General features: G+C 63.5%; 5 protein-coding genes across 10 annotated transcripts in view; 1 reads left to right on the top strand and 4 right to left on the bottom strand.

The window, feature by feature from the left end:
- Positions 1-44,838, top strand: part of KCNT1 (potassium sodium-activated channel subfamily T member 1) — a 299,723-nt gene extending 254,885 nt beyond the window's left edge. The window contains exon 32 of the transcript XR_014302124.1: positions 44,823-44,838. The gene's annotated coding sequence lies outside the window, so the exon portion shown is untranslated. The remainder of the gene's footprint in view (positions 1-44,822) is intronic.
- On the bottom strand, positions 141-5,101 carry TMEM250 (transmembrane protein 250). 6 transcript variants are annotated; one of them, XM_082696216.1, is made up of 2 exons: positions 3,625-5,101; positions 141-2,459 (listed from the first exon to the last, which is right to left on the bottom strand). In XM_082696216.1, the coding sequence occupies exon 2, from the start codon at positions 2,408-2,410 to the stop codon at positions 1,922-1,924; it is 489 nt and encodes a 162-aa protein (XP_082552342.1). In that variant the 5' UTR covers positions 2,411-2,459; positions 3,625-5,101; the 3' UTR covers positions 141-1,921. The 6 variants fall into 6 exon arrangements, with proteins under 6 accessions (XP_082552342.1, XP_082552343.1, XP_082552338.1 ...); XM_082696217.1 differs by having other exon boundaries at positions 4,422-5,101; XM_082696212.1 differs by having other exon boundaries at positions 3,629-3,700.
- Positions 44,839-52,756: 7,918 nt separating the features above from the next.
- On the bottom strand, positions 52,757-59,381 carry LHX3 (LIM homeobox 3). Its single transcript, XM_082696136.1, has 6 exons — positions 59,136-59,381; positions 56,757-56,928; positions 55,990-56,192; positions 55,367-55,518; positions 55,077-55,248; positions 52,757-54,260 (listed from the first exon to the last, which is right to left on the bottom strand). The coding sequence occupies exons 1-6, from the start codon at positions 59,227-59,229 to the stop codon at positions 53,842-53,844; spliced, it is 1,212 nt and encodes a 403-aa protein (XP_082552262.1). The 5' UTR covers positions 59,230-59,381; the 3' UTR covers positions 52,757-53,841.
- Positions 59,382-62,945: 3,564 nt separating this feature from the next.
- QSOX2 (quiescin sulfhydryl oxidase 2) lies at positions 62,946-93,642 on the bottom strand (the record flags this gene model as incomplete). Its single annotated transcript, XM_082695202.1, has 12 exons — positions 62,946-65,710; positions 67,778-67,966; positions 70,838-70,988; positions 72,075-72,197; positions 73,976-74,105; positions 74,323-74,457; positions 75,735-75,880; positions 77,184-77,274; positions 77,419-77,524; positions 78,134-78,182; positions 80,304-80,404; positions 93,312-93,642. 12 exons carry the CDS (start codon positions 93,640-93,642, stop codon positions 65,163-65,165), a joined length of 2,100 nt encoding a protein of 699 aa, XP_082551328.1. The 3' UTR covers positions 62,946-65,162.
- A 6,040-nt stretch (positions 93,643-99,682) lies between these two features.
- CCDC187 (coiled-coil domain containing 187) lies at positions 99,683-135,334 on the bottom strand. The gene is made up of 25 exons (XM_082695201.1): positions 135,092-135,334; positions 134,433-134,962; positions 134,235-134,333; positions 132,229-132,321; positions 128,166-128,300; positions 126,411-127,669; positions 126,072-126,166; positions 123,520-124,079; positions 123,004-123,115; positions 120,053-120,246; positions 116,521-116,595; positions 115,983-116,047; positions 115,626-115,739; positions 114,529-114,662; positions 114,327-114,418; positions 111,852-111,937; positions 110,880-111,070; positions 109,896-109,983; positions 108,549-108,695; positions 107,524-107,660; positions 105,016-105,179; positions 104,476-104,609; positions 104,022-104,218; positions 103,412-103,488; positions 99,683-102,933 (listed from the first exon to the last, which is right to left on the bottom strand). The coding sequence occupies exons 1-25, from the start codon at positions 135,190-135,192 to the stop codon at positions 101,129-101,131; spliced, it is 6,684 nt and encodes a 2,227-aa protein (XP_082551327.1). The 5' UTR covers positions 135,193-135,334; the 3' UTR covers positions 99,683-101,128.
- Positions 135,335-136,912: the final 1,578 nt, after the last annotated feature.

The following is a 136,912-nucleotide window of genomic DNA, read 5'->3' as shown; positions in this document are numbered from 1 at the left end:
TCCCTGCCTTGGCGCCGCAGACGCCTGCTTTAGTGTCCTCGATTTTGCCTGGGACAGACTCCTTCTGTGGCATCTTTGGTCGGTCAGACCCTTACAGAAAGAACAAAGATTTTGAGCTTTAAGCAATCACTCCATCAACGTGTTAAAAAAATAAGTTTAATGCAGGTGGCTCATCTCATAAAGAATTTAACAGGCGCTCGCGTCACCGAGCACCTCTGTGTTCACCGTGCCAGCTCCTCATGTGGCCGCAACCACAATCGAGGCAGCCCAGCCACACCCCTCCTGCCGTCCTGACGGTGCGGACACATGTCCACCTCTGTGGCGGGAGCTCTGGGGGATCGGAGTTAACACAGAACAAAACTTTTAGGAAACAGCATGATTTAGTGCAAAAGATTCTCTGCGGCGCTGAGAAGTGGGGTACACGCAGGTCAGCTCCCCGCCGGGCATCCAGGGAGCCCGCAGACTCCACCCAAGCAAGGACTTCGTCCCGGGAGCCCTCCCACCGTCCCCGAGTTGACAACTGCTGGACAGAAGCCGGCTACAAATCAAAGAGCGTGGTTTACAGCCGAGCTTTCTTCACCTTCTCTTTCTGATTTGGAGTCTTCCTCCCGGGGCACCCAACTGTCCGACAGCTCCCCTGGCCTCTGGACTTCCTGGGCACACAAGGTCAAAGGGGCGACTGCCCATGCTCTGGGGTGGGGAGGCACAACTCGGGATGAGGGGTTTGTCACCCCCAGGATGGGGCTGTCTGCTGTCCCTGGTCTCTGCCTGTCGTCCCAGCACCATTATTCCGAGCGGCTTCTCACCTGCCAAGGACACCTGCTGTGACTATGGGGCCACCAAGCCACCCTCTCCTCCTCTGACAGAGAAGCAAGGGGTGTGCACAAGACATGGGCCCCCGGATGGACCAACAGGCCCTTCGCTCCTTTCGGCCTCACATTCAGTTCTGCTTATCCCTCAGCAGCGGCTCCGACACAGGGGCAAGAACGCAGGGACAGCCCAGCCCGTGCACACGCAGGCCCAAGAGGGGCTCTTCCAGCGGAAGCTCCGCTCACGTCCCAGGGACAGGCGCGCAGAGGCTGTGGTGCTCCTCCAGACCTCTGACATCAGCTCCCAGCACACACGATTCAGTGCCAGCCATCCCTCAAAGGGAGAGAGGGCAAAGCTCAGCTCCCCTCGCCACTCCCAGCCGGAAGGAGTTCCGGGGCGTCCCAGCATTCTACGCTCAGAGAGACTATGGGATCCCGCCTGACGTTTTCAACAAATCTGCCCAAGAGGAAGGCAGATCGCCCAGGTTCAGGGCTGATCCCCGATCTGGGAATTGGCCAAGGCTGCCTGTGACTCCCACTCAACCAGGTTTAAGCAAACCAATGTGGCCCAGAAGCCCGGCCTGGGACTCAGGACTCCGCCGCCACTCAGGGGGACAGAGGGCCTGAGAGCTGTGCCGGGACGTGGGCGGCCCAGGGCAGAGCGAGCAGCTTTGTGGCAGTGTGGACGCCAGCCACTTGAGCCTGACACTTCCCTAAGGCTGGGGCCGGGGCTGGGGGCTCACAGGGAGGGACCGTGCAGCTGGCCAGGAGGCCCTCGCTCGCAGCCTGTGATGCCCGTGTCCCAGAGAGGAAGCAGGGACACAGAGGCTCTCCAAGGGCAGGCTGGGCCAACGGGCCTCATCCTGGTACAGCCGGGAAAAGCGAGGGCTGGAAGCGTGGGCTGGCGGCCAGGAGGCCTGACCCCCCAGGGACATACAAGGAGGGTCAGTGCAGAAAACGAGCAGCAGAGGGGGCGCCCGCGTCCCCTTCCCGGAGCAGTCTCAGCACCCCGCCGCCCAGACCCGCGAGGCGGGAGGAGTCCGGACCCAGCCGGTCAGGAGAAGCACGGGCCGCGGGGAAGACAGCCCGCGGCGGAGGCCCGGGCCGGGCCCTCACATGTCCACGAAGACCATGAAGCACCAGCCCAGGCCCCCGACCAGCAGCACGGTCACGCGGATGCCGTAGATGAGCAGCTCGTTGAGGAGGCGGAAGTCCACGCGCCGGCGGCCCAGCAGCAGCAGCAGCACGGACAGCTTGAGCTGGAAGCGCAGCAGGACGCGCACGCCCAGGTACTGCAGGCAGAAGAGCGCGGCCAGCGCGCCCCAGAGCGCCGCGGTGAACAGGCTGCAGCTGAAGTAGAGCAGGAAGCGGATGAAGCCGTACAGCCAGCGCGCGCGCACGTACACGTCGAAGTTGTTGTACTTGGTGCGGGCCAGGCGGGAGGTGCGCGCCGGCCCGCAGGCCGCGTGCAGGCAGGTGGTGTGCGGGCCGTGGAAGGAGCGCACCCGCCGCGGGATGGGCATGACCGGCATCGGGGCCCGGGCGCTGTGGCGAGCTGGTGGCAGCACTGGTGTCCGCGCAGCGGTCGGCATAGGCGTCATGGGCACCTAGGCCCGCGCGTGGCAGCTGAGCCCGGGGGGGTGCAGCGGCCTGCGGGGAAGTCACAGAGACAGGAGCGGGGTGAGCCCCGGGACGCCGGAGCCGGCCACGGGGAACCTGCCCACCTGCTCAGGTGCCCGGGGGCCGCTCTCGCCACAAGAAGCACCGAGGACGCTTCAGAGGCACCGGACGCAGACCGAGGAGCCAAGCGCGAGACCGGACAGGGGGTCCGGAGCCCTGGCGCTGAGGCTCCCTAGGAATGACCTGAAGCCGGTCCGCCCCCCTCCCCTCCCTGCCCGGCTGGCCGGCAGGGGCGCTGGGCTCCCGTGGGGGCGGGGGGGGGGGGGGGGGAAGGGACGCTGGGGACCACGCCTGGCAGGCAGAGGACATCACAGGCCTACGGACCGGGGACCAAGAAAGGACAAACGCCGAGTGGTCTCTGGTGACCGCCTAAATCACTCGTGGAGGGAAAGCTGCACGTGCGGACGTGTGAACAGCGGGGCAGCCGGGGGGCTACGGGCTCGGGAGACACGTCCCACGGGCCGGCCAGGGGCGGGGGCGGAGGCCAGGCGGGTCCAGGGCTCCCCGCAGGCTCCGCCAGAGCCTGGTCTGAGCCCCGGGCGGCTCCGCGCGCTTGCCCCGGTCCGGCCCGCACCTGCACCTGCGGGCCTCGTCTGCAGGACCCCGCGAGGCTCCCTGCCCGCCTCCCTCCCGCCCCGGGCCCGCCGCCGCCACGCACGCCCCCCGCCCCCGCCCAGCGTCCGCGCCGCGGGCTCCCGGCACAGGCAGGCGAAGGGCACCGGCGCGGACCCGCGAGCCACCCCCGGGCAGGCCCGTCCCCCGCTCACCAGGTGCCCTCTCCGCGCCGGCGCCGGGGAAAGCCGGCGGTGCGGGCGGCAAGGCCTGCGGCACCCCCCGGCCCACGGGGCTCCAGGAGCAGGGCGGCCGCATGGTGCCCACGGCGCGGCGGCTGCGGGGCCCAGCCGCTCACGCGTCCCTGCCCGAGGCCGCCCCGAAGGGCCCGGGGCTTGCGCGCCCGGCGGCCGGCGGCGTTTGGCCCAGCGCGGGAGCCGTAGCGCCGTCCCTCTGCGGCCACCGTAGCACTTCCCTCCCACCCCTCCGCCCGAGCCGACACCGAGAGCGCCTCCCTTCCCCCCGGCTCGGAGAGACTCTGAGCAGCCGGAACTCGACACTTCCCCAGGGCGTGCGTGCTTACGTGCCTGCGTGCGCGCCGTCCTTAGCACTGCCGCCCGACGCCTCGTCCCGCGTACGCCGCCGGCTGCTCGGTCTGTCCTGCGCAGGCGCAGATGGTGGGCCTGCGCGTGCGGACCGTGGGCAGCCCCTCCGCGCACGCGCGCGCCGTCCTCACGTGTCCGCGGCCCGCGGAGCGGCGGCGGGGCTGGGGACCGGCCCACTCCCGCCGGCGCGCCCGGCGTTGCCCCAACCGGACCCAGAGGGTTGCACGCGGATTCGTGAAGGGTTTCAGGCCTGCCGGGTTCCGGGTCTCTCTCTCGTAGATGCGGCTGCGCGTCCCCGAGAATGGGGGCCCGCCGCCGGGCCCCTGCAGCCCTCCGGGGTGGCCGCCGCCTCCGGGGCCCGAAGCCCCGTGGCCCTCGCCTCCGGCCCGCACCCCGCACCCCGCACCCGGTCCCTGCTGCGGGCTCCTGCGTCCTGGCCTTTGCGCTCCTGGCCCTCGGGGAGGAGGCCGGCAGGGTCAGCGGAAGGAGCGGGAGCGCTTTGAAAGGTGCCCGGAGCAACCGTGAAGGGGCAGCACATGGCAGAAAAGGAGGCTATTTTATAAAGATTCCCTAAAATGCAGCGTTCTGCAGGCTGGGTTTCTGCAGTAACCGCCTGCTCCGCGCTCGGGCTCTCTTCCGCCCGGTCCAGCCCGGTCCCCCGGGGCACCCCATCAGGCCCCTCCAGGTCTGTGCGGAGGTCCCATTGCTCGCTGCATGACCTGTCCCTTCTCGCCGGTTCTGTTCCTCCTCAGCCGCCTGCCGAGCTCCTACTCACCTGCGAGACCCGTCCAGTGCCCCCTCCTCCGGAAAGCTGCCTCCGCCCGCGCGGCGTCCCTTCCCGGGCACCCATGCCCTCCCCGAGTGTGCGCGGGGCTGCTGCTTGCTCTGCGCGGTCTTCCATCCCCAGAGCTGCAGACATCTCGTGGACAGACCCACGCCCCCATCAGCCCAGTTTTCTCGCCCGGCCACGGTGAGACGTGCTTCTGCTTGGTGGCCCGGTACACACGGACCGAGTTCACACAACCCCGGAAGCCTCACGAAAGAGCACTTCTGAGCCACAGTCTGGTCCGTCCCCAGGTGCCGCCCAGGCTCGCAGGTAAGGAGCCTGGCTGGCGAGCACAGGCTGTGGCCTCAGGGCTGCCTCGGGGCAGGGCCAGGGGAAGCCTCCGACCCTATCATTTGGGGCCCCGGTGGGGATCCTGCTCCTGCTCTCCACCCTCCTGAGTACCCCCGTCCCCCGGCTTGCCCTCGGGGCTGGGCGTCAGGCAGTGGCCGGGCGCCACCTGCCGGGACGGTGTCCTGTTGCTGCAGACCGGCTCTGCGGAGGGAAGGGTGGGAGCGAGGCTGGGTCCACCGGGGGCTTCCAGGCCTTAAAGCAGCTGCCTGGACCCGCCCAGCCCGGCGCCCCCGTGCCGTCTGAGGCTGCTTTCGAGCTTCTGTGGCAGAATGGAGTGGGCTCCTGGGAGGACAACCAAAGGCCTACAAACCCGAGAGCCTCTACCCTTTGTTCTTTACGGTTGGTTGGGCCCTGCTCCCCACTTAAACGGGGAGGAGGAGTGTCACATTTGGGGTCATGTTTAACTCACTCGTCCTCGGCAGGGGTCAGCGTGACATCCAGCTCGTGGAAACACTGACGTCTGCTGGATGCCAGGCAGCATGCCTGCCCCGGTTCCGAGGCCTGATTGAGCCCCCAGCTCCCAGAGGGGCTCAGCCTCTGGGGTCCTCATACACACCCCCACAGTCTCCGGGCAGCAGCGCATGGGCTGCAGTTCCTGCCCCCAGCTTCAGGCTGCCTCAGTGACCAGATCCTGAGGCCCAGGTGACCCTGTGGCGTCTCCAGGTTTGGGTCAGAAGAAGCTGCACCCCGCCCCCCTGCCATGTTCTGATGCTCCCTCCTAGAACCCAGCTGCCGTGCTGGTGGACACTGGGCCACAGTTGGGGGGGCGCACATGACAGGCGTGTGAGGTGCGTGTGGGGGACGCCATTTAGGGGGCTCCGGGCTGGGCTTTTTTTTTTTTTTAATGTTTCTTTTACTTTATTTTTTAAAAATTTACTTGATAGACAGAGTTCACAAGTAGGAAGAGAGAGGAGGAAGCAGGCTCCCTGCTGAGCAGAGAGCCCAATGCAGGGCTCGATCCCAGGACCCTGAGATCATGACCCAAGCCGAAGGCAGAGGCTTTAACCCACTGAGCCACCCAGGCGCCTCAGGGCTGGGCTCTTCTGAGCGCAGCTTTCCAGTGTCTGGGAGAGGCAGCAGACCTGTGAGCGAAGGAGGCTCGTGTGATCCGGTAGTGGTTGCGTGGGCCACGCCGGAAGCAGGCAAGGGAGGCGGTGAGGAGGGGTTTGTCGGGGGGCGCGTGGGTCCAGTGGGGGTCACCTTGGGCCACATGGCAGGGGTGAAGCAGCAGTGTGGATAAGAGTGGCAACAGAGAGGGGTCTGTGGTGGTTCCGGAGAACAAGCACGTGGGTAGCACATGGGGGTCGTAAGGTGGTCATGTGCAGGGCATGTGAGGGACGTCATGAGGAGGGATTCACGGGGCGGCGGGGGGGCGGGTCATATGTGGAGTTACGTGGGCCACGTGGCAGGGGCGGGGGGCCACGCGGGTGGCATGTGGGGTGTTAGGTGGAGGGCACTCGGGGTTTCTGTGGGGCATACACAGGCACACGGGGGGCATGTAGAGAGGTCGTGGGGAGGGGCTCCGCGCTGAGCACTGTGGCCATGGCTTTGCCCCATGGGAGCAGGAGTGCAGCTGGGCGAGGAGGCCGCAGGGCTGGGGCGGGGACCCCAGACAGCACAGGGCAGAGAAGCCTGTATGGGCCGTGGCTGGATCCTGGCCTGCAGACCCAGGGCTCAGGGGAAAGACTGGTGTTCTCAGTGTTGGGGGCGGTCTGTTACCAGACCGAGTGAGTGGAACACGTGGTTTCCAGTCCTTACCACTTGATGGCACACGGCCTTGCCCCCACTTCGTGGATGAGGAGACACTGGTGGTTGGCGGGCCCAGCTCTGACCCCCCCAGTGGCCACTGGGTGGCACGCACACTGAGACGCCTCCTCCCAGCGGCCGGCAGGCCTCCCTATGGGGTCTGGTGCTCCATCCGACCTCTGTTTGTCTGTCCAGTGACCCTGTTCCCTCTGGGTTTGGGTGGCACAGCATCTCCCGCTGTGATGGCTCCTCGGCCTCTGCGACCCCAGACAGGATGCTCTTCTCGGGGTGGCCCCAGGCCTGGAGTCTAGGGAACCACCTGCCGGTAGGACACAGGAGCCCATCGGACACACCCAGAGGTTGGTCACCGTACAGGTGGTATCGGCATTCCTGGGGGCCTTGGGAGGAACCAGCTCTGCCCGCCTCCGGGAGGTGAGATATGCTTCTGTGGTTTGAGCTGGGGTCTGTGGCGCTCTGGACGGCGACCCTGGTAAACGAACATGTGTGTCTGCTGCTTCATTAGCCGTCCTATTCCGGGACCACCTGTCGGGCAGCCGCAGGTGACCGGCACGGCTTTGAGGACGGCCCCAGCCACGCCGAGCACCTTCTGTCCTTTGTCTCCTGAGAACATTGGTCACAGCCCGCGTGGGGGTGCGGCCCTTGTGTCCGTGCTGCGGGGGCTCTGGGGGCTCTGGGGGCTCAGCCCCTTACTCAGGCCCCTGTGGGCTGCGAGGAGGGTCAGGCCTAGGCCGGGTCTCTGTGCTGTGCCGACCTGAATGTCCACGAAAGCGTTCATCTTCCGATGTTGGCTCCCTGGCAGGGGCGTGGCCAGAGCAGGAGGGACAGACAGGTCCTCTGTCCTCTCAGCAGGCCTGCTTCAGGAGAGGGAGTGTGGCCTTCACCGCCCCCCCCCTCCCTGGCCCGCAGCTGGCCGGCGATCTGCCGTGTCTCCCAGCCCAGGGCAGGCTTGAGCTAGGTGCCTGGTGTCGGCCTGGCTGTGCCTGGGCATGGCTGCTTCCGCCCGCCGGCTGCCCCCCCAGCCCCCCCGCTGGCCCTCCAGCTGAAGCTGCTAAGGGGAGGGAGGGGCTGTGCCCGGCCGTGTCTGTGGCCTGGCTTGCACAGGGCCCAGGATGGGCGGGACTGCCCGGAGGCCTGGCATCACCGGGGCAGCCGTGAGCCCTTGGCCCGCCAGGCTTCAATCCGGCGCCCACGCCCACAGCCTGCGGGAAGTGGACTGTGGTGGGTGCTGGGGAAGCACTCAGGCCGCATCGGGGGCCATCGTGAGTGATGCCGGGGGCTGTCGGGGGCCTGCTGGATGATGGCTTGTAGGTGACCGACCCGCCTGCTGTCCCTGGTGCCCGGCGCCGAGCCACAGGAGGTGGGTCTGTGGTTGGATGAGTCACCGGCCTGTCCTGGCGGTTCCCCTTCATCAGCCAAGGAGGCCGTGCAGCCCCAGGGGCTGTTGGAGGGTTTAGCGAGGTGTGGCCTTCGCCAAGGCCGGGCAGAGTAGTGCTCAGCAGCGCTGCCGTCGGGATGCAGGGAAATGCTCACTGTACACCAGCCACGGAATCCGTGGGAGCACGGACACTCCGCCTCCTCTCTGCGGGGAGGAGGAGGCCGCGTGGCCAGCTTCTGCGTGGCCCTGCCCTCCTCCTGGTCTGCAGGCTTTATGCCACTTCGTGGATGTGCCCTCCCGAAACCCAGGTCCTGGCCACCCCGGAATCACCCTCAAGGTGAGCACGCTGGCGGGTCCAGCCCTTTGCAGCCGCACACCCCCAGGGCCTGGCTGTATTTCCTCCCACGCTAATTTCCCTGCGACACTGTTCCTACTCCCGTTGATTGAACGCTTCTGGGCTGACAGGGGAGAAGATTTGTGGCGCAGCTCATCACGGCCCCAGAGCAGGGCGGGGCGCCGGCAGAGGAGGCCGGGCTGCGGGCATGCTTTATGGCACGGGGGGAAGACAAACATACGCATTTATATGTCACTTGTTGCAATATAAATGCTAACTTGTACTCCTTTCAAAACTTTTAATGAATTGTACACATTCGGAGAGATTTATAGGGTGAGCGGAATGGCACAAAATGTTACTTTTAACATATTTGTCTCTCTGGCAACAACACCAAAAAAAATCTGGAAGATACCGCATTCAGGAATAAATCATAAGTAGACGCATCTTAAAAGAGGTTTATTTGGGTCGTTAATGGTTGATGGGCCCCCCAGGCAGGATCTAAAGTTAAATTATGCAAAATCAAAAACAAACCTTATAATACTTAATCAGACATGCATAAAACTGGCAGGTCCAATAAATTCTCCCAATTAACTTGCTTCAGGTCGTGATTGCACTCACTAATTTAATCAGCCCCAGAGTAATCTGGAGGCCGGGAGCTGATGAGTGAGTGCGGGCGTGTGCACTGCGGGCGAGGGCAGAGCACGGAGGTCGGGGCCACCGAGGAGGGCGCTGTCTCGCACGAGGGCAGCGATTGGCTCACCCGAGGGCCAGCGGCCGGCACTGGGCTCAGAGCCTCACGGGCCTGCCGTCCTGGGAACTCGGCAGTGTCCACCTGGGTCCCTGGGAGGAGCCGGGCCTGGTCATGGCCGTCTGGAGTGAAGTCTGCGCTCGCTCTGCTTGGCTGCACATGCCCCGGGCTCTCCTCAGCTGTGGATACCAGCCCTTCCAGAACGTGCTTGGGATGGTTCTGTCCCTGGCATCTGCCCCAGAGCCTGCCCATTCCAACCTCTGATTCTTGATTAAACGAGGGCTTTGAGAGGCACCGGGTGGCTCAGTCGGTGAAGCATCGGACTCTTCATTTCGGTTCGGGTCATGATCTCAGGGTCATGGGATCGAGCCCCATGTTGGGCTCAGGCCACAGTCTGCTTAAGACTCTCTCTCCCTCCCACTATGCCCCTCCTGCCCGCTGTCTCTCTAAAATAAATAAATATATCTTTACAAAATAACAACTGACGGTTTTGACTCCAGTGTGCTTTGTCCTTCCTGCTGGGGCAGGGAGGGTGGACAGTGACAGGGAGAAGGGCGGGGGAGGAGCCCAAGCCCTCGCCTGGGCCTGCAGGGGGAGGCCGGGCTCTCTGCTCCAGGCCGGGCCCCCACGGTGTCGCACAGCTGAACTCCCAGAGCTCACGCTCTTCTCTGCCAGGCAAAACGCTTCATCCTGTTTTACTGTCAAAGTCGGGGTTCTGTTGCACACCTGGGTTTGCATTCTGTCCTCCCCAACCTTGACCTTACTACGTAATGAGCATTGCTTCATGAATCTGGCCTCCGGTGCTCTGTTATGATGTCATCAGTTCCTCTCTGACCGGACGTGTGTGTCGGTGCCAGTTTTTTGTGCTTATAGATAACACTGCAGCGCACACCCCTGTTTCCTCTGGGCGGATTGCCGGCGGGCTGACCGCGGGAGGCTCCTGACCCCAGCCGCGGAAAGCCCCCCGGCCCACTTGCTGCAGCAGACGACCCAGGGCTGAGGTTCCGTGCTGGGGGCTCCCTGCCCGAGCTCCTGCCCTCACCACCCCTCAGCCGGTCTCCCTGGCACAGACACAGTCTGCGGGATCGCGCCTCCTGTGATTTCCCCCAGCAAGCAGTGAAGGGTGCCCACTGCTCGGAGAGGGGCAGCTGGCTCGTTCTCACCAGTGCGGGTCCGCGAGCAGGCCTGTGCTGATGTCATGCTCAGTCTGGGGGCTCAGGTGCCTCTGGGAGGAGAGGCCCGAGGCCCCGCCGAAAGGGCAGCCTGGCCCCCCCAGCTTAGCACAATAGACGCACCAGATTAATTAGATCGGAGACCGTGAACCCAGAAAGCATCATCCAGACTCGAGTCCCAGATCCTGAAGGATCCACTCCCAGGAAGCCCCAGAAGAGTGGGACCCACCGGCACAGAGGGGAAGGGGGCCCATGTGTGACGGGGCAGAGCTTCTGTTCGGGAAGAGGACCACGTCCTGGGGACGGACAGACAAGGGGACGGCTGCACAACAGGGTGAATGAGCTTCAGACTGCTTCAGACGGGGAATGTTCTGTGTTCCACCACGCTGAGAAGAAAAGGGGCATGCCCAAGGGGCTCAGGTCGTGATCCCGGGGTCCTAGGATCGAGCCCCGCGTCAGGGCTCCACAGTCAGTGGGGAGGCTGCTTCTCCCTCCGCCCCTCCCCCTGCTCATGCTTTCTCTCTCAAATTAATCTTTAAGAAAATAAACACTAAAATTTTTAAATAAGAAAGGGGGGACAGATAAAACCACATTTCCGAGTGCTTTGATATGCAGGAAAAACTCTGGAAGAGTAGGAAGTGTGGGTGAAGCTGGGCTGGAGGGCTCCGGGCGGGCAGGGAGGGGTGATGCGGCTGGATGCCGAGGGGTCTCCAGACTCTGGACCCAGCGCGTGGCCTGGTGCGGGAACCTGCGGTGTTCATGCCTTTCAGGTCACCAACTGTCCTCCCCCATCTCACCCTGCCACCTTCCGGAAGCTTCTGTCCTTCCAAAGGTTTCCTTCCAATGCGCCCTCCTGCAGTTGCTCCCCCTGTGGAAGGAATCTTCTCAAAGACCCCCCGACCCACAGGCTTAGAGGCTCTGCACCCCGGCCACCGCACCCAGGCCACCCCACCCCCAGGAGACCTAGCAGCTGGCGTCTCCCCACCAGGGCCGTGACTTCGAGGTCTTCCTCTTCTGGGGCAAGTCGCCTCATAGAGTTGTCCCTTCAGATCCTTCCAGAGTGAGCTCAAGACCCCTCCTCTTCCAGGAAGCCTTCCTGACTCCCAGGGCTGGACCAAGTGCATGCCTCGGGTGCCTGTCTCAGGACCCCCCCATGGGACTGCCTGCTGGGTGTGAGCTCCTTGCACTCAAGTAGGGCCTGGGTCTGGTTGAGCTGTACGACCCTATGCCCAGCACAGGGGCTTGTCTGGCCAGGGGCAGTCACCTCCCAGAATCCCTAAAAGTGGCATGCTTGACAGCAGTGTTTGTCCCAGTGTCCCAAGGGCATGACTGCTCCCCAGAACCCTCGGTCCTCCTCTGCACCAGGGCTCCCTGATGCCACAATGAGGCTGGCCCTGGCTCCGAGGGTGCTCAGGTTGGGAAGGGTGTGGGTGGACCCTGAGGCAGTAGCCAACCCCACAGCCCAGGGACGGGGGAGAGGGAAGGGCCAGGTGGGAGCACGCTGTGGGCAGGCTGGAGGGCGAGTGAGGGCTTCGCCAGGGGGTCTTCTGGGAGTGCATTTAGGAGGCTTTGCTTTCGGTGTGCTGGGGCCTGGGGCATGCGGGCTGGGTGGGGTCTGTGGGGATGACGTCCTGCAGCGGACCTCGGTGTCACCACGGGCCCCAGGCCTGCCAGCTCCCCAGGGGTTTGGGGGTTGACCAGAAAGAAAGAAATGGTGCTGGACCTCGGGAGGGACAGAAGCCCCGGTCACCACGTCCCTGTGGAGGGAGGCTGGTGCTGAGGGACCCCGAGCCTGTCCAGGTTTCTGTCCAAGGCACCCGCCCTGCCCTGGGTGACGGTCATTGGCCTGTGTCCTCATGGGGCCCCCGGCTCCATGAAGAGGAAGAGCTCTCAGGACTTGGAAGTCGCAGGGCGGAGGCATCATGAGCCGCAGAAGGACACTGGAGTGCGGCTTGTTGACCCTCTGAGGACAGTGGCAGAAACCATGTGTCCTGAACACTGAAAACACTCCTGTCTTCTGTCCACATGAACGCGGTGTCCCCTGAGAAGTGACACTCCCAGCCCTGGTCACTGAGCCCCGATTCCCTGGGCAGGGGTGCTGGGGCCAGACGGACCCCCGGGGCCCCGCTTCGGCGTCTGTGCGGTGGGGTGGGCAGTGCCTCTGACTGGCACAGGTGGGAACCGATGGCACAGATGCACGCGGGGCAGCCCTCGACATCGAGGGAGGGCTGGTCCCACTGCAAGGCCGCTGTCAAGACCATCTGCTGTTGGCACTGGGCCAAGGTCTGCCGTGAACGAGTCTTAACTCTCCTCTGTGCTGGGCTGGCCTCAGAGCTTACCAAATGGCTACTCCCTTCCCTTACCTCCCACCCGAAGAACCTGCTGCTGGCTCCGGGAGCCCCAAACGTTTGCAGGCACAGGACTCGGGTGCTGGATCCAACCTGTCCTGAACGCAGCCCAGGACCAGCACGCCAACCTTGTGTTTGGCTGCTGCCGACACTTCTCAGCTGGGCTCCCCTTTCTGGCTACAGGCTCTGAGCATGTGGTCTGGGTCGGGAGGAACTGTCTCCCTTGCTTCCTGCTCCTAAGGGCATGTGGGCAACCGGCCTGGCATCCTGGGGCAGGCTCCCCCTCATTAAGTGGGGATAACCATCTCGCCCGGTGCTCACTGAGGGGCCTGCCCACTGCTTTCCACGGACCGAGGCCAGGCTGACTGCAGGTCCACCGTTGTCTCACAGTCGATGGTGAAAGGGAATGCACTGTCACCGCCCCGGGGCCCGGGAAGAGGGTCCCACTGCAGGGGCGGCAGCACGGGCCGGCGAGTGTCTCTAAGGAGCAGGTGTCCTGCCCCGCCCCTGCCCCCCCCACTCCCTCCCCCGACCCCCCAGCCAGCGCCGCCACAAGGGAAGGCCCCGGAGAATCCCCGCGGCGTCCCCCAGCGCCCCGCTCCCCGGGCCCGGCGGGTGCGCGAGGCGGCCGGCAGAGGGCGCCCCCGGGCAGGACGCGCTCGCCGGTGTCCGCGATCCGCACGGTCCACGCAGCCTGGGTGCCGGCCGGGTCTCCAGGACGGTGCACCTCCACGCACCCCGGCGCACCTCGGGGCCCTCCTCACCCCAGCTCATCCCTGTCCGGGGCGCCGCTCCGCATTCCGGCTCACCGCGGGGGCACCCCAGCTGCCCTGTCTCCCCCAAGGACCCAGGCGGGTCGCTCCCTCTCGCTGGGCCTCAGTTTCCTCTTGGGGTCAGACGCGTGCGAAGCGGGGCCCGCGCTGCTGCGGCCGCTTCCCGACCGCAAGCTTTCTTGGGGCACCTGGGCGCCCCACTTTAGGGGTGAGCAGAGCTCCGAGCCCAGAAGGGACTCGCACCCCCTGTACATGAGGGTCCCCGAGCACAGCGGGCGGGGGGCTCCGAGGAAAGGGCTGTGCGCCCTGCCCCTGCCCCTCCTGGGATCCCCATTGCCCACCTGACCCGGGCGAGGGGTCGCGTGGGCAAGTCCTGCTCCCGCGCTCCGCCTCCGGCGCTAGGGGGGCGGCCCCGCCCTCCCGCCTGGGTCCTGGGAACCCTGGCCGGTGGCCCGGCCTGGGGCGAGGTGGCAGGACTCCCTCCGTGGCCGAGGCTTGCAGCGCCCAGACCGTCCCCCCAGAGGCCTGCAGGGGGCGCCCGCTGCCTGGCTCCTGGAACAGCGCAGGTGGGCGTGCGGGGCTCAGGTGGGTGGGCGCCTTCAGCAGTGGACGCGCGGGGCCGCAGGTGTCCAGCAGGAACGCAGAGGCAGAGGGCTGGGGTGACTCCCCACCAAGGCCTGGGCTGCGTGGGCTCTGCACGGTGCCTAGGGTCATCTTTTGATCAGCGGCGGAGAGACAGAGAGGGGGGTGGGGAGACACAGAGGGAGACGCTCTCAGAGGGTGGGAGACCCCAATTCACAGGTAAGAAAATGAGGGACGCAAAGTTTGATAAGAACTGTGGCTGCAGTCGGGGCCTCCGATGGGTGCGGAGGCACCAGATGGCTACCAAGGGGACGGGGCGCGGTCAAGGGTCCTGGTTCCAGCAGGTGCTCCCTGGGACTCTTTCCACCCTGGGTGCTGAGCAGGGAGCCCCATGCAGGGCTCGATCCCAGGACCCTGGGATTATGACCTGAGCTGAAGGCAGAGGCTTTCAGCCATTGGGCCCCCCAGGTTCCCCCCCAACACAATTTTTGAGAACACTCTTTAGTTCACAGCAAAACAAACAGAAAGGGGCAGAGGCCCCACACACGCACAGCCTCCGCCATCACCAGCACCCCCGCCGCAGCGGCCCACTTGCTACAGCTGAGGAACCCATGTCAACACGTCATTGTCACCCAGGGTTCACAGGTCACCTTTGTGCTCACTCTTGGCGTGCCATGGTCTGTGGGTTTGGACACACGCACAGGGTCCCGGATCTGCCGTTCGAGATGGGCAGAGTCGTGTCGCTGCCCTGAGAACCCTCCCTGCCTCCCCCCACTCAGGCCTCACTCTCTCATTTTCATTCTCTCCTGGGACGCTGGCCCAGGTGGGGGCCGGGGTGCTCAGTCTTCAGAGGACTAGATGTGGGCTCGGCAGCGGCGAAGGGACCCGTGCCCCAGGGACGGGCCAACCAGGCTGAGGCCTGACAGTGACCTTGGCACGCCGCTGCTGCAGCACTGCCCAGACTCATGCGGGGGACACGCATGTTGCAAGCGTGGCCTAGCCATGCCCTGTGGGCGGCCCAGTGGCCTGTGGTGGTCCCTCGTGCCGGGCTGAGTGGTTTCACTGTCGGGGGCGAAATCGAAGGACCGCGGCAGGGAACACAGTGGCCCCCGGGGGGGCATGGCACCTCTCGACTCTGCCAGGTGCTCAGGGAGAGTCTGCAGGGGGCTGTCCCAGCACTGGGCGGGCAGCTCGGAGGCCACCCAGCCCTTGCCCCAGCTGGCAGGGGTTACCTGCTGGGGTGTCCATGGACTCCCCCAGATGCCCCTGCCTGGCTCACAGGGCTCCCTTCTGTACCCCCACATTCTTGGCAGCCAGTGGACTTCCGTTGAGTGGATGATTGGCTTCCTGCGTGAATCTCCTGGGTGCTTCTGGAAGGCAAGACAAGGGCCCCGCCACAGAGCTGTCAGAGATGCGGGAGATGCGGGTGCTCCCCTGTGTCCCCCCATACCCTCAGGGGCCACTGATCTGCACCCCAGCCCGCACAGGCACGGCACTCTGCCAGGGCTCCCGTCTGAGCCGCCGCAGAACACCTACCTGTCTCACTGGAGCTCCAGGAGACAGCTGGAGGTCCGTCACCCTTTGAGGGGTGCAGCACCGATTCCTGGGCCTGGACTCGAGCGCAGGGGCAGTGGGACGCATTAGCATTGCAGTAGGGTCCCGAGCCCGGTGATCTCAGTGTTTGGGGGTCATTTATGAATTCATCTGTTCGCCGGGGCAAGTCCTTCTGCACGCGGTTGCCATGGCTGCCTGGAGTCGGTGTCTTATTAATTCTGCGTGTTATGCAATAAATACAGATCAGACGATCGCCGTGAAGGTTGTGTTTTTATTATGCAGTTTGGCTCCTGGCGCCAGGGTAGGACGCACACGGTGTCCCGCTGACAGACATCCATCAGGTTCTGGGCACCTGGGCGGGGCGCGGGGAGGTGCTCTGGAGCCCGGAGCCTGAGGACGGGGAGGGACAGGGAGACAGAGCTGCGGGGGAGGGGCTGGAGGTTCCCAGCATCCTCGGCGGGTCTGAAGGGATTCCCACAGCTGGACGGACAGCACTGTCCAGGAGGGAGGCCCTGTCCCCTGTGGGCTGCTTCCGCCGGAGTCACGAGGCACAGGGAGTCGGAATTGCCCCAGAATGCATGGTCCTACCCACCCAGGGGTGTCTGGACTGAAGGGTCCGCTCTATGGCCCTGGGGCTGCCTGAGGCCGGCCATTTTTGCTCCATCTGTCCAGGAGGTGAGGACAGGTCACCAGAAACAGAGCGAGCATCCTGACGTCCGCCTGGTTTCAGGCTGGCTCGGAAGACTGGGGTGGCAGTGTCCAGGACCAGTCCTGGTAGGAGCCCTTTCGGTCAGCCTGGCTGTCTTTGTTGATTTTAGCGTCTGTTGTCTTCACCATCGTGGACACCTGCTTCACACAGTACGTGCCCAGGATGGCCCCGAGCCTGTCCAGCGGCTGAGGCAGACACCATGCCTTTCCCCCGTTCAGTACAAGCACGGAGATGAGAAGTCACAAGCTGAGGACTTCAGAATGATGGGGATTCCCACGCGGTCTATTTAGTGTCCATGCACGGCCCTCACTGGCTCTCCTGTCCAGTCCCTCCCCAGCTTCTGAAGCCAAACTGCCCCTATGGTCCCCCCAGGGCTCTGTCCCCCCAAAGCCTCCCCAGGTCTGTTCCCCTGGCCCCCGGCAGACCAGGCAGCTGCCCCAAACTGCTTGGCTGCCCAGTCGTCCCCATGGTGCTTGGTGCCTAGGGCCAGGCTCCAGGTTGTTTGGGGGCAAGAGAGGGGCAGTACCCAGCATCCGGGTCCCGGCACAGGTGGCAGCCCATCAACTCTGGCTAGGCTGGGTGTTTGCTTCTGTCAACCGCTAAGGTTCAGGGCCAGGAAAGGGTGGGGAGCCCAGGTGGGCAGGGGAGGGAGGCCCAGCCCAGGGCTCCGCTGTGAGCTGTGGGGACAGGGGACCGGCTGGAGTCGGGGTGCCAATGGAGGCCCTGGGGTCACACCTGCCGCAAGAAGAGGCAGAGGGGACTCTGTTGTAGGGTGCCCCGGGGCAAGGAAGAGGGGAGACCCTGGCACCGGGGCGCTGGGTGACCTCAAGCATGTGGCCGGCCCTCGGGGGCCTCTCCTCCTCTGTATAATGGGGCCGTCTCCAGGCTCTCTGTAGCTGGGCCGAAAGTGGCTGGCCTTCTGCAGGGCAGGGTCCCCCCTTCCCTGCCCCAGGCAGCCACCACCCCTGCCGTCGGACAGCCAGACCCGGCAGGCATGTGGGTCATCGACCCCCTCCCGCCAGCGCCCCCGTGGCCTCCCCAGATGCTCCTGGCTCCCCAGGGCCTGATCAGGGCATCGACGGAGCCGTGCTCACCATTTAATTAAGCTTAGTTTAATTAAAAACCTGGGATCCTTTATTAGACTCTGTAATTGATTTAATTTCCTATGGAATTCAAGTGTCAAACACCGCTGCCGTGTGAAGTCCCAGATTCCTGGGGGGGGAGACCAGCGGACGGCCGCACAGCCGGAGCTCCCAGGAGGGAGAGCTCTGCCCCCAGAGCCCGGCAGACAGGCCGCGAGCCGCCCTCCCCCCTCCCTGTCCTTTCCCCTCCCCTTTCCCACGTCCCCCACACAGGCTTTGGGCTTTGTCATTTGCGGATCCCGAGCTGGGGGGTCCTCGCAACCACGAGTTCTCCCTGATGGGGAAGGGAGGCCGCGCCGCTGCTGCCAGCGGGGTCTGGAAACCCTCATTCAAGCTCCTAAGGCGGCTCAGGCCGTGGCATTGCCCCTGGCCTGCGGGGAGACTGGGTCTCCTCCAGGGATTCCAGAAGACGGTGACCCGTGTTCTGACTTGGTGAGCCTCTGGATGGGGAATTCCTGCCGACCTGCCCTTCACGCCCCCGCCCAGTGGATGGGACGGGCGTGAGCCTGGGGGTGGGGGTTGGACAACCAGCTCGCGTGGACTGTCCCCTGCCCTGCCACAGATCCCCTGAGGGCAGAGTGCCCAGTGTTGGCAGCACTGGGAAGCGGGGTACACGGAAGAGAGGCCAGGGCTTGCACGCAGAGAACGTTCCCTCCTCTGTCTCCCGAGAACGCCGTCACCCGCAGCAGGAGTTATGGGCCTCGAGGTCACCTGTGAGATTAAAATCCCTGAACATCTGGGGGTGTTGTGGGCGGTGACTTTTCATTATTTGAAGCCACGGAGGGACTGGGCATCCTTCTGATCCATCTACGATGGCGACCTTGGACCCCTGGGTCCTCCCAGGCCAGAGAGCAGCTCTGGAGAGGGGCCTTTCTCATCCTGGATTGGGGTGCATCTTGGGAACACCTTCAAAATTTTTTTTTTAATTTTATTTATTTGAGGGAGAGAGAGAGCATAAGCAGGGGGAGCAGCAGAGGGGGAGGAAAAAAGTAGGCTTCCTGCTGAGCCGGGAACCCAATGCAGGACCCTGAGATCGTGGCCTGAGCCGAAGGCGGACACTTCACCCACTGAGCCCCCCAGGCGCCCTCATCTTCACCTTTTTTTAAGTGCTCAGCCACTGTCAAGCACACTCACGCCACCGTGCAGCCATCCTGTCCCTCCACCCGTCCCCTGGGCTCTCCACCTGCCCACACTGAGCCTCTAACCCCATGGAACACGGTCCCTCCCACTCCCCGTGTCTGTGGGTCCGACTCCCCTCGGGCCTCCTGGGATCGAATCCTTTGGGATCAGTCCTTCTGTGCTGGGCTGACCTCACCCTGCACCCCGCCCTCCAGGTCCATCTGCAGTGTAGCTAGTGTCTTTCTGGGGTGATAAAAATGTTCTCCTGCTGACCTTGGCGATGGTCGCACACATCCACGGATATACTGAAAACCACTGAGTTGCGCACCGCAGCGGGGTGAATTATAAAGGAGGGAAGGCTGTCTGCCTGCCTCCGGCCCCGTCCTGCGAGGGGCTGGTCTTTAGAAACCAGAGGTCCTGGGTTTTCTAGCTAGTTCCATCGGCGGAGGCACGCACGAGGCTCTCCCGTGATGAGAAGCTTCTAGGGACTCTGGACGCCGAGGACCAAGCCGGCCTTGCTCCCAGCTGAGACCTGCCCTGCTCTGGCGCGACCCCTCTCCGTCTCTGTCCCTGACCCCTCTGCGTCCAGGCACCCTCAGCGCCGGGCAGCTCTGGCCTCCCCAGCAGCACAGGGAGCCTTCCTGTCACTTGTCACAGTGGGTCCTGCTGTCACATGGTCCCAGTCCACTGCCCCCGCGTGGCACTCACAGCCCAACGGGCCCCATCTGCTCAGGGGCAGGTGAGCAGGCAGATGGGAGCCCTGGGGCTTGGCCGTGCCCAGCTTGGCCGGACCTCCTCCTGGTGCATCTATGCCAGGCTGTCCCCACGCACGCCAGGGCAGAGGTGGCCTCGCGCCGTTGGCACCATCTGCAGAGCTCGAGGGCATCCCAGGAGCTGAGAATCACAAACCACTTGCTTCGCTTGCTCGAATGTGCGTCCTGATTTCCAAGTAAAGACTCCTCATCGGCGCGGAGGGCTGAAGACACAGGTCCAGCCCCGCCGCTCCCGGCCCCACACGTCCTGCACTGCCTTCCCCCGCTGGCCCCACGGTGGGTCCCGGTGAGGTCGGAGGCAGCCCAGAGGACCATCGTCCACCCGTGAGCGCCGGGGCCCTTCCCCCAGGCCGAGTCCCAGTTGCAATTTATTCTGCCTGTTTGTCCTCGCAATGCGACGGGCTGGGCCGTGCCCCACGCGTATTGATTTTGCTCTGTTTTACTGGTTTTAACTTAATGACTAGGAACCCCAAACAAATAAAATTTCCTTTAAAAACTCAGGGAGATCAATGAGGGGGACTGGAATCACTATTCTACGAGCTGAAGGGACAGTCCCCCGGGGCCACGCGGTCCCCTGGGAATCAGGAGGACGTCCTGCCGTGGGGGCAGGGCCTGTATGCCTGGGTCCTCGTGAAGCAGGGCTCTCACCACTTGGAAGCCTGTCCAGGTCGTAAAACAGAACATCTAAACGTTATTCATGTTTCCAAGCCTCCCGGCAGCCTTTACCCTCAGTGAACTCCGAGGGTCCCCAGAGGTGTCCCAGGCAGGCCAGGTAGCAGATGCCCAGGGAGGAGCGGCCTCTTTCTGAGCTTGGTTCATGTGGGCAGCCGCTTGGGTTGGGAAACGGGGGGCCCTGCTCATGATCTCTTCTGGGGAAGCAGGAGCAGCATAAGTTGGGGCCACCCCTACGGCCGACACCACAGCACACGGCACCCCTGCCCTGGGTGTGGTGTGGCCTTGGATGCTGGAGGCGTGTGGAAATGCTGGAACAGAGGGGCGCCTGGGTGGCTCAGTGGTTAAGCCTCTGCCTTCGGCTCAGGTCATGATCCCAGGGTCCTGGGATCGAGTCCCGCATCGGGCTCTCTGCTCAGCAGGGAGCCTGCTTCCTCCTCTCTCTCTGCCTGCCTCTCTGCCTACTGTGATCTCTCTGTGTCAAATAAATAAATAAAATCTTAAAAAAAAAAAAGCAAACATGGAAATGCTGGAACCTCGAGGCCCCCAGCCGAGTGCCACAGGAGTTCCTCTTCCCTCTCCGATGGCTGGGGCAAGGTGGGTGGTGGCCTGCAGGGCCGGAACGGGGCCCCTCCCGCTGCTCCTCTCACGGGGTCTGGAGGCCACCCATGACTTCATTGCCTCCTGGGATCTCCCGGGGGGGGGGGTTCGGGCTGGCAGCCCTGCCGGTCCATTTTGGGACGGGGAAGCCAAGGCAGGCTCTGGACAGGCAGTCCCGACTGTCCCCTGGGCCCTCCAGGGACTCCGAGGAGCTTGCTTCTGCCATCCCTGTGCAGGGACGGGCCACAGGGGTGGCGGGGAGAGGAGCAGGGCGGGGGCAGGGAGTGGCCCCTTCCAGATCTGCCCGCCACCTTGCAGGAGGGGAGACAGGCAGGTCCTCCCGAGTGAGATGCCCAGAGAGTCCCTTTCTCGTCCCTCCCCAGGGTCAGGGTCGAGCCGGGTCACGCTCTCCCTGGGCGGGCTCACACCTCCACTGCGCATGAGCATCACTTGGGAAGGTTTCCGCCCTACGAGAGCAGCTTCGGGAAATCAAAGTGTCGGCCAGTGACGCCGACCCGGGCATGTCCACGCGCCTCCACGGTGGGGCGGGGATGCCGCTCCAGCCGGCCCAGGCACCCCCCTCGGGCAGCCGCGCGAGGTCGCAGGCCAGGGGCCCGTTCTGCTCTTCCGATCGCCACCCCAGACGCGCTCCGCACAGCCCCTGGCGATGGTGAATTCGGACAAAATGTCCGTTTCCATCTCAAGACACAGGCCACTTCGGAGCAGGGGCTCTTTCCCAGATCTTTGTGGGTCCCGTGCCACCCCCACCCCCGGCAGCTAGAGTCTGCCCCGGTCACTGCTGGGAAGTGGGGGACGCGGCTGCAGCCCGCGCTCCAGCTCCCAGCGCAAGCCTGCGGGAGCTTTGAGGCCCACCTGCTCCCGGATGATGGTGCTCTCGGCACCTGCCGCCCTCCGCCCAGGCCCTCGGCCCAGGGTTAGTGTCGTCAGAGACATCAAGCAGGACATGGTCTCGGGAGTCCAACGAGACGCACGATTAAGGGCTGCCGTGCCGGTGCCCTGCAGTGAGGGGACCACTGACATGGGGGCTAGCGTGTGAGACCCCCCCCGGGTGAGGCCGGGCCGGGGACAGTGAGGAAGCCAGAGGAGCCATCAGACCCCCAGGCCGTGCCTGCTCTGGGCAGGACTCCGGTGCCTCGAGGCCAAGACTGCAGAGGTGCCCACTGGCATGGGCTGTTCTCTCCTCAAATCCCCATCTGGGGCCCCGGGCAGGGGTGAAGCCGCTCCTCCCCACCTCATCCCCGCACCAAGGGCTGCTGCCGGGCTCTGGGGAATGTCCCCGTTTCCTCTGCCCAGACACCACTCCAAGACCCAGGACCCCAGCCCTGGAAGGTTCCGGAGCTGGGATGCCCCGCCCAGCCTCAGCCCAGAGCGGGACCCCGGCTTCCCGTCCCCCGGTGGGAAGCCCTTTGCTCAGGCTGCCCGTCCCCAGAGCCTACAGGCAGAGCTGCTGGGACTCTGCCCGATGGCGATGACCGACCTCGGAAGCAGGGAGTCACCACGGTCCATGTGGGCACAGACAAGCGCCGGGAGGGCAGAGGTCCCCGGCCCCGGCCAGCTCCCCCGCTGCCCGGCACCGAGTGAGGGAGGATCCGGACATGGGGCTGCCTGCTGTGGAGTCGGGCGGCTCCGGGACGTTTCTTACCCACGTGGGCCTCAGTTTCCCCAGATGATGATGCCCAGCTGAGAGGAGTAAGTGGAATACGTGAGAGGAAGGGTCAGGTGCCAGCTCGTCTGTCCCTAGAGCACTCAGGGTGAGGGGGTTTGCCAAGGTCAGGCTCACCAGGACGCACCGGCCCCGCCTGCCCCGCCTCCCCCGGCTCCCTTCGCCCCACGCCGTGCCCTCAGGCCTCAGTAGGAAGCACATGGCCCATCAGGGAAGGGAAGCTTCCCACAGGCTTGGAAAGGTCCCTGAGGTCCCCAGGGTCACGGCTGCAATGGCAGGTCACCCTCACGGAAGGACGTATTCACGTGTGTGAAGCGTGTGCGTCGGGGTGTGTGTGCGTGCAAGCACACGTGTGTGAACGAGGGCTCCGGTGATGTGTGTGTGGGGGGAGCACAAACACAAGCACGTCCTGTGTGTGGCTCACATGTCTGCTGTGGGAACACACACGTGCCCCCTGGGAACCGCGAGAGGTCAGACCCCACAAGTCGGCGCCGGGGCACGGAGCGGGCACGCCAGGCTCTGCCCCCACCGGCCAGTGACCCCTCCCGAAAGGCACTTTCGTCTGATGCCAGCTTGGTGGGGGGGGACCCCTGCCTGCCAGATGTTCCCCGCGGTCCATTGTTTCTGCCTGTCATCAATTATTCAAGGGCAGGGATCCCTCTTTTCTCAACAGCAACGACAGCCGGAGCAGAGGGCTCGGGTTACCTGGTCTGCAGGTGCCCACGTGAGATGTGCGTCCCCCAAAGGACGGGGTGCCCATCCCGGCAGCCACTGCTGGGCCCCGCGCAGGCCCGGCAGGGCCCTCAGTATTCCTGGTGAGCCCCTCTCTGCCCTTGGCTCTCTCGCCCATGTCCTCTCAGCAGCCTTCGAACAGGCCCCGCAGACGGGCCGGGGGGTGGCAGGCAGAGTCGTGGGAAGCCGTCCACCCAGCCTTCTCTGTAGTCGCAGTGTCCCCCCTCTGCTGCCTGGACCGGCATATCTGGGGTCGCGGTGAGGGTGGCTTTGTGGTCCTGGAGGCTGGTCCTCTGAGCCCGGGCTCGGGGCCTGCAGGACCGGCCCACAGCAGGTGGTGGGCACGCGGGGCAGGCCTGCACACACACGAGGTCCTGTGGTCACACCCGAGATTCAGGCCAGGAAGGGCCTTTAGGGGTCTGCCTGCCCTGCAGCCTCCCTGGCAGCCTCCCAGCGTCCCGGCTGAGCCATGACGCCCGGAAGCTCCCAGGCACCGTGGCCACAGCGGTGGGTCCCGTGGAGTGGCCCACGTCGGGGTGGTCATGGATGCTGGGTGTGGGAGACCATGGTCTGAGATCTTGTTTTAGGGTCAGTCCTGAGAGGCCAGAATTTCCTCTCCAGTTGCACAGAGCGAGGGGGCGTGGCCTGGGGAGAGGAGCACCAGGCTCAGGTTCAAGGCCAGGTCTCCCGGTGGCTGGTGGGCACCTCGAGGCAGTCCACACCTGGAGGTCATCTCACTCCCCTCCAACCCTGAGCAGCAGGTGCTGCCCTGGGTCTCTTTCACAGACGGGAACTGAGTGAGGCTCAAGGGCTGGGGTGTGACCCCCTGATGGAGGCCGCACGAGCACGCACCCCGCCCCCTGCCCAAGCAGCCGGGGGACGTGGAGAAGGCAGTGTCTGACCCCCCACAGCAGGAGGACAGCACCCAGGCCTGCTCCCTGCCCGGCCTGTCACCGAAACCCAGACAGGGCATGGGACACAGGTCCTGTTGCTGGTGGGTCCAATGTCTCGACACCCGATCAGGCTAGTCAGGCCTTGTCAATGCGCATTCGCTGGGACCGCTCCGAGATGCCTGAATTATGCACGAGGCCAGCCCCACCGGTGGCAGATGGCAGCGCACACGGTAACCAGAGCCCGGGGCAGGAGGGCTGCCCAAGAGGGAGGCACGCCGAAGCCCCTCCCGCCCCCCTCCCCGGGAGTGGAGGACACGCACGAGGACCCCTCCTGTCCCGGGGACTCTGCTGGGAGGGACAGAGCCTGCTGGCTTCGGTCCTGGAAATGTCTCTCACCCCTTGTTCAGGCTTTCAGTGGTGGAAGCCATGTGGGTCCTCACAGAGCTCGGATGGGGACGAGGGTGCTCCAAAGGGTGGGCACCCGGCCCCAGCCTGGGGAAGTGAGCCGGCCCAGGCCCGGGGTCCTCTAAGCTGTGCTGGCACTAGCTGGGCGGGCGGGGCTGGGCTGTACCGGGGGACATGGCGTCCAGATGAGCCTGGGACTGGGGGACCCCTACTCAGCTCTCTGACCCAGCGCTGACACCCACAAGACAGTTTTCCTACGGGGCAGCCTGATGACTCTGCACACTTTCCCCAGGACCCCGGCAGGTGTCACTGGGCAGGGCACGCTCTTGGCAGCCACCTACCCCCAGCCCAGGCAGCCGGCCCTCCTCACTCACTCGCCCCACACCAGGAAGGGCTTCCCTACCCGTCTATGCCCACGGGGTAACCAGCAATGGCAGATCCCGCCCCCCCCCCCCGCCCAGTGCCCTTGGCCCCTTGGGGGGCTGGCCTTGCGTGGGCCTCTGCAAACAATGATTTATTTCAGAATTAAGTGTATTACACCGAGAACTTGCCAGTTCCGTCCTGCCAACGTGCACAGGAAATCTGGCTAATTAAATATATTATGCAGTGTAGCCTTGATTGTTGGGAATGAATCAGTTTAATTATGGTGAGCGCCACACATCACAATTAACGTTACAGCTCTACATCGAAGATGGGCTGTGCTCCCCTCCCTGGCACGGGGGGACAGGGGCTCCCCCGACTCCCAGCCTCACGTAGCCCTCTGAAGTTCTACCCGCAGGCCCCGTTTTGGACAGACAGGCCTTGGGCAGCCTGCAGGGGCAGTGGCGGGGCTCCGGGTTGGTTCTGCCCCTTACTAGAGGGGTCCCACCCTGTAAGACGGGGTCACAACAGAAACAAGCCCAGACAGCCAGTGGGGAGAGGCACAGACAGAGCTTTAGGACAGTGCAGGTCAGGTGCTGATCCAGACCAGTGGGAGGCTATGACCTGAGAGCTGATTCCTCAGTGACAAGAAGGAGCCCATCACACGAGCCCTGGGGGCGGGGAGCGGCAGGTGCAAAGGCCCAGAGGTAGGGACAGGAGACACCTGAGGAGGCTGGTGGACTGGGGTGAGGAGAGTGGGGCCACCCTGGGCCTTCCGCCCTGGCCAGTCGCTCATCCTGCCTCCTTCCCAGGGAGCACGAGCTCACGGTGTCTGCTCACTCTGGCCCTTGTCTCCACGAGACCCTCCACGTGGCCTGGGGTGCATCTGGCCCCCACCTATAGCCCCCCAGGGCTGCCTGAGTGGGAACGGGGCCCAAGAACGGCTCGGAAAGTCGGCCCCCTCACTCCAAATATGTCCCAACTTCCTCACTCGTTCCTGCCCCTGGAAGCATCTGCCTCCTGGCGTGAGGACCCCGCGGGGCGGGAGGGAGCCATGAGCCCACAAGTGGCTCTGCGTCCTGTTCTGGCTTGGGACGAATAGCAGGGATCCTCATTCGAGACCAAGAGTCAAGACCTGCTTCCGTCTGCCAAGGGGCTGGTGTCAGTGGTCCCAGGCAGAGGCTCCTACCCCATCACAGAGCCTCCTGCCGGTCCTGAAGACCCTTCCCATCTTGGAGGCCCCTCACCAGCAGACACATTCTGATCATCTCACGGCAGACATCCGTCTTTCCCCTGTCTCCGGGGTCCAGCACCAGGCCCTGCCCCCATGGACGTGCGGGCCGTCTGTGGGATGAGAGCGGGCGCCAGCATGAAAACGTTGGTGTTCAGGGGTGTGTGCCAAGGCCCCCGGGGGTGGGGACCGCAGGCCACCCATTCTGGGGTCCTCCATGGGGTCCAGGGCCTGAACTCCATCACAGGCCCTGCCGGGAGGGACAGTCACTTTCCGGACGCGCATTCCCACACCAGGGCCCGAGGCGCTCCTGGAACCTGACCCGGCTGGGAAGGGGGGGGGTGTTCCGGGTAGAGGCGGTTCCTGCTGCAGGAAGTTCTCAAGGTCAGGGCCATCCGCTGCCAGGACAGCCCCCCCCCCCACGGGGTAGCAGGGTCAGGGGCCAGGCGGGCCCAGGAGAGCCATGTCCGAGAATCCCCGAGCAGCCGGGGGCCGCGAGCAGCCGGGGGCCGCGAGCAGGGCAGCCGGGGGCCGCAGCTCCTTTTTAATTTCATTTCCTTGCCGAGCACCAGGATCGATGGCCGCTCGCAAGGTGCCCTCATTTGCATACTTACGGGAGGCGAGGGGAGGGCGGCTGCGGGGGGGGGGGGGGGGGGGAGGGGGCAAGCCCACGGCTGATTGAAGCCAGGCTCCTATTCGGCTAAAGGGAATTTAATTTCTAAGTGCGAGCTCGGAATAGATTGAGCCGCGTCCTGTCCGCGGAGGGGCCTCAGGAAAGGTGTCTTTAAAGAGGCGAAGCGTGTTGGCTCCGTGTCACCTCCCTTCAGTGTCCCTGCCCAGCCCCTGGTGTCGCTGGAATTATTATTGATTTTCAAACGCCAGAGGCTTCCCAGTCTTCTGGAGGAAAGGAAAGGGTCTTGGTCGCTGTGAAGGTGACAGATGGGCTGCCCCACGACTTCCCCCTTCTCCCATGAACCTGGGGTACAAGGCCCCCGTCCCCTGGCAGTGCACCACCTCCTATGGGGCCCATGACGGCTCTGGTCCCCCAGAGGTCAGGGAGGTGTGGAACCTACCCCCTAGGCTGCCCTGGGAAAATGGGGTGCTCACGGAGAGCGGTAAGTCTGAGGGGCACGCTGGGCCCCGAGGGTCTGCCCTGGTCTCCATCTTTGGCCCTTGAGCCGGTTGATGGCCACGCCACGACCCGGGCCCCCAGAAGGTGTGAACACACGGCTGCGGGGCCCCCGAATGCCGTTAAGCACAGCGGGGCCTCCGGCACCCGGAACATCCGACAGTGGTTTAAAGCGCGTGCAGGAAAGCCTCCGCTAAGCACCAAGGCTCACGGGACGCCACCAGGACGGGCGAGGGGCACAGCTGGCGACGAGAAGGAACAAGGTAAGGTCCGACGGGAAGATGCACTGGCCTGCGGGGCCTACGGCGCCCAGTGCTGTTTGCTTTGCTCCTTCACACGTTTCCATACCTTGCCGAGCCGGGACGACGGGCCCGCTCGCTCCACCGTCAGGGGACACGTGGGAAACGGATGCGTGGCAGCCACATCCTGGCAGCTCTCCGAATGGCCACACGCGGGCCACCCAACACACGGCACCTCCAGCCCTGGGTGTGCCCCCGAGAGACACGGCAAGGACCTTCCACAGGAAAACATATCCACAAGTGTCCACGGCAGCACCCCTCAGTCACCAAAGGGGAACAGCCCACGTGCCCTCCACAGATGACAGACGAACCAGAGGAGCCTGTCCTGGGGAGTGAAGGGCATGACCCTGACCGCTCAGCACAGCCCAGGGAGGCCACGTCAGTCAGCAGGGCAGGGAATGACCCTGACCGCTCGGCACAGCCCGGCAGCCCTCAGAGGCATCACAGTCCCGTGAAGGGCCACACGCCGCATTGGGTCACTGGGCCACGTGGCACACGGCGGGCATATGCGTGTGCCGCGGACCCCCTCACCTTTCAGGGTCATGGCCCTTCCTTCCTGTGATGAGAACTTCAAAGACCTACTCCCTTAGCAACTTCCAAATCCGTGACATTGTGAACCGCGGTCCTGGGGCCGCGCGTCTCACCCCAGCCCCCGTCCTGCTGCGCGTGGAAGCGCGTCCTCCACCGCCTCCAGCCTCCCGGCACCTGCTCTGCTCACACTGGCCTGTGCTCTGCCTCTACGGGCTCAGGGGTCTTAGGACCCACATAGCAGTGGGGACCCCTGGCGTCCGTCTTTGTCAGACGCGTGTCGCCAGGGTCACGCACTCCGGGAGCATCCGTGGTGTCACAAGCGGCAAGATTTTCCTCTTTCTTGTGGCGCATTCCACCGTCCTGCGCAGAGCCACATCCTCTCCATCCGTCCGTCCATCCGTCCGTGGACACGTGGCTTGTTTCTGGGCCCCGACCCCTGTGAGAACGGGCTGCAGACGCTGCTTGATGATGGGGTTTCACGTCCTTCGGATGAGCATCCTGCAAGGTGGGGCCCCGGACCAGACGGAGGTTCCAGTTCTCACTTCTCGGGGAAGCTCCGTGCCAGCTCCCACAGTGGCTGCCCCTGCGTGTGTTCCCCAGCCGTGCTCCAGGGCCCTGTCTCCATGCCCTGGCCGACACCTGTCCCCTTGTCCGTGTCGTGATGGCCGTGATGGCCGTGATAACCGGCAGCTCAGGGTGGCTTCGAGCCACACGCAGCGGCTTCTCAGCTGGCCTCTCTCAGTTGCTGGGAGCTTGTAAGCCGGCTCACTGCCGTTTCCCGGACTCACAGCACGTTTCTGTTTAGTGCCGAATAGTATTCCGTGGCCCACAGGGACCACGGCTCAATGAGGCCATTCCGAGCCCCTGCTGAAGGGCACCCTGGCTGCTTCCAGCTAAGGCCACCACGAGCACACGTGCTCTAGAGCCACATGCAGGTCTTTGTGCGGATCTGAGCTTTCCACTCCTTTGGGTAAAAAAGCCAAGGAGCCGGTAGCTGGACGGTGCGCTGAGGGTCTGCTAAGCTGGGCAGGAGCCGCCGAGATGCCCCCGGGTGCTCTCCGGGGCCGGGGGCGTGTCTGCCGTGGACCACGGTTGGGGCTGTGCGGCCCTGTGAGCACCACCGGGACCTCCGGACGCTCGCTATGACTGGGCCAGCCGCACGGGACGAGACGCAGAGCTCAGCGAAGTCGTTTGCACAGGAAGTGGTGGCCCTGGTTGGCGGCAGATCGGGGCAGCAGGGGGTCACCGCGCCTCCTCCGCAGGGCAGGGCCGCCACGGGGGCAGCGGACCAGATGGCAAGGCCCTTGGGTGGCCCCGTGCCTCTACCCTGTGGGGCCCCGGGGAGCCTGCCCGGCTGCAATCAGGGCTGGTGACAAGCTTAAAGGCCAGATTAAAAGCACTAAGGGGACCTCGGCGGGTCGAGGTCAATAAATCTTGCCGGCCGCCACGGCCTCCCGCCCGCTCCGCTCAGCAATCTGTCCGGCTGCCTTTCAAGGGCCCAGTTGCTCCCCATTACCTCGGGGGAAGAGCCACAAATCACTATGACAGACCAATCAACAGGCCGGGGGATTTTTACACACGCCGCCTCTTGAAGGATGGCCCTCCCTCAGCAGCACATCAGAATAAATCTCTTCAAAACTTTCCCCGCACCCGCCTCGCCACCCCCGCGGGGCTGGGGCCCGGCCCCCCGCTGCCGCCCCACCGGCTCCCACCCCTGCGGCCCGGCCTGCGCGCCCCGACCAGGCTGACCGCGGGTGCGGCCCGCAGCTCCGGCCGCCCGGGAGCCCTGCTTCGGCGGCAGGAAGGAAAGCTTTATGAAATAATTCATCGGAAACTTAAAACACTCAGACACGAGAAATTGCAAATGGGGAAATATGATGGATTGTGGGCTGAGAGGAGGCGACTTGCTCGGGCAAAATTGATCCCTCGGAAAATGGCTTTGTCTGCTCTGAAAAATGGGCCGTATGCAGCCAGGGCTCCAGAGCCATAATCCCGAAAATAATTTGCTTTTGATTTCCTCTCAGTCTCCGCCGCGCCCCTCCCCGCACTGGGGGCTCAGGCGGCGGACACGCTGCCGGTGGCCCCCGCCCTGCGACGGGAGGCGCCCCGTATTTCCGGGAGCTGCCCCCCAGGCCGGGGCACTCAGAAGGGAGCAAAGGAGCCCAGCGTCACCTCATCATCTCCTGGGAGAGCGCGCAGGACCCTCCCCTCCCGGGGGCCCAGTGAGCCGCTTCGATCAGCACCCAGAACCAATGGGGCCACCCCGGACCCCACCCCTACAGATGGGGAAACTGAGGCCTGAGGGGACGGTGGTCAGGAAGAGTCAGATCTACACCCAGGGAGAGCTAGGCTTTGTGCACGGACGGGAGCCCCGGAATCCAGCCTGCATGGGGACGGCCCTGGAGGGTTGGCTGTCTGCTGGGCTGAGCTGTGTCCTAGGACCCACCAAGCCAGGGGACTCAGCCAGAGCACCAGCCTGCCTGGAGCTCGTGAGGCTGTGGACCCCTGCTTGTGCCCAGGCCCACCGAGTGGGGGTCTCCAGGCTGGGGGGGCGGTCCCTTGCTCTCCTGGTGAGCCACGCCGGGCACATCCTGTTTGACAACATCTTCCCCGATTCTGTGGACCTCCCCTGGGGGCCGGAGCTGCAGGAAGCCTTGTTTCCAGGCCCTCAGAGGGGCACTTGCCTGTGGAGCTCTGACCGAGGGCGCTGGAGCCTGGGCCTCTAGGAGCAGACGCCTAGAGGTGGCTGGTCACGGGTCCCAGTGGACAGGTAGCCTTCCCCTGCTTCAGGTAGCGGTGTCCCTCCGATGCCCCTGTCCTGTGCTCTTCCTTGGGGGGAAGCACGTGGTCCCAGGGAAGACATTCCCGGGGGAAGAAAGGGCCAGAGGGCAGGCAGCTCCCTCGTGGTCCTGTAGAAGCCAGGTGGCTTGCCTTGTGGCTGAGCGCCCCACTGCCCCCATCCCTGCAGGGGGACACGGCAAACCCTGCTCGGGCCACTCGGCTCTGGGAAAGGCTGCCCTCAGGGGAAGGTGTCCGCGTCCTTTTGGAGAAGTGAAACCTGGGGGGGTGGTCAGCCCATTTCCCCTTCCGCTGTGCAGAGCCCCGTGCCTGCTCCCCCGTTAGCTCTGGGGCTAACACACCTGCCTCCTCGGTGGTCTGCGCGGTCGCCCCTCCCCTGCAGGAGCTGAACGCGGGACGTGCTCGGAGCCTTCTGGAGTCACCCTACTCTGAACCTTCCAAAGCCTTCCCCCAACAAGGTCGAATACAAGGTCGAGTACAAGCTGAGTTTGACCCCCGAGCTCAGGCAAAGCCGGGCCTGGGACCTGCTGAGTCGGTGGACCTGCCTGAGGCCCAGCACGCTAGAAAGCCCCCACCCCTCACCCCAGAGGACCCGGCAGGACGGGGCGGGGGTCAAATATCCCGCCTCATCACCTGGGAAGGAGTAGATGTCCCCGCAGCCGGCCCTGGGAGACCCGTGGGAGGGGCACGCCACTTCGAGACCGCCGTATTTCTGGGCACTCCTCCCTTGCGGTGGGGAGGAGACGTGATTGCCACGCTGTGACCCGTGTCTGTCCCGCTCTGATGACGGTCCGGCAGTCTATCCTGGGAAGCCAGTGCACAGGTGGCCCACGGGCGCATTCTCCAAAGGACGGATGAACTGTGAGCCCCTGTCTGGGCCCTACCTCGCCCGCTCGCAGCCCGGCCTGCCTCCATCCCCCCGGGCCTCCACCATCCTCACTGGCAGTGCGCACAGATGTCAGCCTGGAGGGCAGGGGTGGGCCCTGTGCACAGAGAGCAGGACCGGCTCTGGGGAGCAGGGAGCTGGGACAGGCCAGGGGCTCCACCCCACAGGGCTGGGTTTGGGCGACCGGCACCCCCGACCCCGGGACTCCTGAGGCCCCGCGGAGCCTGGGCCTGAGCGAGAGGGGCAGGACGGTCCGTGCCCAGGCTGCCAGCAGAGTCAAGCCCCTTTTGGGGAGACACAGCCTCCAGCGGGAGTCTCACCTGTGCCCCATCCCGCTGCTCCGTGGGACCCGGGCGCTCGCAGACGTGAGGCACAGAGGCCCAGGCCGGGTGCAGGCTACCCAGGGCTGGTTGTGCCCAAGGACTCCCAGCACTGGGCTCTGGGGCGGCGAGAGCGAGGACCGTGGGCGGCTGGAGCATCCGGGAGCAGCGCGCGGGGCGACCCAGTCCCAGGCTGGGTGGGAGCCCTGCTCCCCACGAGCTGCTCCTGTGTCTGGGTGATCCTGGGAAGAAGACGCCTGCCTGTGGGGAGGGGGGGAGGGGAGGAGGGCCCAGGGTCGGGGGCTGCGCCGCTTCCCTGGGTGGGGCGGCGGGGACCCAGGCCTGGGCCGCGCTGGCCTCTGTCCTCTGGGCTTCCCACGGCGGCGTGGGGCGGTGGGGGGGCGGCGGCCGAGGCCGGGCTGATTGTGTTAGACAGACCATTATCGACCCACCTCTGCTTTATCCCTGGTGCCTCATTTCAATAAACAGCAGTTTGAAAGAATTAGCAGCGGATCCGGCTCTCGCCACCCCCTTTCCCCTGGCTGGGGTCTTCCTTGGGTGCGCTGGGATCGGGAGGCCGCCGTGGGTCCCCTGAGAGTCTCATTTGTCCCTGGGATGCAGCCCCGGCGCATCGAGGGTCCGGCAGCGGCCTGGTGGTTTAGGTGCCCTTCCACGACCGTGGGCAAGGCCTGCCGGATGGGGCGGCGCGGCAGAGCAACGAGATGCCCGAGACCGCATGTTAACCCTGGGGCCAGGCTGGGGTGGGAGGGAGCAATCCCAGAGTCGCGCTCGGGACTGCGGCCATACAGGGCCCGCGGCTGAACTCCTCCTCTGCCAAGTGGGGGAGATGGCCGCTGTGTGTGGTGTGTGTGTCTGTGCACGCGCGTGTGCTTGTATGTACCTGTGTGAGTACACATGTGCACCAGTGTGTGAGTGGAGGCGTGTACATGTGTGAGTGCACGTGGGTTCATGTGTGCGTGCATGTGTGCCTGTGCACACAAGTGTGCGTGTGAGTGCACATGTGAGTGCAAGTGTGTGTCCGTGCGTGTACACACGTGTCTATGTACACGCACAATTATGTGCGTCTCCGTGTCTGTGCACACGTGTGTCTATGCATGTGTGTGTGCGTAGGTGTGTGCACACGCACCGTGCGTGCCGTGGCGCAGTGTGTCCCATGGCCCATTTCCTGTTTTCCACTCATGGCAACATGTTCCCAAGTTCATCACTACTCTTCACTGGCTGCACAATCCTCCGTGGACTGGTCGTAGCATAAAACCCTTAATGGTGTCCCCCGCACGGAGACGTTTGGGAGGACGCTGTCTCCTCGCTCTGATAAACAATGTTGCTAAAATGGGCCACGCGGGACCCAGCCCCCGAGCTCCCTTGGCCCCGAGCCTCCTCCTGGCACCCACGGGCCTCACGACCCCCGAAGCGAAGCCTTGTGCCTGTCGCTCCTCCCTTCTTCCCAAGAGCCGAGAGCCGTCCCAGGTGTCCGTGTTGCTGGTCTCCCGCACAGGTGAGCGGGGCTGGGGGCGGGCAAGGCGGTTTGCTGACGGCGCGTCCGGAGCGGTGCCTGGCCCACGGTGATTTTCCCATCGATTCCAACAATCATTGTCTGTTTCTTTTCTTTATTTTTTTTTTAATTTTAATTTTTTTTTTTAATTTGACACACAGAGATCACAAGTAGGCAGAGAGGCAGGCAGCGAGGGGGGGAAGCAGGCTCCCTGCCGAGCAGAGAGCCCGACGTGGGGCTTGATCCCAGGACCCCGAGACCATGACCTGAGCCGAAGGCAGCGGCTTTAACCCACTGAGCCACCCTGGCGCCCCTCTTTATTTTTTTAAAGATGTTTTTATTCAAGAGAGAGCTTATGAGCGGGGTGGTGGGGGCCGACTCTCCTCTGAGCACAGAGCCCACACGGAGCCCTGAGGTCATGACCTGAGCGGACACCGAGACTCAGTCACCCACTGAGTGAGCCGCCCAGGCGCCCCTTCATTTCAGCCACTTTAAAAGTACGACTCCGTGGCATGAAGCACGTTCACGCCGGTGTGTGTCCGTCCACTCCATCCGTCCCCGAAACCTTCTCCTCTGCCCCAACCGAACGTCCGTGCCTGTTAAACGCTGACGCCCTCCCGGCCCCGAGCCCCCGCGGCTGGTGTCCTGCTTTCTGTGTCCGGGAATTTGACTATTCTCGGTGGGTCTTAGAAACGGAACCGGCCGGCGCGGGGCCTTCTGCGTTGGCTTCTCCCGCAGGCCGGTCGTCCTCAGGCCAGTGCACCCACAGCACGCGCAGAAGAACACGGCGCCGGGTTTTAGTGGGGCGCTCAGACCGGTCGCACTTACGGGGCTGGGTGTCCCCGGCCGTCTGCTGCCCCGCCCTCCGTCGGCGCCCGCCCTCTCCCCACGCCTCCTGCCTCCTTCGCTTGACCGGATGCGTTCACTGTCCCACCGTATCTCCTCCCTTGACTTACTAGTGATGACGTTCTATGTGGTGTTTTTAGAGGCCGTTTAAGGGATCAAACACCCTTAACTCACCGCGGTCCACCTTCAAGCGCTCTCCTAGCCTCCGTCCACCCAAGCACCTCGTCACGGTGGACCTCGGTGCCCGCCCCGGCCTGGGTGCGTTCGTCCCACACTCCGACATACGCCTTCCGCCCCGTGACACATTATCACAATGTTTGCCTAAAACCGTCAATTACGTGATGATTTTTTATTAGAAAGAAAGCGTTTTCTCTCAGCCATAGGGTTTCCATTCCCTGTGCTCTCCATTTCTTTGTGTGGGTGGATCTTCCCACGGGGAACAACTCGCCCTTCGTCGGAAGGATTCCTGTGACGCTTCCTGCGCTGCGGGTTTGCTGGGGAAGAACTCTCTCAGCTCTGTCCTGCCTGGAGAGAGCCTTTCTCTCACGCCGTTTGCGACGGAGACGTCTGCCTTTGTGCAATTCAGTGGCGACGAACGTTTTCTTTGCGAGCCTCCAAGATGCCCGCCCTGCTTCCGTGGAGGAGCTGTGCTTCCCGCCTCGGCACGGACGCGCCCTTCCCCGCTGGCTGCTTGCCTGGCGTGCTCTTTCTTCGTCGCTGGTTTTAAGAAAGAAAATGAGCTTCAGCGTCCTTTTCTTCCTATTTCCTGTGTTTGGGGTTTGTAGAGCTTCTCGGACCTGTGGGTTTACAGGTTCCATCAATGCGGGGAAGGTTTTGGCTGTTAATTCTTCACGTACGTCCCCTTCTCTGTCTTCAGCCTCAAGGACGCCAGCAGCAGGTGCATGAGGCCAGCTTTTGTGGGCTTTTCTCTCCGTGTCTCTGTTGCCGTGTCTCTGCGTTCACGTGCACCTTCCTTTCTCTAGTGTTCATCTATCCCTGGCAGTGGATTTTCCTCTCCAGAGATGTGACTCCGGTCTTTGTGTCCTCCAAGCCCTCCTTTGTACGCCCAGCCTCCCCTCCTCCTCCTGGGGCGTAGGGAACACGGCGCCAGCGCCTGTCCCGACAGCCTTCTGGCCTCGTGCTCTCACCTCTGTGCTTTCTGACTCATTTTGTTGCTTTTGCAGTGTCTTGGGCGATTTTGTCCTGCTCCTTTGCCTACCTGGTAATTTCTGCTTGAGTGCTAGACAGTTAGATTCCCGCTAGTCAGGCGAAGGATATTTTGTGTCCCCGGAGATCCTCATGAGCTTGGTTCTGGGACGTAGTTCATGAGCTTGGTTCTGGGACGTAGTTCAATTACTGGGAGCAGTTCGCCCCTTTGGATGCTACCTGCTGAGCTCTGCTGGTCTGTTAGCGCGTCGCTAGCTTGGGGTTAATTTGGCCCCAGAGCTGAGCAGAGGTCCTTTGGAGCATTTCTGCTGACGTCCTGGGAATTACGAGGCCTCTCACTCGGGTCACGGACACCTCTGCACTCCTGGCCCTGTGTAAGTTCCGAGGATTGCTCTTGTTTTCCCGCGGTTCTCCGGCCTGGGCGCCCGCTGCACACGCCCGGCTGGGCAGGCAGGACACTCGGGGTGATGTCCCGTGGCTCCCAGGAGCCCCCTCTGCCCGCTCAGCCTTCTCTCGGAAGACTGCTGGTGCCCTTTGGGTGTCTCTGCCCACACCAGCCCCAGCAGCACCTCGTTCGCTCGCCATCTCCCTGGATCCCTGCCCGGAGCCGCCTGTCTCCTGGCAGACACCTCCTCCGTGTCCCAGGGCACGGCCCACAGGAGGTGGGCAGGGCTGGCCAGCTAGGAGCTGCCCCCAGAAGTGCAAACAGCAGAGCCACAGTGTCAGCATGTGGAGTGACTCCAGCGCCTGGCTGCTCCCAGGGCTCTCGGAACGATCTCCGTGTTCAGCCCAAATCCTGAGCTCGGGCAGGTGGTCGTTCCCACCTTGAAGCCCAGGAGGAAGGGCTGGGGGTCTCCCTATCATACTCTCATCTGTCCCCTGTAGACAACGAGGGTGCCCAGTGAGGCCCCTCCCCTAGAAACACCACTGGCTTATAGAGCAGGGCGTCCAGTTCCCAAGCACTGACCACATGCACGGGGTCCCCCCCATGGCCTGCTGGGAGGCTCCGGAGGTCTGGGCTGGGGCAGCTCCCTCAAGGGGCCTGGAAACAGGCTGACCGCAGGCAGGGTGGTGACGGTCTGTTTCCTCCTGACAGAGAAATAGTGACCCGAGTGCTGCATTGCAAAGGAATTCTAAGAGAAAAGTGGGTGTCTCGGGGTCTTGCAGTCTCCCCAGGTGTGTGCGGCGAGTCCTGGGGGCTCTGGTCTCCTAGTGACACATCCCTGGCCTGTGGTCCCAAGACCGGTCCCTGGTTGGGGGCCTCCCTGGAGGGGGTGTCTGGAACTCAGCTCAGTGCTTTAAGGTTCCACATGGGTTATAGCCGTGCTGAGGGCGGGGTCGATGGGGGAACAGGGGTCAGGGTGCCCACTGTGGGGAGGCCAGACCGAGAGGGGAGGCTGAGGATGGGAGGGGGGTCCGACTCCTCCCGCAGACTTCCTGAGTTCCCTGGCTCTGGACCCCAGGGTCCTCATGGGCACTGTGAGAGGGAGCCAGCAGAGCCATGGGAGCCAGCAAGGAGAGGTATGGAGGGTCCTAGTCCTTAGGGAAGGTGAGGGTGGGCTCGGGCAGGGAAGGGGCAGGCATGTGGGGGCTGGGGGAGCAGAGGAGCCTCCGTGGGCAGAGGGCCCTGTGCCCATCGCCTCCCGCCTGCTGGGCCGGCCCCAAGCCCCATGGGCGCAGTGGCCGTTCCCGATGATGGATCGCAGAGGCTGCCCTGATGGAGCAGATGTGGGGCTGCACTTGGCCTCAATCGCTCCCCAGGGGCCCCGATCGATGGCGGCCTGTGATGAATGGCTCCGGATTGATTTTCACTTAATTGACAATTTGGTAAACCTGTTTGCAGAATCCCAGGTTGGGCCCGAGAGGGAGCCTCGAGGCAGTCCACGGTGGGGTCGAGGCTCTCTGGGCTGGGGTGACCGCCAGGGGGCAGCAGAGGCCGGCCAGCCATGGGAAGGGGCGGCCGCTCCAGGGCTCACCCTGCCCCTGCCCCCGACGGTCCCCCAGCAGCCCCTCCCCTGCCTGGGGACTCACGTTCGGGAGTGTGTGTTCAAGGCCTCTTGTCCAGTTGGAACGGCATCTTTAGTCTGGTCGGGAACCCCCAGAAGAGGGGTTGCGGGCAGCACTGATCACAGAGGAGGATTGAAATCTCCAGACTGGGATTTGCTCCCTGCTCAGCCCATTAGCTGCATCACCAGGGTGCTGCCTCCGGGCCACTCTGACCCTCAGCTTCTCTTCGGTCAAGTAGAGCCACTGGAGCCTGCCCACGCCCCCACAGTGCCGTCTCCTCACCGCTGCGTCCGGCCGTCCCCGCCAGCCATGGCGCCCTCTCTCTCCCTGCCTCAGCCTCCTTCCAGGTGCTGGGACACGCCTCGGTCCTCCCACCTCAGGACTTCTGCCGTGGGTGGCCTCCAGCTGGAACGCCCCCCAACCCCTGGCCTGCACACGGGGCCCCATCCGCCCTCCCTGCACGCCGGGGCAGGCCTCGCTGGGCTGACGCTGACCGCGGAGCCCAGAGCACCCAGGTTGTTCCCAGGACAACAGGAAAGCAGGCCTCAAGCTCACCTCTGCCGGGCCCCCGAAGCCGTTGTAACAGGAACCCCGGGTAATCCCCCCGGGGCCACCCAGACAAAAGCCCAATGAAGTCAACAGGATTGCAGGGGGCACTGGGAGGCTGGAACTGACCCCCAGGAGCAATCGAAGAATGTCCCCTTCTCAGATGTAGGTTGCCCGGGGTCTGATTTCCCTCCTGCGAAATCTATGCCACCCGGAGTCAGAGGACGGTCCTCCCCTTCCCCAACAAGACAGCCCAGGCACCCAAGGTCCTTGGCAGAGCTGCCCAGCGGCTGAAACCAGCCCTTCAGCCCCTGCCCTGCTCCTACCCCTGCCCTCTCCACTGGCCCAGAACCCACACCTGCCCCCCAGGGGCTGCGTGGACAGGAACGGGGCAAGGTGCCTGGGGGAACTGGGGCACCAAGTGGTGAGCTCCGGGCCGCGGAGGGTCCTCACCTTCCCCACACAGGATTCATGGGTCCCTGGAGCCTGTCTCCCTCCGCCCCCGGCCTCCGAGGCTGTTCAGGGGAGGCTGATGGGGGCCTCTGGGGAGGTGCTGGCCACTCTGGGGGCTCCCGTTCTGCTGTGGATGTGGGAGACGGGGGAAGGGGGCAGCAAGCCTTTGACATCAGCTGGACGTGGCCTTGGACCTGGCTCCCCTGCCCCTAGCCCCTGAAGCTGCTGTGAGTTTGAGTGAGTGATGTCATTTCTGGGAGGCTCAGTTTACTCATCTGTAAGTGGGCTTGGGGCCCCACGGCATAAATTGCTACGAGGATCCCCGAAGACGTCGGGGTCACAGGCTTCCCTAGTACCTGGCGGAGTCCCACCACGCAGCTCGCGGCCATGACTGCGGCCCATGACTGGGAAGCCCCGGTGTGCAGGTGTGAGGGGGTGCGGGGTGGGGGATGGGGCGCCCTCACCCCCCCTCCCCGCACTGTCGGAAGAGGTGGTTGGTGAGCAGCGGGGGCCGAGGAAGCCTTCGGTCCTCTATCCAAACCCAGCATGCGGGAGCAGGGCAGGTGGGCAGAGCAGGGGCCCCGGACAGCAGACGCACGGGCTTCAGTGGACAGAGGCTGCCTGGGGCCCCAGTAGCGACCCAGAGAGGTGACCAGCACACCCCACTCGGCTTATCATTGCTAACCCAGAGCCATCCATTCCCCGCGGACTGACACCTTGACGGTGCAGAAATTGCTAGAAACAGAGGGCGCCTGGGTGGCTCAGTGGGTTAAAGCCTCTGTCTTCGGCTCAGGTCATGATCTCAGGGTCCTGAGATCGAGCCCCGCATCGGGCTCTCTGCTCAGCAGGGAGCCTGCTTCCCCCTCTCTCTGCCTGCCTCTCTGCTTATGATCTCTGTCTGTCAAATAAATAAATAAAATCTTAAAAAAAGAAAAAAAAAAGAAATTTCTAGAAAGACAGCCGAAACAGTGGCTCCCCCCAACCAGGCATGGGGTCACACGTTTGGAGACGGCTCTCTGAGGCCCAGGGGCTTCACTCTGGGGAGCAGGAAAGCTGTCAGCTTGGCCCCGAGGCCTTCGAATCCTGGGCCCACGGGGCTGTCAGGGGCGTTGCTCTCAGTCCAGAGTTCAAGCAGGAGATGACGGAGCCTCTCAGAGGGTGCGGATTCTCTGAGTGAGGGTGGTCGTGTCCACCTTAGAGAGGGGCGCGTGGGGGCACGGAGGCTGGCCGGGGCTCATGGTCAGCCAATTGGGGGCAGATGTAGGGTCTCTGCAGGTGTAATCCGTTAAGGATCTCAGAGACAAGACCCTCCTGGGTTAGGGTGGGCCCTATACCCTATACCCAAAGGGGGTCCTTATAAGAGGGGAGGGGGCAGGCGCAGAGCAGAAGCTGTTTGAAGAAGGAGGCAGAGGTTTGGGGCGATGTGGCTACAGACCAAGGGACTCCTGGGGCCCCCAGGAGCTAGGACAGGCGAGTGGGACCCCTCCTTACAGCGCCTGGAGGGAGGGCGGCCCTGCGGACCTCTTGGTTTTGGGCTGCAGTTCCAGAGCTGGGAAGAGTAAGCTCCCATGGCGTGAGGCTCCCCGGTCTGTGGTCACTGTTACGGGGGCCAGGTCAGTGACACAGCCCCAGGGGCGTGGGACCCCAACGCTGAGTGCCTGTGCCCTTGCCGCCCTGGAATCCGGCTCCACACCTGACCCACACCCGCTCACGGGAGCAAGAAGTTTCGGCGACCTTCTTAGTATCCCTGGGTCTGAGAGGTCGACGGACAAAGACCCACGAGCAGAGGAAAAGCACACGCGTGCGTCTTCAGTTTAGCCTGAGTTTTCTTCGACGAGGGAGACTTCACGGGGCAGGAAGGCCCAAAGCGGCCGGCGACCCGTGTGTTCGTTGGACAGAGAGCAGACAGTCCGGAGGAGCGCGACGGACAGGCCTGGAGCGGGGCCACGTGGTGACCTGGGGTCCGCTGAGCAAGGCCTGCTCATTGGGGTTCTTCCGCGGGTCCCCTCGCCTTTGGAGATAAGGGTGCTCCCGTCCCGAGTGTGGGGAGACCGCCCCTCACAGGAGGTCTCAGGACGGATTCAGGGAGAGCCTCCGCCAGCGTCAAGGCTTCGATATGCTCGGGGATGGCGTTTTTGGAGCAGCGGGCCCCAAACCCCGTTGGCAGCCCCCTCCACGCCCACCCCCCACCCGTTGGCCCCTGGCTCTCCCTCTCTGGCCGGACCCATCCACCCAGCATGCAGGCCGACACCCACTCCAGTGACCCCAAGTGGTGCAGGCCACACACGAGGTGTCCAGGGAGGCAGCGCAGAAGAGTGTGCCAGGCGGAGGACACAGCAGGTACAAAGGCCCTGAGGCTGTAGAGTCAAAAAGGATCCAAGGCACTGGGGGCCGGGGTGGGGGTAGGTGAGTTGGGCTGTGGGACTGGGCATCGGGCTGCCCACCCTGACCGTGAGTTCCCTGAGGGAGGGGCAGACCTGAGGGTCCGGGACAGTGATGCGGCAGGTGTGCACAGGCACCGGGGCAAGCAGGGGAGCGGCCTTTCTGGGGTCACCTTTCTGAACACGCCCCCGATAGCCGGGAGCCTCTGCCCAAAGTGTCGTGGGCTAACTTGGGCAGCGGGGTCCCAACTCGCTGCCCGTCTCAGCTTCACCCACAGTCTGTCCAGCGAGGCAGCCGTCCCCAGGGCCTGGGGCCCAGAAGCCCAAGCATAGACCCTCCTCGCTGGGCAAGAAACCCTGAGCTCCTAGGACATTGGACCCAAAGGGTCCCCAGAGCCCTGCGGGCCCCTTCCTGCCCCCTTTCCTCCCTGAACTCTGCCGGAGTTTGCAGGGGGTCAGAGGCACCCCTGTGTATAGTCGGGCGAGTTACTGGTGTTCACAGGGGCCTCCCCTCACCAGCGGGCCGCTGACCCTGGGTGGCCCCCCACCCTCCCAGATGGGACTCCCCAGCGGCTCCGGAGGGGCGGCTCTCTCCCGAAAGCAATCAGCCAAAAAGGCCTGAGTGCCTCCGAAATGACTTGCTTCATCAGCATAATGGAGTCCCAGGAAGCCTGGGGTTAGGGCTTTTGTCTCCGGTGCCAGAGCCTAAGCCCCTGGCTGGGCTGGAATGTGGGTGCCCCGAGAACCACCCTGAAACCCGAGCTCCCTGTTCTGTGTGGGCTTCCGCCTAGTTTGCTGGGCGGCTCTGGGAGATTCCGTTCTGTGGCAGAGCAATCTCCCCGGCACTTGCCCTGGGGTCAACTCAAGCAGGGCCATAGATGTTTCTGTTCCAGAATGCGGACCTCGGTTCCTTTTGGTTTCTGAGACAGGTCTGCTGTATTTCAAGAGCTGGCGGGGCTAAAGTCCTGGGTGGTTCTGCGAACCGCTTTCAGACGCTCCTGGGGCCAGAGGCTTGTTCCCAGGCGATGCTGGCCACCTTCTGCCCAGGGTCAGGCTGTCCTTGGCGCAGACCTCCAACGCACGTCCCTGCGGTGGCCCTGGCTTAGCTCCCAGGTTAGGGACCTAGGCTCTGAGGATGCGGGGAGGTGTGGCTGGAGAAGCTGGCCACAGGAGCCCAGTGGTCTGACCCCTGCCCCCAACCCCAGCAGGGAAGGTCCCAGAAGCCAGTTCTGGAACTGCCCAAGGCTAGCCCGCAGGATAGGGCCTAGGCAATGGCCCCAGGTCTCCTTGCGCAGGCCCTGTCCCGTGCCACCGTGCCCTGAGAACGGCTTTGTTCTTCTTACGGAAATCTGCAGACATTTTCTACCAAGAGCCCAAATGTCCCAAATGTCCTGCTGAGGGCAGGCAGCTGGTGGGGGGCAATGGGGAGCCCCGCCCAGGGCCCCTCACCGCTCACTCGGGACGAGCACAGTGACCTGAAGCAGAGTCGGGAGCGCCAACCTTTTCATCAAGAAAGATTTAATTTATCGGGAGTGCGGAGTCACAAATCATAGGCCTGGAGATTTATGGCCTCCAGGAGCGGAATTGACCACCGAGAGGAGGCGGCATTCCCAACTCCACACTCTCCTCTAATAAAGTCGGAAATGCACCACGAGCCCGGCCCACACCAGGCACCGCGGCAGTGCGCGCAGGCCTGATGGAGGAGGCTGAGCTGTCACCGCGTGCGGGGGGAGAGCACCGTGGGGACCTCCCCTGCTGGGACTTCGGGGACAGCCCAGGACCCTGGCAGGGGAGGTGGCAATTCTGTAAGGGGATGGGGGAAGGTTTGCGTCCTGAAAGACGTCTCCCCAGCTCTCAGCGAGGAGCCCGGAGCGGAGGCCTGCGGGAGTCCCGGGGGACAGGATACTAGCAAAGGCTAATCCCTGTCCCCTCCGACCCTCCTCTGGACATGCCGGCTCCCCGAGGCCGGCCCCGCGGGCGTGCTCCTGGCAGGGACTGTGGTGGGGACCTGACCCTCCGGCAGGGCTCCAGAATCAGGACACAGCTGGGAAAACCGAGCCCCAGAGGGGCAGGATCTGCGAAGCCGCAGGTGGCCCCAGTGGTCTCCATCAAAGGTCACTGAGGGCCAGACATTCAAGGGGGCCGTGCAGGCTGGGGTGGGCCTCCTGGTGCGTTCTTCCACACACAGGGCCTGCCTCTGCCTGGGGTCCAGCTGCCCCTGGGGGAGGGGCGGGGCGGCACTGCCTCGTGCCCTGCTATCAGACTGGATGGTGAAGCCCTCCTGAGCCCAAGCCCGTTCCTACCAGACAGTGGTGCCCACCCCTCCCGGTCACCCAGCAGAGTTTATCTAGGTGACAAAGTTTAGGGGAACCCTTTGACCTCCACCCAGTCCAGGACACAGGTGACTTGGAGCCTCTGTCGGGGTGGGGAGCTTGGGACGAAGACCTCTCTTTGGCCGGAAGCTCAGAGAAGTGGTTTTGGAGTGGGAGGTGGAGTGTGTGTGCATGTGGGCACGGCACGGCGTGAACGGGCCCCGGGAGGCGTGTGCGCTGCGCGGGGCAGATAGGGCATGAACGTGCAAAGGGCACACACATGCACACGTGTGTCCGGCTTCGCCTGGGGTGCATGTGGGTAACCACGGGGAGACCCACCCTCGCCCAGCAGCGAGGACGCCCTGGGGTGTCCCCCTGCCCTGCCTGCCGCCTCCCCCAGATGCTGTTCAGGCCCTGGCAGAGCCCCACCCTGGCACCCCAGACCCCCTCCCTGTGGCTTCCCCCAACCTGCGGCTCTGGGACCACCCACTCGTCCAGCCCCTGCCCCCCACCCAGCACTCTACTTAATGTCTTTCTCATAAGCACTTTTAAATTATAAGCCCAAATGAGGTCTATAAATTTGAGTTCATAAAATTCCACGCACATCATTTTCCAGCAGAAAAGGCTCTCTAAGAAATATTTTCCCTGAGACCCCCTGTGTCCCCTCCCTTTGCAATATGACATTTATTCTAATATTAAAATGGCACGTGTTCTATAAATCGTGAGTCATTAGTACTCTCCATTGATTTTCCCCGCAGCCCCTCACCCGGGGTAGGAGTCGTGTGCAAATACCAGTCTATTTGATTGAGATTCATGCCCTATTTGGGGGTCAAAGAGCGAGGCCCTGTGAGCTTGAACTTCTATCAGCCTAAAGCTGATCGATACTCAGAGATCTATCAGGGCTGGCCGCTCGCACAGATTAAGTGGCCATAAATACGGGCGCGGGGGTGCGGCAGTCGGGGAGAGGGGCAGGAAACTGGGGCCATGCTCCCCACCCAGCCAGGGTCTGGAGCGCCCCAGCCTGGGGTGCTGAACCTGGGGCGAAGGCAAGTGGGGCGCGGGACCACGATGCGGGCCGGAGAGGCTGCTGCTCTCAGCCGGGTGAAGGGCTCCCCCTGACTCTTCCGGAGGTGGGGGGTCCAAGGAACCAAGCCACTGGGGCCTGGGGGAACCACCACGGACCCCGGTTATGGCCCAGGGACTCCATCCGCGGAGCGGAGGGGCTCATGGGACTCCAATGCTGGAGGACCCCGCGGTCTGGAAGGGCGCACGAGCGGAGGGCCCGATCCTTGCAGTGGTAACTGGGGATTTAAATTCTGGCTGCGGATCCTTGCCTTGGTGTAGGGTCTCCCAGGACTGTGCTGTGGTCTGCCTGGCTGCGCCCCGGGGCGGGGCGGGGCGGGGGGAAGGGCAGGGGACCTCCTCCTCCCCCTGGCCCTTCAAGGCCATCTGCAGCCACCTGCTCAGCACTCCCAAGGACGTCAGCCTGCAGGGGCCTCTCCCCACCCTGCCTGGGATTCTGGTTCATTCCATCTGGCCCCTCGTCACCCCCAGGGCAAGCCCAGCTTCTCCCCTCCCTACCCGCACCCCTGGGAGGCCCCTCAGGGGGCAACACCGCGCACCCGGCATTGTCCAAATACCTGGTTTGTCCCAGGTCTAGGAAAAGCACGAGAAAGGGGGCCAAAGCCAGCCCCCGACTTCAGCTACGGCAGACGGGCAGAAACCCCAAGGAAGCGAGTCCCCACCTCTCCCGGGATGTGGGAGGGTCCCCTGCTCTGCGGTCATCTCTACGGCACGTCCTTGCACGCGCCCTTGTGGTGGGGTCACTCCCGGGAAGCTCCCACGCCGCCGGGGCCCGCCTCCTCATCTCCTCATGCATCACCGGGCCGGCCTGGAGCCAGGCCGCTCGATGCCTGCGATCCGGTACGTTATTAGGGAGATAAATAATTTGAACTCTGGCCTTTTACCTTTTCCCCCCAGGCAGGCGGGCCACTCCCACCCCCTGCCCCGCCGGCCGCCACCCAGAGGAGTAATTTCATTAGGACCTTCCTGGCAGCTGGCAGAGGCCACCCTGGGAGGCCCGCAAGCAGAATTTCTTTATGGAGATGAGAAATAGGGATATGAAAATTTAAGCCGGAGCGGATGTAATTTAACTTCGCATTATTTATCGGGGACACAAATCCTTTCTAATATTGGCGGCTCGGGGAGGGCCAAGCAGGGTCGCGGGGACCTTTGTCGGGGGAAGGGTCAGCCAACGTGCTTACTGCCCACCCCCTCGGCTTATACAAAGGCCCTGGAAGACTCGGGGCGCCGCTGGGCCACGGGCTGAACCTGCAGATACCCACAGGAGGGAAGGACAGGCCTGGCTGGCGTGCACAGGCTGGGGAAGGAAGGGGCAGACCCCCGAAGGACCCGCACCCCTGAGGGCGCCCCGGGCCCCAGGGCCTGTCCCAGCGACCCCATCCCTGCCTCGGGTCCCCACACGGCCGTATTCCCACGTGTCTCCTTCTCGAAGGACACCAGTCACTGGGTTAGGACCTGCCCCAACCTGGTATCTTTACTCAGTTACACCTGCAAAGACCCTTTCCCACAGCAGGTTCCACTCCTGCCTCCCGGGGGGCTGGGACTCGAACGCGTCTCTTCAGGGGACGCAGGAGAGCAGGGGTGGGCGAGGACGAGGCTCTGATCACCCAGACGACACAACGGCCTGGCCTGAGGTTGGGCAGCAAAGATTTAATTTGTTCAAAAGCCATATTCTGTGTTCTTGAATGTTCCTATTTTTTTTAGCATTAAAAAAAGGGCATTCAGTGTAATTACTTTGGTTTTTACAGAAATTCAATTAACTCGAGACTTGCGTTGTTTCCTAAGTTCCAAAGTTTAGTTTGCAAATACGATTCCCCGGCCCGTGCCACAGCTGATGAAGCTTAGCAAAAACCTTATGAAGGATGTCCGGAGGGCCACGACTCAATTAAATGACTTTAAACCCAGAACGCAGCCTCCAGCCTTCAACCCCGCCCCCACTCCCGCCGGACACAAAGGGAGGGCTCCTGGGCCTGGAAAACACGCGCTGCACAGAGACGTGGAGCCCAGCTTCTCGTGTTTCCGAGAGCTCGCAGAGTTAATAAGAGATCGGCCTAAAAGCTGAAACCTGTTACTTAATTAAACATTTTAGTGGGAATCACAAACTAATGGGCCGAATTATTTCAACCCAGACGAAAACAGGAAGCCACAAATGCGCAGCCCCCCTAAGTCCCGCAGGGGGTTTTCTGTCCCCTGAGTTAACAAGTTGTTCGGGGCTCCTTTTGCAAGATACCGGGGCAGGAGGGGCTTGGAAAACGCGGAGCTCTGTCACTGAGGGGCGGCCAGGATTTGGACCAACCTTTTGGGGGGCTGGGGCAGCAGGGTCCCCCCCACCCCTCTGCTCCGGGCCCATGAAGCCCTCTCAAGCCAGGAGCAGTCAGGAAGTCAGCTCCATTGAGAAATTCCTCGGAGGGTTTGCTAAAGGACAGTGGCAGGAGGCGGCCGGCCAGGCCCCTGGGGGAGGTGGGCTGCAGCCCTCCTGGACCCTCGTGGAGGGCCTCCCCCCCCGCCTGTTGCCCACGCACAAAGGACCAGATGGACGAGAAGGGAGGCCAGATGTAGGGGCTGGGTGGGGTGAGCCACCAGGACGCGTGAGAGCTTGGATGGGCCTCTTCCCAGGGCTACGCTCGGAGTTGGCCTCCAGGCCCTTCGGGTGTCCTCCAGCTCATGGGCCCGAGGGGCTGGGATAGGCCTGCGTGTCCGCGGACGCGGGGGCGGGGAGCAGCATGAGAAGCCCCCAAGGAGGCATGAGGCTAGGGCAGAGGAAATGCAGGCAGGGCTCTGAATGAGGACTGTGGACTGTTGGTCCAGCTTCCTTGGGGGCTAAGTAGTGCCTCTTGGTTTCCACCCTTCAGCCAGCTGCCCCCCAGGGTCTGCTGGGCTTGTCTGTGCCCACACCCCAGAGAGGTCAGCCCCTGACCCTGATGCAGACCCTCCCCGATGGGACGAGTGCCTCCACTCGCTGGACCCCAGAGCCTCCCCCACCCCCAGGCTGGCCGCCCTGAACTCACACTTTTAAAGACTTGTGGGGAGCCTCTGAGAGCAGCCGACCCTTAGGTACAGTTTGAGAAACTTCCAGTTCTCAAGCCAGGAGCCCTAGCAGGAGGGGAAGAGATCCGGGGCTGCGGTGGGAGCCACGAAGTGACCACAGACTCCCCAGACTGTGCTAGGGCCCCATCAGAGACGGGGGGGGGGGTGCGGGTGTTACGGATAGGGTATGGGAGTGGCCTCGGTATGGAACATTCTAGAAAAGAAGAGGAAGACAACATGGGGCTTGTTCCCTTTGGTCAGGAGATGCCCCTGGAGAGGAAAGATGCTGACCCTTTCCCAGGACCAGGTGGGTCCAGTCCGACAGCTCCAGACTCTGGGGCATGGGGGAAGGGGTAGGTGAGCGGCCCTCCTGACCAGGCTGGACAGGGTCCCCAGGGGGCCGGAGCTGACATCCCCAGGAACCGAGCAGAAACCATGCAAGGGGCCAATAGCCAGTCAGACCTCAGGTAAGGCCACCAGCTGAATGCATCTCGGGGGACATTCAGGGCCCCAGGAGATGGCCCTGGAGTGACCCAAAGTGAGGACGACGCAGCTTGCGGAGCCACTGGGCACACGCGCATGCCCCAGTGCAGGTGTGAGGGGCAGCAGCGGGCGGCTTCTTGGTTGGAATGAACAGCGGGGGGGGGGGGTCCTGCGCGTTCTCCACATTTTCTACCAGGAGCCGCTGAGAAGCCGCGCACGTTGTGTTCTCAACGCTGAGAGTGGCCGCCCCTCCTGGGAGCTTGGCCAGGCCACCCGAGGCCTACGAGACGGGTGGGGGTTCCCACGGGCCCCGCAGGAATGGGGCGGTGGAAACCCTCCCAGCACCTCTTTAGGCGGCGGGTGTTGGGTGGCGCCCTGGCCAACCCCCCAAGGCCGCGGCCCCTCCCTCTGGGTCCGGCCGCAGGTGTCCCCTGAAGGACGGAGCAGAAGAGGGGCCGCCCGGCAGCCCCTGCTGGCGGGAGCCGCGGCGGAGGAGGAGGAGGCTCTGTGCCGCGTCAGCCCGAGACCCACCCCCAGCCCCCGCCAGGCTTCATTTTAACTAATAGGACACTTAGTTTAATGAGGAGAATTTGCATAAGAGGAACTTGCTAATTAAATTTTAAACCTTGTCATTCTGAAGATTAGCGGGAGCTCCGACGGAAACATTCGTCAGGGAGAGAGGATGGCCGTCCCCTCCCCCGGGAAAGGCCTGCGGGGGGCCTCAGCTGTACACTACAGAGGGGTTTCTGGCTGAAGGGGGGTCTTCTGGAAGACTGGGTGCACGCGCAGGCCCAGGCCCCAAGGCAGCCCCCAGGACGGGCCTGGTTACGCGGGAACGGTCAGGGGGCGTCCTCACCAAACCCTGCGCTGGGTGCCAGGGCCCTGGGGCGGGTGTCTGCCCTGTCCCAGGCAGTCAGGCCACGTGAGATACCAGCGCCCCATGGGCCCTTCCGGCCCTGCCGGCCGTCCCTGGAGGTGCTCCTCTCCCCACGCAGCTCAGGGCTGGTGGCAGCTGACCGGGCCCGCCTCCTGTCCTCCAGAGTGCAGACGGGCCGCCCCGTCGGCAGCGAGCATTGTCCTCCCAGCACGGAGAGAAAATGAGGGTGGGGGGGCCTGTTGCCCTGAGACATCTCAGGTCTCGACCTCTGCCCTTTCTGGAGCGCCTGCAGAGCTGGAGGTCTGGGCGGACTGGCCCGGGGACAATGGTCCGGGGTCTCTTGTGGAACTTTAGGCTGGGGAACAGGACAGAGCCACTTTGTAGACGACCACAGGCCTGGGTGGGGGCAGCAGGGCTGCATTTCTCTGCTCAGCCCCCAAAGTCAATCTCTCTGGACGGGAACCCATTCCCCGGGAGAGGGCCGCGAGCTCCCAGCCAGCAGCCACCTGCGCTGTGCCCCTGCCTCTGGGAACGTGCGTGTCCGGGTGTCCGGTTGGGTCCCTGCATTCCGTCTCTTGGGTGCGCACCCACGAGTGGAGTCGCCGGAGTGTACGGTACCACGGTGCCCACGGTGGCGGCTAAGAGGGCCCCAGCAGCCGCGCCGGCACTTGTATCTGGTTTGCCTCGTGTTGTCGTTCTGACTCAATTTCCCCAGGGACCAGGGGGGTGTCTCTTCCTGGGTTCGATGACCAGATCACCCCTCGCAGATGAGTGGGCCGGCTTGCAGAGAGACACAGAGTCATCTCTTGGCCCACAGCTGACGGCCACGCAGGTGGGGGACAGAAGGCTGGCTGCCCACGGGTTTGGGGGACTCCTCTGGACAAGGCACCTTTAAGGTTTGGGGGAACCTTTTGGGATGGGAGATCCCTCAGGGATGGGCGCCCTTCTGTGATAGGGGAAACTCAATGACAGGGACCCTCGGGGACGGGGACTCCTCCCGCACGGGTCTTCCCAGACCAATCATATTGAGTAATGCCTTGCCCCAGCAGGTCCCCGCAGCGCCTCCAGCCACCCACCCCGGAGTGGGGGGAGGGGGCGGCGGGGGGGGTGCGCACTGGCCGGAGGAGGGGGCGGGTGGACGTGAGACCCTGCTGCTGCCCCGTCTGGGTCCTCCACCTGGCTCAGAGGACACCCAGACCTGGGCGCTCTGTTCAGACGCAGGGAGGGCACCGGAGCCCCCAGAGCCGGTGCACACAAGCCCCCCTTCGCTCACGGCGACTGAGGCCTCCGAGTTCAGGGAGAAAGCACAGATGCGGAGCGTCTGGGGGTGGCGAGGTCAGGGGGCTGTTTCCTCTGCGTCCGTGGATTTGCCCTCAGCCCCCGAGAGGGGTTCTCTCGTCGCGGTCCCCAGCGTGGCCCGACCCTTCATCGGAGCCGGTCCCCTCAGGACAACCCTGGAAGGGAGGGCAGGATGCTGCCCTGTGCCCGGCTCAGAAAGGTTGAGCCCCTCCCAGGGTCACCCAGCTTCCCTCCCGCGGACATCAGCCCGCCGCCGGGCCACCCCACACGTCACACTCCACAGCCTGGCCCAGGCGGCCACCGGGACGGTCTCTGGGAACACGTGGAGGTCAGGGCTCCGAGGGCTTAGCCCACCTGCCCCCTCTCCCCCGGCCCCAGGCATGACCTCCACGCCTGCATCCGCACACACTCCTGCAAACGCGAAGCCGTGCCACGCACGCGCCCTGACTTTGGGGTCCGCAGCACCTGTCGCTTCCCCCCAGGTCCGGCCATGGACCCCATCCCCGTGCCGCCCCCACCCCCCCGCAACAGCCGCTCCTTAGTCCCGCATCAGGTGGGCGTGCCAAGAGGGGGCTCTGCTGGCCGGGAGGGAATCTTTTTATGGTAAAAAATGAGGCTTGTGGCATCAGCTCCAGGAGGGGTGGGAGCCGCCAGCGCAGGTCGCCCCCGCAGACTGATGGAAACCCTGCTTTATGAAGCCGCGGCTCCCCCATTAATTAGGGGGAGGGGGCCTTCCGCGCCGCCCGCGCACCTCGCCCGTGGCCAAAAGCTTGTCAACATTTTCCACGAAGAATGAAAATGTAAATAACTTTCAGATTATTCAATGTCACCAAGGTATGGAAAAAGGTCGCAACGCTGGGTGTCATTTATCTCGCTGTAGATTTAAAGAGCTTTTTTCTATTAAATTTCTTAAAATTAATGTTTTATGTTGCTCAGAGTAATTTGAACAATTATGGGCTTAAAGAATTGATCATTACAGCCCCTGGAATTGAGCGCTCCCGACTGATTCCTGCGAAAACCCATTGATTTATAGTCTCGGTGCTCAACCAGGAGAGTCCCCAGGGCTTGGATCCCCTTCCTGTGCACATCTGGGGGACCAGTCCCTCAAGACAAGCCAGCTGGTGGGGCAAGTGAGGAGGGAGACGGGCAGGCCTGGGAGCAGGTGCGGCCACTCCTCTCAGGGAGAGGCAGGTCCTGGCTTTGGGAGTGTCCTTTGAACTTTTGCCTCCTGTGTGAATTTTGTATTTAAAAGGAGAGAAAACCCTTTACGTATTGGTCAATATTGTTATTTATATCATTCACGTATTTACATTTGAGAATGTCAGACATCAATGGGTTCAAAGGTTAATAAGCCTCACCGGCGCCCCCCCCCAAAGGTTAGCAAGCTCAAGTGCTGTCCCCACCCAGGTGGCCCCGCAGCCCAGGGGCACCTGATGCCGCTGGCTACGCCGGTCTGGGTCCAGGCAGTGCCGGGGCCCTCCGCACCGTGGCCGCTGCCATGCCAGTCCCGGCGAGGGCCCCGGGCGCCCAGCGTCGTGGTGGCCCCCGGATATGGAGCTGTATTTCTGCCCGGGGGGTGCTCCATCTCAGATGGGGCGCGAGTGAGCACCGCGGGCGGGCTGCGGGTCTGATGGCCAAACGCCTCCGCCCGGTGCCTGGGCCCGTCGCGCCTGTCCCTCCAGCACACCAGCCGGGGTCTCGGGCTTCCCACACGCGGGCTGGGCCCAGCCCCCAGGGGTCTCGGAGGCCGCCAACCCCGGGGCCACCGCCCCGACTCGGCTCCGGGATTATCGACGCGCCGCCAGCTGGAGCGAGCTCGGTGGGCAACTGCCAACAGGCGGAGGGCCCCGTGGGGACACTTAGCACTTTATTAACCTGTCAGCGCCTAAAAGGCCCCGGGTGGCCTGGGGGAGGGGCTCGAGGCGGGAGGAGGGGTGTCGACTTGAGGATTTACACACGCACACCCCCGCCCCCCACCGCGGCCGGGTCGGACAGAGCCCACCCCGGTGCCGCCCCGCCCGGATCCCAACCCAGCCCGGGCTGCTTTCCTTTCCAGGGGCTCTCCGGCCCCCCGGGAGGAAGTGCGAGGTCAACCGCTGCAGGACCCCACCCCACCAGCCCCAGGGCCTTCCCCTGCCCCACCCCGGGGAGGCCTGACCTCTGAGCACCCCCTGCCAGGCCAACCCAGGCCCGTCACACGGTCTCGTCCTCCTGCCCCAGTGCGGTCTGGACACCCCCAGCTGCACTCCCTGTTCGCAGCCCCAGATGGGACGGCCTCGGGGCCCCTTCTCCCAGCCCCGACTCCTCTCCTGCCGCCTCCCAATTCCCAGTCCCCGGGGCTCCCGTGAGTGCCTCTTCGATGTCGTGACGGCGAGGACAGCTCCCACGGAACACCCCTCCCCCCTCCCACCACTCCTCCCCGGCCCTGGGGGCTCAGGCCCAGCTGTCTGGTGGGAGGCCCCAGTCCTGCCCTCCAGGGAGCACTCACCTGCTTGGTGAGCACCGACCCTCTTCTCACGCCTCCCCTTGGAGGAGCTTCGAGCAGTGTCTCCACTTGGCAGGACGACAGGGCTCAGAGAGGGCAGCTCACTTGCCCAGAGTCACCCAGCGAGTTAGCAGATGCCTGGGACTGGAATCCAAGTCGGGAGACACCCGGGACCTGCCGCCGGGAACCTCCGGATGCGCTGGGTCTGGCCGCCCTGCCCCCACCCCTGTTGCTGCCGCTCCCTGCTGGGAGCAAGCGCCCGTCACCCCAGCCCCTGCCTCTCCCAGGGCCCAGGTACCCGGGCACCATCCCCACCCCCCAGTGGCCGGGTACAAGGTTTTCCCACCTCACCTTCCAGTGCTCAGAAGTTTGGACAAAATCCGGGGACAGAGGGGCCCGGCTCACAGCAGGTGCGGTCCCTGCCGGCCGCGGACGGCTTCCCGCTTTCGGAGAGCCGCTCCACCTCCGACGCCCCTGCCCCCGCGCACCCCCCGCCACACTAGAGACCCGGACCTTCTCGACTGTCACTGACAAATTTATTGAAGTCTTGGAAAGAGCTGATAGTCAGAGAGTAAATAAAAAACACGGGATGTCCACAGAACTGACAGGGAGCTGGGGATGCAGGTTTGCGGGGACGGCGGGGTCTCACCCGCCGCCGGCCTCGGGGTCTGGGGCAGGAGGCCGCAGGCGCCGGGTGGAGGAGGCCGCCCAGTCCTCCGGCAGCTAGAGCCCAGTCCAAGAGGGAGGGCCGCGGGCTGTTTGGCAACGGAAATCGGCGGGCGGGGCGGGGCCTGGACGCCCAGGGCCGGGGGCAGCTGTGACTGGGGAGGGGTGGAAATTTGGTGTAGGCGGGGAGGGAGGTCCCCAGGGCCTTAACCTTAACGCGCTGCTCCTGGAGAAGAAGGGGAGCCCGGCAGGGGCGTCTCCTCCCAACAGGTGGTAGAGTCAAGAACCGAAAGCTCTAGAGCCAGGTCCCCAGGGAAGACGAGAGAGGAGGCTCCTGGGGGAGGTGGGGGTTGGGACCCGAGGGACACGGGCGTGGTCCCTGCTCGGCCGCCTCTTGCCCGGACAGAAGAGTGGGTCCTCCATCAGGGAGATGGAGCCCGGAAAGAGAAGCATGGTTCGTGCTCTGTGTTTTCATTTCGGACAGTAAAGCCTCCTCCAGCCCAAAGACAGCGTGTCCCTGGGCTGGAGCGTGGCGGGGCGGGGGGGGAGGCCCGGCCTGGGTGGGGGGACGCTTCATGTCTAGAAACAGCCAGCGTCCAGTTCATTGGTCGATCAAGGGAGAAATCTGCTTACAAAACACGGCTCGCTGGCGGCCACGAGGCCGGCGGCCCTGTGTCCATGATGGAGCCGGCACGGACAGGAGCCGCTGGAGTCCCTCTGCCCCCGAGGGAAGGGCGCGGGGTTGGGTGCTCCGCAGAAAGGAGCCCTCCTTTGAGGTCTCATCCTGTCCTCTGCGGCCGCCTGTGGCACCTGCTTTCCCGCCGAGGTCCGAGGCTCTGGGAGAGGAGGGGAGGGCCGCTCCGGGCCCCCCAGCCAGGGCCAGCACTGCTTCCCACATCCCTTGCGTCCAGAGCTCGGTGGAGCAGGGGGCCTCGGTCAGAACTGGCCGTGGTCCACCTCGTCCAGCCAGGAGGCGGGGCTGGCAGGGAAGTCGGGGTAGCCCCCGCTGCTCCCTGTGGACAGGTCGGAGCTGGGTCCGTTTCCCGCCAGCACCCTCATGGGCGGGGGCCCACCTGGGGCTCCCGCGGGCACCAGGCCCAACCCGGCATCCGGGTATACTAAGCCAGAGAGAAGGGGCTGGGGGCCAGGGAGGCTCTGCAGGGCAGCTGGCGATGGGGGGACACCATAGGGGCTGCCGGGGCGCAGCTCGCGGTACTGCTCCGGGCCGGCCAGGCCTCCGTGCTCCAGCGGGAAGCTGCCTGGGGCTCCCGCGGGCCTGCCCAAGGCCGGGGTGGACTCCCCCAGGCTGCTGTAGAGGCCATTGGCAGGGCCCATTTCGGCCACGGCTGGCTCATCTGCAATGGAAACAGACGGCGCTGCTCAGCGCCCGCCCCTCCCCCTTCGGCCCCAGCGCCCCTCCTCTGGGGGACTCGTGGCCAGCCTGCACTGGCTCACCCAAGCCTCTGCGGCTCTCAGAACTTAGGCCTCCCTCTGCCTCCGTGCTTGTCGCCTTTGTTCAGCTCAGTCCCACCTGGTGTCTTGGGGGAATCCCCTTGCGGGACCAAGCGAGGAACAAGCCAGCCAGGGCCCAGGGTCATGGGATAATCTGCAGGGCTGCCTGGGGAAGGGTGGCCCCGCGCCCATTTTGCAGACAACTTAATTGAGGCTCTGAGCAGCAGAGCGAGTGGCCTAAGGTCACGCTGCAGCCAGAGAGGGTCTCTTGCACAGACTGTCTGAGGATGGGCATTAAGGGATAAGTATGGGGTCACTCACAGATGATTAGATGCCACAGAGACGGGGGACCGCCTCCCGACTCCAAACCCCCAACTCCAAACAGCAGTGAGTTTTTGTCACTCACCCCGAAACCACTGCCCACTTTCCTGAAAATCATTGCAAGGACCAGGAGCCACAGAAATGGCTGGACCCCTTCCCCAGAGAAAGCCTGCTGAGGGTCACGTGGGTCTTGGGGGCTGTCCCCCACCGGACAGCTGAGCGCCCCAGGGGCCAAACCGCAGGGCTTGGGGACAGGGGACCAGAATCTGTGACCGCTTTTAAAAGAAGGCCAGGGCAGACCCTGACTGGGAAATTCCCATGTGCAGGCTCCCGGGACGCAGGGCGTGCGAGCTGCGGGCCTCCCGAGTGGCGCCCTGGGGGCGAGGCGGCCGCCGTACCGGTGAACGAGACGTCGGCGTCGCTGTCCTGCCCCTCCTCCTGCACGCTGTCCTTGTCCGACTTGGGGCCGCCGCGGGCACGCTTCATGCTGCGGAAGTACTGGCCCCAGCGCTGCCGGCCCGCGTCCTTCTTGAGCCGCTTCTCCTTGGCGCGGCGGTTCTGGAACCACACCTGCGGCGGCGCGAGCGGCGGAGGGCGGGTGAGCGGGGCGCGGGGCGCGGGGCGCGGGGCGCGGGGCGCGGGGCGCGGGGCGCGGGGCGCGGGGCGCGGGGCGCGGGCGGACGCTGACCTGCACGACGCGCATGTCTAGGCCGGTCTCCGACGAGAGCTGCTCCCGCACGTGGCGCGCGGGCTTGGGCGACGTGTTGTAGGCGCTCTTCAGCGTCTCCAGCTGCTTGGCCGTGATGGTCGTGCGCGGCCGCTTGGCCGTGGCCTCGGCCTCTGCGCCGCGAGGGGTGGAGTGAGGCTGGGCCCCTCCGCTGCCCGATGGCCCCCCACCCCGCACCCGCCGGCGCGCGGGGACACCGCGGTAAAGGCGGAGGGGCGGCTGCCCTCTGCCCCTCCCGCCTCCACCCCGTTCCCCTTTGTTCCAAAGCTGTGGGTAGGGACGGATCTTCACGGTCAAGGGTTTGGGGCGATAATCCGCACATTTCAGACCAACCTCCCTGCGCCCCCGAGGATGGAAGGAGGCCGCTAAGGCCCTGGAGCCAGGCTTCCCCGGAGCCGGTGGATCGTCCCTACCGGGGCGGCCCCCACCCCTCCTGGCCGTGGGTGGGGAGGCGCTTAAGTTGGCGCCGCTGAGGGAGCGCCCTGCAGCGGGCTCTGGGCGTGGATCCCTCCGCGCCCCTAACAGACGGACCCCAGCCCCATTTCGCCGACGGGGAAAGGAGGTGAGCGGACCCTCCCACTGACCGCGCTGCTTGGCCGTCTCATAATCCGCCTTGCACACCAGCCGGCTGTCTTCCATGAGGTAGAACTCGTCCCCCGTGGCCAGCTGCCGCTTGCACACGACGCAGGCGAAACAGTGCAGGTGGTACACGAAGTCCTGGGCGCGGCGCACCACCTGCGTGGGCGGGATGCCCAGCTGGCACGCGGCGCACTTGGTCCCGAATCGCCTGCGGGACGCAGAGGGCGCGGCTCAGCGCAGCGTCCGCCGCTCCTTCGCAGGGAGCGGGTTGGAGAACGAGGAGCCGGAAGCCGCGCAGTGAGGTTCCGGAGGGAGGTTTACCCGGGCCCTGCCCCTAGTCACCGGCGCGGCAGTCCCCACAGAGCGGCACAGAATACGGAGAAGGGAACCAGAAGCCCCGGGGAAGAACCTCGCTGCTCTGACCTCCGTGTCCCAGTGGGGAAGCGGGATCCATAGGACAGTTCCCTTAGACCCCAGAGGCCTGTGCTAGAAAAGCACCCCCTCCCCAGCATTGAAGACAAACACAAGACCGAAATTAAGACGGAGTAAATCCAATCAAGTTCTGTAAACTTGGGGTTGTCTTTTTGAATGACTGTGTTTCCATGATTTGCAAAATGAATTACTTGGAGAGAACTGAGCTGCCCTGCCAGCCAGGCCTGGCGGGCCCGTGGAGATTCCCCACCCGCACCCTGGCCTGGCTAAGAGAAGGGGCCCGCCTTGCAGGAGCAGACTGCACCCCTGCCCTCCCGCACAAGCCCGGGGCCACGCTCACTTGAAGAAGTCGTCCTTGCAGTAGACGTTCTCCCCGCGGCTGAAGCAGCGCTCGGCCAGGGGCGCGTGGCAGTCAGTACACTTCAAACACTTGCTGTGCCAGTGGCGGTCCAGTGCCTTGAGGATGAAGCGGTCCAGGATGTGCTGGTCGCAGCCTGCGCACAGCGGGATCTCTGCAGGCCAAGGAGCCACCGAGGTCAGAGAAACTGCACGGAGTGGGAGCACTGGAGTCCCCTTCCTAGTCCAGCCCGCGGGGCCTGGGGCTGCCACAGGAGACCCCCTTCCCCGCACACCCCTTCCCGGCCAGCGTGCGTGGCTCCTTGGTTCCTGGGTGTAGGGAGTGCATGACACCGAAGTCTGCGACCTGGCCTACAGTTAAAATTTGGGAAAACTGAAAAAGGTTTAGAAGTGTCTCCGTGAGCAGGAAGGGGCCCCGGCCATTCCATTGGGCCAGATACCGTCAACTGCAAAATGTTCCCAGCGACCACAAAGGGTGCACATTGAGCTCAAATGAAAACCCCACCACAGGAGCTGTCTAGCAGGACCGGAGGTAAGATGCTCTTGGTCCCCGGGTGTGTACCGCCCGATCCCCATCGCTATTTTGCGCAATTAAGTATCCTTGCAGCTGGAGGTCCCTTGTTGAAGCCTGGCCACTCAACCCTGCTCAGGCACCAAGGTAAAAACTGGTGTCCTCCCCATCTCCGGGAGCCCTCGCAAGTCCTTGTACACGGACTGGACAATTGGATCGCTGTCACCATACCCAAGTGTCGGTGCCTGACATGAGTTACTCCGACACTCGGCTCTGCCACTGTGTGACTGCAGGCCTCTGGGGGAGCAAGGCTGGGGGAACTCGGGGTGGTCTGTGGGAGTCAGCGGCCAGTGTGGGGCTCTGCAGGGTGCTCACAGGGTGGATCTCCTTGTTGGTTTAGAAAAGTCTTCTGGAGAGGAAAGAACCAGCAGCAGGAGCTGGAGCCTGCACAAACGTTGCACCCACCTGGCCATGCTCCCCTCCCCGGCCAGAGACCCCTCCGGCTCCAGGCCAGCCGGCAGTGGGTGGGACGACTGGAGAAGGGCCTCCCTGCGTCCCAGGCTGAAAGCACCCTGATCGACTGAGCCCCCTGGCCCAGCAGCAGGAAACTCGCCGAGGATGCGGTCCCGCATCGGACCAAACCGCGGCCCCAGTGCCAGTGGAGCGTGGGGAGGCGCCTGCTCCGGGGGTTGGGGTGGGGACCCCCTCGCTGGCGGTGCCGGCAGAAGGGCAAGCGCAGCCGGCCTACATCTGGTGGCTACACAGGCCAGCCAGCGCGGATTCAGCACCGTGGCCGGGACAGCGCCCGGCCGAGCTGCCCTCTGCCCCGCATCCGGCAAAAGCTGCTCCCACTGGGCTCCTGTTGCTCCCTGACGCGCCCTGCGACCCGGGCCTTACGCTGCATGGCGACTCCAGCCTCGGCGGCGTCTCCTACCCTCAGCGCTGGTGGGGCACAGTGGAGCCTCCCGCCTGCCGCCCGCTCGGGGCCAGCTCTCCTGAGCGATCGCGTTGGGAGTGCGCCTCCCCTCTCTCCCTCTCTCTCCGCCTCCCACCCCTTCCTCCCAGCCCCTGCGGCCAACCCCTCCCAGGAACCGTTGGAAAAATAAATAAATAAATAAATAAGTAGGGGACGAAAGAGACCCCACAGCCTGGATGTAACCTCTTTCCCACCTGCTGGGTCCCTGACACTCCCCACGCGGCCAGGCCCGCCTCCGTCTCCATCCTGTGGTCCCGCGGGCGACGAAGCCCCGGAGAAGGACTGGCGATTGCCCTTCTCCGGAGCCCAAGCGTGGGAGGGAGCCGCGGGGGCAGGACGGGTGCGGCAGGAGCTGGGGTCTTTCCTCCAGAAGGGTCCTGAGGACCGGCCTGGGAGCCTCGGATGAGCAGGTACGTGTGGGGCAGACAAGGAGACCTCAACTCGGGACATCTGCCAGCGGGCTCCAGCTACGCTCGCTGGCCCTGCCTCTGACTCTCTGCCCCCGAAAGTGTGGACTATCTGGGCGCCGTCTGCTCTGTCGGGCATCTTCTTGTCCGGTGGTCACCGGCAGGCACCGGCCGGCACGGTTACTCTCCACATGCTCTCCGGATAAGGGAGAGGCTTTCCTAAATCAGTCCCGGGACCCCAAGTACTCTCTGGCCTGGGTTGTTGGGCGCTGCGACCGCCCAACCGACAGCACGGCTCCGGGGCCCCGACGCTAACTCGCTACTGAGGCGCCCGGGTGGGGACGTGCTGGGGCCCTTGCCTCCACGCCCGCCCGGGTCCCCCCTCTCCCGCCCCTTGTGTGGCCAAGCCCGGAAAGGAGCGAGGACCTCCGGGTCTCCCCGGGCAGCCGCTCAAGCCCGGGCACCCACCTCGGCGCAGGTCCTCCCTCCGCGCCAGAAGCGCCAGCAGCAGGTCGCCGCCCGCCGACTCGCGGCCCGGGCCCAGCTCCCCGCGCGCCTCCATGGGTCCCGTCGCCAGGCGCCGCGGCTCTCCGGCCCCGAACTTTCCCGCGGCCCGGGGAGGCCACGGCTTCCGGGGCCCCAGGCCGGTGTCCGAGCTATTCCCCGCGCTGCTGGGCGCTGCGCCCGCGGGCCGCCCTGGGGCCCCGAGCCTCAGGCCGCGCGGAGGGCGGAGCGGCGGGAGGCGGGGCCGCGGCGCGGGGCGGGGCCGGGGGTCGCTGAGACGCGCCGCGGGCGTCCGCTGGCTACGCGCGCGTCTTTGCTAGGGGACCCGGGGTGCCCAGACGCCACCCGCGTAACCGGCCCGAGGAGGGCGGGGACAGTCAGGGGAGGAGCCCGGCCAGAGCTGCCCGCGGGAGCTCACCCGGGCCCCGCAGCTTCCTGCCCCGCGCTGCGGGCCGCGGGCTGAGGCCTGGGCTCCAGGCGTGATCGCGTGCCCGAAGGCTGGGGGTCCCGGGAGGACGGTCCGGGAGGGAGCCGCGTCCCATCGCCGCTTGAGAGCCGGGTTTGGGAGGCTTGGTGACAACGTCTGGTCCGCAGGAACGCGACCCGGGACCCAGAGAGGGTGAGTGTGGTGCCCAAAGGCTCAAAGCAAAGCCACCAGGAGCCAGACACGACCTTAGACCTCCCAGCTGTGACCAGCTTCTGGGCCCCACCCTGGGAACTGCCACCAGAATAGGTACAGAGAGGGGCGATTCTCAGCAGGTACACCCGGTGTCCTCCGCCCAGTCATCGGCCAGGACTCAGGTCAGGAAGGACAGAGCTGGGGGAGTTGGAGGTCCGTCCTCACTTCCTTACACATACCAGCTTGCACAGAAGGCAGTCCCACACCTGATCTTCCAGCATTTTGTCCCCAATCCAAAGGGTAAGCCTGTAGGAACCCACCCATGGGACGCACCCCCCACCGAGGGCAGCTGCTCCTGTGGAGAGGACACCCCGTCCCCAGTGATTAGGAGACAGCAGTGTGGGGCCGTTGCAGCCCCAGGCATGGTGAGGGCAGGAGCCTCAGGCAGTGACGGGGGTGAGCAGAGTTCTGCCGGCCTCCCCATCTCTCCACCTGGGAGAGTCCCATGGTACAGGACAGTCCTCGTCCTGCTCCGTATCCTGGCCTCTGGTCACCTCGTCTGTGCTGCGTTCTACTAAGGAGGCAAGCCTGGAAGGACGGGGCAGGAAAAGCACAGTGCCCTCCCAGACCCCAGCAGAGCCAGCCCCACGGATCTGAGCAAAGGCTCATACCACCAGCACTGCACGCTTCCCTGTGCAAGACACTGTTCCCAGAGGACAGGGCCAGGGCACACAAGCCGGTGAGCCGGGTGCTGGGCACACTGGGATGTTGGCCGTGGAGTGTCAGCTGCTGCAGAGCCCTGCCTAGAAGGACCATGTGTGGTTTGAGGGGGGAAGGGGCAGGCGGGCAGTGGGTCCAGGAGGCGGCTACCCCACATGCTCAGCTTCTGGCTGGCCTGCCAACAATGCCTCCATTATTTTCCAACGTCCATGGCGATCGAGTGGTCCTTGGGAGGGCAATTTAGGTGGGAGACCCAGCCCAGGGGTCCCAGTTTTGCACTGTTGCGCAGTGTGGGAGAGCTGAGGGGTGTGGGGTCTCTGGAGGAAACTGACGTCTCCACTCTGCCCTGTCCCTTCTGTTCTCGGGGTCCTCCACAATAGCCCATGGCCTCTGGAGCCACCGCAGCGAACTCCAGGCCCTCTGCCACGGGGTCCGCCAGACTCGCATCCCCTCGCCACTGTTCCCATCTCTCATGGGTGCTGCCTCCCCCCAACCCACCGTGATTTCTCCAGAATTTCTTCCTTTCTCTGCTGTGTCTGGGTCCCCCTCTCCCACCATCCCTCTGCCTGACTCTGCTGTCCTAGTTGTTTCTCCCACTGGGGTCATCTTGCCTGGGGTGGAGGCCAAGGGGTTCGCGGGGGCCCTTACCCCGAGTCCTACCGAAGCTGCAGGCGGCAGTGGCCATGGAGGCCTGTTGCCTATCTCGGTCTCCACTGATCTCGGTTTCCAGCAGCATGACGACTGCCAGGCCAGAGAAGGGAGTCCAGGTGGTCCAGGCTGCCCTTCTCCTTCCTCCTCTGCGACCCTGGGAGGGCTCAGAACTCCCCAAGGCCCGGATGTCTGGGGACCGTGATCGGGTGTGCACAGCTCCGGCAGCGGGAGCCTCGGGCCTGGGCGCTGTCCGCGGTGCTGAATGAGCGCACCAGCCGCCCATCTCCCCAGGGCCCCTGCCCCCCACCCCTCCCCACCTTCCCTGACCACGCCCACCACTCTGTTCCCCTAGCTCCCCTCCCCACCATCCCACCTCCCTAGGTCTGCCGTCTCTGCGCCTGCCTCCCCCTGCCCCGCCCACCTCCCCATCTCCCAAGGCTCCTTGTCCCTCACCCCCTCTCCACCTCCCCCAAACCCTGCCAATCACTCTGTTCCCCCATCCCGCTTCCCCACTACCCTACCTCCCTAGGTCTGCAATCCCCCCACCTGCCTCCCCCAGCAACCCACCACTGCCTGCCTTCCTCCCAGCTCCCTCCTCCCTTGGTTTCCAGTCCCTCCACCAAGCACCTGCCAGATTCCCCCTCCCCTCCTCAGGTCCTTGTCCGAACCCTCCCACCTCCAGTCCCTCAGCCAGCCTCACCTCACCTTTCCTCCCCTCGCCAGGGGCAGCCATTTCTGCCCAGAGGCTTGGTCTGGGCTTGGGAATTGGAAGCAAGTCGGGGGGCCTCCACCCTGCCCTACAGGGCAGTGTCCAGGACTCTGCTGCTCCAGCCCCGCCGGCCTCCAGCCCCAGCCCCCATGCCTCTCTGGCTCTAGGTGTGGCCCGGCACACAAGGCTGCTGCTGTCCTAAGTGACCTGTTGCCCGCACAACCTTCCCCGGGTCTGTAGCAGCCCACCCCTACGCCCACAGGGCAGCTGAGGAGGAGGGGCACAGGGGCGCCCCTAGCAGGAACCACTCAGGACTCAAGGGCTGGGAGGGGTTACCAGACTGCGGACCCTTGCCAACACCAGCACCACACAGACCCGGAATGGCAGAATGGTCCGTGCCCTGCCTGGCGGGCACACAGGGGCTCCCTCTCTGAGGGAAGGGATTACCTATAGCTAGCACACAGCCTGGCTGGGAAGGTGAATCCGGGGGAGCCACCTCCAGCGAGTCCCTCAGAAGCCACCATGACCAGAGTGCCCACCCCCCCGGCCCCAGCAAAACAAAAGTTAGAAGCAGACGGAATCAATAGTTCCGAACCCGAGGCAGTACACAGGTGTTGGGGGTAAAGCCGTGGCTAGAGGCCGTGCTGGGGTGTGCAGATGAGGCGGCAGTGGGGCGGGTCCAGCACTGGCTGGGCTGGGGCTCCAGTCACCAGGGTGCCCCTTGCGCATCACGAAGTCACAGGACTCCCACGGATCCATCCCTGCCGCGTCCCACCAATCTACCATTGACACGCGTGAAGGCTGTGGTCCTGTGGCTGGTCCCCAACTACATCAGCCCTGAGAAGATAATCTATAATGGATCTTCCATCTTTCACTTTCCTCCTGGGCTGTTTTCCGAAACCAGAGGCTCAATACAAGGAACCCCAAGGTTTCAGACGCCTGGTCCGCGAACTCTGGAAGGGAAGGAGGGGTCCGTTCTACGCCCTGACCTACCCCTGCCAGAACCAGCTCAAGTTTTCAAAAGAATCACAGTCCTTCCAACTGTCGGATTTATTTTAAAATGTGCACATTATAGTTCACTTAAATACAAAATGTTTATTTTTCTTACAGGTAAGAAATTTCAGATGTTGCCACGTCAATTAGCTTCTTTTTAATCAAAATCCTTCCATTAAAAATAAATACACATTTAAATTATCGAACTATTGTATTCATTAATCTAAATGCTTACAACTTTAGAAAATAGACGTGAGGCATGTGGCCACGTTCACACTCACACATCAGACACACCCGTGGTCGCCTTGGCATACCACCTATCCCTGGCTGCTCACGGTCCAGGGGAAACCTGTCCCCTCAGGGAGTCGCAAACTTGTCCCTCGAATAACAGCGACCTCCAACTGCAACGTTACCATGAACCCCGAGAGGCCGACCCTGGCTTTTGTGGCGGTCATGGCCTTGGCGTCTTGCGCCTTCATCCCAGACCATGCCACGTGCGGAGATGTACTTCGGGGAGGAAACACACTGGACGCGAACCAGAAGGCAGTTTCACTTGTGGTGCTGGGCACCCCCTCTGGATTCTGTGGGTGGATCTGGCCCGTTTCCAGGTTCCGGGTCTTCAGTAACTGGGGGCACAGTCACCACCGGAGCACATGGGCTGAGCACACGGGCTTCCAGGGGCGAGGCACAGCCCGATGGGAAGAAACCTCTGGAGAAGCCATGGAAGCCAAGCAGCTGAGGAAGCTGCCAACGGAGCCCCATCCCCCCCCCATCCCTCATCTGTATGTCGCTGTCCCCTGCCCCATCCCACACCGTGTCCCCAGTCACCTGCCCGCATCCCCCCTTTCCCTACCACATCCCTATCCGGTTCCCGTCCCCCACCCTGTCCTCACCCCATCCCTCGTTCCCTGTGCTCTAGTCCCCCATTCTGTCCTCCATCCTGTCCTGCCCCCGTCCCATGCCCATCCTGTCTCTCACCCCCATCCCCTGCCACCCCATCCCCCACTCCCCGCAGAGGCTCAAGCTCCTGACAGCTCGCCTGCTGCCCCCCCAAGACACGCCTCTGGTCAGCCCCTGGCCAGCAGGTGTCAGTTCGTGATCACAGCGGGCGCCGGGCGAAGTGGAGAAGACGGTCCGTACCGTCCTAGTGACAGGAGTGCACAGCCGCGGCTGCGCTTGTGGACAAAGCAGAGTCATAAAGCATCTCCATGAAAGAGGCAGAGCATGCTACTTTGTCTGTTTACATCTCCAGGAACAAATTCACCTCTAAGTGATTTGGGTTTTATGCACAGTGTGTGAAAAATCATTAAATGGTAAGAAATCAATCACCAAAGCCTGGGGGACCAGGGTCGTGGGCCAGGACCTTTTGTAAAACAGCTTCTGGGAAATGAGATTTGGGGTTCAGCCTTAACGGTTTTGACGACCATACACACGTCACCCCCCCAGGGCCACCGGTCCTAGCGTGACGTGGCCCTCCGGTCCTAGTGTCTGCTTTGTTTGGCAGCAGGCCCTGCGGCTGCTGGACCACAGGGCACAGATGAAGGGCTCCCTGAAAGGTCCCTTGGGGCCTCGGCCACCCCACACCCCTCCTGTGTGGGGCTCTGCCCTCCGTGCCGGGCACAGGCAGTTGGGGACGGCCCGTGGCCACTGAGTGCTCTCCTGCCACCAGATTCATGAAGGCGCCACCTCTGCCACCTCCCCCGCAGCGGGGTTCCTTGCAAGGCCGTGGAGTCACAAACCCTCCTCCTCCCCCCCCTCCGGACGGACGGGATGCTCTTCTGCTTCAGCAGAAACCACCGCCGGGAAACCCACTCGCAAACGGCTCTCTGAGAACCAGACTGGCCTGGAGGCCCGGCCGAGGGTGCGGTGCACTGGGGACCCACTGCCAGGGGCCGTGCTGCAGCTCCACGGGGCCCAGGCTGGCCACGTGCAATCGCCCGCTGGCCTCCCAGCTCACAAGGGCTCGGTGGCTCTCGGAATCCCCAGCCAGGCTTGCGGAAGGTGACGCGCATCTAGAAACTTGGGACGAAGGCAGCCCGGAAAATCTGTCTGTTTGGCCTGGACTCCCCCTTTCCTTGGACAGAGGAGAGTGAAAACACAGACACATTTTTGCTGTCGGCTCTGTACAGGCGTCCAGGGAGCACGCCAGGAGGGCACGCGGGCCCACGGCAAACGCCGGCCTGCCCGCCGCTGGAAATAAAACCGGGCCCCGCTGTTTATAAAATCCCTGATCTGTGAAAGCTGCAGGTGGCCTGGTGGGGCTGTTTCCCCAAAGGCGCTTCTGTGGTCCCGCTTGGTTCTACACGGACGGCCGGTGATGTCTGACTTTCCACCGCTTGGACCGCACTCGGAAGAAAAAGTACATCACCATCAGGAACAAGGAAGAGGCCACGTAGAGCACGACGCAGAGGCTCATGTCCAGGCCGGAGAAGCCCATCCCGAGGAAGGGCACAGCCACCTCCGCCTCCCTGTGGACCTCAGCTCCGCTCACGCTCCGCAGTCTCCCGTCCAGGCCGCGCTGCGAGCCGTCCGCCAGGCGGGGCCTGGGAGGCAGCCCGCTGGGTGGACGGAGACTCTCGGCGCGCTGGTCTCTCCGAGGCTTCCCTGGGGAGGCGAGGCCTTTGTCCTGCTCCCCGCCCTGGTGGGGGCCGCCTCCTTCGCTGGTGTCCCCCAGGTCTGCCGCGTACGTGTCCACGAGATTGTCCCCGCTGTAGTGCCGCTTCAGGAACAGAAGCACCGCGCCCTCGTTCCAGCTGTGCACGCCCTCCGCCTCCTCGTGGCAGGCGGGGCACAGGGCCGGGGTGGGCCACGGGACCTTTGGAAACTTGGGGTCCTCACTGAGATGGCCTGGGACGGGGAGGGAGAGCAACGGTGACGGGCTCTCTGGTGGCCCACGTGCCCCATGTCCCGCAGACGCCTCCCCTGTCCACCCGCCTGCACCGTGGCCGCCCAGCACTCACACCATCCCTCCTGCACAGACACCGTCCCCCAAGCCCCCCACGTAAGTGTCGTTTTTCCCCCCGGAACCTCTGGCAGGGCCTCGTGGCCACAGCAAGGGAAGGGTCCTCGCTGGGACGGTGCCATCCACCTGGCCGGACCCCGCTCCCGCCTGCAGCTACTCTGCCTCCCCGTGACCCCGAGGCCCCTGCTCGTGCCTCATCTCTGCTTGTCTTCTCCCCTTAAGATGCATCTGAGGTCCACGGCCACACAAACCCCCGGAGTCCCTGCCCCTGGACACAGGCCGCGCAGACAATTCCACAGCACCTCGGGGATGTGTGGGTCCCCCCAGACCCCCAAATCCCATAGATCCCATCAGGTTCTCCAAACCCATCCTGGGGGCGAGACCTGCTGTGGGAACCCGCGGAAAGCCGGCCGCCCGTCCTGCTCCCAGAGGCGGCACGGCGAGACAGCACTGTCCCGCGCCCGCTGACCACACTGCGCAGGGTCAACTCGGCCGGCAGGACCGCTCTTTGCAGGAACTGTGACCCCCCCCAGCACTCTGCAGAGCGCCCCCAGTTTAAAGTCACACTACTTCCTGGTCAACGTCTGCTCACAAGGTGGTTCAGTCATAGTCCTGCCAGCCGTCCGTGGAGGCCACGGCTGAGACTCCTCCTGTCCCCGGGTGAGTGCATTCGCTCCTCTGGGTGATGGAGCCCACGGAGCAGCAGCCTGACCTGCTCGCTTCCCTTCCCCTTCTCTTCCATCTGGGTGAGCAAAACCCTGCCCGACCCCGCAGCTCTGGCTCCCTGCCACGCAGATTTGAGGACCATGAGGTGTGCCACACTGTGCCCCTCAGCTCCCAGAGTCCCCTGACCCAACGTGGGGTGCCCTGCCACCCCAAAAGTGCTTCCGTGAATAGATGTGGACAAAATCACATCTACTGGGTGTGGCCCAATGGAGACGCTCTCCTCATCTGTGAGCACACAGCCGGGAGCAGGGGCCGGTGCCCGAGACCCAGGCGCCACCCAGCAGGGTCTGCGCCGGGCATGAGGCAGAGGCACCCACGAGGAGACCAAGGAGAAGCTGCTGGGCCTGGTGTCACACGCCGCACACAGAGCCAGGCCCAGGGCCGGTCTCTGAGGCCTCCAAGGAGTCTGGGCCTCCATGCAGAGGCCAGAGTGGGCCTGGGGGGACATGGGGGGACGCAGAACTGAAGCAGGGCACAACGACTCGGGCTGCGCAAAGCCCCTTTCTGCTGCAGCGCAAGCACATGGGGGGCACGCGGGGCTCCTGGGCTGGGGCTGCCCGGGACAACTCCCTCGGTCTGGGGTGCGGTGGGGGCAGGGGGCCGCACACCCAGAGGTGGAGGGTCCCATAACTAGAGCCGAGGTGGAAGCAGACAGCTGTGGACGGACCCCCGGCAAGCAATGGTTTTGTGGCCTTGTGAGCTGAGCTGCGGCAGCTCTGAGAGCAAAGAAAAACCAATTCTCTTTAGTGCTTCAGTCGTAGCATTTCCTGACACAGTGGATTAAATAAAAACCAATAGTTTAGTGGTTTTTCCTACTCATCTCTATTAAGACTTATCTGTCAGCAGAATTATTTTTAAGCCTAATTTCAATCTGCCGGTGATTTGGGGGCACAGTTTGAATTAACCGGGAGGCGGCACATGTGCCGCATTTACACAAAGCCGCCTTGGCGGTGTGCTTTGCTGAGAGCAGACCGCGGCGCCGCCAACGACATCGGTTCGACCCTCTGCCGCCCACTGTCCGCAGGGCCTGGCAGCCTCCCCGAGGGGGAAGAGCGGGGAAAGGCGGGGACGCCGGCGGCTGGGGTAGCTGCGTTCTCGGCCGTCCTCCGGACAGCCACCCGTCTACACAGCCTTGCTCTGACAGGCGTCTGTGTACACGGCCTCACCCCCACTGCGGCGCCCCCTCTGGACCCGGGCTTGGCCGCCCCAGGGTGGCTTCTGCTCACCTGCCAGGCGGCTGTTGACTAGGTTGTGAGTCTCCCACAGCCAGAGAATCGCTCGGTCCGTGGTCTTCACCGCGCCCATGGACTCCTTAGCCACTGCCTCAAAGTGCTCGCTGCATGCCCTACAGCCGAAGAAGGTGCGCACGTACCTCCGGATGGTCTGCAGCACGGCCTGGGGGTCATCCTCCAGACCTGCGGGGGGGCGGGGGACAGAGCGTGTCGGCACTACAGGAGCGCGTCTGCAGGACCCAGGCCTCGGGCTGGCGTCAGGAGCCAGGAACGGGCCCAGTGCCTGCCCCGGGGCCTCCGGACGGCCCTGCTTGTCTGTGTGGGAAGGACACAGGGAGAAAGCAGCACCTCCTGGACGCCTGCCACATCCAGAAGGGGTGGCTCGTGTCCCCTGGAGAGCAGATCCATGGCCCGCGTCCAGCGCAGCACACGCTCCCGGGCATGTACAACAGCCGGGAAAACCAGCCGAGGCCACGAGACACCAGGGCTCCCTCCAGGGCATGAGGGGGCAGCAGCAGGCGAGAACCTGTCCCCTCTCGAGAGGCTGACCCTGTCCACGAGCAGCAATGCCACATGGACTGTGTGCCCCGGGTGTGGGCGCAGGTGCTGGCGGGACACGGTGTGTAAAGACAGTGTGAACGCGGAACGTGACCGTCGAAGGACATGGCCCCAACAGCAGAGGGAAGCAGCCACCGTCTCACTAAAATGGGGACGCCTGAGAACAGCAAACGGAAGGGCGGTCACGGGGCTGGCGCCGGCGGCTCCCTTCAGACAGCTAATGCGGGGGCCTGAGCCAGGCAGCGAGACGCCGTGAGATTAAAGCAGATTAAATGTCAGCATTAAAAGAAACGCAGCAAAATAATTGGCGGGGGGGAAGACGTGCTTTTGAGACAGAATCCATCTTAATCGAGAGCAAGCCCTCCTGCGACGCTCTCCTTCCCCGCTGTGTGTGGTTCCGCTCGCGGAGAGCCAGCACCCAAACCCATCCTGGACCCGGGCAGGCCTCCCCAGGCGCAGCAGAAGCGCCGGTCCAGCGGACGGCCACTGTCTCCTCAGCTCGGCGCTTCTCCGAGGGCGGCGCGGGCCCGTGTGCACGCGGGGAGGCCACGTTGCCAGCCGGCCCACCCGAGGCTCGGCTCCCAGCCCTCCTCTCCCCGCCGCCAGCTGCCACGCGTCCCCGGGTAATCCTTCTCTTGTCGCCCAGGCAAACCACTGCGGCCCGGACGCCCTAATCTTCAGCGAGGACAAGAGCCATAAAGCCGTACCTGTGGGGGATTAGAGGACGCGGCGGTTTAGTCGATGGGGTTTAAACACTCACTAAGGAGAGGAAAAACCTTCCAAGACCTAATCCGGCCGTGTCCATCTGACCCAGTTCTCTAGGCACGAGCTGCGCTCCTTGATGTGGCTCCGGCCTGCGGCCCGGAGAGCTTCCCGACGGTGTGCCCTGCTGCCCGGCTGCCGTTCCGCCCAGCGCTGTGAGCTCCCGCAGAGCGGAGCACACCCCCTGCCAGGTCCCTGAGACGTGGCCGTCCGCATCACCCCGAGGACAGCCAGGCTGCTGATGGTTCCCACACACCTCGTCCCTCTGCAGCGACTTCACTGACTCCCCCAGCACCAAGGAGCCGCTCTACCCCACCATGGACCCGGGTTGGGCGAGGCTCGTTTGACCAACAGGCCATGCCACAAGATGCCCTGTGCTGTCCAGCCCAGCCCCAAGGTCCCTCCTAAGCCCAGGGCTGTGGGGAGCTGGGGTGACCCGCACGGATTCCCGAGCACATAAAGCTATGGTTCTCTCAAGCCCCAGTGTTTGGTTCTCTTCGTTCTGGAGCAGGACGAACTGCACGTTTCAGTCTTTCTGGACAGAAATTGGGGAGGGAGGGAGCCCCCACCTTCACTCAGCAAAGCAGCGTCTGCAGCTGCCCGGTCCAAGCGCAGATTGGAGGCAGGTGGTCAAGTACCTGGGGTCTCCTTTGGGAAAGCATCTGCCTTCGGCTCAGGTCATGACCCCAGGGTCCTGGGATTGAGCCCTATGGCCATGGCTGGGCCCCCTCCTCGGCGGAGAGACTGCTTCTCCCTCTCCCACTCCCCGGCTTGTGTGTGCTGCCCCCCCCCCCGTCAAGTAAGTATGTAAAATCTTTAAGAGAATAAACAATAATGAAAGGCAATCCGCCCGCAGCGGCCAGCTTCACAGGGGAAGCCCCTGCACGTCTTCGCTGCTGTGCGGGCCACAACTGCGGCAGCTCCGCTTTAGTGACCACCCGGTGATGAACGCTATTAACACTGACCTAACCTCTCCTGGCCTTTAACCTCTCTGTGCGGGCGGCCCCTGTGATGGCCTAGGGCTGCAGCTCTCACACGCTCGGCGGGCTCGGCCCTCCCGGGGCAGGCCGGGCTGGCCACGCACCGCTACCCAGGCCCACAGCAGAAGGGACCGGCTGCACACCGAGTACACGCCGACTGGCCTGCAGAGCCGGCTGCCACGTGGCGAGGAACTGGGAGCACCGCTGGCCGACCGCCAGCAAGGCCCCGAGTCCCGCCACTGCCCCCCCCACCAGCAAGCAGGGGCAGGGCTCTGGGGCTCTGCCCAGGGCAGACTCCGGATGACGCCCCGGCAGCGCCAGCCGACTCTGCACCCGCAGGCTCACCGGACACCAGCAGCCGGGGGCCCAGGCCCAGCACCGTCGGAGTCCCTTGCCCACAGACACTCCCACAGAAAACTAAGCTGCCGACTTATTTCGCGACCACACCTACCAAGCAGACGTGTCTGAACGCGCTTCACTTGGTCACGCTTTTGCGAGAAAGGAGTTCCTGGCCCGTGTGCCCTCATTCTGTGACGCTATCCCCACAGGTCAGCCGCGCACAGGCTTGTGAGTTCCGGAGGACCCGGCACCCGCGCAGGCAAGACGCTCCCCTCCACGCTCCTTAGCCCGCACCCCCCCCGCCCGGGGACGTGTCCCCTCACACACCGCTGCTCACGACACTGAAAGGCCCCAGCACGGCAAAGGTGGCAGGTAGGCTCGGCGTGCCCTGGGCCCACGTGGGGACAGCGCGCACCTGTGCCATCCAGCGCCCCTGGGCGGGCCCCGGCTTCGACAGTCAGAGTGTGGAACAGCTGCCAGAGAGAGCACGTGTAGCCCCTGAGCTCCGGCCGGCTTCCTTGACATCCAACCCACGTTACGTGATTAGTAAGGAATATTCCGGAGATCTGCGAGCAGGGAGAGAAAGAGGTAACTTTAGTATTAAAGTAGCTGGTGAGCATCCTCCGGCTTGAGCAGGCGCTGGTCACGCCTGGTGTTGATGAGTCAGAATTGTGTCCACCGCACGTCTCCTTACACGTGTAAATTCCACACCGAACAAGCGAGAGAACAAAGCCTCTATTCCACCAAAGGAGTTCTCAAACTAGGGGGACGGAGCCTGTGCCTTTCCTCCCCTCGCAGGGACGAGAGGGTTCATGGTATCGGACCAACGCAGCTTCAGAAAAGCATCAAGGGCTCCCGGCCTCGTGCGTTCGAGTCACTTAACCCAGCCCCCCCACCCACTGGGGCAGGGTCAGAGGAAACCACCCAGCGGTCCAGCGGCTCTCAGCCAGAGCAGGTGTGGCCCACAGTGGCATCGGTGGAGTGCCGAGGCCCTAAGAGCCCAGGGTCCATGTGCCCGCAGCTACGTAGGAGCTTCTAACGCCAAGTCCACAGCCACGGCCGGCGCCTCCTGGCAGGCCGGCTGGCACAGGGCTTGTCCACGGAGCCTGAAGCACGTGGCTCCCACAGGGACGTGCATGCGGACAGATCCTGTAGCCGAGGAGCCTGTGGGGGCCTCCAGGTTAGGGGGAGTCCAGGGGGAGGTCAAGGCCCGCACCCAGCATGTCTCTGTGCTGCCGGACAGCATGGCGCCTGCGAGCACTGACGTGTGGCTCACGTGGGCTTGCGTCCTGCCCCGGGTCGCATCCTGGCTGGGAGGCTTCCGAGGGCCGGGGCAGGAGGGAGGAGAACTGGCCCGGGGCGCTCGGCGGGGCCTCCCTGCGCCTCCCGGAGCACATGGTTTTATCAGCCTGTTGTGTGTAAGACTGAGGCGTTTACCACAAATACAAGTAACACACAAGGCCGAGCACCCACCAACCGCTGTGTCACAGCACACCTCCCGTGGCCTCAGCCAGCCGCGCCGCAGCAGAGGCGGCGTGCACAGAGCACGTCCCGGGACCGTGGGACCTGTGGGGTGTAGCGGGGGGGACGCGGCCGGGCCCCTGGGCGGGGAGGGAGAGCGGGAGGACGTGGACAGGCGGGGCTGGGCTCACCCGCATCTTGTTGTTGACCAGATCAAGGACGGCATGGTAGGGGATCCTGTCCAGGGGAAGGCCGGCCAACCACTCGTGCAGCGTCCCCAGCAGCTTCCGGACCGGCGCCCGGCCGGGGAACAGCTGTGCAAGGAAGGACCGTACTTAAGACAGTTCGGGGGAGATGCCGCCCATGGCACCGCCAGGTCTGCCGGACACGGACCCACCTGGGAGTCTGCTGGGAGAGGTCCCAGGGCTCTCCCCTAGTACTGGGGTGGAGGGTCTGTCTGGAGCACAGAGTAGGGGGACGGAGGAGCCGCAGGCGGGTCCCCAGCTCTCACAGCCGCCTGCGCCTCACCCACCAGCTCAGAGTCCCAGCCGGCAACTGCTTCACAGTGACAGACGACATGGCCACCACCTGACTTTTTTGCATCATGTGGTGGAGGGCCCTGCGGCCCTTTCTGGAAGCACCGTGATGGACTTATCCGGCCTCGAGCTAACACACGCAGGCCTGCCTGCGGCGCTCCACGCTCCCTCCGCCTCCCCCTCTGCTGTCTGACTGCGGAACCATGTGGCAGAGGCGCACCCCACAGGGGCTCTCACCCCAGAGGGGCGCGCTGTGCTGGTTAATGAAGCATCTGTGCCCGCCGCGCAGCTGCGGCCCCTCGCGCTCAGGCAGCACCGGCTCCGCGACCGGCGGGCGTGGCCCTTCCCCGAGCACCTGACAACGCCGCCCAGAGCTCAGAGACGGCCTCCGCCGGCCCAGGGCCAGCACGGCTCACAGCTGCAGAACCCTGTTTCCCGCACGTCACAACGTGCTGCTAGCGACACGCCGGCCTCTAGCTTCTGGGTCCAGCCAAGCTTCAGAAAGAACAACAGACGGTCACCCTGACCACAGAGCTGCACGCCTGAGGCAGAGGAGGAGGAGGCAGAGGAGGGAGGACCGCGGGGCTCTGAGCCGGGACCAGCACCGCAGGCCACCGCCGGCCTACACCACCTTTCTTCACTGGGAACACATCACGTGACTCACTACTCCTGGGGCTGAGAGTCTGGCCTTCCATCTCTTTCCGAAGTCACAGGATACAAGTGTGCGACACACCGTGGAAGTGTTGAACAGGAATTACTGTACCAAGCCCCTTACCTGACACGAGAGAAGCCCCTTATCTAATTTTAAGTCATCACTATGCCCAGTGTGGGGCCTGAACCCCCAACCCCGAAATCAAGAGCTGCAGAGCCATCGACAGAGCCAGCCGGGTGCCCCGAGGGAAGTCCTTCCGAGCAAAGCTTCCCTCTCTTCGAGACAACAGGCATGACTGCAATGCCAGACACAGGGCAAAGGGCTCTGTCCTCAGGCCACTGTGACCGAGGCCTTCCCCGACGTGAGAGCGCAGAGGGGCCCCAGGCACTCCTTGGGGCAGAGGGATGACCTCCTGCTTCCCGCTGCTCTGGCCCAGGGAAAGCAGCAGGCCTTGGGTTCTTGGCCCAGGAATTAAGGGCTCATGGCAGAAAGGGGGCCCGACAGCCACAGCTCCCGAACGACGACAACCCGCCTGTGCACCCTCACCGCTCCGCCCACCAGTGAAGGTGGGGTGCTGCCACCCCCGCACCCGGCCCACTGGACACACCCTGCATAGGGAGGGCTGCTGGGTGGCCTCCTCCTGCCCTCTGCCTGCCCCAGCCTCCCTGCCCGCACGTCCCCAGCCCCGCCCTGACAGCTCATCTGGTCACCCGGCAAGCAGCGACCTGGCCTCCGCCACATGACCACGGCTCAGAACTGGTGTGTGCTAAGCAGGGACGAAGCCAGCGCAGGCCTGCGCCGCTGGAGACAGAGCAGTCCTCCAACTGAGGCTGGCTGCGCTCCCCGCCACGCCCCCAGGTGCCCTCCTGAACCCCCCCTGCGGCCCAGGTGAGACGTGTCGCACCCTGGCGAGGATGGTGACAAAGTCCTTGAGTGTCCGCAGCTCGGCCCCCTCGAGGGCCTTGTGGGCGGCCAGTTCTCCCCTCAGGAGGTGGTGCAGCCCCGACTCCAGGTCCGCCGTGTAGAGCTTCAACCTGAGAGCAAACACCGCGGGGCTGGCTGAGCCCCTTCGTCGCCTGAACATGCCCTCCCCCTGCGCCCGCCCCGAGGGACCCCCGCCCCCCCAGGATGACAGCAACACCTCCCCCACAGCCAGCAGGGGCGTATCTGAGCAAAGCCAACGGCTCAGGGCTGCAGGGGCGCCTGTGCACGCAGCCTCGTGTAGGCTGGCTCAGGCCGGAGGGTACCTGCCTGTCAAATTCTCTCCAAACCACGACTTCGGGATTCTCGTCCTCATTGGGCTTTTCAGGCAATGAAAGCAATTTTTTCCTCACATCCGGCAACGACTTCAAATAAGAGGAAAAAAACGATCGGAGGGGCTTCCCGCTGCGAGAAAGGGGGCCAGGTGTGGGCGCAGGCCAGGGCGCCTCCAGGGGCCTGGTCCCTCTCCGCAGGTGTCGGAGCACGCGCCAGTCACCCAGGCACCCAGGCACCCGGGTCCCCGGGTCCCCGGGTCCCCGGGTCCCACCCCCCCCCCCCAGCGAGAAGAGCCCTCCCTCCACAATGGGCGGAGCCTGTCCAGACGCCCCAGCCCACCCACGCTCTGGGCCTTCGTTGCAAGGACTGTGGGCAGCGGGGTGGGGCGTCAGCAGGCCGGCCCCCCGACCTGGGAGGTTAAGACAGAGCCAGAAATCACCGCGCTGTAGCCACAAAGAGGACCAGTAACAGGTTTCCTCAGCTGCGGCTTCTGGCATACCCAGGGCCTGGCATACCCAGGGCCTCTGCCAGTACCCTGCCAGCTGCAAGCAGGGTGTCAGACAATCGGGGCCACGGGGGCATCCGGGGGGCCCTCACCCGGGTGGGGAGGAGCACACACTCAGAGAGTGTGTAAAGCGATTCCCAAGCCCTCCAAAGGAGCTCAGGGTTCATCAATGACATTCATGGCTCCTTCTGACTCCAGTATCCGCGTCACTTCATGTGGAGAAGTACTACAAACGGGGCTTTTATGTAGAACAAGCGTTTTTCTTCAAAATGGCATTCCGCTCAGGGACACTCTGTCGGGGATAGCTCCTGCTGCAGACGTGGCACTGGCACCCTCTGTTGCAGGGCCAGCCCGGGACAAGCCCGCTCGCAGAGGATGGCATGATAGACCCAATCCACAGAGGTGGCCACGCCCACCCTGACTTCTGCTTCTTAAGAAGGGAAACCCACCCAAGAACCGGGGCACATCTGAGGCTCTGGGGAGGCCTCTTCCCAGACGAGCCAGGAGCCCAGGGATGGAGGAAGCGTGTCCTGGCTGAGCCATGTCCCAGCACACCGAGACGCGCCAAGAGCGGCCGAGTCATGGCCAGCTATGTGAGCACCTCCAAGCCAGGGGCGGGGCGGGCCACCCCCAGGGCAGGCAGGCCTCCTGGGGCTAGGGCAGACACCACAGGCCCCAGGACCCCATCTCACCTTCCCACCTACGGCCCTTCCCACCCTGCTGCGGGCTGTTCACTTTCTAGTGGCACTTGGGGCGTGCAGATGGCATCCAGGCAGGCGGGTTCTGTGCTCGTAACTGTGACGAGGTGCGTGGCATCTCGCCCGGAGGAGGCTCCCACACTTGGAGGGGTCCCCAGATCCTACCGGAGGTTGCGAGACTCCTGAAGCCAAACGGCACTTACACGTTCATCAACCCACGCGTCCCGTTTGGGTAAATCAAGTAACAGGAGGGAAGGGAAGAGACCCCGAGTCTCCCCAGGAAGCCCTTCTCCGCGTTCAGCACTCTCTTCACCACGATGTTCTCGTACGGAAGCAGGTCTAAGATGACCTGTGGGCAGAGAAAGCAATGTCACCCTCCCTGTGGGGGCCGCGTCTCAGGAAACGTCCCCCTGACGCGTCCCAAAGCAGCGAGAGCACGAACACCAGGAACGGGGTTACCCGGACGAAGCCGACCTTCCCTCCCCCCACCCCGTCCAGCCCTGCTCAGGCTGAGGGCACAGGGGCAGGGACGGAGCAGCAGCAGGACCACAGCAGCAAATCCGTAGGAGCTGGAACAGCTTAGAGATGACCCCCAAGCCTGGCGCACCACCAATGCGATCCGGTGCAGAGCCCACACCTGTCCACTTCTTTCAGCCAAAGGGTATGCGTGTCCCAAGTGGGGGCGCTGCCGGAGGTGCGCACCACGCTCTCCACACCCGGCCCCGCTGCAGAGTGCCCTCCGGGGAATGGCCGCAGCTACCCGCCCTGGGGACAGCCCCTGCCCGTCATCCCTGCGTGTGGGAAGGGAGGGGCGCCCGAGGACACAAGTGCACAGCAGGGAGAGGCAGCCCTGGGACAGCATGGGGGGTGCCAGGTGAGAATGCCGGGTCCTGCTGCTGGTGGCTCCTCCTAGCCTCCCCGCCGCCCCGGGAGTTCCGGTCAGCCACAGAGATGGTGGCACGATTTCGCCGGGACTCGGAGGCACAGGCACAGCGCGGTGTTCAGACGGCTGACCCTCGTAGCCTCCGCGTGAGCGCGCACCGGCCAGCGCACCTGCCAGGAGCACATGGTGTCCTGCCTCCCCTCCCAGAGCTCCCAGAGGCAGCGACATGGCCAGGAGGCAGGCAGCACGGTGAGCGGAAGGAGGAGGAAGGCGCTGGGCACAAGCAGGAGAGCCCCAGCCGCCCGCCGCTGCCTCTGCCCTCGAGGGACCTCCCGTCCTCCACGCCGGAGTCTGGCACCAGGGGCAGAGGCTTCCCATGTACGGAAAGAGAACAGAAGAAAGTTCCACTGTAGAAATGGCGTTTTATATCATCTTGGACCTGGCGGCCAAGTTGAGTGTTTCCAACACAGCCAAGAAAAAATCCTGATGGCGAGGTCTATGAGTAAGAAATGAAGAGCCTCGAGGGAAGAGGCAGGGCGCCCTGAAAGCTGGGTCTGGGGTGCCCCACTTGGGCCCCTGCTTCGCCATCGAGGCCCCTTCTCAGTGTTTTCTGTGAACCAGCCAATCCGCTGAGGGACACCACAATGCCCCAAGAATTAACAGGAGCGAGATGCGGGAAGGCCACAGGCAGGAGGAAGAGGTCATTACCGAGGGGGAACCGAATCGCGGCACGCTCACGGAGAGACGGGGACAGACACGGACACGGTACCTCACGGCCGACATAGGAGCCGTGGCTCTCAAACAGGACGGCCACGTAACGGCCACCGTGAGTGTCCACAAGGGAAAGGACGTCGCTGGGCCTTGGAGAGAAACAAAGAGGCTTTCAGTGCTTCCGAGGGCAGCGGGCTGGCCCTCCCATGCAGCACCCACACCATTTAATGCAAATCCGTGTTGACGGAATTCGGCTCCAGTCCCAACACTCCCCTCTTCACGCAAGTACGCACGGAATGGGGTCCAACGGCGGGCAAGCAGGCGGCCTGTCTCCGTCCGTGTGGTTCTGCAGGAAGTCAACCATCGTCCGCCTCACCGTCTGCAGCTCTCGGTCGGGCCCTGCGGGCAGGCGTGCCATTATCACCGCGCGGAGTGCCACCGCCCCAGGGCCCTAGACGGCACCGCACGGACATGGGCAGGATGCACCGATGGTCGTCGACAGACCACGGTGGGTGCACAGGACAGAGCACACGGTGACTGCTGTGGGGCCAATCTCACACACACAGCGTGGAGACGGAGTGTTTGGAACACGCCCGGTTGACCCTGTTGGAGACCCGCTGTCCCTGGGAGCCTGACCTGGGCACTGGCTCCCGGGGTGGGGGTGGGGTCCCTCATACAATTCATTAGGCAAGCATGTAGTTCATGAACTTTTCCAAATATTTTTTGAGTAAGGAGTTTACTTAAAAAAACAAACAAAAAAAAAAAACAACGATTTCACTGTCAAATTTAACAAGGAAGGCAAACCCTGGAATAAAAAATTGTTGCCGAAATTATGACACTGCTTGAGCTGTCCGAGGACAGGTGGTCAGAGGTGCCGACGCGGATTCGCTGATGCTGGCGTGGAGGCCCACGGACCCGTCCCATGGGCTCCCTGCTCTCCTGACATCACCTTCGCTTTAACAGGTTTATGAGGCGACTCTGACAACAAAATATAAAACTTGTCTTTACCTTTAAAATTTTCTCCAGTTGTAAAGTCCTTTGTAAACGCCTTGAAATACTAAGAGAAAAAACACAAAACAAGTAATGAACAGCCAGACCTGCTGTCTGTGCACATGTTTCATCTCTTGTTTTTTTTAAAGATTTTTTAAAAATTTATTTGACAGAGATCACAAGTAGGCAGAGAAGCAGGCAGAGGGGGAGGGGGAAGCCGGCTCCCCGCTGAGCAGGGAGCCCGATGCAGGACTCGATCCCAGGACCCTGAGATCATGACCTGACCCAAAGGCAGAGGCTTAACCTGCTGAGCCCCTGAGGTGCCTCCTGTGCAAATGTTTAATCTTGAAGCAAGAAAATGACCATTGTCTTAAAAGAGCTTGAGTTCATCTGCTCCAGCAAGTTCCTGTTAACTGAGAAGGAGCCGCACATTTCCATGCACGTCTGCAGCCATCCATGTCTCCAGGCAGACACATCGGGGTTCTATGATCTACACTCTCTGACCCAGCAGGGCCAGAAGCCAGGCCGTGCAGCTGGTGCTTTCCCTGACTCCCGGCACCAACGTGCATCCTAGTGGCCGGCTCCAACCTACGGGGCGGGTGACAGATGCAACAGGACCTCTCGGGGCGGAAGAAAAGAAACTCTTCAAGTTAAAAACCTTCTTCGCTAGAGGAGGTGCGGAAGAGGGTGGGAACAGCAAACAGGGAAGAGCCTCTCTGTTCTCGCACTGCCCAGGAAAGTCAAGGTCGAGAATGTGCCGAGGCTCCTGCCGATCAGTCACGAAAGCTGCGAAGCCCCAAGAGCGATTGGACACACGGAAGGAGCAGCTGAGGGACACGGCGCCAGTGAACAGAAGACGAAGCTGCGGTCATGCAGGCAGGCGTTCTCAGGGCTCCGGAGCCACCGCCGAGGGTGCAGGAGCTCTCGGCAACCCTGTTCAGCAGGAGACCAAAGGCCTGGGGCTCACAGCCGGCACAGCACCCTGCATGTGGCGCTAAAACACAATAAAACTCACACAGGGAAAGTGAGGGTGAGGCTGGGAAGCTCTGGAGGAGCATCCCTGGGGGCGCAGGCGCAGCTGCCACGGAGCCCTGCGACGGGAGCAGCAGGACAGCACCCGGCCCCAGGCTGCACGGAGCACAGGGCTTTGGGGCTGGAAGACTGAGGCCTCCAAGCTTCCTCAGAGGCCGCTGTTTTCTGGGATGTAAATACTGTCCCGATGCACCCCTGCTCCCACACGGGACCGCAGCGCACACACAGGTACACACGGTCCCTGCACGTGCACCTCCAGAACCTTCTCAACAGATCTGTTTACTCTCGGCCCCCCCCGTGGAAGAAAAGGGTAAAATCGGGGCGCTTGGGTGGCTCAGTCATTAAGCATCTGCCTTCGGCTCATGTCATATCCCGGGTCCTGGGACTGAGCCCCACATAGGGCTCTCTGCTCTGCGGGGAGCCTGCTTCGCCCTCTCTGACTCCCCCCGTTTGGGTTCCCTCTCTCGCTGTCTCTCTCTGTCAAATAAGTAAAATCTTTTTTTTTTTTTTTTAGATTATTTATTTATTTATTTATTTGACAGATCACAAGCAGGCAGAGAGGCAGGCAGAGAGAGAGGAGGCAGCAGGCTCCCTGCTGAGCAGAGAGCCTGATGCAGGACTCGATCCCACGACCCTTAGATCATGACCTGGGCCGAAGGCAGAGGCTCAACCCACTGAGCCCCCCAGGCACCGCAAATAAATAAAATCTTTAAAAAAAAAAAAAAGGACACAGTAAAACCTGCCTGTAGGGTCACCCAAAGGCCACTTGCCAGTGTCGCTCTGACAACCTGACCCACCATATACATGGTGCGCCAGAGGGCCCCGAGCCAGACATGGGCCACACAGGCAGGGGAGCAGGAGGACAGACCTGGCCTGGGGAGCCCACAGCGGCTCCCTAGCATGGCCATGCCCTAGGGTCTGTGGCTGCAGACTCCACCCTCCTCTGCTACTGCTACAGCCCCCCACGACACATACAGTCCAAGAGGGTGGAACGCCAGGGGTGACCCTGTACAAACGAGCTCCTGCCGGATCCCACGTGACCCCCCACCCCCGACATGCCTGGGTGCAGGAGTCACACACGCAGTAGACCTCGTGGGCAGGTGCCCCTTGGGCGGAACGGGAGGAGAGTCGGCCGCGAGACAGGCAGGGTGCTCACCCGGAAGGTGGGGTAGAAGTGGATGTCATAGGCTCGGCACACCTCATAGTTCTCCTCCTCCCCGCAGTCCAGAGCCGCAACGCGGATGGCAGCAGACCAGTCTGAAAAGCAGGAGCGTGACCTTCATTCAGTGTGGCTGTGTGCCAGCATCCACACGGGCCACCGGCCCACCGGCCCACGCCCCCCTCAGGTCCCAGATCTAGCCCTCACGTGCCCAGAGCATTCCTGCGTCAGGCTGGAGGGGAGAACACAGCCTCCCCAGGCTGCAGGGCTCTCCCATCGCGGACAACACGGCCAACGGACTTCTGCCCAGTGTGCATGCTGCCCCACTCCCACCCGAGCACGGCTCTGCCGGACGGAAGCGGGCGGGTGCTGGCCTTCCCCAGAGAGCGGCCGCAGACAGAGAGGCCCGGCCGCGCGAGCTTAGCGAGGACACTCCCGAGCACTCGTGCAAATGAGAACCTGTGGCCGCGGTGTCTGAGCCGCATTCTTTCTGGGAAGCGACTTCTACTTTCCATGGACGCCTCCGCCAGACCCTCAAATGCTGGCACCGGTCCTTAGAACAGGTGCAGTTTTACACATATATTTTGCTTATCTTCAAAGATTTTCTCATGGGAATGTCGCCACATGTGACTACCACAAGGTCTCCGGCCGGGCGGCCCCCTCCCTCCAAACCCGCTTCCACTCAACAGCCCTGCCGCCCGGTCACAGCCAGCAGTGGCCGCGGTCACACCGAGTCTCTCTCTCTCTCTCTCTACCCCCCCTCAGGATTCAATCTCTCCTTAAGTTTCACTGGTCAGGAGGCTGTGACTACAGCCCTGTGCCCCACGCACTTCCTGTCGAAGACCCCAGGTCCCCCCAACATCAGGGCTGGGCTGACCGCACATCTCTGCTTATCTCCCAGAGCCTGCGTGCACCTGCGTGGAGACTCGAGTCTGAGCCTGGGAGATGGCTTCCCAGCTGGCCCTGTGGGTGGGTGACCTCTGGCTCCCTCCCTTCTTACTGACAGACCCCCCTCCCCTCCCCCGAACGTGGGCGGTATGTCATCTCACCACCACGCCCCCCCCCCCCGCCCCCGTCAGGGATGGGCGGGACACCTGGGCACAGAGGGGCCTAGCGCAAGGCAGCCCCGAGGCGCGGTGTGCACAGGGAGACAAGGGCTTGGTTGGCCCTGTGACTGCCAGTCTCAAAGGCACGGCTTCCCAAGTGTCCTCCAAAAAGTGAGATTCTCTCTTTAAAAGATCTGATCCCTCCCCCGAGGATGTCCCGGTTAACGCTGCCAGACACCTCCCGGCTCCTTAGGGGCAGGACTCGGAGCATGGCGGTCTGCAGACACCGCAGCAGGACGCTCCCCACGCGGGGCGCTCCCAGCGGGACCCAGGCGCTCCCCAGATGCTGCCCATGGGGCCACCAGGGGCGGTGGGCGGGTCCACTCCTGGTCCCCTGCAGCTAAGGGAGTGCCACGTGGGGGCTCCCGCGGGTCGCACAGAGCCCGAGGCCCCACACCGCCAGGCGTGCTGACAGGGCACCATCATCTGGTTAACAATCACGTCCCACGGGTTTGCCCGGGGCCTGGCTGCGATCTTGAACTTCAGAGGCTACATCGAACACGGGCCTGGGAGGAGAGAAGCCAGCAGACATGACCAGATCCCGCACCACACGAGCACTTCTGGGCGTGGCCAAGTCCGTAGCTTCCCAGTTTCCCAACCAAGGCACCACTTGTCTAAAACTACTCGCCCTCCTCCTCTGTCCTCACAAAGCCAGTTACCAGCGTCCATGCAATGGGAAGACCCACCACTGGCTTTCACCACCGAGGACCAAACACTGTTCTGCTCATGTTGCTTCCCTGAAACCAAGTCTGTTCCGAGGCCACTTCAGAGGGCTCCCAGCAAGAATCACAAAACCTTCAGGAACCACAGGTCACATCTTTCTGGAGTCTCGGATTACACGGAACGAAGGAAGGACAGTTAATACTCGCATCCAATTAGGGCAGCAGATGGCCCAGAGCGGGCAGCTCGGTGCAGTGCCAGCAGTGCCAGCAGTGCCCTCCACCGCGGCGCCCACCCCCGCACGCCACCCCCTCCACCGCGGCGGCCCCCACCTGCACACGGGGCCCTCCAGGCGGTGGCCTCCACCTGCCACACGGTGCTCTGGGCGGCCTCCATCCCGCATGCTGCCTCCTGCACGGCAGCTGCCCCCGCCCTCCACACGCACCCCCACTGCCCTGTTGGGGGGGCCTCCCCCAGCCTGTCAGCCTCGCTTCTCTTCCCATTCATCTTGCCGAAACGCCTCCTGTCTGCCTCCTCGTCCCTGCCTCACAAGCGCAGGGTTTCACTGTTTACTGGGAATTTCCATGACACACTGTCATTTCATGCTTAAAAAAATAAAAGCACCCACTGCCCAGAAAGAGTATGTGAGAAAATGAAGACCTGCCCCAAGGGCTAACCCTGACGTTTGGTAGAATGGCGCTGACTCATCACGCCAGACACGGACGCGGGAAAGCAGCGCAAGGAACGCACTCCTCCACGGTCGCGACGGTATGGTTTTCGCGGTGGGACTTGGGCTGACTTCCTTGTTCTGTGAGTCTTCTTACTAAGCGCGTTTCACACACAAGCAAATGCACCCCCACCCCCAGTCTGCAGGGGCCGGCGGACACTGAGCCCTGTGGCTACTCGTGCTGTGCTCAGTTCCCGCCCGCCGGAGTCCCGGTGTAGACAGGCCCCAAACAGCACCCCCTGAAACAGCCCTGGGTCATGACGCTGCCCGTGACAATGATGCTGAATCGAACCAGATGCAAGGCCACAGCGGCACCAGCCACACTGCAATAACCGTCCTGAGTCTAACCGGGCACAGAGACAGCGGGAACATGCTGGCTGCCCACGCGGAGGTAAGAGCGGCTGTCAGCCCCCGTGAACACCCTGGTAACCCCGAAGGCAGGATCGTGTGCTGCTGTGCCCCGAGAACTATAGGCTGTCCGGCCTCAGGCTCAGCCCGCAGCCCCAGATGAGAGGAAGGGCTGGAAAGCAGACGCTGGTTCCTGTGTCCCTCTGCAGCCGCCCCCTACCGTGACTCAGCGGTGCCATCCGGGTGCCCAGCTCTGAGCACAAGCAGGATAAAGTCTGTGTCCCCGGGCAGCGGCCAGCAGCCAGGCTCCCGCACCTCCTCCAAACCAGCCGCGCTGACTGGGCTGCTCTTTTTCCAGGCAGACCTCCCCCGGGCCCCAACAATCTGCCAGCTGTTCCCACATCCTGCACTTCCGTGATAAGAAAAAACATTCTGCTCGAGATTGAACTATGTGATTCTTCAAATCCTAACCTCAGTTGGAAAGGACCCCTGAGGGTTGCCTAGCCCTCAGCAAGGCATGCATGTCTGCAGGCAAGATCACTTTCTGGGTGCCCTCAGAACCTTCCAGATTCTGCACATTTCTGCCATTTCATCAGCTGATTTGTACCCTCATCTCTTCCTCATTCATTTCTCCCCTCAAGCCAGACAGGTCCAAACGCACTCCTGCCCCAGGACCTTTGCACCTGCTCTTTCCTGGAGGAACATGCTTTCCTCCAACTTGTACTTGCTGCCTTATTCATAGATTTCAACACAAATGTCACCTCCATAGAAAGGCCTGCCCTGACTTTCTGCCCAGGCACAGTTAAAATGGCAAGAAAAGCTCCCCATCAGTCTTGCATCCAAAACAAAGTCAACTACACTGTGCTTTACAAGCTTTCTTACCAAGCCACCACCTATGGAGGTCTGCCGGGTGGAAGAGGCGGGATGTTACAGATGAGGGGGCTGAGGGTCCGAGAGATTAAGGAATCTGTCCGGGGTTCACAATCTGCTTGGTGGCACCACTGTCACCTGCCGTCATAGGCACGCGGAGCACACGCAGCACGAGCGTGCCGACTGGCATATTCTCAAGGCTCTGTTCTCCCTTTATCCCACCAGCTCCAGATGAAGACCCTCCCTCCTTCAAATGCAGCCCGCCCTGCCATGCGGCACACGCGTGCTCCTCTGAACCGCACATGGTCAATGTGGAACGGAATCAACCACTTCCTCAGCGAGCCTCTGCACTGTCTCCTCGAGAAACACAGAGAAAACCAGTTCTTTGGAAAAACCACTTATCCTTGTATTGCCAGCATCTTTTCTACCATCCCTCCACCAGACCACGGCCCTGCGTGCACTGGCAGGAGCTGTGTCGCTCCGCGGGGAGCCCTGCTCCGAGCCACAGGTGCAGCCGAGCAGCTGGCGCCCCTCACAGTGACACAGCAGAGGGGTTGCTTCCCACTCCCCGTGTCCCCAGGGCCCGTCCCGAGCCCCGAGAGCCACGTTGCTCTGCAAGGGCGGCCACATCACCACTTGCGTCTCGTGCAGGACTCCACAATCTAAAATGCTCTGACCCACAGCAGCCCAGCTCAGCTCCATGCCCACGACTGTGACGTGACTTTACAGGCAAGAGAGCTGGCGCCTTGGCCCCACAGGCTAAACGAGGGGCACCCAGTGCCGCCTCCCTTGCCCGGGCCTTGGGGCTGCCCCAGCCGCGAGGAGCCTTCTGCCCCTGAGCTGGGCCATCCTGACTTTGAGGACAGTAACCAGGAAACTGTCTCTTGGCATCACAAAAGCGCCAGGTGGCTGACGGTCCTCACCTCCTCTGCCCCTTCCTCCCCGTGACACTTGTGACACCGTTTTCACCTGAGCATGGCTGTTCCTGCTCATCCCCACGCAGGGCGAGCCGCACACGACAGGCCGATCTCGCTCTGCCAGCGCGGCGCTGACGAAATGCCACCCCGGGGCATGGGGGGGGGGGGGACGGGGGATTCTTCTCTGCCTGACAAAGGGGAGGCCTGCGTGCAGAAGCAGGAGACGTCGCCAAGGCAGGCTGTGCTGGCGATGGGCACCAGCAGGGCCCTGGGAGTCGTCCGGGGTGGAGGCTGCCTCTACGCCACACTCCACGCACATGGCAGCAAGCTGGGAACAGGTACAGCCCCAAGAGGACCCTGATGGCTCCCAAGGAGCAAGGCCATTCTCAACCAGCCACACGGACAGGACAGGCCCCTCTCTCGCCCTGCTGTGTCTAACGTCACACCGCCAACAGCCACACGACACATCCTTCTTCTGAGGTCACGTCCTGACATGTCCTGGCCTCTGCCCCCTTTACTAAGCTCAGTCCCATCAGGCTTCCAGGTGTCCCTGGCGTGGCCCGTCCCACCCCCGTCCCAGCAGGCCCGTCTGGAGCAGACAGAGGGCAGGTGGTGCACATGGCACCAGGACACCCGTCAGGCGGCCCGCGCGGCCCACATCCTGCTCTGCCTCTTACCGGGTCTGGAGAACCTGCGCAGCCTCGTGGGCACAACACAGAGGCCAGACAACACCTCCCTCCAAAGGGGGTGTGAGGACAGGTGGGCTGGCAGCCCCGCGCACGGCACGGCGGCGTGGCGTCTGCTGCTAGAAAGTGTCCCGAGCCCTCCCCACAGCCGTGGCTCGGCAGTGGACACCGCACTCACGCAAGCCAATGGCAAACTCCCAGTGACCCTGCGAACTGCCGTCCTCGCAGACGGTGGCGACTGACCAGGGTCCCAGAGGCAGGGACAGAAGGGGAGAGGCCAGCAGGCAGCTCGGGTGGGGGGGTGGCCAGCATGAGTGGCTCCAGAGTCAGGGGCTGGGCCAGTCCTGTGAGGGTGCGGGTCTCGGGAGGGACTGACACACTGCAGGGGGAGGAGTGACATCACTCTGACCAGCAGCACGGGGTCCTGGTGGCACAGAGACTGCAGACTGGTTGCCACCTCCTGTCTTGGCACCCAGGAATATGGGGCAAGGTGGCCCTCCATGGGCTCCAGCAGCTATGGTGAGCGAGGTCAAGATAGTTCCTCTTTGGGTCAGTGACCAGCCTAGCACCGGGATTCTGGGTAGACAGTGTCCTTCCTGACCCAACCTGTACCCCTAGGCAGGTCCAGTGTTCACATGTGGTCACCCCAGTTGGGCCCCACGGACTCTGGAAGAACTGGGCACAGGTCATTGGCACCGGAGCAATTACCCTCTAAAGTCGCCGGGGTTAGGGCCAGGGTGCAGAGCGGCTGACCCATTGGATGTGGAGCCCGAGCCCTCCCCACACGCCCCACCAGGCTGTCCCAGGCACAACCTCCCAAATGACAATGGAAGGAGGTCCCCTGGTCCTGCCCCACCCTGCCCCCTGGAAGTGGGGAGCCAGCTCCCCTCTCAGGGGTGCCGGCTGCCTTCCCAGGTGAGGAGTTCCCAGGTGAGGAGGAGTCGGGGCTGCTGGGCTCGGGGACGTGCAGGGTCTGGGCTGCAGATACGCCCACGGGGAAACTAGAGGAGGTGGCCCAGACTGCAGTCACCAACTCTCGGCTTTTCAGCCTGCCAAGTCCTCCAACTTCCGCAGGCACCCAGGAGGTGAACGCTGCCTTTTGAAATAGGGCACAACGGCTGATGGCTTAAAAATGAAAAAGATAAAAGAAAACCTCGGTTTCCCTGGATTTTAACCACTGCTTGTCCTCATCCCGCGGTGAAAGGGCCAGAGGTGCAGCGCTACCCACAGAGTGCAGGCGCTCGGGATGCCGACTGCTGCCCAACCGCCCCACAGGGGCTCTGAGGAAACTTCGCGCCCAGGAGGCCCCCTCTGCCGCCTCTGGGAAACCAGACACTTGGTAACTTCGCCCACGTGAGGGCTCCAGACCCTGCATCCACTCGCGGCGAGTGTCAGAGTCTAATTTCCAAACAGTCAGAGGCATGACTCGTGTAGACACAGGACAAACGGGCACCCACGGTGCTCAGACTGAGCGCTGCAGGAGCGGGTCAGGGGCACACTGACGGAGCACCCGGCCTGCCAGGAACTGCCGGCTCCGAGACACAGCAGGGTAACGCCCAGGAGGGCAGAAGCCCCCAGCTGCTGGGTTCCCCTTTCCACCGGACAGGACTGTTCCTCCATCAGATGAGGGGGTGAGTCAGAGCCCTTAACCAAGCCATGTCCAACACGGAACGTCCCTGGGAAAACTAGCCCCAGGGGGAGCCCGTGACACGAGGCTCGGGGACATGGAGAGGACACACCAGTCCTCTTGTTCACAGTTCCAGGTTTCAGATAATGTTTCATAACGGCAGGATGTAGAAGAAAACTAGCCCAGCATGAAAGTGGCCCAGGGCAGGGACATGGGGTATGCTCCTGAAATACACGCAGGAAATGCCCGTGCCTGCTGTGCTCCCCAGAGGAAGATGTCCCACTTGGTGAGCTTTGACCAAAACTCATGGATCCGAAAACACAGCACTGCCTAGAACAGTCCTTCTTCCTGTCCACAAACTACGAAGGGTCAACTCCAAGACCCTGCCTGCAGCAGAAAGACAAGTGTCCCCACCCCCGCGGTTCTTCTCCCGGAATCTGCCGCCCCAGGTCCATCAGTGCCCCCTGGAGGCGGCCAGTGCTGGTAGCGCAGGCTCACCCTGCTCTGGTCACTCCTGGCCCTCGGTTCTCCGGGGCCAGCCACATTTTTAAACTGAGAAACCAGATCATATAACGGCCTACTTAAAGCCGTTCCTCCTTCCTGCAATCCGTCCAGCCTACAAGCCTGGAGCCACAGGTCCCACCGGCTGCCTGACCCACCGGAACCACCCCCCCTGGTTCGCCACCGGACAGCCGTGGTGGCCCCTTGCAGTCCTCGGATGCCCGTGGTCCTGCCCATCTCGGGACTGTGGCGCGCCCCTCATGTTCTGAGTGTCACATGCCACCCGACACCTTCCCCCGCCACCTAGTGCCCATGCAATCTTCTGGTTTACTCTCCTAGGACTCATGACCTTCCATTAGCCTCATTTTGTGTTTCTGTTCACTGTCCCTGCCTCTGAGGCACAAGGCTCCACTCGGATCTCCGCTGTCTTGTTCACGGTTTCTCACACCTACCAGGGCCACACAGAACATACTCAGGACAAGTTCCAACACGCAGGACCGACGCAGGGCGGACATCAGATTCTACTTCCATAGGGAGCATGCGGATGCACGGACGGGGCGAGGACAGTGCCTCAGGCCAGCACACAGAGGCTGTCGGGACACCGGTCCTCAAGCACTCCGCAGAGCTCAGCCAGCTGGCCGGTCGGCCCGCCGGAAACCGGCGGCTGAGTGGAGGGGTGGGCTGACACCTCACCAGGCCTTTGTCCGTCTGGGAAAGGAAGCCTGCCCGCGCTGGGCTGGGCGGGAAGGCTTGGAGGAAAGCAGCAGAGGCAGAATTTCGGTTTACGGGCTGGCAGATGGAGGCATTCATGCAAACACAAAAGAGACAGTCTATTTTATCAAGTAAAATGCAAACTATTTCAAAGGTCTAGCTTCGGGGTACTTGCCTCATTCAACTCGTACCCTCCCCACCTCCTGCCTTTCCCACCTGTCTAGACCCCACCATAGAAAGGACAGAAACACTCTAAACTGAATGCAAACGGCCTGGCTGACAAAATGTCAGGCCACCCCAACCAGACGGGGGGAGGGCACCAGCTGGGAGGCCCTGCGGCCTCCAGGGGCACCCACAGGAGTGTGCAAGCCGCGCTCCGCTCTGCTCTCAGGCCTGCCCACTTTGAGTACCACAGACTGAAAACGTATCTGTCAAAGACGGAAGCTTCTGTGTAACAGCAAACTGAAATTTATTTCAAGTTTACCCTTCAAGTAACTCTATGCTTAACTTACAGGACTGAACCTCATACCACTACTTGCCAAGTTCTAATAAAACGTCTTTGTAAGTCTGATTTGCAGGCGAGCATCAACCTGTCCTAGAAAACGATCACAGTACGGAGTCGCCGTCGGGTCTCCCGGGCTTGGAGAGGGAGCAAGAGGAGGGCTGTCTGGAAGGCAGAGCCGCACGGCGGCGGCGGGGGTGTGGGGGGGGTTCTCTTCCAGGTGAAGCCAGGGTGGTGGGGTTTGCACGTTCCAGCCACCGGAGGACACTCTTTCCCCCTGTGCAGGCCCTTTCCTGCTTCAGCAAGGTGGTCTTGGACAGGCTCCAAGTTCAAGAGCAAGTTTAAGCTCCACAGGCCTGGGCAGGGGCAGCTGGCTGGCTTAGTTGAGTGTCCGACTCGGGATCTCAGCTGGGGTCACTATCTCAGGGTTCAAGCCCTGTGCTGGGCTCTACGCTGGGCAAGGAGCTTACATTAAAAAAAAAAAAGAAAGAAAGAAAAGAAACATACGTAAGTCTGGGTAGAAATCGAGCCCAAGTAGTGCGCAGCAGAGTCCAGCCTGAGCCATCCAGGAGTTACTGGAGGTGGATGGAGTCCGGGCACACTCCGCTCAGCGTCCTCTAGGAGTGGAGGGTCTCCGCAGCGCACCCACCCCAGCACAGGGGTGAAATGAGCTCCACAGAGTCCTGGGCAGCTGTTCCAGAGCCCGATGGGACACTGCCGTCCCGGCCGCGAGCCTCCCTCCTGGCAAACGGCTGAAGCCTCACAATGCTGGCCAGAGAGAGGAAAAGTTCCCCGCGCTCGTCTTCCCAGCACCCTGATGACCCGGTTCTCATACCCGGCATCACTGAGCTCGGCAGTGCCGCGGTGGTGCTCCTCTGGTCACGGTCATCACAGAGTCTCACTCGGGGCCAACCACAGCTACCTGGGCCAGGGGTGGGGGGCACAACAGGCCTTCCTGGGGCCATAACAGGCGGATGTCACCCCTGCCTGCTTCCCACCTTCTGTCCACCCTCCCCAGGGTCCAGGCAGACTCCCGGAAGCCTCCTGCAGCTCCCCACCTTGCACACCCCCGCAGGTGCACTGACCAGTCGCTCTTGCTGGTGTTGTCACCCCTCCCCCATCAGCCGCCACCCCTACTCTCCACTCTCTGCTTGAATGTGGGCCCATGGGGGACACCAAGCAGTCCTAGCTCATCACCAAGAAGCCAGCGTGGGTGGGAAGACCAGACTGCGTGGTGAGCTCAAGGGGGGCAAGCCAGAGCAGACTCTGGGCAGGAATGAGCACCTGCCTCACAGCCACCACGCAGAGGGAGCGGCGGGTCTCGGAGCCACAGAGCCTGTCACTCAGCTGTGTGATCCTAAGAGAACGACTCAGCGTCGCGCCGCCTCCAGGCGTCACCATCCAGGACAGGGGTGACACCCACAACCCCTCACAGAGCAGGAAGAGCAGGTGTGCGCTGTGACTGAACGCCAAGTCTCCGGCTCCCCTTTGAGCCTTACCTAGGACTCCAGCGCTGTTGCAGGAAATCTGCCTGCTTCCGCAAGGGAGTACATGAACACAAGAACACGAGCACGAGAACAGAGGCTGAGGCCTCGGTGACCCTGACCCTGACCCTGACCGGGACACTCTTTGGGATGGCCAAGTTTCCCTCGAGCTAGTTCAGAGACAGCTCACGGGCCCAATCGGTGGCAGCATCACAGGCTGAGCGAACGCCACAGCTCAGCTCGGGGCTAAATGATTTCCAGGAACACAGCAGGGTTCTGTTTTGCAAAGGATTTAGAACTGACAGGCCTAAGCCAGATCCACAAACACTGGCGCAGCATTTGGCGACACCCAACAGTAGACCTTTTGTTTGTTAAGCCTTCTTACGAGGAAAACCACTTATTTCAAAAACCTTGAAAATGTCAGTGAAGTGTTAAACTTCAACCTAAGTCTTTTAGAAAAACAAAGGCCCCCCTCAGCTGTTCCCAGAGCTGGGAGGAGCCCCACCCCCTGCAGACCACCCCTCCTGCTTCCGAGCAAACGGCAGAGGCCCCTGAGGCAGCGACGGTGGAGGGTGGAGGGTGGAGGGACGTCTGGGGAGACAGAGCTCCCCGACCCCAGGCAATCTCACGGGGGAGCCAAGCCTAGCTCACTCTCCAGAAGCCTTAAGATGGGGCTGGAGGAGTGGTGGATGGGAAAAGCCGGCTGGGTACTCTCCATTTTAAGAGCGGTGGTGAGAGGCACCTGTGGTGGCCCAGGGCAAGGCCTGTGTGCATGCCCCAGGGACGGGACAGCCGAATTCACAAGTGACTGATGGGGCCAAGCGGTGACAGGGGGAGGAAAGCAGGAAAGCGTGCATTCACAGGGGGAACAATGGGCATCTGCTCCCCTGTGGGCAGCCAGGGGTGGGGAGAGGGTGCTGCTTCCCTGTGATTCCATGGGGAGTTGGCTGAAATTAGGCACAAAAAGGACCCTGTGGGAGATGAAGCGGGAAGCAAAGGCTTAGACATAGCACGCTCCTTTCCTGAGGAATTCTTGTGTGTGGCGGACATCCACGAGGAAGAGGTCACGTGCTGTGATTCCTGGCGCTCTTGGCCACGAGCCTTTCCATGCAGGAGTCTCTGAGGCCCAGTGTCCCTGAGAACCGTGATCCTGCAGACGTGGGGCTTGTGCTGACAGGAGGCTGGGCCTGGGTTGGGGCCCACGTCGAACAAGCCCCCAGGTGACTTCTCTCTGGGGATCCCAAGTGGGCCACTCCCCAGTGCCGAGGGCTCTGCCCAGGTGTCCCTGCAGCTGTCCTCACCCTCCCTCAGACCACAGCTGCTTTTCACTTCCAGCCACATCTCCCTTCCACCACAGGCCTGACTTGGCCAGGGTCCAATCCTGTTAAGATAAACGTATTCAGCTAACAGCTGAGTTAATCACCCCATTAGGTATGGATTTTACCGCCCTCATTTCTAGAAGGAACCTTCCATCCAAGCTCCATGGCCCCTGACATGCTGGTTCAACACAGAACAGTCTGCAATGTTCGAATCTGACTCACGGCATTTGTTTCAGAGAATCAAAATACGCACAAATAGGTGACAAATGTTTTGCCACAGACAGATTCCCACATTTGCATTTGAATTTACATGTCGCTTCTGCCACTAAAAAACAAATGACAACTGAAAAGTTCTGTTATTAAAATGCTTGCTTGTTCTCAGAAAGAAAGGCTTTAAGATAGCCTTTAAGGGGCAGTCTGTCCACCTCCTAGCCTCTGACCTCGGGTCCAAACACTGGCGGCTTAAGAAAACGAGATCAGAGAACAAAGCCTTCAGAATCAAGAATCCCAACACGCAGGGACGCCCGGAGCCAGGCGGTTGGGCACCTGCCTTTGGTTTGGATCATGATCTCAGGGTCCTGGGATCGAGCCTGCGTGGTCAGGCTCTCTGCTGAGTGGGGAGCCTGCTTCTCCTTATCCGTCTGCCCGCCTCTCTGTCTGCTTGTGATCTCTCTCACATGAGGGAATACAATCTGTCCAAAAAAAAAAAAAAAAGGCTCCCAACACTCCAAAGTAAGAGAACATATTTTAAAGATAATCATTAGCTGGGGCGCCTGGGTGGCTCAGTGAGTTAAGCCTCTGCCTTCGGTTTGGGTCATGATCTCAGGTCCTGGGATGGAGCCCCGCATTGGGCGCTCTGCTCAGCAGGGAGTCCCTCTCCCTCTCTCTGCCTACGTGTGGTCTGTCTCTGTCAAATAAACAAATAAAATCAAATCATTTACGATTTTGCACAAAAATCTTATTTAGGCTTTTAAGTAGTGTATGAGTGTGTCCCGTGACGGAGAACAAAATCACAGCAGAGGAAGATGTCAGACCCAGAAACAAAAGCGCAGAAGAAAGTGCAGCAATTTGCTCCGCTCCTGCCCACGGAAACGCGTAATTAGAGGTTCGCGAGCGCCAGCTGGACCGCGGCCGGCCCTCCCCGTGCGGAGGGCAGCTCCGACTCCCGGGCCAGGGAGCCCCACCTCAACGCTCTGCCAGCTGGCGGGGCGGGTGCCGCGGACGCCCCCCACCGCGCCCCAGCTGAGCCGTGCGGGGCCGGCGAGGAGACCCGGGCCCGGCCCCCGGCGGGCGGCCGTACCGTGCGGTCCGGGGCCGGAGCGGGCGGCCCCCGCAGGCGTCCGGCGCATCCGGAGGGCTAAGCCGCCGGCCTGGCCCGCCCCGAGCACCCGCCGTACGCGCCGCCGGCGGGAGAGGGTTCACGGGCAGGGGCTCCGGAACGCAGCGGGGACCTCGATCCCTGGGGGCGCCGCCTCCCGCCCCGCCGGCTCCCCCGCGGGCTGCGGCTGCGGCCTGGGCCGTCGGGGTCGCGCGCGGGCGCGCCTCACCTCGCACGTCCCCGGCCAGGGCCCGCCAGGTGGGCGCGTAGCCGATGCAGTGGCCGCACCACGAGGAGTAGAACTGCACGAGCCACGCGGCCGAGCTGTTGGCCGTGGCCCCGCGCACGCTGCCGCTGTCCAGCACCCACACGGCGTCCTCGCCCGCGCGGTACAGCCGCGCCGCGCCGCCCGCCCCGGGCCCCGCCGCCGCCGCCGCCAGCAGCACGAGCAGCGGGGGCAGCCGCCGGGCTCGGGCCGCCGCCGCCGCCGGGGCCGGGGCTCCCAGGCCGCGGGCCGCTCCCGCCGCCGCCGCCGCCTCGGCCGCCTCGGCCGCCGCCATGTTGGGAGTGCCGCGGCGCGCCTGACCTTTCACCCTGGCAACCGGCGTCACGTGCGCCGCGCGCGCCCGGCCCCGCCCCCGAGCGTGCGCCCGGCCCCGCCCCCGAGCGCCCCGGCCCCGCCCCCTGCAGGGTCCCCGGGTTTAGCGACCGAAAAGGTCTCGTGTCCGACGTGCGGGCGTCGCCGCACCGTCGTCTGGCCGGAAACTCGCTCCCGACGGGCCCCGCCTGGACTTGGGCGTCCGCTGCCCTGAGCTTGGCTTCCGGAGCATCTCGGTCTGGGCCGCGCTGGGGGTCCGCGTCCCCAACGCCGGTCCGCGCGCGCTGCGGGAGGGGAGCCCGCCGGCTCCCCGGGGCAGGACCGCTGACCGCGACCGCTCCCCCCGGCCGGCCTGGGGACCTCCCTGTGTAGGGCCAAGGCGCCCGGTCCTCGCTTCCCGGGACCCGCGGCTCAGCGCTCTGTGTCCCCGCGGCCCGAGGAACGCGGGCCCGAGTGTCTGCCCCGATGTGCCCCGCTGTGCCCCGATGTGCCATGCTTCCGTGGTGACCCGAGGGCTCCCCTTTGGTTCCGGGGAGCCGTGAGCTTGGAGGCAGCCGGGGGCCTTGCTGTCAAGAGCCACACGTTGACCCAAGGACAGGGTTCCCTGCATGAGGGGATCCCCGCCGCAGACCTGGAGAGCCTGGAATAGTCGCTCAAGTCTGCAGCGGCGGGCATGGACCCTCCGGTGGAATGACAGGTTGGCCTGTGCCCTGGCCCACTCCGTTGAGGTGGCCGGTCAGCCTGCAGGTGCCTGGCCAGGACGGCGCGCATGGGCCAGCGGTGCGGAGCATGGACGGGTGTGAGCTGCGCACCACCACACACTTAACGGGCTTAAGGCTGCCCTTCTGCTCCCAAATACAGGTGCTGGGGGGTGCCGGACAGAGGAGTTCGGTGGGCCCAAGGCCAAGGTAGCCCACAGGGCTGATGCTATGAGAAGAAAGGAGCGGGAGCGCAGGGGGGTTGTGTGTGTGCGTGTGGCTTAGTCAGTCGGGGTCGACTCTCGGTTTGGCTCAGGTCGTGATCTCAGGGTGGTGGGCTCCAGAGTTCGGGAGTCTGCTTGAGATACTCTCTCCCTCCGCCCTTCCCCCAGCTGGTGCCCACCCGCTTCAAATAAATAAGCCCATATAGGAAATGCAGGAGCAGCATAACCAGGGCCTCTGACAGGTTCCCCACTCCAGGGAGGCGCTGCGTGTCATCCCGCGGCAAAGAGAAGCAAGACGGCACCTAAAGCTGTGGATGAGCAAGAAAGACTAATAGTCATTACTTTTCTGGCACTGAGGAAAGGGCTGCATTTTTCCTGAAAAGGAGCTTCAGATCTGTTAGAAGTTCATCTCCTATGGAGGGGGAGTATTCCTGACCCTTAACAGGACGTGGGCAGCAGAGCAGGCCATGCAAGTTGTGTCTCCTGGGGGAGCTCCCCGAGGTGCCTCACCTAGTGTGGAAGATGGCGGTAGCCGTCCTCAGGAGCCGTCCTTGAGTCCAGGAGGAGGTATTGGTAACTTTTTCCTAATGTCAGAGGTAGCCTGAGCAGGGGACGCCTGGGGGGCTCAGTGGTTAAACATCTGCCTTCAGCTCAGGTCACCATCCTGGGGTCCTGAGATCAAGCCCTGCTTAGGGCTCCCTGCTCAGCGGAGAGCCTGCTTCCACCTCTCTCTTGCTCTCTCTCTCTCTCGATCTCTCTCAAGTAAATAAAAAATACATATATGTAGATGGGTGACAAATGTGTCCTTAAGAATAACCTGTCCCTAGTAATTATCAGGATCTGAATTGTTAAATTTAATAGTTTTCTCAGGGCCTCTCAGAACTTTTCTAAAAAGAGGCCTATCGCAAGTGTGTTTGAGACGCTCAGCGACGCATCGGGGGCATGTCTGGTCCTCCATCTCCCTTCCAGATCGGGACAGCCTGGTTCCCAATGGGACGTAGAAGGGTGTCATCCTCCTCCTCCTCCTTGTGTGGAGCCTGCCGCCCCTGCTCTTGGGCCTCCCTCCCTCCATCTGAGGGGGGCTCAGACGGAGGCCGGAGGTGTCGAGGAGGGCCGGGGTTTCCCGTTGTCCATGGCTCATCTCCGTAAGTCCTGTCTGCCCACACGGGTGATCCTTTTCAGAGGCAGAGAGGGTCCAATTCGGGAGGAACATACTGTCTCTGCCGGGAAGATGGAAGACCTGACTGGCTTCTCCAGGGACCTTGAGAATCAGCAAGATCAGCCGAGCCTTTTCTTGTGGCCTTTTTTGTTTGCTTCAAGTCCTGGAGCAACAGCGGGTGGGGGACCGGCCCAGGGGTCCCTCCCTCGTCCGGCTCTTGTTCCTGCAGTGGGAGGAGAAAGGAATGACTGGGCGCTCAGGCTCCAGTCTGTATGGGGAGAGGGTGCTTTGGTGGAGCAGCTGCCGTCTGCTTTGGTCAAGATCTGACTTCTTTTTCTGTCCCCGCCTTGTTCCGATCTGTTGCACACGGCCTGAAAGGCTGGGTCCTTCACACATGTCCTGTCCAAGCCAGGGCTACCCCGAAGGGCGAAGAGAGCCCCCACATAAATAGGAACCTCCAGACCATTTGCCTTGTTTGTTTGTTTTTACAGAACAGGTGTGAGTGCAGAATGCTGTCGGTTCCTACTTCCCCCGGAGGGCGGTTCCCTCCACCTTCTGGCTGGTCCTCGGGCCAGCACAGGGGCAGAAGGCTGTCAGACGCTTCTTTCTGAGGGTCGGTTGTGACGATGCCCTCCGGGGGAGAGTGAACTGTGGAGGGCGTATTCCCCACCTACAGAATAAGGACTTTCTGAGCGTCCCTGTGATTCTCTGCGTCTTGAGTACGGCCTGAACAGGATGTCTCCTCCTACCTCTGCGGCTAGGGGCAGGGGTGAGGCCTGTCGGGGTTGTGGCCGCTCGGTGCCCCTGAGCCCTTGGTCCCCCGTGCCCTCCTTCTCCTGTTTCAGCGCTAGAGCCGGCCTGTGTGCGGTTGGCCTGTCCCCACCAGGTCCTCAGGGGCACGGCCTGCGGGGCTCCCCAGAAGGAGAGGCCAACCACGGCCTCGGCAGGCAGATGGGGTTCTGTCCTGACTCAGAGCTCCAGATGAGAGCCTGGGCTATGTGCTCCGATCTGGGACCTCCCTCTGCAGCAACCAGGCTTTCCCAGGGAAGGCGATTTGGGGATCCCCCATTCGCCCCATTCACATCTCCTCTCAGCTACCCAGAGACTCACCCATGCTAATTACAGGAGCAAAAGGCCTCCTGCAGCAGGGCTGTGACCAGCCTTTGCCCGCTGGTGACCGGAGGCGGGACCGTGGGCCAGAAGAGCCACAGGTGTCGTCTGTGGCCCCAGAGAAGCCCCCGCCTATCACCTGGTGCAGATCTCAGGGAAAAACTCGGGGTCAAAAGGATCCAGGAGAAAGCGGGGTCGGGGAGAGGAGATGGCTCCACTCGGCACGCTGCTCACCCGGGACTGCCGCCAACGGTCCGCTGGGTTGGGTTGCCCGTCGGGTCACCGCGTCCCTGTCCCTTCTACTTCGGAAGCCAACCATGAGCAGCCTTGGCTGGGGACCCTCAGGCGCCGAGAGGGGGCGCCCCTTCCCATCAAACAGCCTCCGAGCCCCTGACCCTGGACAGAGCTAATAGTTCCTGCTCCGGGAACAGGATGATTTGCACAATCCGGGTGCACCAAGCCCGACCTCCGAGGCTTCAGAACGGCGGGCACGCGGGCTGAGGGATTCCCGTGGTGCTCCTGCGCGCCACAGCAACGTTTGTAGGGCAGAGATGGCCCGAGAAAGGAAAGGAGAAAAAAAGAGAAAGTGCATTTGTCGCGGTACTGCTCAGCCTCCCCGACACCCCTGATGAGCCCCCAGAGGAGTCCCCAGCGCTGAGTGGGCATCCCCCGCATCCGTGTCCGAGCGCACCGGGGGAAGGAGAGACCCAGACGGGGCGGCAGCTTCACGGAGCAGAAAGGACTCCCACATGGGAGGGAAGGGGCTGGGGGCAGCGCAGCCTTATAGGGTCTGGTCCAGCTGCCTTAGGAGTCTTCTCTGGGCGGGGACCACTGCTGACCGTTTTCCGTTTAGAGACTTTTCTGTCTGAGGCTGTGGCGTCCAGGACCTGGCGGGCATGGCGCTTGGTCCTTGCTTCCCGGGATCCGGGCCGGCGGCTCAGCCTTCCACACTGTATTTTCAACGTTCTGTGTCTGTTTTAGGTTCCTTTATGGGTTCTTCGCTCAGTGGCTGCTTGTCCAGTTTTCAGCATATAGAGCCTGACCCGCAGATGCTTGGTACGACCTTGCTCACGCCAGCTCCCTGAGGACCTATTGACTCCTCAAGTCCTATCACTATGCCTTTTTGCTTACTCCAACAGGAGACCTGGTTTTTAATTGTTATTTGTAACTGTTATGCACATCCACATTTTCTCTGGACTGTGGGGCTGAAACAGAGAAAAGAGGAAGTGGATCACAGAGCAGACGTGAGTCAGCGGCAGCCACTGGCCTGGTCAGAGTCTTATGCTTCCGGCCTCTTGGCTCTTCTGCAGCCCAGGCAGAGGGAGGGCATGTGCAAAGGCCCTGAGGTAGAAGGACCACATGTTGGAAGAACAGCTGGAGCAGAGTGAGCCAGGGAAGGGAGGGAACCAGAGAGCCAGCGGAGAGGAGCTCTGGGTGGGCCCTTACTAGCTGGACTGTAGACAAGGGCCCCAGCTCTGAAAGTCGTGTGGCCATCAGAGGATTTTGAGTAGGGATGAGGGTCTGCTCTTCTGGCTGCCATATAGGAGGGGCGAGGGGAAGCAGGAGGCCATCACAGCCCCCCAAGGGATGGTGGGACTCATGGTGGCGCATGGCAGTGCCAGTGATGGGGTCGGACTTTGGGAACATCTTGAAGGTAAGACACATGGTGACTCAAACCCAGATGTAGACAGAGAGGTCGTGTCCTCCTGGAGGAGACAGCTGCGGACTGAGCCGCGGACTGGCGAAGAACACGGGGGGTGGAGTCGGGGTGAGATGGAAGCCCGAGCTTGGTTCTGGCAATATATATATGTAAGCAGTCCAGCCCGACTATCCAATCACTGCCCCGTGCACGCGGTCTCCTCATGGACCCTTATGTAACCACATAGGGCTCTATTGTTCTCAAGCAGTAATAATGTTTCTTTCTTGGCTCCTGGTGCTGTTCATGTATCAGCCACGAGCGCACCCATACCCTACCTAGCCAATCATTCTCACTTCCTCAATCTTCAGGCATTTTCGTCTACGTGACTCCTTGCATCTGCTGGATGGCTCTCCACACCTGCCCCCCTGGCCTTCGGTGGTATTTTTTTTTTTAAGATTTTATTTATTTATTTGACAGACAGAGATCACAAGTAGGCAGAGAGGGGGGAAGCAGGCTCCCCGCTGAGCAGAGAGCCCGATGCAGGACTCGATTCCAGGACCCTGGGATCATGACCTGAGCCAAAGGCAGAGGCCTCAACTCACTGAGCCACCCAGGCGCCCCTCCCAGCTGTGTTTTATAGGAACGGCTGTGTCGGCCACTCCAGGTAAGGGATCAAAAGGCCTTATAAAGCTGGTCTGGTGATTTGGGGTTTGAAGCACTGAAGGCGCCTCCAGGGGCATTTTATGCAGAAGGGGACGGCAAAGCAGGACAGCTGAAAGAGACAGATCACTGGAAAATTAAATGTGGGCTTTAACTGAGAAATAATCGTTTTCTATGAAAGAAAATGACTTCTCTGGAGGCCGGTATCAGGATTTATCGGCCCAAGAGATGGTCAGGGATTGGAGTCAAGGCGTGAGGCCCTGGCGGCCACAGTCTCGGTGCAGAATTTTGCCGGCTCCATGGACTCGAGCGCCAGAGCCGTGCTCTGCATCCGCTGGGCCGGGGGAGACTGAGGGCATCAGACACCTTCCCCGGGGCTGAGCTGGACAAAGTTCCCACAGAGCGCAAGGCCGTCGTGGGTGTGGGGCCGCCGGCACCGGGGAAGGTCGCTCAGGAGGGTCCGGCTGGGAGCGCAGCCACCCCACCCACGGCCGCCAGAAAGGGGGCAAATCTGCAGGGTTTTGACGCAGGAGATTTATTACCATGGTGGCCAAACGTGTGTGTGTGAGATACATAATTCCTCTCACAGCCTCGTAAATCCAAAAGGGTCAGCAATAAATAGAGAAAAATAAAAAATCACAGACTAATTTGTTCAGAAAACTAGAAGGAAATCAATAAAAAAGCTGTAGCTCAGAAGCTATTTGGAAATGTGTCTACAGAGCGCGAACACCCCCACCCCCGGTCCAAGCCTCTCCCCAGCGAAAGCAGGAGCGCGTGAGGTGTCTTAGCTGTGCCTCCCTGAGCCCGAGCCAGCCTGTGACAAAGGTGGGTCTGGCCAGCAGCCGGCCCAGACACGCAGCTGCCCCTGAGCTGGGGCCTGGTGGAGGGCTGCCTGGAGGAGGCAGCTTGCCAGAGCCAGAAGGTGGAGGGCACAGGCCGACCTTGGGGCTCTGCCAGGTGTGGAGACGTGTCCCACCTAAGCTACAAGTCACGAAGGTCTGGGTCTTCCCAGGGGTCCATAAGTGCTGTCGAGGGGATGAATCCCTCTCAGAAAGCTGGGAAGTGTGAGGCCCTGGATGGAAGGAGCCAAGGCCTGAGGGGTCAGCACCCCGCCCTTATCCTGAAGACTGCGGTGTCCCCGAGGGCTCATTCCATGGTGGACGGCCACCAGGGAACGGGCTCTTGTGTCTTCCAGAAGGTGTCCTGAGCACCCTGGGCCCACCTACCCCCAGAGGACAGGCGAAACCTTGGCCAGTGACCTTTGGCCCTTGAGTGGGCTACTTCTCTAATCCACACAGCTGGGTTGGCCCACATGCAGGTCTGGGCCTCCCAGGACCACAGAGCTGGGGGTGTGAGCCCGCACAGATGTGTCCCCTGCCCACCTCCACCCGGGCTTCCCACATCCCCAGAACGGTGCTCTCTCCCGTGGCCTTTGTGGAAGGCTCTCCGTGCTGGCGGGCGGTCTCTGTGGGCTGGTGCCTGGTTCAGCCTCGAGCTGCTCCCCTTCCTGGCTCCTCCAGAATGTTCTCTCTTGAATCCGTGACTTCCGCATCTGTCCTGGGCCAGCCAGCCTTCGGACACGCCCCGCACAACCTTTCAGCTTCCCGCCTCTTGAACTACGCAGCAGGGACCCTTTTGGGGGCCTGATGGAAGCCGTGGACCCAAAGCCCGGAAGAACAGAGCCCACTGCACGGGATGTCACACCAGTGCCCGGTCCCCCACCTAGCGTCAGAGGACCACCTGCACGGCCGGCTGCAGGTGGCTATTCTGAGCGGCGGCTCTGCCCTCGGTGGTCCAGGCTTCCGGAGCCTCCCACACACACAGGCACACGTGGGCACAGTGACACAGCAAGGTCACAGGTGTCTGTGTGTCACCGCGGGCCCTGCCCGGTCTCCTCAGGAGTCTCACCAGTCTTGGGGACGTGCCGGGTCAGCCGTGGGGACACAGCTGCTTCTCCGTCAGTGGGCGGCCGGCTGCGCAAGCTCTGAGAGCACAGCAAGCGTGTCGCATAGGATCCTTCTGGTGAGCTGGCTGGACACCAAGTCCACCACCTCGGCTCTCTCCCCACCAGGTACATCTGCGTGGGAGCCCACGCCCAAAGCAGGATCCAGGCCGCCATGCCCGGTGCCAGACGGCCCCGTACCTCCAGCTGCCAACAACATGGGCAGACCCTCCGCGGCCATGAAGGCCACTCTGGATGGGGTTGGGGACTGCGCTGGCAGCCTTGGGAGCCCCCCCACGGCACCACCGTCCCCCCCACACAAGGGGGACCCTAGGCAGCAAGCTGGCTCAGACCACTGGCTGCCCACAGCCTCAGCTCCCCCATCAGAACACGATTCGCCCAATTTTTTCCCAAGGCTTCCACCCTGTCTGCCCGCCCCCAGGCAGAGCCCTGACTCTTGGGGCCCCGGGGACAGTGGCTCAGGCAGGACCTCCTCAGACAAGGAGGGCAACTCCCCAGTTCTGATGGAGGCATCGTCCCCGGGGGGGCCCGGCGAGCCCCCAGCAGACATGGCGTCTTCCGGTGGGGGAGGGAAGTCTCCCGAGGGCAGGCCGGCGCCCTCGCGCTCTGCTGGGAGGGTGGGTGGCCAAGGAGGGAGGCTGGCGTCCCTGTGGGTGGAGGACGGAAGGTCAGCACTGCCATAGGACAGCACGTCGTCCACGGGGGACAGGATCTCGGGCAAGACCCCGCTGGCCAGGGTGGGGCGGGCTTCCTCCGGGGCAGGGGAGTGTCCCCTCCCCCCACACCCAGGTGCCCAGCCCTCGGGCGTCCGGGCTACCAAACCACCAGGGTCCCCAGGAGGAGCCTGCGGGCTCACGGGGACCTCAGGCTCAGACCGGGCCTGTTGAGGTTTCCTGTGGTTGGACAGACTCAGGTCAGTGACCCCAGGCCCCTCGGGGCAGCCAGCCGAGGCCTGAAGAGCCCCAGTGTCTCCTCCTTCGCCAAACTCCACCCCTTCTGATGCCAGGGACCCGGAGGGAGAGGAAAGGGGCAGGTCTGAGTCACTGGAGGGAGAGGCTGTGGATGGGAGTGGTGGGGAGGCAGCCTCCGGGGACACCTGTTTGGCTCTTTCTGTATCTAATCCACTGATCAGGCTCCCACTGGTTCCGGAAGCTTCCTGCCCCTCCTCAAGGCCCAGGGAAGGAGACGCAGAGCAGGGCGGGTGGGATGAGCCTCCCGCAGGGGAGCGGCGCCCTGAGGCTGGGTCAGCACCCGGGCCTGGCCCCAGCAGGTTCTCCTCATCCCACACCTCGCTGGATGCCTCTGACAGCTCCGACCCTGACCTCCCAGCAGGGGCATCCGGGAGAGGCAGCAGCCGGCCCGCGCGCACGAGTCCTCCCCTGGGCTCTGGACCCCCTGCGTCTGTGGGGGAGCCACCCCGGCGACTGGTCCTGCTGCCCCCCAGCCTCTCCCAGGCCACCCGCTCCCCGCCCCGGTGGACCCCCCAGGAGTCTTGGGGTGAGAGCTCCCCAGACCAGCCGGGGTCTGCATCAATGGGGTCCCCAGCTTCCCAGTCCGAGAGGGAGACAGAGCTCTCGGAAAGCTGCACCAGCATGGCGGACGCCTTCTGAAACTCCTGGAGAGAAGAGCAGGACAGCCCGCTCAGGGAGGAGGCGGCACGGGACGCGGCATGGGACACGGCATGGGACCCGGCATGGGACGCGGCACGGGACCCGGCGCAGGTCCCCGGAGCGGACTCAGACTCGGACTCGGGGCCCAGCCCCAGGGGGCTGCCCGCATCTGGGCTGGAGGGCGCAGGAGCTGCAGAGAGAGGGGCATTTGGGGGTGAGGCCCACAGTCCTTATGCTCTGTCACCCCTGCGGGCACGGACGGGCTGCAGCCCACAAGCCACAGGCCCCAAGCCAGTGGCCCAAAACCAGAAACGCCCTGACAGGCAGAAGAAATGTCCACAGCGCCCGCGTGGCTGAGCCCCCACTCTCCACCCGCCCGCAGGGGAGGGAATCACGTCTGGGTGGGTCTGGCCTGGGAGCTGCTGTGTGCTAGACAGGGAGGCTGCACCCACACTGGCCGGCTTCCTTGAGGCCCAGACACCCTGGACAGGGATCTCCCTCACCTGCCCCGCAAGGGCCCGTGTCGGGAGGGTGGGGGGCGGGCAGGGCTCCCCCGTGGGGCTCTGGGAGAAACCTGACTCTGACTGAGAAGCTGGTCTTGGATGACCCTTAAGTGGGAATTCCTTGTCCCTTGTGCAGAGTGGGGCCTTTTGTGGGGGGGGGGTCACCTGGAGCAGCAGTCCACGGGGCAGCTTCCGGCCGAGAGAAGGGGTCGTGGGGGTCCTCCTGCCAACAGGTCTCCATCCTGCAGGCACATTTTTGGGGGTGTCCCGGGGGCTCCCCCGTCCCATCCCCCCAGCCTCCTCCTCAAGGCTCAGGGCCTCCGCGGGACCTTCAACTACCCCCGTGAGCTTGACAGCCGGCCTGCTAGGCATCTGCCCCAATAGGAAGGGACCGCCAGGGCACAGGACTCCCCGGGTGGGGGCAAGGGGCCCTGTGTTTGCGGGTTCTGGCCTGTCCCTGCCTGCAGCATCAGGTCTCTGGGGGTGTTGCCATCTGAGCAGCTCAGAGGCACGTGTTCCCCAGAAGGGCCCCCCCTACCGCCCCTACCACCGGACCTGGGGCTGATTCCCCAGCGGACATCTTTGTTTCCACAGAGGGGGTCAGGCTCCGGACAGCATGGGGAGGGCTGGGGGTGCCCAGGGGGCCCAGGCCAGGACGAGGGGTACCCGGAGGGAATGCGGTTCTCTGGAGGAGAGGACAGGCATCTCCGTGCCCCAGGTCCCGACTCCTGCCCGAGAGTCCCGCCGGCCCCAGGCAGCCCTCCAAAGTGCACACCTCTGTCCCCCTGACGCCCGGCTTTCCATCTGGTGGGGCTCCTCCTTGGGGCTGTCGGCAAAATCCAGCTCTGGTTCTGACTCTGCTGGGCTTATGCTGCCTTCAACCACCTGCTGAAAGCATGTTGGAGAGAGACCGCCCCAGGGCACTGGGTCCTGGCCCCTCAGCGGTGGATAACCTCTAGCACGTTCCTGTGACTATGGTAATGAACAAAGACCGTCCCCTTAAAGATGGCCCTGGAGACCCCCACTTGCCAGATACCCTACCCCGGACTCCAAACACCCCCTCAATGGACGAATCCACCTGGGAAGGGCCAAACAGGTCCCAAACATCCACACCCCCATCTGGTAGACAGGGTGACCCGTCCCATCCAAAGCCACACAGTAGAGCCTGACCAAGCAAGGCCAGGCCCCCACTCTGCCCACAGAGGGTGCAGGGCCAAGCCTCGACTCACGCTGGCTTCCGGGGGGCTGCGTGGACTCCTTCCGCCCAGGGAGTGCTGGCCCTGGAGTTTCTGCCCACGGCGTTCCATCAGAGGCTGCGTCCTCTCCATCGACGACAAAGGGCGGGGGTTGGGCGGGGGGTCTCCTGTGAGCAAAGGGACCGTGAGCACTGATGGGCGCGGAACGCAGGGTGTGGATGGCACAATGTCCAGGAATTCTGAAGCCATGTGGAACAGTCTCAGAAAATGGGCCCACCCTTGACCTGGCCTCCTGTCCTACAGAGAGGGAGACTGAGGACAGGGAGGAGCACCCCTCACCCACCCCCCTGCCTGGAAATGCTGGTGGAGGTGTGTGCAGGGGACCCTCCCGCCGGCAGGCCCCCTGCACCTAGACATGGAGGGAGCGGTGGGGGACAGCCCTGTCGCACAGCTCGGGCACGGCTGGCCAGGATGCAGGTCTGTCTGATCACAAGCCGGGTGCTGCCCCTGGTGGCCAGGGCCCCCGGACAGAGTGATTGTCCGTCCTCGGCCGCTGCTGCCTTATCTGGTTACCTGGGTCCACAGGGATCTGGCTCTCTACCAGCCGGCCCCCAGCATCAGGCCAGCCACTGGCCACAGGCATGTCCTCTCCCCACACAGGCCTTGGAGGCGGTCGGTGACTGTCCGCAGCTGAAGTGGCCTCGGGGTGTGTCCTGTCCTCCTGCCCAGTGGGAAGGCTACAAGGCAGTGAGTGCAGAGGGTCTGTGACTGCCTGTCAGGGCTGTGCCCTCCCCAGGCGACAAGTCCTGACTGGGACACTCCACAAGCAGGACGGCATGTGTCCAGGGCGCAGTTGTGGACAGTGGCTGAGTGGTCAGCACACGGGTGAGGGAAGACAGGGCCTGGGCCCTGCCCACCAGGCCATTGCCCCCAGATGGGGCTGTGTGGCTGGGGGCTAACGGCATAGGCATGGTTCTGCGGCGTAATGGGAGGGACTGGCCACTGGGCTCCCCTGCGCTCTGGGAGGCCCAGATGCCACACATCCAGACCTGCTCCCGTGCTCGGGACACATGGACGGACATCAAGAGCCCCCTCCCCCATGGTCGCAGCCTCAAGGAGGCGGCCGGGGGCAAGGGCCTGGTGCGAAGGTCAGTGCTGATGGGGAGCCCGGCTGGGCCACAGCTGCCTCTCTCTCAGGCTCGGCCTGCCTTGTTTCTCCACCCTCTCTCCCAAGGCGCACACTACAACCAGGTACAGCTTGCTGCCCTCCCCTGATCAGCATCTCCCCGCAGTGGGGTCACACCCACATCGGGGGCGTGAACAGGGATGGGGTCCCAGGGCCATCCTAAAGCCTGTAATCTTGGGCCTTGAAGGAGGGGACCGCTCAGGGACTGGAGCTCTGACTTCTCTGGGACAAGACCTGGGAGGCAGCTGTCCCCTCTGGGGTGTCCCAGACGCAGGTCCCTGCCCGGCCCCAGGAGCAAGGACGCTGAGCACAGAGCAAGGGGGCTGCGCCTGAGCCCATCACCCACCTCTCAGCACTGCCTAGGGGACAGGACCGGCTAAATAATCTGGAATGGGTCTCAGGCCAGGAGCCAGGGCGGGGGTAGGGAGGGCGGTGTGGGGCTTAGCAGCGCAGGGAGTGGCCCCTGGGGCCCTAGCTCAAGGGTGCACCTGGGCCCTCACCCAGCCCCAGCTCCACTGAGCTCCTCTTGCTGGAGCCGAGAGAAGTTCCTGTTCTCTGCACGGCCTGACCTCCCGCAAAAAATCAAAGGTCTCTCTCTCAGTGAGGAAGGGAGTGGTTATGAGAAATTTGAGATTTTTCCTTCTGTGTACACAGCTTCTCTGTTCCCTAACTTTCCGACGGCGACTAGTGCCTCGCTGGTGTCAGGAGAAATCAAGCGAGGCCTCGCCCCCTCGGAGGACGGCTGGTTCCCGCAGTACCCAGGCCGACCCACAGCCTTGCACACGGCCCCGCCCACCCAGCCTTCCCAACCGGGCTCCCTGGGACTGAGAGGGTACAGCGGGCCTGGAAGCGTCTTCCGAGATCCCCGGGCCCGGCCATCGAAGGCAACGTGAAGGGTAGATCAGTCCACGCTGAGATTTACTTGCAAAGTCCTCTCACGGGGAAGGCACGCGGGGCTTGCGGTCGGGCAGCTGAGTGGGCCAAGACCCCCTTGTGCGGAGGAGGCAGGCAAAGGGTCCTGCCACGTGGTCCGAGGGCTGCTGGAGGCTGCTGGAGGCGCAGGCAGGCGGGGGTCCCTGCGAAGGCCGCTCCTGGTGGGGGCGGCGAGGCCTTCCCACGGTAGGGGCCGCCTCCTGTGTCCTCTCCCCCAGCTTGCTGGGATTAGAGTCTGGCTGGTGGGCCGACAGCCCTGGGGCCATTTGATTAAGGCAGAAGAGAAGGGACGTAGGACAGTCGTGATGGGAAAAGCAGCTCGCTCTCTCCCACAGGGCTCTGGGTCAGGGCTCTGGTCGTTGGACTCCCCCTTGACCCTCGCAGGGCAGCGCCCCTCTCATCGGCCAGGAGAGGCCCTGTTGTGGCAAAACGAGGCCAGCAGCCACGTGGCCAGGCCTGTGAGAAAAGGCCCAGCCGTCACAGCTGGTAGCAAAGCCCTGAGTCAGCCTCCAGGGAGGCTCCTGGCTGCTGGGGGTGGGGGTGGGGGCCACACAGGGGCCACCTGCTGCCCCCCAGCAAAGCCTGTCTAGTTGTTTTGTCTCCCTGCACCCCAAGTAGCCAAGGCATGGTGGCAGCCCTGTCCCCTTTCCCAGATGAGGAGCCGGGCTCAGAGAAGGGAGGGCACCCCAGGGCCACACTCTAGCCAGCAGCCCAGCTAGGCGTGAGCCAGTGCTGTGCTCCTCTGCTCCTCCCACTGGACCCCAGGGCCACGCTGGCCTCTGCCCACATCCCCATGGGCCGGTCAGCTGGAGCAGGGTCCCCTCAGGGTCTCCAGGGCCGCCCCCTCCCCACCAGCAGGGCTGAGACGTGCAGGGCCCAGCAGCCATGAGCACCGGGGCCACTTGGCACAGGAAAGGCTTTAATGGTGAGCACGGAGACCAGGAGTGCCGCTGACAACTCACTGTTGGGCGCGTGGGCTCTCGGAGCTTCTCCGGGGGCTGGGGCTGGTGGGGTCGCCAGGCCCACGTGGTGTTGACGGGCACAGATTGCCCTGTGCCGGCCCCTCCACCTGAGTGGTCTTGACTTTGGGGCCAGACCTCTGAGAAACAGCACCGGAAAGCAGTGTGAAACACACTTGTGTCACCTGCTCAGGCAATGCAGGGGGTAGGCTCCATGTGCGGAGGCCGCTGGCTGCCCGGGCTGCGGCGTGGAAGCTGGTGCTCTCGCCGGCGGAGACAGGCGGCTCTAACCTCCCAGCAGCCTGCGTCGGAACTAACTGCCCCCCGGCAGATGCAGACGTAAGGCTCGGGGCTGGATTCCGAGGCTGCCCCGGGTCACCGTACCCACACTCGAGGCCACGCTCTGGCAATGGGCAGTCCCGGGTCACCTGTCCTGCAGGCCAGCTTAGGGCAGGGCACACACCCCTGCTGCTCACCCCGCAGAACCCAGTTCTTTCCATGCTCACCCCGCCAGGCGAGGCCGTGTCAGCGTCCCCATCTCAACCGAGGATACGCTGAGGCTGGGGACGGCCGCCCTACTCAGTGTCCACACGACCCCCTCCAGGCGACAGCTGGTGGGGACGGGGAGTTGGAGCAAGGACACCTTTGCTGCTTGGCATTCCCCAAGGGGCTGTCCCCCCAGGAGCCCAGGCCACCCTTCCTTCTTGCCTCAGCCGCCACCAGCCCCAGCCCCATCCCCAGCTCTAGTCTAACCCCCTCCTTCCCACTGGGCTTCTCACCCCCACCCCTGACCCCTACTATGCTGTGTGTGTGGGGGGGTCTGGATCCCCCTGGAGAGACCGACCAGGACTGTGGTATCCGGGACACCTCCTTGGTCCCCGCAGGAGGCGACTGCCTCCTGCCCTCCCATTACACCTCTCCCAGGCCCTCCCCGCTCTGGGTTGAGGCATATTGACGGGGCTCCTGCACTGTCCCACAGAGCAACCGGGTGGCAGGTGACAGGTCTCCAGCCTGGGGAGTGCACCCACCTGAGGCAGCCCAGTCTGGGCCTTGAGCTCCTGCTGCAGCTGTACCACAGCGGTCCGCAGGGACAGGATGTCCCTCTGGTGCTGCAGAAGCAGCTTCCTCTCCTCGTGCGAGAACCGGTGGGCGTTCTGCAGGCATCGGATTGCTCTCTGCACCAGCCAGAGGAGAAGTCAGCAAAACCCCAGCCATGCACAGAGAGAGACCCACAGGATTAGAGTGATGAGCGGGGAAGGGGGAGTCTGGGGGGCATCCCGGCTCCAGAGGGGCCTTCCCTGAGCCGCTCCAGGTGCGTTCCTCATCCTGCTCAGCATGTTGGCCACCCTTGGGTTTGGCCAACAGGAGGCTTGGCAGGAGGCGGGAGGGAAGGTAGGGTGTTGTTCCCTGGACCCCCTCAACGTGGGTCGGGACAGGCTGGCTGCACTTCTGCCCTCCCCCACATAGCCCTCCCTCTCTCCAGGTTCTGGGCCCTGCCCCCACCCCCCGGACCTGTCCCTTCATTAAACTGTCCGCAGGTGTCCTCTGGTCCCTGCTTTGCCTCTGGAGGGATGCCGTTCGGCAGAGCCACCTTGCCCAGAGTACCCGCTTGGTCTTCGCGCACCCTCCCCAGGTGGTGGCAGCTTTCATAGGTTAGAAGAGCTATGTCCCTTCTCAAGGTTCCCAAGAACTGGGTCCCTTGCTCAAGCCCCAGTGGTCAGCGGCTCAGACTGCCTGGTTCACCACTGCATTGCCACGTCATAACTCAAGCCCCTTCTAAGCTGCCTTCACAGCTCACAGTCATGGTATCTATGCCCTGCATTTATCTGTTTAGGTCTCCTCCCGTTGGCCCCTCTGCCTGGAATTCTGGTCCTTACAGGCTATCTGGGGGGAGGGTTTCTGTCAACCTACATCACCCCTCACTGGCCCCTGTGGGTCCCTGAGCAAGGCAAGCCCCCTACACTGAGCCTCAGTTTCTCCATCTGCCTAAGGGGGGCTAAGACTGGTCCCACCACAGAGTGGCCCCGGGACACTGGGCTTGGAGCAGCTAGTGAGCCCCTCTGCAGTCGTGCACAATACCCCGTGGGTAGTGCTGGCCGTGCTAAGGCCCCTGTCGCCCCCGCAGCAGACACGGCTGTCATTCTCCCATTGGCGAGGCTCCAGGAGGCCCCAGGGGGCAGGACTAAGGCCACGCTGGCCCCCCTGGGCCCTGAACGCTGCCCTCACACCACAGGGTCCAGAGCTCCCTGGGAGGGCGCTGATGGCAGGGAACTATCACAGGGTGGTGCAGAGCACTCACGAGTCAGCCTGGAGGGTGGCAGGACAGAGTCGGTGCCGGCTGCCCACCCACCCCTGGGGACTGAGCTGGCCCTTACCTGCTCCTGCTCAAGGCTGCTGAGGGCCTGCTTCTGCCTCTCTGCCAAGACTGCCAGCACCGCCGCGTTCCCCTCGTGGCCCAGACACCTGGGGGAGGAGGCAGGACCCACTGCCCACCTCGCGCTGCCCACCTCGCATCCAGCAAGCGGATGTGGAAAACTGCAGACACGGCCAGCCCTGGCCAGTCAGGTGGACCTGGGATGGCCCCTGCCCATGGCTCTGACAGGCTGGGGGAACCCAGGGGACCTGGGGGCCCAGCCCAGGCTGTCACTCTTCCCACATACGCTTCATGCCCTTGCACCCTGGAGCTCCCGCCGCCCAGAGGGTCCTTTGGGGAGGGGCACGTCGTGGAACCACAGCCTGGGAAGCCCTTCACTGGGGTGTACTTTTTGGAAGCCAAAGAGGGAACATGCGTCGGTATTGGTGCGTCCGTCCTGAGGGACGGCGGCATTGGGGCGTCCGTCGTCAGGGACATGGCCTGGCCAGCGGACAGCGGATTCAGGGCGTCCGTCCTCACGGACACAGCCCACCCGCAGGCATCTGCTCTGCAGGCGTCTCCCTGCCAGCTCGGGGTGAGGGCGCACGGCGGGAGGCGGCTCGAGGCCCGGCCGCCGGCTGCAGGGGTGTGCGGAGCCGGGCGCGCCCCTGCGGGCGGCGGCGTAGGGGGGCGCGGGAAGGTTCTCGGGCCGGGGCGCGTGTCCGAACGCCGTCAGCAGCCGGGAGCGCCGCTCGACTCGACGGCAGGACCGGCCGCGGCTCCCGGGGGAGGCGGCACCGCAGGCGGGTTCGGGCGTTTGTTCCCGGCGCCTCACGGGCTTCGCTAACCTCCCGCGAACACCCTCACGACCGGGACTGGCGCAGTCTGCACCCCAGCCACGCGGTCAGGCCCGTGGCTCGGGGGCGGGGCCCGCGCGGGAGGGGGGCGGGGCCCGGCGTCGGGAGGCGGGCCCGAGCGGTGGGGGAGGGACTGCGCATGCGCTCACCCTCGCTGCTGCTCCAACCAGGCCAGCTCAGCGCGCATCCTTTCCTCCAGCGCTTTCTCGCGCAGGCGCAGCAGCGCGGTCTGGTGCTGCGCCCGCAGCTCCTCCTCCCGCAGGCTCAGCTCCAGCATCTGGAGCGTGAAGTGGCCGGGGCTTCCCGCGATGTTGGCTTTCGAGGGCCCCGCCAGGCTCCACTGTGGTGGGGCAGACCGAGCAGGCCACTCCGGGACCAGCCTCGCTGGGTGGGAGCGTTGCCCCGCCCAGGGGAGGGCACCGCCTCCAAGAAGCCCTCCCGGACTGCCCCCTTACTCCTCCCAACTGCCACCAACCCTCAACCCCCCCCCACCCCCACAACCCCCGGCGCCCTTTCGGCGCCCTTTCGTGCCTCCTTTCCTGAGGCGGAGTACCCCCTTCGCGACTGTGAGCGCCCAAGGGCAGGGCGGGGTACTTATCGTCTGGGGCTCCTCCCCAGCCCTGATCCAGACTGAGCACTCTTAGTGCCCAAGAGGGTCAGGGAAAGACTGGGCCACCTGCCCTGAAATGTGCGGCCTGAAAGGTGGGGACCAGCCCTGCCTGAAGCACTTTGTCGAAATGCCTGCTCTCACCTACCGCCTCAGGCACGAGGATGGGGCCTGGGTGGATGTCAGTTGGAAGGGTGGGTGACGCTGGTGCCGGGGACTGCCTCCCCCAGCCCAGAATCTGCAGAGGAGACACCCTGGGTGCAGGTTCTAGGCGAGGTGGGCCTCAGTGCCTAATGGCTCCAGGCAGTCAGCAGGAGGATCTGAGTCAAAAAGCTGCTGCCAGGGGCTCCTGGGGGGGCTCAGTGAAGTGTCTGCCCTTGGCTGGGATCGTGATCCCAGCATCCTGGGGTCCAGCCCCACATGGGCTCCTTGCTCAGCAGGGAGCCTGCTTCTCCCTCCCCCTCTGCCGCCAGTGCCTCCCCTGAACCCCTCCCCAGCACAAGGCTCCCTGTACCTGGTGGGTGGGGCTGACCCGAGGGTCCAGCCTGGCCCCCGGCCGCTGGTAGGGAGCTTGGTCTGCTCTCACTTCCTGTCTGGGCTCTGAGGACAGAAAGCACACCGTGTTTGGTCATGCAGGGGTTCCAGGGCCCTTTTCTCCAGGAGGGCCTCTCAAGTAGGATGTCTGGGGTAGTTTAGTACCCCCCCACACACACACACAGCTTCACACCAGGAGAATTTAACCATCTCTGTCCCAACGTGAGTTGTATGTGAACCCACTGATGTACAAAAGACCAGACCCAAGGTAGAGGGGCCTCAGGGAGGACTTAGTTCTGTAGCTTCAGTTTCACAGAGGGAGAGACTGAGGCCCCAGGACAGAGTGTGACCCCATCTGAGGTCCAGCACCAAGCAGGTGGGGTGACAGAGCCCAAATCTGAGCCTGAGCGGCTCTTACCGCCAAGCACTGCTAGCTGTCCCTCGGTGCTGGCTGGGATGCAGAAAGGACTTTATAGTTTTAAAATGTTCATTTGAGGACTTGTGTTTCCCACCAAGAGAGCAAAAGGGATTGGATTGTGATTTATCATCCCACTAAATATAACTTTAAAATACAATAAAACAAAAAAGTGACATATGTATATGCAAGTACACATACATAAATGTTCACACACACATACGAAAGAACAATTTTCCAGACACCGGACATCAGGCAATAAAGCACGAGTGAGGGGCGCCTAGGTGGCTCAGAGGGTTGAGCCTCTGCCTTTGGCTCAGGTCATGATCTCAGGGTCCTGGGATCAAGCCCCACATGGGGCTCTCTGCTCAGTGGGGAGCCTGCTTCCCCCTCCCCACCACCTGCCTCTCTGCCTACTTGTGATCTCTGTCTGTCAAATAAATAAATAATTTAAAAAAAAAAAAAGCACGAGTGATCCCTGAGAGACAGACAATGGGTGAGACCCCTGATTGTTGCAGCTTACTGCCTTGAGAATGTTTCTAGGCTGCAGTGTACGGAGGGGAAACTGAGGCAGAGCCTTGTGGACCTCGAGAGGAGAGGAGATGGAGCTGGAAATCTGGAGAGACCCAGGCAGCTAAAACGGACGGAAGAAGGACCAGAGAGGAGAGAGCCACAGAGGGAGAACCTGGAGATTTGGAGTGTTTCCCACGAGCCTTCGGTGGGAACCATACGAGGAGGTTACCCATGCTGGGGAGAGAAGCACGGGAAGGAGCAGAAGGCCTAGATCGCACGTGTCTCCACTAGCCAGACTGGAGAACCTCATGATCCAGGGGTCTTAGGGCAGAGTTCACAGAAGGTTCTGCCTTGGTCGCAGACCGAGCCCTGCCTCACAGCCTCCTGGCAAGTATCAGGGCAACACCTGGAAGGATCTGACTGCGTCCAAGGGACTGCATTCCAGAACAAAGCTCACAACCGTGTGTGGCAGCACACAACTGTAGCTCCCAACAGGGTAAAATGTGAAGTGTCCAGCAGGCATGTGAAGAAGCAAGAAAGCACGGCCCGTGATGAGAGTGCTCCGTCGGCTGAGACAGAACTCGAGGGTAGAATGAGCCGGAGGAGGACTTTAGAAGCATTTATAACTGCATTCCCTATGTTCAAAGAGTCAAGTCGAATCAGGGATATAAAAAAGTGTCCAGATGGAACTTTTAGAGACGAAGCCCAAATGCATGAGAAGAAAAAGACGCGGAGTGGGATTAGTGACAGATCGGACCCCGCCGAGGAAAGGAGGGATGAACTTGAAGACACAGCAGTCGGAACTCTCCGGAAGGAAACACAGAAGGAAAAAAGAAAAAAGCAAGCACACAGAAAGAACCGAAGGTGGCAAAACGCCCAGGTGAGTGGAGGCGAGGTGAGGACACGGGAGTGCGGCTGGACAGTCCGGAACAAAACGAGTACAGCACTCCTGCAGGGCCAAGTTCACAACACGCCCCGAGCACAAGAGACAGAGAAGCTTCAGCCGAACCCGTCATAGCCCGTAATGAAGAGAAAGCAGGAGAGGCAGACGGAGATGAAAGGCGCCTCCTGCGTGGGAGAAGAGCCTGTCCCCAGAAAGCCTGACCCAGCTTTCTCGTTGCCAACACGGCAACTGGAGGACTGGGCAGCGTGTCAGCTGCGAGGAATAACATCCACCTGGACGTCTACGTTGGGCAAAGATGAAAGGAGTTTGTCCTTAGGCTTTATGAAAACAAAAAGACTGTGTCACCGGCACCGTTCATGCGAACGGACGTCCAGGCAGAGTGAAGCCAGAGACAGAATCCCATCTACACCAGCCAGAGCCAGCATGGGAAATGGGAGTGTGCAGACACCTTCAGAGGGGACAGAGTGTTTCCAACAATGAAGGAGACTCGTGGAGGTCCTGAACTGTGTAAGGCAGGTGTCGCCCGGGAAAGGGAAGGGGAAGCCGGGAGAGCCCTCGGGCGGGGGCTCTGCCTGCCCCAGGCACGGGGTCAGGCACCTGCTGCATGCATGTCGAGGACTCACCTGCAGAAGTGGACTTGTCCTCCTGTCTCTGCTGTCCTTCCTGGGGACCCTGGGAGGATGTGGCAGCGTCTCTGCCCCTGGCTGGTTGTGATCTGTGGGGGAAAGCGCTGGAGATGGTACCAGCCGCCTGCGCCCGTTTCACCCGGCCGGCCCGGCCTCTGCTACGTCGGGAGGCTGTGGCCAGCTCCACCCGGGGCCCCACCTGGGACTGGCGGTCTCGGTGCTCGGAGAGGTTGTGGGCTCCAGGACTCGACACACCTGTGGCCGTTCCTGCTCCGAAGCAGAAGCCAAAGCCGGGTCTGGCCTGGCCTGGGGGGAGTGTTTCTCCATCAGACGCTGCAAGAATAAGAAGGCAGAGTGTGTCGTGAGGCCCCGACCTCAGAGGCCTCCTTCATCTGTCCTCCACGTGGGGTTGATAAGCAGCCCCTTCCCTCCAGACAGGGCTGGACGTGGCAGGCTGGGGGAAGGCGGCAGGGGCCGAGCGGACACAGAGTAAGGCCAGAGATGGGGCTCAGACAGCCGGGGAGCCACAGCCCTGTGCCCCAGCTGCAGCCAGGGGAAGGAGAGAGCTGGAACCCGGGGGCGCGTGTGTGTACGGTACCCGCACACACAGGCACATGCGTGTATGTGGTTGTACACAGTCCCCCGGGCTCAGGTACCCTCCTGCTAACGCCTCCCCAACTGCACTGTGAGTACATCCCAATAGTCCCCAACCAAAGCCACAAGAAGGTTGGTCACATCCAAGGAGATCCCAGATGTCACTCCCAGGGCGGGGGTGGGGGGCATCTGTACCACCCGGACCAGCACGCGCAGGGGGCTGGGCAGAGGTGGTTTGGAGATGTGGGGCCCCTGGCCCTCCCGGAAGACCTGCCAGGGCTGTGTGTCCTGCACACGTCTTCAGCTCCCGAGGCCCTCAGCAGAGGGCCCAAGACTCGGGTGGGTGCCAACACGCCCAGGACAGCGGCTCAGGTGGTCATCAGTGCCCTCAGCCAGGAGCCCCTGGGTTAGTCGTGGGCCGAAACGTCCTGTGTCTGCTTTAAACTGAGCGTCTGTGTGTGGCCCACAGAGCTGGCCGCTGGCAGGCAGCCCTGCTGTCCTCCTACGGGCATCGTGGGCCCGCGGTTTAGGTGACACTGTGGCCGCACCCTCCCACAAGGGCAGGTGGCCTGCATGCAGCCCCAGAGCCGAATCCATCTGGGGGGGGCCCGGGCTTGGAGTTGGGGCAGGCGGGGTGGCATTGCTCCGTGGCAGGAGTGGACCATGCTCGTGGAGACCCCTCGAGCCCGCGGGCCAACTGACCTCCAACTGGTGCTTGAAGAGCAGCTGGTCCAGAGCTTTCTGCGTCTCCCAGACCTCCAGCTCCGCCCGCTGCCGCAGAAGCGCCAGCCCCTGCTCTGGCTTCTCCTGGTCCAGCTGCAGGGAGGGCCCGAGCCTCGATTCCTGGGGGGCCCCACAGTGCTGCCCCCATGGCTGCCCCCAAGCCCTAAGCCCCAGAGGGAGGTGGTGCCACACTTCCCTGAGGGACGCCCCCAGAAGCCCCCCACTCAGCCTCTCTGCTCAGCCTCAGGGGGACGAGAGTAACTCCCAGCCCCACCCAGGCGGGCCTCCCGGGGGACGCAGCTGTCATCAGCCCGACAGGGTGGGGGCAGGACACACCTGCAGGGACTTGAGGGAGCTCAGGGACTTCCAGGGGATGTTGGCAAGGTGCCTGGAGCGCTGACCTGCGGGAGCCACAGAGAAGGGGCAGCTGAGCGGCCTCTGCCCTCGGCCCGCAGGAGGGCAGGCGCCCGACTCCCAGCAGGACCCCCGGGGACTGCCCCTGCAGCCAGGGGCAGGGGGAGGCAGCCGCTGCTGAGCCGACTCCGCCTCTGCTTGGGGCTCCTGCCGCCTGAACCTCAGCCACACTCTCCCGGGAGGCATGCCCGAGTCCGCAGACAGCGGGAGCCACGCACACAGACCTTGGCTCATCCTGCCTGCCCTGGGGAACCTGGGACACATCGCCAGCCCTTCAGCCCCTCGGCGGGAACACGCCGGCCTCCCGGGCAGCGAGATGACCGAGCCCAGCTTGTCGGTCCCCAGGCGTCCCTGAGATGTCTGGGCTTGCTCTGGAGAATGAGCACGGGAACCTCCGCCTCCCCGGCCTGGGCGACAGTCCCTAAGGGCAGTGGGGGGCTTCGGCTCGGGCTCTGCACACCGTTGGTGCTCCTGGCTCCTGGGTGGCTGGCTGACTCTAGGGCGACTCCATGGTCAGAGGGGTGGCCGCTGCTCCCTCCTCAGCCCATCTTCTGTCTTCTGGGCCTGTGCCTGGTGGGAGCGGGCAGAGGAAGGCGTGCGGGCTCACTCCCAGGGCTTAGGCTCTACTGGTGCCTCCTGGATGACCATTGCCATCACTGGCCAGGGTACAGAGAGAAAGCCGTCCCCCAGACTGTTCTCCTGCTCCAGAGAGAGCAGAGTGGCCCAGCTTTCCATGGATGCAGGGGCTGTGGACTGCAGTGAAACCAGCCCCAGGGCATTTGCACAGCTCTGAGAAAACTCTGAAGCACAAAGCAGGGGAGAAGCAGGGGCTCAGGCCATCTAACGTGTGCTGAGCGTGGGGTCCCCCTTCCCTCCCTGCTGGCCTCCACGGGGAACGGAGACCCACTGGGGAGAACGGCTTGAAGTCTCTTTTGAGCTCAAGTTCCCTCAAGAAGGAAATATCCTCTCTTGCTTTTGTTTTGTGGCCACTGGGAGAAGCTGGAGGCAGAGAAGGTGCTCGGGACCCCCAGGCCCGACCATCCTGCAGGCACCCAGCAGGCTCAGAGTTCCAGGGAGGGCCACACCGCGTCAGCACCCCCTGCTCACCAGGCAGACACGGGCTCCGTGGCCCTGAGCTCTCAGCCGTGACCTGGGCGAAAGCGGGTTGTCCCCACAGCAGGTGTGTCATGACAAGCGTGTCCCCACTTGTGAGGCTCGGCTCGGGGAATCAGCTCCAAAGCTGGAAAGGAGCTGACAGGATACCATGCCCCGAGAGGGAGCACCACTGGCCCAGGAGCTGACGTCTCCTGGTCTCCGGCCCGGGCCACCGGCCACCACACGTGCCATTTACACTTAAGTGAAAAGGAACTAAAACCCAACATGCCATGCTTCGGCCACACTGGCCCCGTATCCCAGCTAGACAGCCAATGTGGCTGATGGCTACCATACTGGATCTCTCAGAATCTAGAACACTCTCCTCCTTCCAGACGGTTCCACCAGATAACGTGGTCTCAGACTGTCAAGTGTTCACGGCCCACAAGCTCTGACTGAGGGAGCGGTAGGACCTGGCGCAGCCCAAGTGTCGTCTGGGAGGCTTCCTGGAGGAGGTGTCGCACGCAAGCCGGGCACATGCGCTCTGGTGTGCTCGCTGCTTGGTCTCTGGCTACCTGAGATCCTGCTCTCAGCCACTCCAGATGCAGGCAGCTCAGATTTCAAGTGAGTCTTGGGGGCAGCCTGTAGCCTCAGGGTAAAGAGATCCTGCGGGAGAATTTCAGTCTGTGCACAGAGAGACAGGCCCTGCCCCACGGTCAGTGTAAGGAGCGACGTGGGAGGGAGCAAGAAGCTGGGGTGAGCCTCCACCTGTCTTCCATCCTGCTCCCCGCCTCCTGGAGAGGCAGTCTGGAGGTGGGGCCAGGGAGAGGAGCAGGCTTTTCTGGACAGCCTGACACCTGGCCTCAGGTTCCGCTGGTGGAAGCTGCCAGGGCCCTGGCCGACAGCTCCTCCCAGACCAGACTCCGAGGCTCCCGGAAGGCTGTTCACGGACGTGTCCCAGAGCAGGGACAGCTCTGCCTGTCTCCTTTTTCTGGAAGCACGGCAGGTGTGGGTGGGAGCCCTGGGGACCCCGAGGCCCCATGGCAGGTGGCATGGGGCCCTCTAACTGAGCCTGGCCCCTCGGCTAGTGCAGGAGCACCTGCGGAGAGGGGCTGCTCTGAAGGAAGGCCTGTCCTTGCCCTGGAGCCCAGGCGAGCCCCTGACCACTGCCCCCGAATGAGTCCGTGGGGAAGCTCACACCTCGGTGGTGGGCGTCCTTGCAGCCGGTGCCGGATGGTTTTCCCACTGGGATGCGGAGAGGGTCCCCTTCTCTGCTCTCATGCCCCTCCCCATGGCTCGAGGCAGGGCTGCCTGCTCCCCGCTGATGTTGACCCCCCACGAAGGCAGATTCCGCGCAGGGAGCGCGAGTCGGGGGGTGCATGTGTGCCAGGTGCCCTCAGAAGGGCCGGAGTGACAGGGCACTGCTAACCAGCAGCAGTGGAAGTTCAGAGCCCCGCAGTGGTTGTCCTCAGGGTCACGGGCTTTCTGCCTCGACTCTGAGCTTCTCGTCACCCCATTTGACGGTTGAGAGAAAGGGCCACCTGTGCTCCCCTAGCTTTCAGGAACACACAGCTGCGCCAGGTTCCTGGCAGCCAGGACCCAGGTGTGGAGGTGCGGTCAGGCCTGGGGGCCGTCCCCACTGTCCCCTGAAGCCACCAAAGCCGGAGCCTCCTGGGTCCTCAGCCCAACCTCGGTGCAGGGACTGTAGAGCTCACTCCTGCCGGGGCCTCTCTGGGGGTCTCTGGGGCCCGTGGCCCCCACCGTGGATGCCCCTCCCAAGAGGAAGAAGCCACTCCTGCTGCTTGGCCCTGCGGGCGTGGTGGACGGGGCTGGGGGTGAGGAAGCAGGCTGCCCCCCCGGAGGGAAGGCCAGAGCCTCACCCCCTTGCAGGATCTTGGCCAGGAGGCAGTCACCCCCAGGCCACTAGGAATCACCTTGACTCTCACAACAGCCAGCCACCATTACCCGACCCCCGCTCAGCCAACCTTCCAGACGGGCAGCAAGGATGGGCAGTGTGGACACCTGCGTCCAAGCCCTAATCCCGGCTCCTCCCTGGGTGTCCCTGGGCCCCTCACTGCCCCTCCCTGGGCCACACTTTCTAGGACTGGAAACAGGGTGGAAATCTCTGCCGGGAAGCCAGTCACTCATCCTTGTCACTTATCGCTCAGAATCTGACATGCTGTGTGCCCTCCCTCGAGCGTCTCCCGACGCCCAGCCCCACTAAAAGCAGGTGCCTCCAGGGCAGGGCCAGATCCCCGGCTGGCGTCGGGCACAGCAGGGGCTCAGTGGGCACAAGTTGGAAGAGCAGAGGGAGGAACAAACAAGTGAATTAGAAGGCTGCGAAGGCTCCTGGGGCCTCAGGAGATGGGGAGACGGAGGGCCAGGTGTGACGCTCCCCAACGCCAACCCCACAGGCTGGGAGTCCCCCGGGCAAGGGAGGTGGGGGAGACTGACCATGAAATGGGAATGGCAGGACCCCTCCTCCCACAACAGGCTGCTTTCTACATGCATCCCCAGCCACTGTGCCAGGAGCACCCCCCACCAGTCCACCCAGGCCACTCAGCACTCCAGGCAGGGCACTGTCCCACGCACCCCTGCACCCCGGCACTGCACCAGCCCCGTGGTCCCCAGCCAGTCTCCTGAAACCCAGGACAACACCCTTCAGAAGCAAAAGGAAAGGCAGAGAAACCTGGGCCCGCAGATGCTCAGAGGCGGCGGCCCGGGAGCGGGGCCCTTAGTGGACCCTCGATGAAGCAGGTGTTGGTCACGACAGAAGCGTGGCAAGAGCACACGGCACGCAGCTGGGTCCCGAAAGCCTCCAGAAAACTTTAATACTGATGCGTGGACGCTCTCCACGTAGAAAAGGATCTCTCTAACCCATAGGAACGCACCAGAGCATCAGGCAGTGGAGGGGGTCCCCGGCGGACCTCCCCGGCCACCCGACCAGCCAGCCCAGGGCCTGTCCGCGGGCTCGCCCTTACCGCAGCCTCGCACGGTCCAGGGCGTGAGCAAGCCTGCCCCTCTGGCCGCCGACACGTCCTCCAGCTGCAGGGAGCCACAGGTGGGGTCCAGCACGGCTGGCACCCCAAGGGAGCTGGGGGCACACAGACACACACGTGAGTAGAGTCGGGAGGGAACACCCACACGGTACGAGGCAGCTGGGGGGCTGAGGGGCAGTGACCCGGGTTCCCTTGGCCTAAACAAAGCAGCTCTCAGACCCGCTGTGTCCAGAGCTGAAGCCTAAGGGGAATGGGCCTGTGACCAGAGGAATGGGAGGGCATCAGTGAGCAGGTGACACCCTTAGATGCTGAGCCAGCAGTGTCCCCCCAGCCGGGGGGGGCGTCATCTGTGAGCAGCAGCAGGGGGCACTGGGACTCTGGGGACCAGTAGCCCTCGGGAGCTCAGACAGCTGAGGCCCGGCTTCCACTGTCACTGCTAGGCACTGTGCGGGACCGGAGTGCCCTCCGCCTGGAAGCCCGGGCCTGCTCTGCGTCTGCTCCCATGCCACGCCCTTCGTGGGGAGACAGACACTCGGGGGATGAGGGGCACAGGGCACGTTCTTCGTCTCTTGTCCCTCTACCATCTGCAGGGGTATTGTCCTCCAGGCCCGGAGCAGAGCAGGGCAGACACACTAGCCCTAACCCTCACCACTCCCTGCTCATGGCCCGAAATGCTGCCGCATCCCACGGAGGGAGCCTGAGCCAGCCAGGTGTCTGAGGACACAGGGGTCACACCCGGCCTGCTGGACTCGGAGACCGGCCCCCACGTAGGCCACCCTCACCCCCTGCCCTGAGCCTGGCCAGCACATGTCACTAACAGGATTAGGAGGGAGGCGTGAGGGGGGCCTTTCCAGAGAAAGCGGTAGGCCAGGAGAGCCGCTGTGTCCCGAAATGACCGTGGGAACAGGGTGCCGGCATCTGCCGTACACACAGCCCTGCCTCACGTCCTGTTTCTCCCCCAGGCACACAGCGACTCGGGACCGCTGGAGATGGGTGGGGGGGTGGCGGGCAAGGCCCTCCTCCCATGGCTCCTGCCCCTGCAGCCCATGGCCTTGCAGGGGAGGCGGCTGGGAAGAGGCTCCTGGCGAGAGGGAGCAGCCCAGGGGAGGCGATGGGAAGAGCAGGGGGCTGAATCCAGGAAGACCAGGATGGGGCAGGGGCTGCTGCAGGAGCATGTGACCATGAGGGGACAGGAGGGGACGCGTCCCTGCAGGGCTACCCAGCGGCTCTCCTTGAAGGGGATGCCCATGAGGCCATCGGCTGACCAGCTAGGGTCGGCAGACACGCCCCATAAAGGGACACACAGCAAACACGTGGGCTTTGCTGGCCACATAGTCCCTGCCTCTGGGGACATGACCCAGCCCCGCTGCGTGTTGATGAGCCTGGTGCTGACCATGGCTGACTGCCCATGAGGCTTTACCCTCAGATGGCCCGGGGCCCGCGGGCCTCGGTGACCTCGGGCCTAGACTTCCCAGGACAGGGGTTCTCAGAGGATCCCTTGCAGGACTCGTGTACCAGGTTCAGGAGGGCCAGGGGGTGGGGGCAGGGTGGGCCAGGGACTCTGCACGTCTGACGAGCTCTCAGGGCCCAGTGTGAGTCCAGACTCGGGAATGGGCGCAGTGGGAGAACCGTGGGTGCTGGGGTCCAGCCTCCCATGAGCTGTGGGATCCTGGCCATGTCACTGGGTCTCTCTGGGCCTCAGTGTTGCTGTCCATAAAGTGGGAATGAGGACACATCTCACAGGGGTCTGACAGCACAGTCCCAAGGTGCAGGAAGGCCTGTGGGGGGCCGCACACAGCCAGGGCGTGCCCTCCCCCACACTTCCTTCCAGAGACGCTGGGGTGGACGGGCCCTTGGAGAGCGGGGGCCGGCATCCTCACCGTGCCATGCTGCGGACAGGCTGGGTGCCCGGCCAGACAGAGCCCCGTGGTCCCAGCGTGGCCTCACCCCAACTCAACAGCTGCCTGAGAGGCAGTAGGACGGGCCAGGCCCTGGGTCTGGAGAAGTTGGGGGCACCAGCCTGGGGCAGCAGAGGGAAGGCCACAAGCTGAGCAAGGAGGCTTTGACCTTCATCCTCGGACCCAGGCAGTGAGGGAGGAGACCAGAGGCCACAGAGCTGTGAGCAGCCAACGGCAAGGGACAGGCCAGGCAGCTGTTCTGGACACGCTGAGGGCCCCGCAAGTCCCTGTGCCCTGACCCCTGCCCAGGAAGGCTGCTGGACCATCCAGGGCACGACCCTGCACAGCATGGTCGGGGCCAGGGGTACGGTGGGGGATGGGTGTGAGCAGCTGGGCCCTCTGCCCGCCGTGCAGCAGGGGGACGTGCAGATGTGGGGTGTCGGCCTGGAGCTCAGGCCCCAGGGCAGCCTCTGGGGATTCTCCCCTCCCTGACCTCTCCACTGGGGCTGGGGTGCTGGTGGCGGAGAACCTGACGCCCAGCCCAATGCTGCCCCCTGCTGGCAGCAAGTGTTCTATTCCACCAAGGGATCCCCAAAGGCCTCAGGCAGTGCTGGGGAGGAAAGCCACAGGAAGGTGCAGGGTCCGTGGGTGGGTGGTCCTGAGCACTTAGACATGGGACACGGGGCCCAGGAAGGTGAGGCCAGCAGTGTCCGGCTGGGGTCGGGAGCCCACTGCCCACAGCCCAGCCAGAGTGGCATCCCTGAGCCACCGTGTGGCCAGCGCCAGAGCGGGCGGGGCCTGATCTTGGTGTGGGGGCTTCTCACGGTTGGGTCAAGAGCTGGGTCCCTCCCCCAGCAGCCCGGCTGCACCCAGACCCCCGTGCACCCCTGTGCACCCGCTGTGCCCTGCCAGCAGCCCGTGGTGTGGGGGTGTGTGGGGGACGTGCAGGCTCACCTCCCGATGAAGGGGCCGAGTGTCTGGAAGGAAGCCGTGTTTCTTGCCAGCCTGTTATCCAGCTCCAAACGCCCGTCCTCAGTGAAACCTTTGGGGAGATGGACACCAGCAATTGGCAGACAGGAAGGAGCCGCTGAGGGGGCAGTGGGGATGGAGGGAGGGTCACCCCCACCCCCAGCGCAGGAGGAGCCTGGAGGGCTGTGTCCACTTTCTCGCCCCTCTTCGGAGGCAGGGCAGGGAGGTGGCAGGCACATAAGCCTCGGGGCCAGGTCTCACCCCTTCTCCCACCAGGGCCAAGGTGTTGACAGGGTCTCTAGCTGATGGAAAGCTCAGCGCATGTCTGGGCTCTGCCAGGACTGTCCCCAGCGGCCCCCCAGGTGGCCCGGACATCTGCTATGGTATCGTCATCATTTTCTCCCTTTTAGGGAGAGGAAGCTGAGGGGCATGGAGAAAGTGGGGTCCCCTTGGCCTTTGGTGGGGCTCGGGGGCCGCTCGTGGCCCGGGCAGCGGCTCTACCTTGGGGCTCCCTGTAGTGGTGGCCTCTCGGGCTCACGCTCTGCCGCCTCTCCCAGTCAGGGCTCCACGGCAGCGGCCTTTGGTCCAGGAAGCAGGTGGGAGGGACCAGCGTCCTGGCCGGCTCGTCATCCCGGTCCCAGGGGCCCCCTCTGCTCCTGTCAGGCACCAGGGCCCCCGAGCAGACGCGGGCGGCAGGCACAGTGCCAGGGTCTGACACAGGGTCCCTGAGAGCATCTGGTGTCTCCGGCCTGTGCAGCTTGGCCGTGAGGATGTCGATGCGCTGCTTCAGGACATTGGCCATGGTCTCCAGTGCCTGCAGCCGGGCCTGCTTATAGCGGAAATGCAGGGACCCCAGGGTGCCCAGGCGCTCGCTCTCCTCAGGGTCCAGGTAGATGCACATGCCTGGGCGCGGGGGGCGGGTGGTCAGGTCCTGGAGCTTCAGGGGGCCCGGGGAGGAGCGGGAGGACGTCAGCATGGGGGCACCGTCCCAGCCGTCCCGGGGGCCGCCCATCTCTAGAGTCTCAGAGCGGTTCAAGGCTCTGTTCAAACACAGGCAGAAGCTGCAGGGAGAGAAGGTGCGGAGGGTCAGGCCGCGGCACGCTGGAGCACAGGCGTGCAGGGGTGAGCCTGGCACAGCTTCTGGGAAGGAGCGCGTCTGATGACAGTGACTCTCTGCGGCTGGAGGTGTGGCTACGGGGTCTCTAGACAAGAGCCGGCCACACAGGGCTGAGAAAGACCGAGTTCTGGGGTTTCACACTGAAAGCCTGGGCGACGAGGGAAGAAACAGATGAAGCAAAGAGTCTCGGATGCGCAGCTGTGCGGGCGGACAAACGGCAGCCAAGACCACGGCGCCCGGGAGGGGAGCATTGTCACAAGCCCCATATCTCATAAGGTCAATGCCCACATGTATGAGGAACGCCTGCAACTCAACAATAACAAAAACATCACTTTTCCGTAAAAAGGAAGGAATCCCGACAGCAGCCACACCGCAGATGAACGAGGAGGACGCGGTCCCCAGCGAGGTCTACAGAGCACAGAGGGACCGACCCCGAAGGATCCGCTCCCAGGAGGGCCCGGAGGAGTCAGACCACAGATGCAGGGAGGGGGAGTGGGGTGCTGGCGGCTGGGAACAGGGTTTCACGGGACAGAGTCCGGTGTTGGCAGACAACCACGTCCTGGGGACGGACGGCGGGGACAGTGCCCAGCAGTGTGAGTGCACCGATGCCCCCAGACTGTGCACGTAAAAGCAGTGAAGACGGTGAATCCACGTTATGTGTATTTCCCTACAATTTCTCTAAAATGTGGAGGGAAAAAAGAACACAAGGAGGAAGACGAAGGATCCACAGCCTTGCCTGCCGGGGAGGACCCCAGGGGGGGCATCAGGTCAGCGCGGCCAGGAGCCCCCCTGCTGGCCTGTCTGCAGAGGAAGGGGCTGCCAGTGGGTGCGGGTCTCTCAGGTCCGGGGGCAGGAGCCTGTAAGCGCTCACTGAGCTGCACCGACCAGACATCAAGTTTAAACAGGTAAAAACCACGCAGCCTCCTGGGCTGCTCTGTGGACCAGGGCCCTGCAGGGGTGCCCTGAGCAACATGGGGGACGGACTCCTGACCCCTCCAGAGGCTGCCCAGGGAGGGGCCTTCGGAACAGCTGCCGGGGCTCCCTTAGCAAACACAATAGTCGGGGCGCCTGGGGCTCCTTCGTTTGGGCGTCTGCCTTCCGCTCAGATCATGATCCCGAGGTCTGGGATCGAGTCTTGTCTCAGTTTCCCTGCTCAGCGCGCTCCACCCCCCCGGCCCCTCCCCTGCTCTTGCTCTCTCTCTCTCGAATAAATATAGTCTTAAAAAACAAAGTACGCACAGTGAAAACAAAGCAAAAACGGAAGGGAAAACACGGAGAAGGAGGCTGGCGGAACACAGAGGAAGCGGGGACCCCCCTGCTGGGGGTGCAGGTGCGGAATGGCACGGCCCGTGAGGAAAGCCGCCGGCCGGCCCCCCAGGAATGGAACGCAGACCCCCCCTGAGAGGCCCGGTGAGGTCATTCCCAGGTCTGCAGCATGACACAAGACGGGCATCCCAACAACTCATTCGCTGCCGCCGAAAGGGGGAGGCGGCCCAAACGCCCACCAGCCGGCCCACGGCCACGCCGTGTGCAGCATGTCGCGCCGGGGAATCTTATTTGGCCGTAGAGAAGGAACGAAGGCCCACGGCGCACTACAGCAGGTGAACCCAGAAGACATGCTCCAAGGAAGAAGCCAGACCCCAACGACCAGGTGCTGCGGGACCCCGTTCCTGGGAGCCCCCCCCCCACAGATGCGTCCATGGAGGCGGAACGCAGCCAGGCGGTGGGGGCAGCAGCTGCTGGGCATGCGGTTTGCTTTCAGGTGGGGTGCTGAGATGTTCTGTGAGCAGGGAGAGGGCGTGGGCCCCCAACACAGGGGGTGGCTCGATGCCCCTGCCTCGTGCACCGTGAATGGGCCATGAGATCCAGTATTCCCCATGATCATCGGCTCTGGGCAGAGGGAGCCCCACCCAGCCACGGGGGCCCATCTACCCACCTGCCCGGGGCCTCCTGGTCCCCCAGCACCATGCCGGAGGTCACCTTGCTCCATTCCAGCACAGGCGACCTCAGGCTCCCGGGAGCTTCCAGGCCCTAGAGCAGAAGGGAGCACAGTCAGAGCCCTGGCCAGGCCGGAAGACCCCAAGACCCTGTGTCTCAGCCCCACACGAGCCCTGACCTCTGGAGGCACTCAGGCTGGACCCCGTGGGGGCTCCCCCTCCAGGGCAGAGGCAGTGGGTTCCTCCCCTCCATGGCCTGGGGAGGCAGCCTCTGGGTCTGCTGGGAACCAGGAGGCTGAGCTGGTCAGCCCCACACCCCCACCGCCCCCAGCACCTACCGTGGACTGTGCACAGTGTGGGAAGAAGGTCACTATGCCGGGGGTCGTCTGGGAGACCATAGGGACAGCCTTGCCGAGGACGGCCTCCCTCTGCTTCCTGTACACGTCCTGCAGCCGCTGATTCCTCAGCTCCAGGGCGCGCACGGCCGAGGCCTTCTCCTCCAAGGCCTGCCGCCGCCGGGCCTGAGTTTTCTGGCGCATGAACTCCCGCAGCGCCTCGGCACTATAGGGGTGGCCCAGGGCCCCCCGGGGCTTCGGGCAGGGCGGCGGCACCCGCCCCTCCTTCTCTCTCCCAGGTGCACCCCCGGTGGGCCTCAGCCAGCTGTGCTCCATCTCCGAGGGCGGCGGGTGCGAGCCTCTGGCCTTGCCCAGGGTGCTGGTGCCCTGTGGGAAGGAGGCGCTCCAGGACCGTGGGCCACAAGGGCTCCAGGCTGTCCGGGCAGGGGTCTTCCAGTCTGCATGAGTGGCCCAGGTCCGCTGGGACCTGGAAGCCCGCCCGACTGAGGCGCTCCCGGGCTGTTGGAGCAAGGAGGTCAGGCTCTCAGGGGGACCCCCAGGCCTCTGAAAGGAGGGGTTCCGTCCTTGGGCTGCTCCAGTCCGCTGTGTCCTGGAGGCCTGCCCGGCCAAGGCGCTCCAGGGCCGTTGAGGCAAAGAGGTCAGCTTCTCGGGGGGACCCCCGGGCCTCTGGAAGGAGGGGTTCCGTCCTTGGGCTGCTCCAGTCCGCTGTGTCCTGGAGGCCTGCCCGGCCAAGGCGCTCCAGGGCCGTTGAGGCAAAGAGGTCAGCTTCTCGGGGGGATCCCCGGGCCTCTGGAAAGAGGGGTTCCGCCCTTGGGCCGCTCCAGTCCTCTGGGGATAGGACTCCCGCCCAGCGAGGGTGCTCCAGCAATTCCCAGTGGGGAAGCTGCTGGCACGGTCTCGGGAGGAGCGCCTCCCTTTCAACCCTGCTTGAGGACTCTTCGAGAAGGAGCCCCAGGGGCCCCACTGCCTCCTCCCTGCTGGGTCCTGCAGCCACAGGTTTGACTGTCCTAGCTCTAGCCCTCCGGTGGGGTGGCGATGCCGGGCCAGCTCCAGCCCGGCCTGGATCTGCTGGCGGAGGTCTCTAAGGATAGTCAAAGCATTTTGGATGGTCATAGGCTGATCACAAGAAGCCAGGTGCGGTGTGTTGGTGGACAGTGGCGGGTCATGGCAGACAGAGGCTGGGCTGGGCATCCGGGGGCAGACGGGGGAGCTCTCGGCCGCTCCGACTTTCCTGCTATCTCCTGCAAAGACAGGTGGTCACAGGTGTCCGGAGCTGTGGGGCCCCAGAAGGAGCAGGGCGAGCTCCCCGCCCAGGCACCCTCCGCCCTGCTCCCAGGGAGCTCGCCCCTAGGCCCTCACACGCATCGTGGGCTCAGGTGCTGCATGGGGGTGACTCGAGACTGCCTAGCACCCGGCACAGAGACACCCACTCTAGACTTGGCGGAAACAGCATGAGTGGGGGTTGGTATGTTTGCTAGAGGAACCACTGACGCTCTTCTCCTGCACTCCCTATGGTGGTGGAAACACTAGACGGCTGGGCCTGCCTCCTGGGAGCCTTTCCTTGGCTTTTAAAGATAAGGATTTCTCCAAGTCCTGATGGTGGGTTGGCAGGGCACTCGACAGGCCGCCGGGGAAAAGGTGCTGCAACACCCAAGGCCACCTCCTCCCTGCTCCGAGCCCACCCTCCAGACGTCCTAGCAGAGCAGGGAGGGGCCCGGGCGGAGAGGTACCAGCTACCTAAGTCCACGGTGGGGGACTGGTCTCTGGAGGGAGCCTTGCTCCGAAGCCTGGGGAAGGCAGGAGCGGGCCCGAGGAGGGCCCTCGCCAGGGCTGGTCCTTTCCTCCAGGCGTACACACCAACCAACTCAGAATCTTAAACAGAGAAAACGTACACACAGCGGAGTGGCTGGGACCTTCCGAAGGCGGGCGACACGAGGAGGTCTTCGGCCCCCGGAAGCCCCCGGAGACAGGTCACACACTCTCAGAGGAGCTGGGGGGAGCCTCAGCCACTCGGCCTGGCCGAGTCCCAGGATGACTCTGGATGGTGACCTGACTTCTTTGACACTCGGTCAGTGGGATAATAAAACCCGTTCCCCTCGGCTTTGCCTGTAAAGCCAAGTAAAACCAAGGCCATGGGCCCAGGTGCCCTGCACATCCTGGGTCAACGCCGGCCCATCCCAGCAAGGGCCAGAGTCGGGAGGCGGCGCGAGGGCGAGTCTGTACTATGGCGGACCTCGCCCCTGATCGGACTACGCACGGTCTTTGCTGTGGGGCTCCACCTACGAGCATGTCCCGGCCATGGGACGAGGGGTCCCAGGGAGCAGGGACACAGACGCCCACTGCCTCTGAAGCATGAATGAGCTTTCCACAGCAGATGCTGCCACATAAGAAACGTCACTTATGAAAGCCCTACTTCATAATCCCACAGCACACACCACTGCCGGCATCAGCACCCCCATTACAGACCAGGCTGCTGGCAGAGGCCAGAGCAGTGGCCAAGCCTTAGCTATCCCCCGATATGCACACACGTGTTCACACTCACACACGGACATGCGCATGCGTACATGCACAGATAGGCACACACACACAGATGTGCACACACGTGTTTACACTCACACACAGACATGCACACGTGTGTTCACACTCACGGAGACACACGCAGAGACACGCACATATGCGTGTGCACAGACATGCACACACACGCAGACGTGCGCACATGTTCACACACAGAGACATGCACATGTGCACGTGCACAGACACGCACACACGTACACAGACAAGCACACGTGTGTTCACACTCACACACAGACTGGCACATGTGTGCACACAGAAAGCACACACTCACACACACATAGGCACAGATACACATAGACACAGACACGCACGCATACGCCCACATACACACACGTGCACACAGTCACACAGATACGCACACATACACACAGACATGCACGTATATACATACAGACTCACAGACACACAGACGGGAACACGTGTGTTCACACGCATAGACACATGCTCACATACATGCACACACACACAGGCATACACACACGCACACTGCATCTCCCCCTGAGCCAGCCCTGGGCAGGAAGCTGGACTTCCCAGGCAGGAAGCTGTCCTGCCTCCCACGAAGCGGGGTATTTTTGCCAAGGGAGGGTGCCTTATAGCCCAGACCATGCAGAGACTGACCCCCGGGGCCAGGCAACCAACAGGATCCCTCCCCCACCTCCTAGACCCAGAGATAATCACAGGCCTAGAGTAGCAGGCCCCAAAAAGGGGCAGGGGCCACATCAAGCCATGCCCTTCATAGGCCACACCTGGAAGGACCACCTCGGTCACACCCTGAAGCCCAGGCCTCCAGGGCAAGACCCAAGGCTACACCACCTTGCAGTCTTGCCCTTTGTAGAGCCACATCCCTCCAGGACCTGCCCCCAAGGCCACATTCCTCCAGGGAGGGCCCTTGAGGCCATACACTCTCACACAGACCCCTGGGACACCCACAGGTAAGAGCCAGGTCCGACTCCAGCTCTGCCCGGGACAGGCTATGGGCCTTGGGGTGAGTGACTTCACTTGGTTTCCCCGTCTGCAGGACCACAAGCAGGAAAGTGGTCACTCTCACCGCAGGTGCTGGCTGGGGAGGGCGAGTCGGGGTTTTGGAAGGGACCAGTGGGATGGGGCTCCCCAGCAAGACTCCTGCGCCCTGGCCCCGGGCACTGCTGAACTGCGCGAAATCACCACCACGGCTCCCTCTGTGGGGGACACCACGCAGGGACCCCCGCCCCTGGCAAGGGGGCTGCCTGCTGGCCAGACCCCTCCCAGGCCCCTCCATCTCTGGCCGCTCACCCCCCATTAGCCCGCCAGAAGGGTCTAGGTCGATAAATGGGTCCTGATGGGCACATTTTTTCTTCTGCCGAGCAGTTTAATGGCAATTAATTTTTTTTACAAGAGGATTTTTAATCTGTGGAAATGGATGAAGTCCCCAGGTGCCCTGTCAGAGTTCCAGGGCCGACCTAATCTATGATAAAAAATGCAAAGTGAGGGGCTATAATCTGAAATTAAATATTGGGCTTCATTTTCCTTCGGCCCGGATGGATGAATATTTTATAAGTATTGCGATTTAATTTTTTGTTAACTACAGCAAATTCCTAATTCATCCAATTCCCGAGGCCTCTGGCTCCGACCTCTGACCCCAAGCTCATCTCTCCTTAGCCCAGCTGTGACTTGGTCACTGACAGCAACTAATGGTCCAGTCCGTCAGGGTGACACGTGGTTACGATGATAGATGCAGCTGTGGCACGCCCTCTGACCCCGTGTCAGGCAGAAAGCAGGTCATTTGTCAAGCAGACCATTAAAATAAAGCAAACCACAAAGCTGAGGAGCAGGAGGAGACAACGATGCAGAAAACTGTGATATCTTGTGCCTTTTCAGTGGGCCTTCTAGAACCTTCTAGAACCTTCTGCATGGCTCCCAACGTCCCTCCCTGTCAGGTTCGAGATGGGGTTTGCCCTCCTCTCCTGTCGCCTCCTGCCCTGCTCAATAAATGTGTTTGTCCCAGCGGAAGGCGGCCGCCTGCCTCCCTCGAGGGCCCCAGAAGCCCGCGTGGAGGAGGAAGGAGGTCACGCGTCCCGCCGGAGCCAGCACCGCCCCCAGCAGAGGTGTGGGTCTGAGGGCGCGCAGCAGAGAGACGGGCGCAGGGCACGGGCAGAGCGCTCACCGCCCGGCTCTCTCAGGTGAGGGGCACAGGCCTGGAACTGGCTCACCGGTGTGGGCCTCTGGGAGCCTCAATGTCCCCATCGACAGAATGGGAGCCCACCTGCCTTGGAGGAGGGCTGTGAGGGTCACCAAGCTGATGTCCGGGGAGGGCGGCCACTCTGCACTGACCGCCCAGAGGGACACTGCCTTTCTCGTTCCCCACACGCCACACAGGGCCCTCCTGGGGACGGCCTGGTCCGGTCCGAGGGCACGGCCCCAAGCCTACCCAGGCTGGACTGCAGGGTCCCTGCCAGGTGCCGCCGCCCCAGCACCCCAGCCCGGCCCCAGGGGAGAGACGCCTGAAGGAGAAATTCCTTTGCGACCTCAAGCCCGTCACCGTCCCCGCTCTTCTGTGACTCTCCTGGGACGTGGTCAGCCATCGCCACCCCTGCTTCAAGTCCCCCAGAGGGTCCGGAGACCATGGACATGATGCCAGGCCCTTCCTGCCACCAAGGGCTCGGGTGAAAGCAGGTGTTCTGGGCTTGCTGCCCGGAATCAAACCCAGACCCGGCGGGGAGGGAACGCACTCCCTCCACCAGGGCTCCCGCTGCTGAAGGCCGCGGCGTGGCGGCTCCGGGGATGCTGCGGAGGCAGAGCCGACACCTCGTCCCCCAGGCACCGCGCAGCCGCCCACTCACACAGGCGCGTGCGGGCTATCCGTGTGTGGGGCGCATGGCGGGGTGAGCGGCTCTGCGTGCCTGGACACCTCCTCGGTCTGGGGCCGTCGCAAGGACAGCCCGCTGCTCGCTTTCACGCCATCGCCAGGAGTGGCCCTTGCGTGGGGGGACCCCTGGCACTGCGGTGACGGCCAGGGTCGGCGGTTCCCCGAGATGTGGACACCAGGACTGCCCCTCCCCCATGCCCTGAAGACCCCCCCGCCCCTCCCCCAAGCCCAGCCCCTACCGATCCCACAGCAGCCCGGGCCTCTGCTGGCCAGTTGTCTCAGCGCCAGAAACCTTGTACCAGAACCTTGTGCCCACCCGGGGAGCGGGGGCCCGGACTTCCACCCCCAGGCCCTGCTGCAGCCCCGACGGGCAGACCTTACCTTGGTTCCTGGTGGCTCCCCGGGGGACGGGCGCTCGGGGGGTCTTCTCCCTCTTGCAAGAACTACTTTGCCTTTTGGCTTTCTCCCGGGGAACTTCGGGGGAGGAGAGAGGATAGGGGAAGGTGAGCAGGGACATTCCCAGAGGCCGCCCTGCTTCTGCGCCTGTCCGGCCGGCTCCCTGGACCTGTGCCAGAGCCGGCGGCCGAGAGCAGGACCAGAGGGATACGCTTGACGGCCCGCCCCTCTCCGTGGTCTGCGTGGGGTCACCCTGGGAGAGACCCCCAACCAGATTGGTCACAGATTCCAGCATGCCTGGGCCAAGAGGAGGACAGAGTGGCCTCCCAGCTGGGTCTCCCCTGCCCACCTCAGGCTGACCTACAGCCCTTATGCTGACTCAGTGGGCTGTCCTGGAGCGGCGACCAGCCAGGCCGGCCAGGGGCTCAGCAGGGGCAGGGGGTGAGAATGAGGGCCACAGGGGCTTTGCATGGTGGGGTCCACCGGGCTGGATAGGAGGGGACATGGAGACCCCAAGGGGGTAGAGGCAGTCCAAGTCCTGTGACAAACAGAGGCTGGCAGGAGGGCGCCAGCTGCCCGAGGGCCAGTGTGGCCCCCTTTCCCCGTGCCGTTCGGCCTCAGTGTCTTTGTCCGTGGCTGGGGTACGGCTGCCTCTGCGGGGGCATGAGGAAGCCAACTGGCCAGTGCTGTGTGAACGGGGCCAGCGGTGCTTGGGAAGAGCCTGCCCAAAGGACTCCCCAGGCCTGGGCCGGCGCCTCCGTCCTCACTGCTCAGAAGCTGCCGGCAGGAGGCGCCACCAGCCAGCCCAGCCCACACGAAAAGCCCTGATTCTGTAGGTCCAGCGACACAGGGCCCTAGAGTCAGACCCTCAGACGGGGCTGTGGCGGGGGCAGGGGACAGGTCTGCATGTGACGAGACAGAGCTCGGTCTGGGCAGAGGACCACGTCCTGGGGACGGACAGGGGGACGGTGCACAACAGAGTGAACGCGCTGTCGTCCCCGGACTGCGCACTGAAAAGTGGTGAAGGGGGTAAATCTTGATATGTGTATCTTAGCATAATTTAAACAGAAAAGACCTAGGCTCTGCCCTCTGCCTGCTTCCAGAGGGTTCTAAAACGCAGAGGAAGAGACGTGACGGTCAAGAGTGGTGACCAATGACACTAGATGCTGAGGCCCCAAGTGGCCTGTGGCCAGTCCTGACCTGGGCTGAGCAATCCCAGTGGCCTCTGGTGCTTGGGGAGCTGAGGCTATTGGGGTCCCCATGGGCAGGGGAGGAGAAGGTGGGGTGAGGGCTGTGAGCCCCAGCCGGCCTGGGCACCTGGCATGGGGAGTGGCTGCAGCCCATGGCTGGGCCAGAGCTGGACGCTGTCCCCTTGGCTCAGACCGGCAGGACCCTTGGGCCCAGTCAGCATCTGACAGCTTAGATGTCCAGCTGGGACATCTAAGTGCATTCCAGACTCTTTAAGTGGACCTCCCTCTGGCCTCCAAGCGTGGCTCCTGTCTGCCTCTCCAACCTCACCCCTTCTATCTGTTGAGTGAAGGAGTGAGCCCAAACCTTCCCTTGGCCCCGGCCTCTTCCCACCTGCACGAAGCCTGCCTACGCACGACCAAGCACTCAGCACCTCCAGGCCCAGGGGAGGGCTCAGCCCAGCCCTGTGGCTGGTGTGTGACTACGAGGGAAAGAAGTCATCCATTCTGTACAGGGAACCCCTGGCCCTTTGCACCTGCGCTGCCTCGCAGGGCCTGCCCGCCTTCCTGCCCTGAGGGGGAGGCAGAGGTTGGAAGCCACGTTCCAGAAAACAGCAGGCTCGGTCCAAATCTGGGCCTGGCCCTTCTCTGGCGGGGGCCTCTTTAGCGTGGTCTGAGCGGAGTCACACTAGAGCCGGTGGCGTAGACAGAGGGAAGCCGCAGGGTCCGGATGCGTCCGCCCTGACCGCTGCCAGAGGGCCCGGGAGGGGGGCTGCCAGGGCGGCCAGGCGTGCAGCCCCTCACCTGAGGCCTGGCGCTGAGGGACCCCGGAGGGCCTGCTCCCCGGGCCGCGGATCGTCTTGTCTTCCACTCCGCACGGAGCCGCCCTCAGGGTGCCCAAGCCTGGAGAGGAGCGAGAGGGGCACCGTGAGGGCGGGTTCCGTGCAGACCCTGCGGGGCAAGGCCCCTCGTAGCAGCCACTCATCCGCCTCCAAGCAGCACCTGCGGCGGAAGCCCGGGGCCCGAGGGCCTCCCACGGGGCCGGAGGGGCCTTCTTCGGCCTCCCCGCCTTCTTCCGGGCGTCCGGCTTGGAGGCTCTGTAGAGGTGGGAGGCACTGGACGGGGCAGAGGTGCCCAGGGAGGCGCAGCTGGCCTGCCACTGGGCCTGGGCCCGGGTCCTGTCCCTCCGCAGCTCCAGCCGTGGGCTGCTCTCTCTGGGCTGCCGCCGGGGCCCCAGCACCTGGGGGGGCCTCTCCTTCCAGGGCCCGGGGGGAGACGTGCAGGGCTCGTGGCCCCCAGAGGAGCCGGAGAGGCGGCCTGATGACACCGAGCTGTCCCCATCCTTGGCCTCCTCGCCTTCTGACCACACCGGGTGGTTGCGGGCCTTCCCCCGGGGGCCTGGCTGCTCGATGTTGTCAGACCAGGCCGTGTGGGGAGCTCCCCGCAGGTCACCTGGCTGCTGGGAGGGCCCGGGCCACCTCAGGGCAGCCATGGTCTCATCCTCAGCCTCAGGGGGACAGAGCCCGGATTCCCTGGGGACAGAGAAGCAGACCGCGAGTCAGGCGTGGAGACCCGGCCGTGCTGAGCAGAGGGGCATCTCAGACCGTGCGGCCCTCCAGCCCCCGCCCTGCTCCCTCGCCCTCCTGTCTCAGGGTGCCCACAGCCGAGAAAGTTGGGGGGCTGATAAAACGCCCCCAGGCAGGGCAGTGCCATGACCTTCTCTCCGATTGCCACCTCGAGCCTTGGAGGCAGGCACGAACATCAACCCAATTCACAGAAGGGGAGACTGAGGGTCCAGTAAAGGCGTCCAGCAGGGGCACGCTGGCCCCCCAAGTCCTCCAGCCTCACGCTGACCCAGCCACCCTCCTGGGCAAGGAGGCTGTCCCTCGCCTCAGCAGCACAAACACTACCTGGCTTGGCTCCGGCCCTTCAGTTGGGGGCGGCCCAGGGTCCTGAGGAGCCAGAGGGACAGGGGCAGCATCTCTGGTTATCTTTGGGGTGGGGCTGGATCACTTCTCCTAGGCCAGCAGGCAGCGCCCCCATGACCAAGGTCGACATGGCCACCGGGCCAGGTCAAGGGCAGAGCCCAGTGAGCTTCCAGTCGCCGCCTGCCTGGGGTCGGCTGGTGCTTTCCCAGGGCCGCCCGCTGGCCTGCAGCCCGGTGTCCATCCCTGCTCAGGACGGGGTGGCCACTGCGGGCTAGAGGGCTGGCCTGCCCCGGTCCCCTGGCCCACGATGGAAACCCTCAGATAGTCGTGGAAACTGGGTGGGCATGGCGATCTGCCGGGCCCCAGGCTGGTGATGGCCGGGCGAGCCTTCCTAACCCGCTGTCCCTCAGCAGGGTGGGAGAGAATTCTGGGTGGCCTGTGACAGCACAATTACCCCATGTCACTCAGCGACAGCAAGGCCTTTGACTCCTGCTGGGACGGTGAGCAGGCCCGCCCCTATCCTCCAGGGCACAGGAGTCTATAGCTGTATGTATGGCAAGTGGACTGGCCAGGACTGGGGGGCGGGCTCAGCTAGAGGGCGGCGGGGGGCAGCCATAGTGCAGGGCTGGGGGCAGAGGTGGGGCTTGACCCCAGGCTCAAGCCCAGTTCTGGGCAATGTCAACCTGGGAGCCCCGGGGAGCCAGCCCAGGACACGGCCCCAGCGGCTGGACGAGAGTCTCAGTCCTCCAGCCCGAAGCCTGCTGGGAACCACTGCCCAGGCCACTGCCTTCGGCTCCTTGGGGCAGCTCAGGGCAAGCAGGCCCTGGCTTCTCAGTTCTCCCTGGCACACGCGCAGGGCATCCTTTGGCCCACGGACACGCTAGCTGAAGAAGTCTGAGCCCCAGGACCCCCTGGCCTGCATCCTTGGCCCTGCCTCCTAGGGGAGCACCCCAGGCGGGTCCACCTGAAGCGGGCGTCCTGTCACCTCCTCGCCGACCCTGGCAGGGCAGTGTGCTGGGGAAGACGTGGACGCTGTCAGCTGGCTCTGAGCTCGGCATGGCCCCGAGGAGGAGAGCTGCTTCCCGTCCCCGCTCTGCCCCCAGCCGGCTGAGTAACCTCGGGTGACCAGACACCCCACCCTGCCCTGCCTCTGGGTATTGTGAGCTGCTGGTGAGTTCACGCCAGCAGGAGGGCACGAAGCAGGGTGGCCCACGTCCATGAGCAGCGGGCCGGCTGAGCTGGCCGCGAACGCTTCACTTCCAGGATGCCCAGAGGAAGGGGGGTCTGCCGCAGAAGAGCTGCTCACTCCAGCAGAAGGGAGAGCCTCCTTGACGCTTATCCTAAGAGCCTGTCCTGGGGAGGCAGGGATGCCTGGAGAGGGTTGCCCCCCGGACAGGACAAAGGGCAGGGCTCTGAGCCCAGCGGGCCCCTGGTCGCAGAGGACATGGTCCCATGTGCAGCCACCAGCAGAAGAAAGGGAACGCCCCAGGCACAGGCCCTGCTCAGAATGTGAGGTTCTGCCCTTCTCCTCCAAAACCAGCTTCTCCTGCAGTT

This window comes from Mustela nivalis (genome assembly GCF_964662115.1).
Source record: "Mustela nivalis genome assembly, chromosome: 13".
Lineage (NCBI taxonomy): Eukaryota > Metazoa > Chordata > Mammalia > Carnivora > Mustelidae > Mustela > Mustela nivalis.
Note: the sequence above shows the minus strand (reverse complement) of the source record. Positions and strands in the feature narration are given on the sequence as shown.

Coding starts and splice junctions, on each gene's coding strand:
- TMEM250 (XM_082696216.1), bottom strand. CDS start 2,410: ATGACGCCTATGCCGACCGCTGCGCGGACACCAGTGCTGCCACCAGCT.
- LHX3 (XM_082696136.1), bottom strand. CDS start 59,229: ATGGAGGCGCGCGGGGAGCTGGGCCCGGGCCGCGAGTCGGCGGGCGGC. Junction 56,929..59,135: donor GAGGGAGGACCTGCGCCGAG/GTGGGTGCCCGG, acceptor CTTGGCCTGCAG/AGATCCCGCTGTGCGCAGGC. Junction 55,519..55,989: donor TGAGACGGCCAAGCAGCGCG/GTCAGTGGGAGG, acceptor CTCGCGGCGCAG/AGGCCGAGGCCACGGCCAAG.
- CCDC187 (XM_082695201.1), bottom strand. CDS start 135,192: ATGTTCGTGCCTGCCTCCAAGGCTCGAGGTGGCAATCGGAGAGAAGGT. Junction 134,963..135,091: donor GCCCCCCAACTTTCTCGGCT/GTGGGCACCCTG, acceptor CTCTGTCCCCAG/GGAATCCGGGCTCTGTCCCC. Junction 103,489..104,021: donor CGGGCGTCAGGGGGACAGAG/GTGTGCACTTTG, acceptor ATGTGCCTGCAG/GATGGAGACCTGTTGGCAGG.